The sequence below is a fragment of the Colias eurytheme genome, chromosome 8 (assembly GCF_061535395.1).
Source record: "Colias eurytheme isolate Ceu_HAF_F1 chromosome 8, ilColEury1 Martin Lab GWU primary, whole genome shotgun sequence".
NCBI classification, from domain to species: domain Eukaryota; kingdom Metazoa; phylum Arthropoda; class Insecta; order Lepidoptera; family Pieridae; genus Colias; species Colias eurytheme.
Genome location: NC_142987.1, coordinates 6,406,548 through 6,550,726, shown reverse-complemented (window position 1 = coordinate 6,550,726; position 144,179 = coordinate 6,406,548). Strand labels below are relative to the sequence as shown.

General features: G+C 32.7%; 7 protein-coding genes and 1 long non-coding RNA gene across 8 annotated transcripts; 6 read left to right on the top strand and 2 right to left on the bottom strand.

The window, feature by feature from the left end:
* The first annotated feature begins 28,480 nt into the window (after positions 1 to 28,480).
* LOC149906566 (uncharacterized) lies at positions 28,481 to 33,165 on the top strand. The gene is made up of 7 exons (XM_090104305.1): positions 28,481 to 28,541; positions 29,218 to 29,375; positions 29,543 to 30,839; positions 30,940 to 31,092; positions 31,444 to 31,612; positions 32,044 to 32,240; positions 32,483 to 33,165. The coding sequence occupies exons 1-7, from the start codon at positions 28,481 to 28,483 to the stop codon at positions 32,872 to 32,874; spliced, it is 2,427 nt and encodes an 808-aa protein (XP_089960431.1). The 3' UTR covers positions 32,875 to 33,165.
* Positions 33,166 to 36,167: 3,002 nt separating this feature from the next.
* On the top strand, positions 36,168 to 39,952 carry sro (SDR family oxidoreductase shroud). Its single transcript, XM_090104939.1, has 6 exons — positions 36,168 to 36,217; positions 36,847 to 36,951; positions 37,597 to 37,743; positions 38,841 to 38,998; positions 39,239 to 39,404; positions 39,615 to 39,952. The coding sequence occupies exons 2-6, from the start codon at positions 36,852 to 36,854 to the stop codon at positions 39,950 to 39,952; spliced, it is 909 nt and encodes a 302-aa protein (XP_089961065.1). The 5' UTR covers positions 36,168 to 36,217; positions 36,847 to 36,851.
* Positions 39,953 to 41,847: 1,895 nt separating this feature from the next.
* On the bottom strand, positions 41,848 to 42,701 carry LOC149906564 (uncharacterized). Its single transcript, XR_016456989.1, has 2 exons — positions 42,342 to 42,701; positions 41,848 to 42,088 (listed from the first exon to the last, which is right to left on the bottom strand). It is a non-coding gene; the product is annotated as an uncharacterized LOC149906564 (long non-coding RNA).
* A 146-nt stretch (positions 42,702 to 42,847) lies between these two features.
* LOC149906563 (uncharacterized) lies at positions 42,848 to 63,304 on the top strand. The gene is made up of 28 exons (XM_090104384.1): positions 42,848 to 43,153; positions 43,233 to 43,371; positions 43,458 to 43,624; positions 46,057 to 46,229; positions 46,797 to 47,008; positions 47,283 to 47,403; positions 47,526 to 47,613; positions 47,919 to 48,021; positions 48,454 to 48,607; positions 51,538 to 51,586; positions 51,925 to 52,246; positions 52,464 to 52,519; positions 52,754 to 52,957; positions 53,269 to 53,438; positions 54,005 to 54,166; positions 54,958 to 55,140; positions 55,345 to 55,790; positions 56,237 to 56,380; positions 56,973 to 57,149; positions 57,477 to 57,965; positions 58,043 to 58,123; positions 58,210 to 59,320; positions 59,552 to 59,745; positions 60,790 to 60,918; positions 61,245 to 61,305; positions 61,685 to 61,827; positions 62,419 to 62,542; positions 63,128 to 63,304. The coding sequence occupies exons 1-28, from the start codon at positions 43,115 to 43,117 to the stop codon at positions 63,156 to 63,158; spliced, it is 5,472 nt and encodes a 1,823-aa protein (XP_089960510.1). The 5' UTR covers positions 42,848 to 43,114; the 3' UTR covers positions 63,159 to 63,304.
* Positions 63,305 to 66,831: 3,527 nt separating this feature from the next.
* On the top strand, positions 66,832 to 68,821 carry bisc (TM2 domain-containing protein 1 biscotti). Its single transcript, XM_090104681.1, has 4 exons — positions 66,832 to 67,238; positions 67,335 to 67,416; positions 67,580 to 67,745; positions 68,295 to 68,821. The coding sequence occupies exons 1-4, from the start codon at positions 67,019 to 67,021 to the stop codon at positions 68,415 to 68,417; spliced, it is 591 nt and encodes a 196-aa protein (XP_089960807.1). The 5' UTR covers positions 66,832 to 67,018; the 3' UTR covers positions 68,418 to 68,821.
* Positions 68,822 to 68,841: 20 nt separating this feature from the next.
* ECSIT (evolutionarily conserved signaling intermediate in Toll pathway, mitochondrial) lies at positions 68,842 to 71,087 on the bottom strand. Its single transcript, XM_090104680.1, has 5 exons — positions 70,498 to 71,087; positions 70,086 to 70,312; positions 69,597 to 69,804; positions 69,214 to 69,336; positions 68,842 to 69,043 (listed from the first exon to the last, which is right to left on the bottom strand). Exons 1-5 carry the CDS (start codon positions 70,880 to 70,882, stop codon positions 68,865 to 68,867), a joined length of 1,122 nt encoding a protein of 373 aa, XP_089960806.1. The 5' UTR covers positions 70,883 to 71,087; the 3' UTR covers positions 68,842 to 68,864.
* Positions 71,088 to 71,706: 619 nt separating this feature from the next.
* Positions 71,707 to 91,559, top strand: LOC149906560 (uncharacterized). The gene is made up of 5 exons (XM_090104703.1): positions 71,707 to 71,997; positions 84,127 to 84,253; positions 85,713 to 86,018; positions 89,603 to 89,717; positions 89,998 to 91,559. Exons 1-5 carry the CDS (start codon positions 71,937 to 71,939, stop codon positions 90,136 to 90,138), a joined length of 750 nt encoding a protein of 249 aa, XP_089960829.1. The 5' UTR covers positions 71,707 to 71,936; the 3' UTR covers positions 90,139 to 91,559.
* A 35,754-nt stretch (positions 91,560 to 127,313) lies between these two features.
* LOC149906559 (uncharacterized) lies at positions 127,314 to 127,742 on the top strand. Its single transcript, XM_090104440.1, has one exon. The coding sequence runs from the start codon at positions 127,314 to 127,316 to the stop codon at positions 127,740 to 127,742; it is 429 nt and encodes a 142-aa protein (XP_089960566.1).
* The last annotated feature ends 16,437 nt before the right edge of the window (positions 127,743 to 144,179 follow it).

Here is a 144,179-nt window from a genome sequence, read left to right as displayed (position 1 = left end):
AGTGTAAAGAGATAGTAATAATTCCCTGTAATTTCCTTTAAACGGAGCGTCCAACCCCGTACTAATTTAACAATGTACAGTCTAAACGGCTTCACATTTATCCAGGCTTTCGGAGCCCAGCATTAAGGCTCATCGACGGCCCTTCCGTGGCATGCTCGTTTGTTGTCCCACTTGAACTTGAGCCAAAAGCGAACTCTAACCAAAGTATGAATTGACACTGAACAGACAGGATGCGCCTTAAGTCCCCTCTATATTTATAGTTCCCGTTCCCGTGGGATTTCCGGGATAAAACCTATCCTATGTGTTAATCCAAGTTACCCTCTATATGTGTGCTAAATTTCATTGTAATCGGTTCAGTAGTTTTTACGTGAAAGAGTAACAAACATCCATACATCCATACATCCATACTTACTGATATATATTTTTTTAGGTGAACGATTCAGTTCCATTTACTAACTTTTATATTTTTTCGTATACCTACAACAGACAAAATCCATAATGGTTGATAAAATATGTAATATGAGCGAAACAAATACAGCGAGAAAACTATTTACGAAAAAGATAAGTAATAACGTATTTTATAACCAATTTCTAAGTTTGGAAGTCCTCTCATTTTAAGAAAATTTCTTATAAGGTTGTTATAGTCACCGAAACAAGGAAAGGCAAACACTTTCTAAGATTCATGACATCACTATATAAATTTGTATGGTTTCCCTTTTTGATATTAGATAAATATTTTTATGTTATAATTTATTTTTACTTTCTTATACTTATAATACTTAATAAAAACAAATAACAATATCCACGACACGTTGTACGCATTTTGTATTATATAAGAGTGTAGATAATAGATAGGTAATGCAATCCGTTAAAAAACGTTATTTTCACTTTATTATAATAACAGTGCTCTTAATAATCTTAATAATACCAATATAAGTCGACGGACAAATATACGCTTTCAAAAAATCGCACGTTTATTTCAACATGTCGCAAGTTTTCTTTAGTTATCTGTAGAGAAAACGTTAAAAGCTAATACATATTGCATTAGCTGGGACGCTGCCTCGTACGGCGTAATCCCCGTTACAATATTGTTTCAAAATAGTAGGTGATTTTATAAGAATATTAAACATAAGTATATATTAAATAGATCTAGAACTGTCGCCGCGAAATTAGACTTAATCGCACTGTCTCGTTTTTGAAACAGAAAAATATTTGAGGTTTTTAACTTATATATTAAACTTATATTAACTATACCACATAAAATATGTGGTATAGTTAATATAAGTTTGATTTTTATACACAATTAAAAGTACCCACCATTTTAAATATTATTATAATTTTAATAACAATTTCCTAAGTGATATAGTGTTCGCAAATTTATTGTGACAAGATCCTAAAATAGGTTCATTGTTTATTTTATATTATAATATAAATATCAGGAAAAATAGTTCGTTTGCTATCAATCGTTTGCTATCAGTAACATGTAACACAATAGACACATTATGTTAACAATACTGACGATAATTAAAACAGAATATTATCATAAATGATACGGTAATTATTGATATTTGTAAGATTATTCGTATGTAGGTATGTTAAGATTAATGTGTTTGCAGATTTTCTCCCTCTCTATATGCATAATACGAGAACTTTAGCAATATCGAATGATATTGGTTCGCCGATTTCACAGAACGTAACAAATCTTAAAGCACTTTCCAAGTCTAATAAAGCTCTGTATTGGGAACTGCTGTGATTGACCGCTTCATGTTTTAATCCTAGAAATCAATGCCAGACAAGAGATTTCTCATCAAAAGACAATCCCTACAATTGACTCGCCTTATTCTAGTAGAAAAAAGGAGTGTTTAAAAGCATAAGTACATGAAAACATAAGTAGTTACTTTATTAAAATTTATTGTGATTTTTCAGCTAATAAACCTCAAAAGCTTCATTTCACTGAGTGCATTAATAACGTTAATATATTCAATTCTCGTACGTTATTTGAGTCAAGATAGACTTTAACAGCGTGTTTATTCTCGGAAAGTAAATGTCAATAAACTACAAGAGTGCCCTCGACGTAAAAGTGTCCAACCTCTTTATGTTGAGGAAAAGGGGAAATAATGAGAAATATACGTTCTGTGGCGGAACAGTTAAGTTTTTATATAATTTCATAGAGCAAATTTCATGTAATATTTGTTTTATTACAATAGAGAAATAATTTTATTTATTTGTTTTTGGGTTCCAATGAGCTTCGAAGCTATTTTAAAAATTATTTCACTAGTAAAAGCTAAATTATATTTTTCATTCTTTTGATCTCGTATCAATGCAGCTGGAGCCGGGACAAGTAGCTTGTATGATATTAAGTGGTTGTATTCAATTATACAAGTTAGCAAAAGTTGGAGTTGTTGGTAATTGGTATACACCCAAAGGAATAACTGTTTGAACTATACGAATACAAGGAGAGCCTGCATCTTTGCATGTCATTTTTACAAATAAAATACATAGTTGTGTTTGGTTAGAACTTGTTACGACTGTAGTCTTGAAAAGTTTTAAAGTCTTTTCCTTTAGTTAACAAGTTAGGCACGTAAAACAAAACATTTCAATATCTCGTGTTTTATTCGCAGTGTTTTAGCATACATATTCTAGTGGCTTTCACTTGGAAAGGATTTAAGTTTCGTATTTTGAGTGGCCGTCTCACAATCCGGTAAGTATCAACTAAGTTTCGGAATAACTTTATATACGCAGAGAGGAATGTTTTATACAGTTTTATACAATAGATCTGAAACTGTGAACTTTTGATTTACAGTATATGAATAATTGACCAACTTTCCGAAATATTTTTACGCAGGTATTTTATTTAAAGTTTACCTAGTAGATATGTATAATTAATGTCTTACAATATTAATAATATGTAAATCATAATTTAAGGAAACTTCAAACTATGATAAACATAAAAAATTGAAAGGACGTTAGGAAAAATAAAATTAACAAAATACGCCAGGCAATTATTCATATTTTATTATCATGAAGTTACTTACGTCTATACTGGTTAGGGAGCCAGGTGCAAATTTGGTTAACTATTTCCTCTCAAGAGATAATTCGTCAGACGCATGAGAGTATAGTATTATAAAGCCTCGTGAACGTCAGCTGGCGCTCGGTTGGGGGGGTGCCTCCCACGCACATAGGAAAAAAAATACATTCATTCATTCATTTCCTCTCAGCTAAAAATTTGTCAAATTGTAGCTAACCCAATATCTCAACGAAAAAAAATAGTCAGCTGGTTACAACATGGTGTATTATACGTCAGCTGGTGTCTCGAACATGAAAGTTAAATTTAAAGAAAAATTTATTTTCCGTTATTTCCTCTCAAACAAAAATATACCTGATGATACCTTATATGTAACTGTGGATAAATATATATGTCAGCTGGCTGTATCTTGGTGGAAAAACCGTCAGCTGATACGGGAGGCTACAACCGCTCTTCCCCCCAACCGAGCTCCAGCTGACGTTCACGAGGCTTCATAATACTATACTTTGATGCATTTTACTAATTACCGCTTGAGAGGAACTTGGTCATAAAATCTGCTGCTGGCTCCCGGACCATACAGCATTTTAACAAGATAGAAGCCATATTACAATATCGTTTTACTACTTCGGTATAATTCACTCACTGTCAGGAACTAATTAAAGTAATTTAACCTCTCAGCTTGTGATCAGCATCCCCTCACAACAACCGTAAAGTTTTAAGAAGCTTCTATGCTATTGTCAAGCGACCGATATTACTTATGTTTTATGGATATTCTATTAAGTTTTCTCAATTATATAAGGGAAAAAGGGAAAGGACAAGTTTAGGGATCCAGAAATAAAATGAATAAAGTTTTAAGGAATTTCTAATATGCATTATTAAATATTCTCGAAATTGTATGACTTATGCAAATTTTTAAATCAATTTCGACTCTGTGTTTGTAGATTTTCATAGTAAAATTATACGCATCATCATATCAAGTATTACGCGTTCGATAGAAAGGTAATTCGTTTGTTGAATTTTATAATTCAACGTTCAGATTAAATCAATTCAGGACATTTACTACCTCTCCATTTTTAACTAACAACGCTACATGTCTTCAAGAAGTTTTAAGTAACAAAATTGTATCCTTACAACTTGCAGTGCAAATTTTCACAGGTTTAATGTTTACAAAAGGGAAAACTACAGCTGCAACAGTATACTGATCCTAGTTTTTTTCCCCTTCAATTAATTACCTCGTCAAGAGCATACTTACTTCGCTATCTGCACCAAATGGTGTATCTGCATGAGACTGCATTTTTTACTCAACAAAATGTAGTAAAAAGTGTGAAAATTGACTGTGAAAATAGGCTGTAGACGACGCTTGTTGCTATTGTTATAACGATTTTCATAGAAACCATACTTTTTATGAAAAAATGTGTTTACTTATGTGTTCAGCATTGCTGTATACTTGTGACCTGATACATATTAATTTTTTTGACGTTCACTTAATCTATCATGGCAGAAGAAAAAATCTGAAATTAGTCATGAAATATATAACATAATAATAAATATATAACAAATATACACACATAACAATATATACTACACAAAACGTACCTGCAGAAGTCTTTAATTCCTAAATGTAAAGCTTTGCTCTACTCTGAGAATATTTTGTAGAAAAAATCAATTGAGTGATTGTAAAATATTGCGCTAGTAGAAAACGAATAAATCGCTCGCTCTATAGCAACGAGTACGTTTTTTCGCAAAAAATCAGTTTGTAGTAATGTCCAATATGAAAGTTTTGTTTATACCATCAGTTCGGAGTTAAACGCTGCGGAAACAATAAACTTCGACTCTACTGAGCGTGATGTGCTGAAGCAAACAGCCGAACTAAATATTGAATGTACGTAAAGTTCTCCTATTCAATAGTTTCCATAACTGTACGCTGGTCCATAAGCTTTATTGATCGATTTTAGCTAAAATTAACGTGCGCTAGATTGAAGCAGCTTAAATTACGTACTATAAATGCTATTTTAAAATAATGAATGTTTTTTAGATCTATTTAATATAATAGTTTTATCGTTTGCTATGAATATTATAATCTAAGTTGGTACTCATAATTAATAAAACACCTAATAAAGATACCTAATAAAAGTAATAAAAGAAAAGTTCAAAAACATTGTACATCATTATGTGTTTCCTTTTACAGATTATTTTGGTATGAACGTAATTTTAATAAAGAAGAAGCTATCTTGAAAATAAGCAGAGCTAAAAAATGTTTCAATTCTTTCATTTGAGATACGTTATAAATCATTGTCAAGCACACCTGACAAAGGCAGGATGAAAAATATCCGTTCACAGCTATCAACAAGTTTCTGACTTTTCCCCGTTTGATTAAATCACTGTTATGGTTTTTCCTTAAAACAAATGAATATAGGACTTCTTACTTTATTAAAATGTAGAAATTATTAAAATAATAAACAGCATTTTAAATTTTAAGTTTTTGTTCGTAAAAAAACAATAATGCATTAAATTAATAGAATCAAGTAGGTAGGTATATTAATACTACACCAGTTCTCGATAAAGTAAAACCACAGACTAAGTTACTACGTAAGTAAAACTAATTTAAAAAGTGTAAATCAACACTAATAAAGGTAAGTACATATCAAGTATGTACCTAACTTAAATGCAAAACAGATTTTATGTCTTTGCATACAACTCTAGGGAATGAATAGAGATTCGTTAGAGCTAATAAATTAATTAGTACCGAGGTGTTTATTTTGGTTCGCGCGTGAACTTCCAAGGAAGCAACCTGTAAAATGATAATGCCCTGGTGTCTAGACACATTGGAGAAAAGCCGCTAAGCTTATCATAGGGATTGCCTCAATATGGTTTTCTGATCCCAACTTGTCTACGGTTAGCACGTTTTTGTCAAAACAACCTTGATACATTTTTATGTTAAATATAAACTTTTAATGTAAGGGATCCATTGTTATTATATCATCAGGTTGTTATTTTTTATTAAAGTGTCAAGCGATTAGAAATATGTACTACGGTAAAATACATTGGGTTACAGAATACAGATTCTATTCATTTCTCGCTTGAAAACTGAAACTGTTCGAGTAACAAGTAAGTAATGAAAGTACTTTATGTTTTATTTATTATTCAGCATAAAAAGAAAATATCGTAAAATTATTATATTATCGCCGGTCCTTCATACGTGTAGGTACTTACACAGTTTGAATTAAATCTGTTCATTTAAACTGCGTTTAAAATAGTCTGAAGGAGTCGCTTAGATACAAATATACATATAAATTAATGTTATCGTGTTAATAGGATTATGTAGCTATTATTATAGTTTATAGTTAATATTATGTTGGTGACCAAATAATGCGGATCAGATTCGACACTAACACGATTAGTGTATTGTACTTATAACATGTCTGTTTAGCAACGCGTATGATCTAATTAGGTCCCCTAAGAGGAATACAGGAAATACTGTCAATATTCTATTACTTGCTGAAGGTAGTGTATATTTGCTGTTTAAATGAGTAAACAATGATGTAAGTAATAATAATAACATCATTTTGTCCTTTGGTTGAATTTACAAATTCTGGATGGAGAGAAGCATAATACATAATTAATATAGTATCAAAATTACTTTTAAATATAATTAAGTGCAAATAAAATAACACACTTGATCTTTAAACATAAGAAATTTTATTGATGTGCAGCTTTAGTATCAGCAAAATTTGTGCACTTTTAATGTTTTTAAAATTTTTATCCTTACGCCTTGTGATAACGATTCGTCTCATTTTTCAAGCATCATAGAGAACTGTAAAAATATTCATAATGATGCCGAGATCATTAATTAAAACTCGACGGGTATTCCCAAATACATAATAATTTCAGGATACTGTTATTTATTAATATTGAAAGTTCCATTGAAAGTCGCAGTCGTCTTGAATTACAGGATACTGTTGCTAAGCTACAGAGTTTGTTTGTTTATGTTTGTTCGTTTGTTTGAACGCGTTAATCTCAGGAATTACTGGTCCGATTTGAAAAATTCTTTCGGTCTTAGATGGCCTATTTATCGAGGAAGGCTATAGGAGCGGAACAATGCGAGTGAAACCGCGCGGCACAGCTAGTAAAATTATATGAGTTAATCCTATCTTTTTTATTTATAGACCGATAATAATTGATTTATCGATCCATCAATCTGATAACGAGGTTTCGGTTTTATTTAGTTTTTAAAAATATCTATATTTAAATTATAAGTGAACGTGCATTAACATTACAATTTGTGATCTTTCATTGTAGTCATTTTAAATGCTACATTTTATTTAAGTTTCGGTGAAATAAATCGACATAATGTCAATAACATCAAGATCTGTTTACGATTGCCGTGAAGCAAAAACCGTAATTACGTAATTTTATGTTGTTTTCGTAATAGATACATAATATCAAAGCTGGATTACAATGACACAATTACTTGCAGAATAATTTCTACTCAGTATCCGTTTATTAAAAAATATTTCTGTATCATTATCTGACTCATTAGAAATAATAAGAACTTTGTAGTTACGATTATTTTTAACTACCTATGACAGTTGGAACCGGTACCTTGCTCTGATGATTATCGTATTATGATTATAAAAAGAGTATCTAATAATCTCTGAAGCAATTTTAAACGGAATGAAAAACTTTAACACTGATGAGATTTTGGCTGTGACTGTCCTTTACGGCAGCTTCAAAGATCTCCATCTTGATAATTCGGATAAGCTTGATCACTCTTATCAACAGTAGCATTAACTAATATCTCAACTAGCCGGGCATGCATCGTACGATTTATCAGACTAATAAGTAAAAGACCTAAGAGAATTTTGCTTCATTTTTTTTGCACATTTGCTGCATTAGTATGCCCAATAACGTTGAACCTATACATTTCTCTACAGAAAACGTTTCACAGTGAAACACTTCCGAAATAAACTACAGTATAATTAAAACAACCACGTATCAGATGAATAAATGTTTTCCAATTACAGCGCGCAAAGGAATCTCTGATGAGGAAAATAAACAGTTTCAGCTGGTGAAAAGACGTTAATTCGTTATCTAATTAGATAGATAGCCAGCGCTGATGTAGCGGCATCTAGTTTAATTTGCAGCGCTTAGTTGCATCGCTGACACCCGCTTGGAGTTGCTTACTGCATGCGACAATTTTGTACCTCCATTCGGTGATTAAGCGCTTCAAGCGCGTTGTGCAATAAAACAACGATATAATGGCACTTTTAGATAGACGTAAAACAGTGGGTTATTAGTGCTTTCTTTTATTTTAGTGTCTATGAAATGTTTTTATGAGTTCATATTTTAAGTAGAGCAATGAAAACATGAGTTTAAGAAGATTTTCAGGACTTATAACGACTAGAATGAGAAAGAAATAAATGTTAAATAATTATGCGAGTAGTAGTTATACATACGAGTATAGTTATGCTAGGAAAATCTAGAGGTTAATGAATTAAGTATATCTAGATTATGCAAAAATAAAATGTCAGCACAAACTGTAACGTTTATGTAAAGGTAAATATTTAACTTCATGCATAGTTTTCTTTTAAGGTACAATGAAATATACGCCTACTAAACAAAGACTATAAAGTGTTTTTCAAACTTAATAGAGCTGGAGCAGCTGAGCTTGTTGCTTGATGTATTTTACATTTTGATACAAACGCGAAACAAAATCTATTAAAGGAAAAGCGCTCCATAAGCTTGGAGAGGAAATGATATTCTGAACAGATTACCTAGCTAATTTCCCGCAAATACACGTTATTTCCGCTTAACTTTCAAATGGAGAGAAATAAACTGCAATTCGCTGTGAAATTCAGATTGCTTCTGACTGTGTTTGGCTTCAAATTGATCGATTGATTTGAAATCTTAGTTATAATGATTGAATAATTAGACCATGGCCTTTGGCTTAGTTAGTACAAAGTACATATTTGTGAAAACTCGATAAAATTACTTTTAAATGGTACTTTATTATTAGAAGGTAACCATAACAATACACACAAATGCTGAATATTTAAGTTTACAAAATTTTTAAAGTATGAAATACTAGCTTTCCGCCCGCGGCTTCGTCCGCGCAGTCAAAGAAAAACCCGCATAGTTCCCGTTCCCGTGGGATTTCCGGGATTGCGTCATTTTCCCGGGATAAAAAGTAGCCTATGTCCTTTCTCGGGTATCAAAATAACTCCATACCAAATTTCATGATAATTGGTTCAGTAGTTTAGTCGTGATTAGTCGTGAGTAACAGACAGACAGACAGAGTTACTTTCGCATTTATAATATTAGTATGGATTACTGAAAGGTAAATCCGTCGCGTTATTTAAAATTTTATATAAATTAATTAGTATAGATATATTGGCTCAATAATATAATAAGTATTATACCCGACAAGGAACGCCGCGAACTAATTCAGTATAGTAATTAGTAAGTATACCTCTAAAGACTTACCTTAAAAAACCATAAACTGTAAGGAACTTGAATACAATTCTCTATATAAAAATATGAGTTATTACATAACTTTTTGTTCTCGTAATCTCTCTTCTTCTTATACCTACTTAGTTTTGTTGTTGTTATACTTATTTAATAAACAAGTATTTCATTATAACATTTACGATGGACAGTGACAATATAATTCTACTTAAAAATTATTTTAATAACTTATAATACTTACGTACGAACATTCAACATTTTCAGATCAAGACGCAGTTCTAAGGCAGTTTGCTAATAACCCTGACTATTTCTCGGCTTAGCCGCATATTGATGTTATAGTCAAATCCCGAAACACAATCTCTTCGCGGCAGGACTGGTTAATCTTAGAAATTTGGCAAAAACCATCGGGCAATCCTCGAAATACATTTGAATTGCACCCTTTGACTGAAGTCAGCAGTAGCCTCGGGCGTAGGCGAAAGCAGCATAGGCATCGCACGCGCATAAGACTCCTCACCTAGACGACGCCGACGACTGACGAAAATTGTCGAGTAAAAGGCCGGAATATTATATTTATTCGGGCTTTGACAAAGTCATTATGCCCGACCTGAGGTTTGACAAATCCAACCTACGAATGCCCGAGCTTCGGGGTTTCACTATAACATTGATATTATTGCTATAATACGAATACATCGATACTGAAATAGCTATTGTAACAGAGAGATTCCACGGTAATCCATGGAGCTCGGCGCAAATTCGGTGCACTGTTAATAGATACAAGACGTTATACATTTGTATAGACAACATTTCTGCGATTGAATGTTGAATAAAATTCATGAATTACGAACAAGTTTGTATGAAGTGCGCGTCGGACAATGACCCCGCGACGATTCTATTCAATGCGTTTTTCAGGAAATAAAATATAGCTTTAAAATTGTGGCGTAAATTAAGGGATGCTTTTTGTAAATATTATGTCAATGGGTGACTGAAACATATTTTGCATTTGTGTTCATAAAAAAGATTGAAGAGAGAAGAGTTATTTTTCACATCTTACTTTTTCATTACATAATTATTAAATTAATTTTTGGCTATTTTCATTGTTAAATTCCATAAATCTTTCAAAGGGACAAATACAAGACTTCTTGGTTTATAAGTTATAACATACTAATTTAAATTGATTATTAATATTGATAGTTCAGTAGTAACGTAAATAAACCAGAAAAAAAAACTAAAATGTTTTCATATAATTCTGCATTCTAAACGATGAATATAATTCAGTTTCAGATGAAAATTTATTTAACTTAAATATTAATTAGGACGAATTAAAGCATTTAAATCTCTAGAATTTAAATGAAGAATAAAGCATTACAGCTCTAGCGACTCGAAAGAGTTAAAAAACTTAATTCGCTGTAATTTAACGAAGAACCATATAGTATTTGAATTTCATGAAAAGTCTTTCAGACAGTCTTTACATGAATGGAAGTTAACGATGTCCGAATCGCTGGGGAAATTATAAGCTAGTTGAAAGTGCTCATGCACCCTGCATTGAATATCATAATTTTAATACACGTAATTTTTCAACGTGATCCAAATTGATAGCTTCCTAAACGATTCGCTATAAAATAAATTGCAACCCATTCTGTTAACGTTCTATTTTTAAACGCAAAAGTTAGTCGGTTGTCAACGAAAAAAAACAATGCTCATATAGTCATGGATGAACACAGCTTTTTCGCCAAAATCGGTGCAATATAATCCATCCAGACGTTAAAAGTGGCCTGGGCGTGCTTCCCCTCGGGATTAAATGTAGGAGCGAGTCTGGGAGTCAATCTGCTCGTTATGCCAGTTTCATTCAACGGCGTCGACTTGTAAACGATCCTTTGCTATGCACTTTTAAACGGGAAGTATTATCCCCTGAAACAATTAATCCGATGCTCGGAGCTAAGAAACGGAAAATTTGCTTTGAACTTTGATGACTTAGTATGAACGTTGCTGGAGTAATTCCACTATTAAATAGTAGACTCATCTTTTCCGTTGTTCATAAAATCCGGAGACCAAAATTGATTTCCTTTTAAATTACATGAATATTTAAATATTTGAAATATAAAAGATATCTGAATAGGTATATTTTTAATTACATAATAAATAATCATATAAGTGTAACAATCTAAAGTAATCGATGATAAATGGAACGATTGAGTTTTTATCTGGTTTTGATAGTTACTAGTTACTACTCTACTTTGATACCTTTATCTTTGCAAAAGAAGCTACCTTTCCTTTGACAGCAAACAAAATTTCAACGTATACGTGTGTAGGTACACATGTCTTAAAATATTTACCTATAAAATATGAAAAGCACGCAGAGCTATTGAAGGAAGTATGCTCGCTTGACGAGGTATTCCTGAATATAATAACCTTGTCATAGCATAGTCGTCTATTTTGGATAAGTTGAATAGTTTGAAAATCAAAGTGGGAAACTGGCGCTAACTTCCCGGTGCCGGGCCACAGTCAACTTTAGCGTTACATCGTCAAATAATATTGCAAATTGCTTTATTGTTTGTTACAGTAGATACAGAAATATACTCGATTATAATAATAATTTACATTTTAATTTTTTTTCTCGTAAACTAACTAACTAAATTGTTTTATTAATTAAGGATTTCTTTTAAAAGGAAACACTGTAAAGTGAACTTTTTAGCAATATAAAATATACTTACAAGTATTGAGAAAAGCGTATATAGTAAGAATAAACATAATTATCGAAAGTATAAAAAAAACTAGTTAAAATATTATGAAACAAAGAGAATAACATGTATAAAAGTTAAAAATAAATCTTCCTCGGCCGAAGCAGATCGTTTCCATCCCCACAGGCATTATGTGACTAAATTGTAAATCGAAAAATAAACACAATTCCTGTGATTCCCGTGACAGCCACGCGGGAATACAAAACAAATGTAGTGACTGTCAGTGTTGTGATTAGATTTGTTACATGTGCACTATTTTGTTAGGGTTCCGTACACATAGGGTAAAGGTCCCTATTACTGAGACTTGTCTGTCTGGCCGTCTGTCACCAGACTGTATTTCAAGAATCGTGATAGAAAGATATTTGAAGGACTTTGACATTTGGCGTGATTTCTGTCACACGTGTTTGGGTTATTAATTTAGTGTTTTGGCTATTTTAACAATAATATATTCACTTTGAGCTGTTTTGTGTTCGTCTTTAAGTGTTTAGTCTGTGGTTATAGTGGTAAGTGTACTAACAATTCACTAATATGGGCCCTGATCCACCCGATCCTAAACCCCCGGACGTCCAGGAAAGAAGCATGGAATTGGACATCTCTCAGAATAAGAGGCAAAGGTGTCCGTCACCTGAGTCTACAGATGAATCTCCAATCAAACGCTTTGTTCCATCTGATCCCATTTCACCTGTTAACCCGTCTGTATTTGTTGATCCCATTTTAAATAATCCTATAAGATATAGTGGTGATGAAGTTGGACCATACATTGTCCACGTATCTCGCGTAGAAAACGATCCTTCTGCCGGCCTGTCCATCCGTCCGATCAAATTTGGATCTTTCTTATTTAGCCAAAAAGTACCTAATATTTTAAGAGACGGAGTAAAATCTGTTGGCCGCAACAGGATATCGGTTGAGTTTGCATCAGCTGAGGATGCTAATAATTTTTTATCTTTACCTGCTTTGACCGAAGCTAAATTTAAGGCATTCATTCCTACCTATCATATCACCCGCATGGGTATTGTAAAAGGAATACCGATAGAATGGACCATGGATGATTTGGTGGAGTGTGCAGAATTCCCTAACAGGCACGGTCGCATACTTAAAGCACGTAGACTTAACAAAAAAAATAGCCTTGATGGAATTACAACTTGGGTTCCATCCCAAACAGTGGTTCTAACTTTCTTAGGTCAAGCAATGCCATCAAAAATCTATTGTAGATACACTTCACTTCCTGTAGAAATTTACCATTACCCAACCATCCAGTGCCACAAGTGCTGTCGCTTTGGGCATATCCGCGACCAGTGCCGCTCAAAAGAGAGGTGCTACAAATGTACACAAAACCACTCAGGCGACTCCTGTCCCATTCTTGAATCTCAAGCACTATGTGTCCATTGCAATGGCACTCACTTCGCCATTGACAAAAATTGCCCGGAACACAGCCGGCAAAAGTCAATTAAACTTTTGATGGCCACAGAAGGTATCTCATTCGAGGAAGCCTCTAAGCTTACCCCTTCAGTGTACAGACCCTTTTCGGAAACAGCCAGTTTCGTTTTTGCGCCCAGATCACAACAATCTCCTGTTTTCCCCATCCCTTCTATGAAACAATCCAATAGTGTTCGTCAAACTCGTCCTCTTAATAAAACTTCATACAAAAAGACCTATTCTATACCCCCTCGCACTCATGCACCACTAGGTAAAACATATGATGTAGCTGCACACCGCCAAATAACTCAGGAATTACCCTCTACTCAACCGAATGGTTGTGCCTTATCCCAAAACCCTGACCCCCCGGTTGTACTTAGCTCTAATGTTGAGCTTTATGTTTCAGCCTTAGAAACTTTTCTTAAAAAAACAGATTCAATACCGACCAACGTTGCCTATAGACTTATAAATCTCATCTCTCTATTTAACAGTAATGGCCCTCACAATCCTCCAGTGGAACGCTCAAAGCATTCGTCCGAAATGTCATGAAGTACTTGACCTTATTTCAACCCACAACCCTATAGCTTTTGCCATCTCGGAGACATGGCTAGTTCCCGGAAGTCACTTTCGGATTCCTGGCTTTTTCTGTCTGCGAGATGACAGAGCTGATGGGTATGCTGGAACAGCACTTTTACTTAAACATTGTTTAAATTTCTCTCGTATTCTATTGCCTATGCATGATCAGCGTATTAACGCTGTGGCTGCAAGATGCAATAATGTCTCTATTATTTCTGTCTACATTTCTCATCCTCATCCTTCTATTATACCTGATCTTTCACTTATACTTTCCTCCGTACCGTCTCCTCTTTTAGTATTGGGCGATTTTAATGCTCAGCACACTTCTTGGGGATCTTCAGTTTGCAATACATTTGGACACCTGCTAATGGATCTGCTTGATGACCTTGACCTCTGTGTAATTAACGATGGATCTCCCACTAGGAGAGTCCTTCCTAATCAGAGTCTCTCCTCTGTAGTTGATCTATGTATTTGTTCTTCCTCCTTGGCTCCATCCCTCACCAATTTAACTCTTTCTAGTACTCATGGTAGCGACCACTTTCCTCTTCTTTCTTCTCTTTCCCAGTCTGTTATCCCATTGACTTCCCCTTTCCCACCCCTACTCATGTATAGACTTTGTAAAGCAAACTGGCAGGATTACGCTACTGGTCTTGACAATCTGGTTGAGTCCCTTCCTTCCGTTTCTCTTGGTAATGATCTACATACTTATTCTGACTTTGTGGATTGTATTAAAAATGCAGCAGCGAATAATATCCCTCTTAAATCCGTTTCTAACTCTGGTTCTCGCAAAGTCTCTCCGCCATGGTGGGACGATGAATGCTCAGCTTCTGTCAACTCAAGGAGAGAGGCCGAAATTCAGTATAATGCTTCCATGTCCGTTGACAATTTTATATATTATAAAAGAATAGCCGCGCGTACCAAGCTTTTTCTTAAAAATAAAAAGAAAGCAGGCTGGCAAACATTTTGCGAGAGTCTGTCGCCTAGAACACCTGCAACAGTTATTTGGAAGAACATACGCAAATTTCGTGGCTCTCTTTCTTGTAACGATATAGATTCCAATGACCCCTCAGTGTGGCTTGAAGAGTTCGCTGATAAGTTCTCCCCTCCCTTTGTCCCTTCTTTAGATTCTTTCCCTATGGCCACTGGTCCGCTCGTCTCGTCTCATGATAACAATATGGAAGCCATATTCTCCCTAGAGGAGCTAAATGTAGCCCTCAGCGGCCTCTTAGACTCCTCTCCCGGATTAGATGGCATTCCTTATTCTTTCATACGCCAATCCGGTCCCATAACCAAACAGTACTTTTTAAACTTAGTAAATTTATTTTATGAATTCGGTTACATCCCTGACTCTTGGAAATCACACCTCATAATTCCTATACTAAAACCAGGCAAACAAGCCTCTCGTGCCGACTCCTATCGACCAATTGCCCTTTCTTCGTGTCTGTCTAAGATAGCTGAACACATGGTTAAAAATAGACTTGAGTGGCTTGTAGAAAATAGGGGACTGTTATCCCGGTCTCAATTTGGATTTAGAAAGGGTATGAGCGTACTGGATTGTTTAGGCATTTTATCCACAGACATTCGGTCGGCCTTTGAAAGAAAACAGTATTTGGTAGGCGTCTTTTTAGATATAGCGTCAGCCTACGATAACGTACTTCTTCCGTTACTCAGAAACAAATTGTTACAGCTGAGTATCCCAGTGAGGATGATACGATTTATCTGCAATCTTTTAATGTCAAGATCCATCCAAGTGCGCCATAACTCTCATATTTCTTCCACTAGGCTTACCTGGAAGGGGCTCCCTCAAGGATCGGTATTAAGTCCTCTCCTATATGCGATCTACACTTTCAACTTGGATACGACAGTCACATCTTTCTGTGACATACTTCAATATGCAGACGACATAACCCTATTTGCTCATTCCCATGACATGGATGAAATCACCTCGCGCCTTAATTCAGCTTTGTCGTATCTTCGTGACTGGCTATCAGAGCATGGTATGTCTGTGTCTGTACCAAAATGTTGTGTTGTAGTTTTCACTAAAAAGCGTCACATTCCCGCACCAACCTTAATACTTGGCGATGAGCCAATTCCAGTCACCAATAAAGTTAAGTATCTGGGCGTTATATTAGATTCTAGGTTATCTGGTTCCCCTCATGTTAACTACATCAGTCAAAAATGCGAAAAAGGGATTAATATATTACGTTCTCTGGCAGGAGTGTGGTGGGGGGCCCACCCATACTGTCAGAAACTTATTTATAATGCCGTGGTGCGTAGTCACTTAGACTATGCGTCTTTCATACTCGATCCATGTAATAAGACGGCACTGAATAAACTAGACAAAGTGCAATCTCGCTGTCTACGCTTGATTACCGGAGCAATGAAATCTACCCCGGTTAACGCCCTGCAGGTTGAGTGTGTTGACCCTCCCCTAGCTCTTCGCAGGCAGTATCTGTGTGATAAATATTTTTTTAAATCTATCTATAACTCTTCCCATATCCTTTGGCCCAAGCTACATAATCTCCTTCAAATCTCCACTAGTCAAAATCTCCGTCCCTCTGCTAATTTTCCTTGTTTACTGAAAAGCTTCATAAGATTCTCCCGCCTGCCTGACCCTACTGTTCAGTTTGAACTATATCCTCTCTTCTCTGTTAACTACCAGTCCCTTACGTACAATCCACCTATACTTTTAAATTGTGGCGTAACTAAACATACAATTAATGCAAATGCTACATTTAATGAAATTGTAGCCAATAAATGGCCCAATTGGCACCTCTTTTTTACGGATGCCTCGAAATTGTCCGATATGTCATGTGTAGGAGTTGCTGTTTGGTACCCTCAATCCAGCATTATTCTCCAGTTTAAGTGCCCCCCTTTATCTACTGTTTATACTGGTGAAGCTACAGGCATCCTCGAAGCCCTCACTTTCATTAGCTCTCACAACCTTGATAAAGCTGTTATATTCTCTGACTCATTAAGCTGCCTCCAGGCTCTCCTATCTAATCCCTTTCGATCCAGATCTTGTCACCCCTTGATTTTGAGAATCCGTGTGGCTCTTTTAAATTGCCTCAATAAGGGTCTCCACGTTCAAATCACTTATATACCAGGTCATATTGGTATAGGGGGTAACGAGATGGCTGACTCTTTGGCTAAGTCTGCTACGCAAGTGGGTTGCAATACTCACTTTAGTAATTACAGTCAAGACCTTGTTCCACTATCAAAATCACGTTTAGATAGGAAGTGGTTGAATCTTTGGCAAGAATCCAGCCGCACAAAAGGTAAATTTTATTGGGACATTCAGCCTACTATTCCACACAAACCATGGTTTTTCCGCTTTCGTAAATTCGACAAACCAGTAACATCCACTATCTGTCGGCTCCGCTTCGGCCATGCGTGTACTCCTGTCCATCTGGCGAAAATCAGAGTACGAGATCACTCTATTTGTGAGTGTGGATTGGACGAAGGAACTACTGACCACCTGTTCTTTGAATGTACCAAGCTTCGTTCTTCATTACTGGATGTCCTCCCTCCTGAAATCCCTCGTCCCACAAATTTTAAATGTCTGTTGTCCTTAGTGCCTTCCAAATTTGTTGAAATTCTATCTAAATTTATTTCCTATAATAAATTAAAATATTAACCCCTTATTATATTTATAAATCATATTAGTGTTTCCTGTTGTCTGTAATATATATAACCTGTATTGTCTTATGTGTTTGTTCTAGCCGCTCCAAGTTGATCAAAATTTCTGCATTTTCCCACTCAGTACCAAATGTTAAATGTCAAATCTGCACAAGTCTAACTGACTGAAATTTGAGTCCTGTTTCTCCCATATATACTGGACATTGGCGAAGTCCCTTTTTATTGGGTGGAGCCATTATTTAAGAGAAGAAGAAGAAGAAGAAGATATTTGAAATTTTCAGAGATGTAAAAAATACAAAAAATTACACAATGATTTTTAAGTTTGTCATACAACAAAGTGATTTTTGCTCGATATTGAAAACATCAACAAGTAGACGCTTGATGGAACCCTTAATGTCGCGAGTCCGAATCGTACTTAACCGGTTTTTATATTTCTAGAAATGCTTGCAAGTTTTACATACAACTTTATTAACTTACAATTGAAGGTAGTTTAGCAGTTTGAAGTTCTCAGAAACGACGCAGGTGCTGATACTTGTATCGAATGATTATGTAGATTTCCTAGAACGAATGAAAGCTTGAATGAAGGTACGAAGAAAGTATTCACAAGTTGTACAAGCTGTGAAAAACTAATAATAACAACAAATACTTTAACAACAACAAAACACGTCAAAACAAAAAATATAACATTTTAATCCCCTCTAGAATTTTATTATTTATTATAAACTTTTGACTCCTTAATGAGAAAGATTTGTTAGTAATAAAAAAATGTTAAGTAAATAATTATATAATATATATTTATCAACTTGAGGTGAAAATTATAATAATAATTTTAGAAATTATAATCTACCAGGGACATTACCAACCAGTTAAAAAACCAGTCCTTATTCGTCACATATTTTTCAATGTTTTAAAAATATAAGCAATTTAAAAAGCAAAAGTTGTCTTTATGTCGTTGTAGTTTAGGAAGCTTTTGATTGCGGTCCACCGCCAGTCGCGCTCGTAAACCAACTTTGCCGGGGTTACGACGCAACGTAATTATAGGGATTTCTTAATGGAATCACAGCCAAAGCCGTGAGTAGCCATTAAGCTAAATAACACTGCAGACTTCTGTAGATAATGCATTTAAAACTTGTGCCACGGGAGCTCGCATGAATTCGAACACGCAAATTGTATTTAATGCAGCAGCGATAATCTTATATATAAAAATGAATCGCAAAATGTGTTGGTAAGCGCATAACTCGAGAACGGCTGAACCGATTTCGATAATTCTTTTTTTATTATATTCCTTGAAGTACGAGGATGGTTTTTATGTAGAGAAAACGTAAACATGTACCACGGGCGAAGCCGGGGCGGACCGCTAGTTATATATAAAAATGAATCGCAAAATGTGTTGGTAAGCGCATAACTCGAGAACGGCTGAACCGATTTCGATAATTCTTTTTTTATTATATTCCTTGAAGTACGAGGATGGTTTTTATGTAGAGAAAACGTAAACATCTACCACGGGCGAAGCCGGGGCGGACCGCTAGTAATTAATGAAAATCTAATTATTTTGCATAAAGTTTTTATTCTACGAATTCATTTCACAAAGATAAACCACAACACCAAGTCCACCAAACTTTCAAAATTTACGCGCAGTTATCTCTTATGCTAATAGTGAAGGTCTGCAAAACTCAGATAACAAACTGTTAACCACGGTTCCTGCATATTGCGCATTTATTATTAAACATTCGCAAATACGATAACTGCGCCTACATCTACGTAACGCACCCCATTTATAGGGCGAGTGCACGCTATTCGCAAAACTCCGAAAGGCTTCAAAGAGAAAATCGCATGGAAACGAGCCGGTTGCTTTGCTTATATTCAATGTTTGTTTAATACCTTTATAGTAGCTACTTAGCCGCAGTGTGTCCTTGCCTTCTTGTCTCCCCTTTTTCGAGTGCAACCTAAATAACGCCGGCAGGGTCGCGTGTTTTATTATAGCCATTTTATAAACGCGAGGAGAAAGTAATCTTCATAACTTATTTACTGGATAGATGACTTTAAAAGGATAGCACGAAAAATATATGACGGTTAATTATAAAGCTGTAAAGTTTTCCATTTCTATATTATATTGTCTTTGATGGTGTAATTAATGGCAATAATTAAGGATACGTAATTTGTTCCAATCATGTTCCAATGCTCATTTACTTTATTACCTACATGTACATCTACAGCTTCTCTTTGATTTATTTTCCAATTGTAATGTTCAATCACACTCGTAACAATATATTGTTTTGAATGTTAATTGCTTTGGTACTAGGAAACATTATACTCATTCAATATATATATATAATAGCGTAATATAGAAAAATTCCTTCCCAATTAAAAATATGTATCTGTCTATATAATAAAACATGTTTAAAATAAAAATAATCTGTAAACTCATTAAAGGGACCACGGAAAAAAAACTCCCACGTCAATTTTGTTCCAGTATTATTTTTTAACGACGACGTCTAATTTTCTGCAGTTTTAAATGAGCGACAGTTGAAAGTCCTCAGGAGCACTAGCAGTCGTACTCGTACCTGGCGCCAGTCAAAAGATCATTGTGCTGACAATTGTACTGAAAGCTAAAAACGTGAGAGCTCTAAGAGCGAAAACATGGAGCCATAGCCAGGGGAACCTTTCAGGCTAAGTTGAATAGCGGAGTGTTTCAAATTACGACCTGGGCTTTATGGTGTGTGAAAACATTCTGGTCTATATTATTTCCCTTTTTTAATGATAATGACGCCATGAATTATGGGGTATGAAAATATAGCTGTAAGAGTTGTCATTAAGGAACATGAAAGGTTTATTGCATGTTTAATTTATTTAAAATCCTATGTTAACAAAAATTACTTTAGTATCTATCAGTGCCCTCTTATCCTTCATCTAAGTTCCGCTTTTTATTTACTTTTAATATAAACTTGTGAACGATACAGACAAACTTATTCTGAAAAAATATATAGCAGACCATAAAATATTTTGTAAAATTTCTTCCTTATATTTAATATCGCATGCTAGCATATGTTTTCGACACGTATTTGAGCACCCCACAGAATTGCAAATACACTTTTGTTTTTAAATTTCATATTTAATAAATATGCGCATAAAAGGACTTCATAAAACGTAATTCGAGAACCCTAAGCCATTATTTCATTTGAGGGTTTGAGATAGTAAATTCCAAACATTATTAACTCACTTTTAGCGTTTACGAAGAGAAAATGTGTTTTACGTAGGAAATGAATATTACCTCGCATCCGAATTAAGACAAATCGTTTTAGCAAGTCGACGGAAAACATCAGTGAGATTCGCTTTGAGACCTTTTATTTAATAGACGCCCTTATTTACCAAGGTGAGAAGGGAGAAACGAATATAAAAGAATATTTCGAGCACCATCAGATGAAAACAAAGTTACTTAAACTCGAAGTTATTTGTAGGGTTATACGTTTTCCCGTGAATTAGAATAAAAAAATTGCTTCCTTTCAAAGCAATTTTTTTAAATGAGAAATTGGAACAAAGCTTCTTTTGTTATATTCACGATTTATAGCAATACAACCCCGCCTTTCTTCTTAATTTTGCAAAAAATACCAACGTTATTTAAATTTTAAATTACTGCATTTTTTAAATAAATAATGTTATACAAAATATTTTAATATAGATACATATAATAAGGATTGTTTAAAGGATAAGAAAGCTGATTTTTGCGGCTGAAAGAACTTTTCTTTGCGATTTTACATTTTATCATTAACTTTTTTATCTATTGATTTAGTTTCAATAAGTATTGAATTCGCATGTATTATTTGTATGGAGTGGTTACATGCCACAAATTAGTCTGGCAAGAATCAAAGTGTATAAAGTACTTTAACAGTACTCAAAATTGTCGGCACCCCTCACAAACCACCCTCGGTAATCGGTATATCAAGCCATTAGAACTAAGTAGCACTCACTGTATTGAACCTAACCTGAAGTTAATTGACAGAAAATAGGACCAGATTTTTATAAGAAAACAGAGTTTATTTAAATATCGTGGTGCGCTAAGGGTTAAGAATTACCATGATAAAATATTTTTACTGTAAATATGATATTAATAGTTTTAAGAAGGAAAAGAACTTTATTCCGTATTCGTCACATATTTTACAAAAAAATTAGAATATGTCGCAGTTATTTTGTTGACACAAAAACTTGTTATTACTACAGCTTTAAGGATTTCAAGTTAAATTATTATTACTTCGGAAGAGTAACAAATTCGATTAAAGACGAGTGCGGATTTGAACCAAGTTTCATCCTTTAAATACATTTATGTGAGTTTAAGTTATATGTTGCACTAGCTGTTGCCCGCGACTTCGTCCGCGATAACGTCGTTTTTCGTCATTCGTCGTTTAAAAAAAATACGTGACACTTTATTTTTGAATGTTCTTAATTATTGTCTCTTATAAAATTTAACTACATTAAAATGAACACTCTGATAAGAAAATCTTAAAATCTGAAGAAAACATGAATGAATGTGATTTAAATTCTACATTACTGAGTATTTCAAATAATAATCTAAATTAAATGTAGATTAACAGTTTGAGCGCACCATTATACAATATGTACCTAAGTATTAAATTACGTTAGTTTACATAGTAACTTTACTAAAAACACGATGACTTTCTTTCGCGCTCGGTACCACAAACTAAGCATGTTTGTGGTACGTGGCCCGCGTCACTTGACCCCCGCGAGTTCCCCTCCGTTGCTATGCGAAAATAAGTTGCTCTACTGTAAGAAAAATTGTAATACTGTGGCCTAGGCGTTAAAACACGTCCAGGGAGTTCCTGAGTGCCGATATCACCATCTTGAGGAAAAGCTTCTAATGTCGATTTAAAACTGCATACATACGAATAATTAACCTGTTCTAAAATTGTGAAATGAGTTCAGTTTTAAATTTGAGAAATATTGATTTCTTGTATTTTACTATTCGTTGTAGTCGAATACAAAATATATTTAACAAACTTAGGTTGGCCAAAGGGTTGTTCAGGCAAAAGGGATCCTATCAAATAAACTTGACCTTGTATCCTAAAAGTAAGCATGAAAGAACCCTCTGATAATTGTTGCGCATCTTTGATCATTTGAAACGCACTACTATAAGAGCGAATATTGTCTAATAAAGTTTAGATTGCACAGTATGTTCCTCTAAAAGTAGTGATTTCAAAGGTTCCGGTGTATCTTCAAACGAAAGCCGACTCCTTACTCCACTTTAAAGCATTACAAAATATTACGTTAAGATGATCTGTAATAAATTGTGAGGTTATAAGCAAACCCACTTTTATATTTTGTCGGACCACACCACCGAATTCGTAGATTGTTTACCTTTAAGTTATTAAGACTATGACGAAATCTGTCTGCAGTAAGACGGGCCTCTCGCTATTCGTCCGTTTCCAGAGACCGAATAGTTTCAATTATTCTTAATCTTTCATTAAACAAACTTATTAATCGTTCTTGTCTCAAATAATTGTAATATTCGCGTCCCTACTCTAGTCATTGCTTATGTTCATGTTCATCTTCAAGAGATCGCAAAATATTATGATGCACCCTATATCATTTGTCAAACGGTCTTCATATTGAGTAAAGTTTCAGATTCTCGAGATAAAATATGACTGTTGTGATCAGTATTGAGACGTAATTCCCTCTCAGTGAGGGTTTCGGTCTCACGGGATAGTACAATATGCCGTTTGCGATCAGCTGTGAGACGTCATACCCTCTCAGTAAAGGTTTCGGTCTCTTGGGATATTAGGGGAGACCGGGTTTGGTTGTCTCACGGGTTGGTTGTCACAGCGGTCTTAAAATAAAACTGCACTATCGAATAAGTCTGTTGAACAGCGTGGCAAGAGCGATACAGTGACAACGCTGGTCGCTGTCCCCACTTCGCGTCAGACCGCCCCCTGCCGTGAGGGCCGTACACGTGTTTATTGTTTTCGCACAGATTTTTGATGATATGAGGACCGAATATGGTTCTCATAACATCACTTTTTGTGGACGAAACGACAACGCGGTTTAATTCAATGCCAACACTATCAGAAAAAAGGAAATATTTTTAATTGTGAAAAAATATTATGATTTACACTATTAACACTATTTTAACATAAAATATACTGTGAGTGTGTAAAAATAAATCCAGCTAATTACACATCAAACTTATGTTTATAAATGGGTATACGACATGAAAATATAATATTAATTACCAACAAATAATAATACAGATAGGAAAATACTGAACATAAGTATAATAGTTAGTATTAAGTAGTATGTATTAATTAAAATATACTTTGACTACTTTGATTGTTAGTCAAAGTTTATTTTTACTAACAACATGTAAATGACGAAGAAATAATAATTACCAACGAACTAACCTTTTCTATAATACTTAACACGGCATATTTTTCAAATTATCTTGCTCAACTCTGCTCAAAAATTTGAGGGTTTTGTTGGAACTTTAATGTGTCAAAACTATGTTATATATATATCTAAACTACGATACAACTTGAATGCGGAAATTCTCATTACAATTGTGAATCTAAAGAATAACTAACATTATACTATTCAATTTTATTGAGCTGATGAATATCTTTTTCTGGAATAGATCACCGTCGCCTAATAAATATACTGTGTTTTCTTATAAAATCGTTACATAATTTATTTTATCTACTAAACTTTAATAAATAAGTTGTTTTTGTTATTTTTATCTAAAAATGAGCTTGAGCTTATACATATACAGGGTGTCCCACTATTGGTATACTAAGCGCGAAGGAACTTGTAGTTTTGCATACACTGATCACGTAAAAAATACATAAACAACAAAATTACGTTAAAAAATTTTTGATAATTTTTTCCTGAAAATCCATGTTTTCATCTCTAGCTTCGCGCAGCCGTCATATACCGCTTCTCTAATGTGAGCATTTTGTCTATGAAAACATAATCTTAAACGATAGCTCAAGTGCTAGTGGCAAAAATGGGCGGGTTGCTTGCTATGGGTGTACACATAGAGTTTTAAGATTTCATCTATTTGAAAAAAAATGCGTCTGGAATATTATAAGTATTTTTTACGTACTCCGCGTATGCAAAACTATAACCTCCTTTGAGCTTAGTATACCAACAGTGGGACATCCTGTATATTTGGCAAAAGTATACATTATTTTTTTATAATTTCAGGACGGCAATCCATTTTATTTATAAAAAATGAAAATGATATATTTATAAAATATAAAACATTTATGTAAAATGATTAAAAATAAACAAATGAAGCAACTACGATTCAAAGAAAACATCTTTTTCAGTGTGAAAATGCTCTTAGCAATCCTGGATGATGAACTGTATATCATGTACTCTGATCCCAGTACGGTCGCAGGTACCTCGATAGCCATAACGATAAATATTAAAAAAACATTACTTGTACAGTTGTGAGTGCAAAATTTACGTTTCATTTGGCAATAACATTTTTTTCGGTACTACAACGTAGTAGTTTGATATGTGGTTGGCTGCCCCTCCTCTCCTTCCTGAAAAATATCCTCCAAAATTTCCCGAGATACTTCCAATGATTGAACCATTGGAAGTTGGACATTAACTTCAGTCAAAAATTGACGAAGCGGATGATTACTAATTTCCACTTAATCTTCGCTGCCACTATCTTTATCATCAAATCATCAATTTTCAAGTGGTGTTGTAAAATTGTCAGCAGAAATCGTCTTCCAAAGGCGATATAATTTTATGAGCATTAAATCTGTAAATAAAAAAATTAAAAGTTAATTGTAAATCTATAAAAAACGCTACTTACCTACAAATAAAATTTTATCAAACACTACTATTCCCAATGCACCTCAAAATCTTGTAAAAGTCATATATATAAAAGAATTCTTCATTTTATTATTTCATTCTAAAAGTGTAATACCAACAAAAAACATGAATTGCTATCATTATAAAAAATAAATACCTATCAGTAACTACTTACCTTTTGTAGGAACGCATGATGGTGAAAATTCACAAAACACAAAGATTGGATTTGATATTTATGGTTTTATGGCATTCAATTGCTTTACATAGTATAAAAATAATCGCTTTCTCTGTCCCTATGTCCCTTTGTATGCTTAAATCTTTAAAACTACGCAACAGATTTTGATGCGGTTTTTTTAATAGATAGACTGATTCAAGAGGAAGGTTTTAGTATATAACTTATTAGGTTTTAGACAAAGCGGACGAAGCCGCGTACGGTAAGCTAGTAAATTTATAAAACACGAAGATTTTTAAAATTGTAACTAATGAACACAATCAATATTAGATTAACTGTAGATAATGGTGTCTAGTTTTACCATGGTTTTACTTAAAATAATAAACATCTACCCTCACTTTAAAAAATGTAGTATATATTTTATTTTTTACACGAAATATACCTTATAGGGAAGGGAAGATATGGGTTAAAGAGTTAAATAAATAACATGATTATATTTAAATTATTAATTTTCAACAGTGTATTCAGTAGTGTTAACATGTAAATTGATTTTATTTTTACGAAATCTCATAGATGGCGCTGTTTCAAAATTAACATTATACAACTTACATGTTTCTCTTCCCAAGTTACTAAATTAAATGGCATAATTTTTATGGTGTCAATCTAGATATTGTTAAACAACATTAATTATATATGCGTCATTTGATTATTATTAATTTCCAATAGTTAACGTGTGTTTGATTTTTATAACACTTCATAGATGGCGCTGTTTTAAATTTGTCTTTATACTACTAAGATTCATTAAATTGTTTCTCTGCCAAAATTACGTAAATGACGTAGTTTTTATAGTGTAAAGCTAGATAATAGCGTGGCTTACTCAAAAACAACATTTAAACATGAGTCTTTAGATTGAACGGTGTCGTAATACACGGAATACGTAAGAAAAATAAAGGTTCACAGCTCCTCCCCCGGAGGTGATAGCATGATAATATGTTTAAAAAAGCCTCACCCGACCTGTTAGTAATATTCATGCAAAATTTGAAGTCAATCTATGCAGTACTTTTCGAGATTAGCTTGGACAAACATACAGACAAACAGACAAACAGACAAACCGACAAACAGACAAACAGACAAAAATTCTAAAAACTATGTTTTTGGCTTCTATATCGATTATAGATCATGGATAATGTATTCTTTTAAAAAAATATTCAATGTACAGTTTTTACTTTCCTACGATTTTATTATATGTATAGATTAAGCCTCTTGGGGTTTAATATTACAGAGATATGTAATGGAGATTTAACGAGGCAGATATGGTAACGACTAACCTAATTGTGAATGGGTTTTTCATTATCATCATTAATAATGAGCAGAAAATAAATGAATGTAATTAATTAAGGACAGCTGTTACACGTTATAGTAGAATTATTTAAGTGCTTGTGATATTTAATTTACAATTGCTTATAAAAAGAACAAGGATGTACCTTTAACTTATTTTGAATAAGAAGCTATTGGAAAAAATGCCGTCTCATTGATCTTATATACTATGTGCTATTTGGCAGAAAGCCGCTGGAGTCAGGCCGCTGCGCTGGTGATCGGTCGTTTTGGTAATCTTTGGCGGAGGCCTATGTCCAACAGTGGTCGGACAGTACCTAAAGGCTGAAGCAAGGACAGTGACTACCACTGTGTCCTATTCTATTATATTTATTCCTGCAGTCATCCAGCAGTCGCATGACTTATTTTCATGGTAGGTATTGTTCAGTGCAGTTCAATAGAAAGGTATACTAATTTCATCCACCTTAAAGTTCAGTGAGAGTAAACTAACGATGGCCCATTCTATTTATTCCGTGTGTCGTTCCGCAAAGGGCGTTCAGCTAATTGAATTTTAGACTGGCCCGGTGCGTGCGCGTCTCCGTTTTCGTTTTAGCATTCCACTGACCAATTAACAAACACGGCTATTCAATTCACTTTGCGAATTTGAAAACTACAGGCGCTCAATCGTCCGTTGTTTTATTCGTTGTCAATTGCACAGCAAATAAAACGTCGCCAGTCAATATGTTGCGAGTCTAAACGAAGTGGTCTGCTATAAAATCAACACCATTTTGTAATGAACTAAACAAAATATCACTGTTATTTCGTAAAATAAACAAGTACTGGAAAAATGTAGGCTATAATATACTTGCTTGAAGAGTAGAAGCATTGTCTGATATTGTATTCTGCAGTAGGTAATAAAGCTTTACCCTAAAAATAATCATATTGATCTTCTTTCGTTGTCCATATATCTTAGTCATTCCTTATCACACGTTCTGATTATCCGCTGTCGAGATTTTAATATTGCCATCTAGAATTCCCATGCCCTATTAAAAACAATAGGAAATTTATACTTCCTTTCCAAGAATATACTTACTAATTATCACGGTATTATGTTGTTTTCATCAAAACTATTAATGAAGACACAACGTCACGCAATTAGTGGCAAATACCCACAACCTAATACCCTTCAATCAAATGACAATTACATAGGCATTTCTATTATGCTATAACAGTCATTAATCAACAAGGTTCTGAAGAACACACGGAAATACAGATGAATTTGTATTAATTTTTTGGTGTTTTACAATGAAGTGTCTAGTAGTTGTATTTTTGATTAAAGTGATATTGGTTCATGGGCTTGCAAAAGGTTAGTGAGATTTTGATTTTTAATACTTATTCTTTTTTTAACATTATGTAATATTAGATCGTTGTAACACTTAAGGTTACAGTTATTCAAAATCACAAATTCTGTTGCTCAGTTGAAAATACTAACTAGCCAAGTTTCCAGACTTTAGTATGAACACTAAAGATATAACTTTGACTAACTAATTTGCCAAAATAATGTACCATCAAACTAGTCTTGCTGGAACTTCATCGAATGCTTCAGTGAATTTCGACATGCCATAAATATATTTTTGTCTGGAAATTTTTTAACCCAACTATGTATAATTTAGGAATAAGTTGTTTTATGCTTCTTACGTGTCATTTTTGGAAAACAAATACTCATATAATATGATACTTTTCTAAACTCTAAATTGATCTTTAAAGCACAAATACCTAAATTTAAAAACTGAAAAAATAATGCTTTCTTTGAAAAATGATTAAAGTATCAGTGAATGGAATATTTCTATTCCCTATATATTATTTAAATGAATTATTTATGATAATGGATGCATTATAATATTAAACTATAGCTAAAGCATATTAAAAAAATCACAGAATTAGAGGTTTAAAAGAAAACGTTGAAAAAATGGTCAAAAAAATTACATTTTATACTTACCTGAGTAGGTATTTATTAACTTAACGATTATTATTACTTTAAGACATATGTGAAAAATGCATACCAAAAGAGCAATGTCCAGCATTTTCAAATATGGATATACACCAACAAGAGTCATGGATGCAGCAGTTTCCTTGCGATGGTCTGATACACAACACTACGTCGATCTTAGGATTCGCAACTATTGCTAAAGGAGACAAGGTACTCTTTCCTGATCTATTTTAGTTTTGATTATAAATGGTATTTCCGAGTGAACTTTTTTAAAAGGAAAATAATTTTGGGAAAAGTTAATCGTTAGAATGATTATTATTATTCACGTAATAATAACGTTTCTTTCCTTTATTATACTTACCATATTTTATTTTCAGGTTTGTTGTCCTAGCTCTCAGGTATGGGGTGTAAATCAATTAAACCAAAATGCAAAAATAACAAAGAGAAATAGTAATAATACAGCGCTAGTGCCTGAATATCAGCCATATAGGAGAAATCCGTTCTTATTTGGCAATCAAAATTCACCAAACAATCAAAATGGGTTTGGAAATCCAGGATATAATCCAAATTATTATGGAAATCAAAATTATCCAAATCAAAATATGTACAGGCCTATAGATAACCAAAATCCACGAAACTTTCCCGTAAATCAGAATATGTTTGGACAACAACAACCCAATGGTCGTGGGCAATTCGATCCAAATTTACCAATAAACCAAGGAGGCTACAGAGGCCAGCAAAATTTCCCTCGTAATCCGGGATACTTAGGAAACGATCAAACTCGCCCTGGTAATCAGAATCTTTACGGACCTCAACAAAATTTTCCAAGAAATACAGGCTTTCCAGGCAACCAAAATATGTATGGAGGTCAACAGAACGTCCCGGTGAATCAAGTCTATCCTGGTAACCAGGGTGGGCCCTTAGGAAGTCAGGAAAATCCACCAGATGGTCAAGGATTTTTAGGCGGCAATCAAAATACCCCAGTTGGTCAAGGAATTTTAGGTGGCAATCAAAATACGCCAGGCGACCAAAATATTTACCCAGGACAACAATTCGTCCCTGGACAAAATAACATCAACGATGTACCAGATCCAGGCAATGCAAATGGAGGTCTCCCTAACCAAAATATAGGAAATCAGCTTACTCCTGGTAATCCAAACATATATAACAATCAACAAAATATAAACAGACCTTCTTATCCTGGTTCAAATGTAATAAGCAATCCATGGGCAAATCAAAATACGCCTGCATATCAAAACAATCCACAAACAAACATTCCCAGCCAAGTGCAGCCAGGAGTGATAAGTCCAAGTACACCTGCATTAAATAATCAAAATCCATACTACCAGCCAAATGTTCCCAGCCAAGTGCAACCAGGAGTGATAAGTCCAAGTACACCTGCATTAAATAATCAAAATCCATACTACCAGCCAAATGTTCCCAGCCAAGTGCAACCAGGAGTGATAAGTCCAAGTACACCTGCATTAAATAATCAAAATCCATTCTACCCGCCAAATGTACCACGACAAAATCAAAATAACTATGAAGATAATATAGGAAATGAAAATAATCAAAAGTTAAGCCAAGAATGCAAGAGAATGAAGTCGAGTTTTCCACCCAGTCCCGAAACAGGATGTTGTGGAAAAGATATGTCTGATGCTGAGAGAATTACAGGTAAGTATTTGGTAGTGTCAATTATAAAAATGTATAGGTATGTTGGTTATAGTAGGCTTTTTTTGACAAAGTATTATTTATATTTTGTTTTTTTTATTAGATTTGCAGAGCCTTCTCAATTTATTTGCACCATCCGGAAACAACTGGAATCAAGCTCGGCAACCGCAAGCAAGAAATTGGCCAAATTACCAGAGAAGGAAAAGATCCGTAAATAATGTAACAACTCACGGGACACTTGAAAATAGAATTGCAGGTATGTTGCTATTACAATATTATTACAGTATGTAATATTGCTATTACAATAATTTGCAGCATTGCTAAAATTCTGTTTATTATATTATATTTCTTATATATTTATAAAGCCTTTAAGTAATATAATGAGGGGTTTATTATACTTACTTTATTATACACTCTATTAGCTATTCGCTTTAAATTATTCGTCTAAGTTACGTAAAGAAGAAAATTCTGGCACTCACAAAAATGACTTTCTCCTCTAAAGTTCAAAAATCTAATATTTTCTCTCTACAATAGCTGTTATTTCTTGAATATATCACTTAAATATGCATGTTTCAAATAACCTCACCATTGTTTTTTATTCTTGCAGGAGGTATGGATACGGAGCTAGACCAATTTCCCTGGACCGCACTTTTGAAGACGACCTTTGATTACGGCGACAAGACGGCTGCATTCAGTTGCGGCGGATCATTAATTAGTCGCAGATACGTGCTCACCGCCGGCCATTGTGTCTATGAACCAAAGGCTAGCATTAGCGAGTGAGTAGTGCTTACCAAATTCTGTTGAAAATTAACTCACTCTCAGACTGGCGTAATTTCAAACGTCAATTATAGCGAAGCATGCAAAATCAGTATGAGAATAATAACTAACTTACTAGTTTAAAAGTCTTAATATTTTGCGTACTTTTCAACTAGTTTTTCAATAAGTATAAAAAATAAATAAAACATAAGTTACCTTCTCTGAAACACTTAATTTATCTTCGAGAAATTACAATAAAATGTTACTATAATAATAATTGATGTCACTGTAATTTTGTTTTGAATTATATTTTTAATTGCAGACAAAATAATATAGCTATCTACGAATGTTACAATTTCTATATAGACTAAGAGCATTATTATTGTATACATTATATAGTAAGTATCTTCGTACAAAATATATTACTAATTATAATATCATTACCTTGCAGTGTCGAAATAACGCTAGCTGAATATGACAAACGCACGTTTCCAATAGATTGTATCACGGTGTTTGGTGGAGGCAAGGAATGTGTCAGGAACATAGTATTACATGCTGAAGACGTAGTACATCACCCCGAATACGATGACGATCGGCTTCTAAACGATATCGCTCTTATCAGGCTCAATGCATTTGCGCCATATACGCGTAAGTAAACTTTCATACTTTTCTATACATGTTAACCTTTTTGGAGCGAAAGAACGTATCGGCAATGACTTACCTCCAGCAATAATTATAGGCGCTAATAGCTCGTTCACTCACTCACTTCTTTGGCGTAACTTTCGTGTTATTTTTGCTATATCTTATTGCGTAAAAAAAATGATAGTCAATAAAATGATAACGAATGATTGTTTTTAATTGTTGTTAAAATTACTGTACACTTATTTCAGGATACATAAGACCCATCTGCCTTCCAACCATCAACATTGACTTACCAGAGTTCTCCAACTTGCCTCTCGCCGTCACCGGTTGGGGACGTGACGGAAAGTACCTCACCAACATTAAACAATCCACTGTCGTACATTTAATACCACCAGAGGACTGTATGAAGTCATATCCTCATCTAACCAAGTCTCACATCTGTGCTGCCGGTCGTACAGGCGAAGATACGTGTAAGGGCGACTCAGGAGGTCCTCTCATGATGTTGTATAGAGATAGTTATTACGTCATCGGTGTTGTGAGCGGGAAAAGAGCTGATACTCCATGTGGTTCCAAAGTTCCGTCACTTTATACCAATGTCTTCCAATTCGTGGCTTGGATTCGAAGTACAATTAGAGAATAAGCGAATATTTAAAATACATGTTGTATTTTACGTGCCTTTATTTTATGTATACTTTAGTCATTTGACTACCTCATGAGTCAGGTTTTATAATGTTAGTTAAGTATTAGCATGATCTAAAAGTTAGTTCACGACGTATTATAAAACTCATAAAAACGTTGCAATAAATTGTATTTTAACCATTAATGTTTGACCTTAATTAAATTATGTAATTTATTTTTAATAACACTAATTTATAGAGCAATACTTATTAGAGGATTAGAGAGAGACTTAGAGAATTTTTATGAGGCAAAATGAATAAAATTTTATCTTAACTTGTATCTGATAAAATGATATCTATCTATTATTTTACATTCATAGCTGCGATTAAGATCAAATAATCCAATTCAAATGCTACCTGAATAGAATATTATTATTTACTCTAATGCATTTTATATTGATTGCTTTTCGTTTTATTCATCATAGTAACTCAGGTATTTAAATATGCTTTCAACAAAAATAATAAAATGTTCGAGTAAGTTTGACAACTGGTAACATTTTGGATGCGGTGCGAATATACAAAATTAGTTTTCAACTTGCAACTTATTTACTTAGTTTCAGATGATAAATTATGTGAATACCGCTTTTCTGAATGCTAACTGAGATATTAATATTGAAATCGTAGGGAACAGACAGGAGGTATGCAAATTACGAAATATTTTAACTTTTGCATTGAATTAACATTGTCGGTGAATCTAACGACAGCATATTTTACATCTATTTTATTTTTATTCAAATGTACACGGTACAATATTTAAATGAACTTTGTATGCAAGATATAGTTATTTAAGTAAAGTTACATTATACATTTTAATGAATGTTTTATTTTATTTATTACACTATAGAGTGTGTACCTGTAACGTTTAAAGAATATTAATAAAATCTTATGTCATACAAATAAGTGTTTGATTTATGATCGTTTAGTTAAATGCATCAACACCATCAGGAATATGATGTATAATTTACGGATAAGATAATTTATTCCAGAGAAACAATTTCAGTGCAATCGATTGTAGTACGTATTAAACTTACCACCCTACAAATTCCAAATTCATAATCATTCATCCATCTTCTTAAATTTTCTTGAAAAGTTAGAATGACAAACGACTAACATATCTGTGATACCCACATATCAATTTACCTATATCACTTAATTGTGTACCACGTAGCCCAAAATTTATTATCAATTTATTTGATGCAATGCCATTACTCTAAACGCACATTTCCGATACATAAAGGACAAATATGTGCCCCTTAGTCCTTTCGAAGACCATTAAGCGTCACGGGAAACAATCCAGGCGGGATACACTTAAATGAACAAACACTATTATCAGAAATGTTGCCGGGGGCTCGTAGATTTCCCAAGAGGCCACTTCTCTTTAAAAGTGTCGGTCGAATGACCGCCATACCACATAAAATCTTAAAGTTATACCGCGTGAAATTATGGTTGCAACAAATTTTGGTCTAAGCTTACGGGAATCGCCGATAACAGAGGTTTATCGTCGTCATTACAAATATTATCTTCTTACAAATACTTACCGACTATTTGTGGCACATATAAGTTTAATCATAATATTGTAATCATTTCTCAGCGACTTAAAACTTTAAAAGTCATATAAATACTTAACCACCATAGCAATACAATTCCCATTCAATTATGCATCACACGTAATTCAAGGTAAGTCATAAATGCAAGCTTGCTGCAAGCCCTTGTTCCATTATTCCCCTCATATCCTTTCCTTTTTCAATTATCTAGTTTTAAACTACCTGAAAGAACACGTACAATTAACTATAGACAATGCATCAGTGATCAGATAACAAACACTACATAAGAATAACTTGTGACTTTAATCTTTAAGCAATCCAAACTACATAATACATGAAGCGTGTTACACGTCTTAATAGCTATTAATTGAGGATTCTAATTATATCATAAATTAATCTAAGACACGTGTATATTCAGTAGATACTGACATATTTATACAGAGAGAGAGAGAAATATTAAATTTAAATATACACTGTTTTAATCCATTTGCAATTAATTAAAATAAAACATGGCATTATAGATAAATTTCAAATACATTTATTGCACGTAACATGCATTTAAAACCAAGTGAGGGGGAAGTAATCGGCGTATCTGTGATTTATGCAAAACCGATGAAACAAATAAAAACGATCCAGTAAATATGCACCCATCACAATTAGCAAGCATCCCGGTGGGGTAAACGTGTTTTATGTTACCAGTGTTAGCTACTGAGCCTGTTTAAATCGTGTTTTGATCGGTAATATTTTAGATTGGAGGAATGTTAGCTTAGGAAATTATTTTTAGAAGTTTGAGAGCTTTTCTATGATTTTACCTGATATTAAAAAGTGTGCCTTGATTGAGAATAATGCCATTTAAAATTTTGATACAGTTTCGAGGAAGGCTTTTAGAAAAAAATATTAGAAAATTTATAAAGTTACAGAGTACAGACTATAACCGGATGATGCCGCGGGCGGATAGCTTAAAATAAAAAAAAAAGATGACAACAATAATTAACACATGATTAAAGATAATAATAATTTAAACAGCTATACACTAATCTATTATACTGTTAAAGTACGGATGATTTTTTTCTTCTGTGACTTAATAAGTATGTAGTGAGAAATTAAAAATTGCTTATATTAAAAAAAACAGTTGATCTAACTCTCCGCTTTATATTACGTTAGAAGAATAACACCTTCCTCGAGAATCACTCTATTTATTAAAAACTACATCAAAATCCGTTGCGTAGTTTTGAAGATGACACACAGACGGCGGAAAGCGACTTTGTTTTATATAATATCTAGTAATTTTGACGCAGTTCACTGATACTTAAAGATCCAATTCAGACACTTACCGTACAATTAAATATTCGTTATTCATATTCCCTTCACAGTCCCTCAAACGATCGTCCTTTATCATTGTCTTTGATAAATTGTTTGACAAATTCGGCCAACTGATTACCAACAAGCTAATGAAATACCTTACCAAAATACCTGAAATCACAGCCTGAAATTATATAAATCTTTAACCATCTACCCTCACTTGTATCGTGAGCATTCTATTGATATAACTATTTCTAGACATCATTATCAGTTTAATAGTGTAAGTTTTATATTTCATGTTTCTTCTTAACAAATGTATGAAATTCATGATACATATGCAATGAAACCAGACCCTATTTTATATTCTCCGGTCATCATCTCTCGCTTAGAGTCAGTGATAGCTGGGCGTCTGTCATCATAACATTGTATCCGTGAGCACCATATAAACATTCATAAATAGGTACGTACTTGTATTATTGTAGTAAATACTTCATATACTTCACATACATCTCAATTTAATTTTATGCCTGTTATTTTTTTCCAATTTATTATATTTTCCAATACGCCTGAATAGGTTATGGATTGACCTAGACAATGAATTCTATTTTTAAATATCTTTTTTTTTTCGTGGAATGCAACTGGCAAGTGGCAACATGATATTATATAAAATCAAAATATCGAATCCTTATGTGTCTCTATGAAAAATTTGTCACATTTTTTAATTTAAATACACCAAGAAGACCAAGTTCTTTATTTTTATAAAAAATAAAAAATAGTAACTATACCTAGAAAATATAATATCATTCGGAGACATCTTAATTATTTTTTTACTGTTTTAGTACGTAACAAAGTTTAATTAAGTATTTAAAAAAAAATACAAACAATATTTAAAAAAATGTTATTTAGTGCAATTAATAATTAATATACGTACGAAACAAACAGTTATGTTATTTGCCTATTAATAATAATAATTATCAATAATCACGTTTTACTTATATCCTTTACCGATAGAAAAAAAGGAATTTTAACGCACGATTTATAACAAATAAATTAGTTTTACCTATATTGTGTATTCCCATGTATTTGCAGTTGCAATGAGCTGGACTCGTGTGGTTGCCATAACGGGATGCGACAGCGGCCTTGGCTGGGCTCTCGCAGCCCGTTTGGCGCGAGAGGGTCTTGTTACTGTGGCAGGTTGGTTTTCATATACAATTCGTGTATTTGCGGTCCATAATTGCAAGATAAGTATTTCGTGTTCGTGAACATGTTCTTATTTCTGTTGTTTATTTTTTTTTCGGTTACTGCAATGACATTTTATTGTACCTTTTCCTTTCTATGTCTTAACAGCTATAATATAATATTATGTCGACAACATTTTCTCATTTTCGATATTTTAAAAATTTTTACCATCACTATGTAAAAGACGAGGGATGAGGAATGAGAATTTCAAAGATGTTTTAATTGACGATAGTTTGATAGACTTTGGCCTCATAAACTATAAACTTTACTCCCGTTATCTTAATTAATTTATCCAAAACCAGTGATTGCTTTCAAATGAATCCTCTTGGGTCGGTGTTTTGATTAGGATACTAAAGCGCTGTATCTAAGCTCAAAGTCTCGACTCTAAACTATCGACATAATCGTAAAAACCGTTCTCTTAATAAGAGTTTCTTTTGCGTCAGTCGTAGGTTAATTCGAAGAGGATTATTAAAATCCTATGTTATTGTAAGCATAAAAAGAGGGTAAAAATGTACAATAATAAACGATGTTCAGGATAAAAATAATTCATAAAAAATAATAGATATAACCGACAACTTATTAATAACAAACTTCCAACAGGAATGTACAATGGAACCGACACTGAAGCTTCATATGCGCTAAAAAGTTTATGCGCTCATCCCCATAAACTTGACGTGACGGACCCTGAAAGCATTGCAAAATTTTATGGCTATGTAAAACATCTTCTAGAAAGAAATCCGGAGTATAGTAAGTATTATCACTTACAGTCTGTTGGACAAAATTATGGTAAACCTTTGTCGAAATGCAGCCATAACTTTTTAGATTAGGAAGTTTGTTTCGATAAAATATAGATATAACAGAACATAATATTTATATTTAATGCAGTACATAATATTATGCTCGGATTATTACTTTTTACAAGTAGGTATTAAGCAGCCAAGTTCGCGGTAGCCTAATTAAGCCTTGAAGCCTAAACTTTATTTTACTCGAAAGCGGGGATTAAGACAGTAGCGCGGGTCTTTTGCAAATAAGCCACTGTAGCATGCACTTGGCAGGATTTGAACGTTTTCAATTGTACATATCGTTTTATAATTACTTCCATAACTTTAACTGAAACATCATTTTAGAAAGTAGGTAATTAATGAGTTCATTATATTGCACGCCTCATAAGCGAAGCGTTGAGGTGGGTACTACTGTCACTTCGCGCAAAACATCTGATTTTTCAAACTTAAAATGTCTTTATGTATCATACATTGCACTTGTAAGATAATACATACACACACATATTAAGAAAAAACACTATTTTTAACATTCATGATATTTTTGATGTCATTTTTGTTATTTAAACTAGTTAAAAAACAGTTTAAAAAAGTTCTGTCTTGGACGTCCGTGTGTCTGTATGTGCGGAGGATTTTCTTGTTAACACGATAGCGACCGAAATACTTTACTAATCGAGTCTTTTTTTTTCTCTGACGCTTGAGTATGCTCAGGAATAGAACCCTTTCATTTTTCAGGGTCTGATTCGATGTGGTTTAATTGTTATTAAATAAACAAAAATAATAATTAATAAATAATTATTAAAAAAAAATTATGAGGCGTGCACTTTTGGATTTTCCAAATTATTTATTATTTACGTAGCCCTGTTACTACCTAGTTGTGATATTTGTTACGTAAAATTTCTCTAGATTTTCCTACAATGTAAAATATTTATTAATTTGTTTTATCTTATGGATAATGTAAACAATTGTACAATATTTGTAGGTCGTAATATGAGTATTACACGTTTGTCCTGAAAAATTAGTATGACATAATAATATATTAATGAACAACTTGAAACTTTTTAGAATTATACGCTTTGGTAAATAACGCTGGCGTGATGACGATAGCGGACTACGAAATACAAACCCCTCACATTATTGAGAACACCATTAACGTCAATTTACTGGGGTCGATGAGAATGGCATCTGCGTTTCTTCCTGATCTCAGAAGAACTGCTTCAGAGGTAACATTAATTATTAATGTTTAGTTACTTAACTACTCATATGATTTTTTCCTAAAAAAATTGTATGTAATTCTATGACACGGTTTCTATGACGTGTGCTTTTACATATTGTTTTGTTTGTAGTTCTTTGTTCGTTTGCTCGACCGGTTTTTTATAAAAAAATAGTTATAATGGCGTATTTCTGATTCAATTTCCTGATTAGCTGACAATGTACCTCGACTAATTTTATTATTTTCACAGGGTTTTGTTAAACCACGTATAATCAACATAGCTAGCCATTGTGGCCTACAGCCATTGCCTAGGTTTGGACCATACAGTGCGAGCAAAGCTGGGTTATTGGCATGGACACGGTCACTACGTTTAGAACATTCTGGAAGCGGCCTGACCGTTGCCGCATTTGTACCTGGTCGGTATAATTTTATATTTGCTTTTTTTTGTTACGTGTTTTGCACGCCACACAACGCGAAGCTACAACGCGTGTTCTATTTTTTTTGTGAATTCGAAGTACATGTTTATATGCGTATTTAATAAAGAAATGACAAATTGGCTATTCATAAAAACCAGAAAAAATAGAAGAACAAAAAACGTTTTTGAGTTTGAGTTAAAATGTTTTCAGGTGGCTTCGTGGGTGCCAGTAATCTCATGTTCACTCAAAAATGCCAAGAAGATGCTATATTAAAAAATATGACTGAAGAACAGAAGCCAATATACGAATCCAAAATAATTACATTGAACAATTACTTGTGCCAAAGCACACAGAAAAGTAGATTCGATGCCCTGAAAGATGAGAATATTATAGAGACGTTCATGAAAGTAGTACATGCGGATAAGCCGAAATTATTGTACAAGGTGGAGACTTGGCGATACAAATTCTATTATACGTTAATGAAAATTCCATTTCCGGAACCGTTACATTTATGGATTATCAAAAAATTCTTAATATTCCCTAATTGAAACTAATCAATTTAATATAATGAAAGAACTAAGTATAATAATTATTATGTACCTACCTATTTCATATTTTACGAACGAATTGTTAATGATTATTATTATATTATTTTAATATTGCTTTGTAAAATCGTTTTATATGTACCTAAGTAAGTATACAATATAATCATGTAATTAGAACAATTGAATTATTAATGAATGTGATTAAATATTGGAAGGAAATAAAATAAACATTTTATTCAACGTTTTATATAACTGTTGACTATTACTTTAAGAAAATTATAAACTACCTTTATCTAGGTACTATACACGCACTGTACACACCACAGATTACTATAATATAGAATGCATCTCTGACTAATATGTATATTATATTAGTCAGAGATACACACCTACATACCTGTATATCGCCGTCCCCGGAGAATAAAATGATAATCGCCCATTCTTGCCCACTAACATAGTTTTATTGTTATGTCATATTTGAAGCCTACGTAGCAGTAGCGATAATACTTAATAGGTACATCTATACAATTTTTATTGTAATTTTTCTCCTGTAGGTATTCCACAAAGTTATAAGATATTACAATATGTAATATTCACAGCTTTTTCCCAGAACATAATTATTACAAACATATTAAAAAAAAGATAATACTTACTATGATAGTGAAAAAGTTTCTCTACTCTTTATAATATTATTATGATAGTAACTTTTACAATAATATTATAGAAAAACGAATCGGTGAAATAAAGACGAACGCCTATAATATTATCATTTTATTCTCGTAAAAATATTTGGCGCCATTCGTATGACCATTTTTAAATAATAATAGTTGATTACTCTAATATTGTTTTATTAAAAAACCCCAGAATAAAAGTTCATTGGTTATTATCCATTAGTGCATATGCCCATTATGAACGAGAATAAAATCATAAACTTTGTGTAAATAATTATAGTGCGCGCAAGATAAGTCTGCGCGCAGCCAAAATTGGAACTAAACATTGGCCACCCATCGGCGGCCATTGGCGGCATTGGCATACCTAAATAATAAACTTGAATAACAAATTAGAATAACCTCAAGAATAACAATATATTATAGAGAATCCCAAAATTTACTTTAAATAAAGAAAAAAAAATATTAGTTGGGCTGGCAACATTAAGCACGCCACCAGGTAGCCGTAGACAGAGAATCCAATAGACACCGGCAATGCGTGTCGCAGAAAGAGATAAAAAAGAATACGTCACAATATTTAGGGTTACCATGTGAGGGAAAATTTACCCCGCAATTTGTAAGATACAAATCTCTCAATATCATTATTCACATAACATAAGTGGATAATAATGAGATATCCACGTTACATACTTACATGTTTATACTAATATTATAAAGAGAAAATGTTTGTAATTATGTATGTACATATGTATGTATGGTTTTCGGAGCGCAGCTAGTATATAATAAACATATTACTTTTAGATGGGTAATACATATTATGTATATACACATACCTATATATTATATAATCCATACTATATAATATTATAAATGCGAAAGTAACTCTGTCTGTCTGTCTGTTACTCAAACACGCCTAAACTACTAAAACAATTTGCATGAAATTTGGTATGTAGATATTTTGATACCTGAGAAAGGACATAGGCTACCTTTTATTGCGAAATATGTACCACGGGCGAAGCCGGGGTGGACCACTAGTATGTATAATATATATAATTATCATAATCCCATATAAAAATGTGTATGTAATGATAATGTAGATGAAAACTCGATTGTTCATTATTTTTTATAAAATAAAATAAAAAAAATAAAAGAATGTTTATTTTCGTAAGTATTAACAGATACACACGTTAATTATATTGACCGACCCGCGAACGCGCAAAAAAAACGAAATTTACTTAATAATAATTTATTGTAATAAAAAAATTACATTTAAATTATCTCTAACTTAATTAACTACGTCCCTCCGGTTCAATGTTGGAAGTTGGAACCAAGAGTGTCCATTGTCTTCGGCGGGGCAGCGTCGCGGTGGTGGTGATTGCCGTAATACTTTCTAACCTTCGGTTTTGGTTTCCAATCTGTTCATCCTGTAGCTACAATCCAAATTTGTCGTAAATTATCCGGTTCAGGAAAACTGGAACAAGCCATTGAATATTTCAGATATTTAATTAAATACACACTGCAGAATATATATTATTATTTCCCATAATAGTGGGTAACAATTTGTAGAAAAGTTGGCAACACAAAATTTTTTAGGTTAAAATTTATAATTGTTATTTTTGTGGTTTTTAAACAATGTATTCAAGTCAACAGCACGTGATACACAATATATTAACACGCTGAAATATCATGAAGGCCTATAAACTGATAAAGAGTTGTATACTTACGAGTGAAAAGACAATCCAGGCATTTTCGTTCCACTATCACTTTAACACCCTTTAACGCTACACCGCACCATGGTATTATTTTATAAGGTATTAACAGTAAGTCTAAATCATTAAAAACCAAACATACCATGAATTACGTAACTTAGAACATGTAAAAACTATATTTTTAGGGAAGACGATACTTAGCTGTCAAACTTTGTTTAGCAAAGTAGGTTTCTTTTCTTGAAAAAAGTGGCACGCTGGGTGAAACAAAAAATTTTATCGTTCTCTCTCATTTCTTTACACAACACCGGCATAAGTTGCTCTTTTTCTTGTGTGAATGCGACATAAACTATCAATTTGTCTATTGGTTTCTCTGTCTACGCAGGTAGCACTAGTACGTTTACGTAGTACCTACTATCTGTGGTTTTATTTTTCTGTAAGACAACACTTTACACTGCTGTCTATTACTATGACACTGATCGTTGTTTATTGACATTTGACATTGACATTTGACATACGGAAGGAATTCTGTCTGTGTTTCTGTCGCGGTTTTATTCTCGTTTTCTTTGGCATATTTGTATTTCCAACGATCTAAATAATCTTTTTAATACCTTATTAACTTCGAATTTAAGGGCTATTAATGAATTTTATATTTACTTTCTATATACTTGCACTATTTACTATTTAAGTAATCCCAATAATGTCCTAATGCTCACTTTTACAAATACTTTTTATTCTTTTTAAATTTTATGTCTATCTTTTGAAGTTAACCCAAATCGCAATCTCCTACGATGGAAGTCCAATTTGGACCAAATTCCATAGATGAATCTGTAAGTAATATCCATTTAAATATATTATATTTTACAAAATATAAATTTCTAATAGGTTATAATACTACCCGGCTTTTAGAATCTGCTTTACAAGCTACAACGGAAAATAAAGGTGTTTAATACATCTAATACATTGCCTAATCGAGGGTATAATCTTTTGACGACATCAAGCAAATATGGTATTGTATTTGTTGCTTCACCACAAGGAGTTTTATCTGGTAAGTTATACTTAAATTTATTTTAAATTATGAATAAATTATAATTTTAATCACACAAACTACTATTTATTGAATACTCCTTACAGTGTATAATATCAAAGACTTGATCAACAATGAAATTGAACCACAACACCTATCGGTCAAACTACCAGTGCAACCCACTCATATAGCCGTAAACTGTGATCAGGAATGGCTAGCTGTAGTGGGGAGTCAAATGCTATTGGTTTTTAAAGTAACTGATTTTCAAAATCCAGTAAGTAGCCATTTTATTGACTAACTTTATATTTATAGTCCATTGAATAAAAAGTTCTAGAGTGCGTGAGTTAGTAACGTAAGATGTTTCTTCGGAAACATGTCAAGAGTCCCTAGGTAATAAACATACTAAAACCCCGGGCCACTAGGAGGAGCCCCGGAGTGGGGGGAGGGGGGAAATGGGTCCATTTTTTCATTTTTCGCTTAAATCTCAAAAACGGTACATGTTAGAGAAAAACTTTCAAGGAAAAGTTGAAAGGCCATAAAATTATCTACAAGTTGTACCTGAATCATTTTTTCCTATATCCTACCGTTTCTGAGTTATACGCAGTAAAACATGATTTTGGCTCAAACAATTTCCACATCAATCGATCAAAAAATATTTCTTTCTTCCAAAAAACTCAAATGTGCAACTTGTGACCGGTACTGATAGATTGCTCTTAATTAGGTCTATAATTGGTAAAATAAACACATTCCTCCATGGAAGCCTTAAGGAGAAATCGATTGTCAAAATATTATATTATGGTAGTTTGAGTAACTGAACTTAATCTTTTTATTTTTTTCTTCCAAAAAACTCAAAAGTGCAACTTGTGACCGGTACAGATAGATTGCTCATAATTAGGTCTATCATTGATAAAAATACCAGATTCCACCACGGAGGCGTTTACGGGGAATTGAATTTTATTATGGTAGTTACGATACTTGAACTTTTTATTTTTTTTCTCCAAAAAAACTCAAAAGTGCAACTTGTGACCGATACTGATAGATTGCTCTTAATTAGGTCTTTAATTGGTAAAATAAACACATTCCTCCATGGAAGCCTTTAGGAGGAATCGATTGTCAAAATACTATATTAGGGTAGTTTGAGTTACTGAACTTGATCTTTTTATTTTTTTCTTCCAAAAAACTCAAAAGTGCAACTTGTGACCGGTACTGTTAGATTGCTCTTAATTAGGTCTATAATTGGTAAAATAAACACATTCCTCCATGGAAGCCTTTAGGAGGAATCGATTGTCAAAATACTATATTAGGGTAGTTTGAGTTACTGAACTTGATCTTTTTATTTTTTTCTTCCAAAAAACTCAAAAGTGCAACTTGTGACCGGTACAGATAGATTGCTCATAATAAGGTCTATCATTGATAAAAATACTAGATTCCACCACGGAGGCGTTTACGGGGAATTGAATTTTATTAGGGTAGATACGATACTTGAACTTTTTATTTTTTTTCTTCCAAAAAAACTTAAAAGTGCAACTTGTGACCGGTACCGATAGATTGCTCATAATTAGGTCTATCATTGATAAAAAAAACAGATTCCACCATGGAGGCGTTTAGGAGGTATTGAATTTTATTAGGGTAGTTACGATACATGAACTTTTTAACTAACTACCCTAATAAAATTCAATTCCCCGTAAACGCCTCCATGGTGGAATCTGGTATTTTTATCAATGATAGACCTAATTATGAGCAATCTATCTGTACCGGTCACAAGTTGCACTTTTGAGCTTTTTGGAAGAAAAAATAAAAAGTTCATGTATCGTAACTACCCTGATAAAATTCAATTCCCCGTAAACGCCTCCGTGGTGGAATCTGGTATTTTTAGCAATGATAGACCTAATTATGAGCAATCTATCTGAACTGGTCACAAGTTGCACTTTTGAGTTTTTTGGAAGAAAAAAATAAAAATATCAAGTTCAGTAACTCAAACTGCCCTAATATAATATTTTGACAATCGATTCCTCCTAAAGGCTTCCATGGAGGAATGTGTTTATTTTACCAATTATAGACCTGATTAAGAGCAATCTATCAGTACTGGTCACAAGTTGCACATTTGAGTTTTTTGGAAGACAGAAATATTTTTTGATCGATTGATGTGGAAATTGTTTGAGCCAAAATCATGTTTTACTGCGTATAAATCAGAAACGGTAGGATATAGGAAAAAATGATTTAGGTAGAACTTGTAGATAATTTTATGGCCTTTCAACTTTTCCTTGAAAGTTTTTCTCTAACATGTACCGTTTTTGAGATTGAAACGAGAAAAGAAAAAATGGACCCATTTCCCCCCTCCCCCCACTCCGGGGCTCCTCCTAGTGGCCCGGGGTTTTAGTATGTTTATTACCTAGGGACTCTTGACATGTTTCCGAAGAAACATCTTACGTTACTAACCCACGCACTCTAGACGCCCCTTGGAGGGACTCATTCAATGGACTATTATCAAATAAGTTAGTAATAGTTTAATAAATAATTGTGTGAACTGTGAATTTGATATTTTTGGTTTTACGGCATTCAAATGCTTTATAAATATAAATTTATAAAGAATAGAAAAAAAATTCTATTCTTTATAAATTTAGATAATTTGCTGTTTCTTTCTTTATAATTGTGTTAATTTATCATTTTATCTTGTAATCAATATATTGGTGGATAATTTTTTAGAATGTTGGACCATCTGCATCTATAAAATGTGATGTCAATCCATCAACTTTTGTATCATCCCTGCAATGGAATCCATGTGTACCTGACACTATTGGTATTGTCTTCTTTGACGGTACTCTAGTTGTTTGCCAAGTTAGTACTATGCAGAAAAAGCAAATACCATCTACTGCTAGGTAAGTACATTTGTTACATATTTTATGCTTCATTTAAAGAACTTTACTCTCATTTAAATTAAATATCCACTTATATGAAAACTTTATTAAAATAAGTGGTTGTAAACATCATGACTGTTAAGAATATATTGTTGTTAAACATTTGTGTAATTAATAATATTATTTGCTTTCCCTCTGCTTTGTAGAAAACTTACCAAATCTATATTAAATAATATCTAAATCTGTTGTGTAATTTTAAAGATCTAATAATACGGAAACACAGACGGTGGAAAGCGAATTTGTTTTTTACTATGTAGTGATGACTACTCTACCAATGACCAATCCATACTAATATTATAAATGCGAAAGTAACTCTGTTTGTCTGTCTGTTACTCAATCACGCCTAAACAACTGAACCAATTTGCATGAAATTTGGTATGGAGATATTTTGATACCCGAGAAAGGACATAGGCTACCTTTTATTGCGAAATTATTTATTACGATGTGATGCGATTACCTTTTATTACCACAGGCGAAGCCGGGGCAGACCTCTAGTTTCTTAATATTTCTGTTTATATATTTTATCAGGTGCATATGTTGGAGCCCCAAAGGAAAACAGTTAGTAACTGGGAACAATGACGGAACGCTCTGTCAATACAAACCAGACTTGTCACCTATGAAACAAGTACCCGCTCCCAATCTGTTTGAAGGAGCGCCTGTTGAAGCTCTGGCTATTTATTGGATATCCACTTATCAATTTGCTGTTGTATTTAGAAATGCGTCTGATAATAGCCGGCCAGGTATGAAATATGTTTGTAATTAATATATTTAGTACAAAATCTATATCAGTAGCAAATAGCAGTAGAAATCACCCGTAAAAGGAACAGGATAGTTTGAAATTTTTTTGTTTATTTCTATTTGATACAACCAATTGAAATGTTGATATTCATCAATAAAACACAGCTTATTTGTTATGAATCTTGAATCAAAAAGTAATATTGTATAATTGTCTTCTTATATCAAAAACTATAGTTTTGTCAGTTGTCTGTTATATATTCTGTTTTATGATTTTAGCTGTAACTATAGTCAGCACACCTAAGGGAGCAAAGCCAGGATGCCTAAACTATGAAGATATTTGCTACAGTATGGGGTCTAATAGACCCTGGTATTACTATTTACATGGCATTGCCCAATGGTAAGAAGAATTTATTATTTTTTGCGTATTCTTGCCATGCCAGGGCAACGCCCAGCCTATTAAGCCATATTCAAAGTGTCTAAGATATAAAAAATATAACTTGTTTTTTTCATAAATTTCAGGAATATGATTTTGTCATCATCTTCAAATAGTATGGAAATTGCAACCCTTGGAACCAAAGATGGTGTTGCTTGGATACAATGGTGCCAGGTAAGCATTATTATTATATTTCCAGTAATTATCTACTGCAAAATTCTTCTTCTTTGTCGATTCACTCTTGGCAGAGTGGTTGTGGTCATGTTGAGACGTCCACATCGGTGGTAGAGGCGGATTATCGACCGTAATTCTGGCAAAATAGTATAAATAAATCTGAATTAAGATATTATAACAATAATTTTTATTTATTTTAATAATTAAATTAACATTTTCTTTAAAAATATTTGAGCTTTAAAAGTAAATATTTATAAAAATCAATTTATCATATGAAAATTTTTATTTACTAAAATCATTTTCAGAATGATGAAGCCAGACCAGAGTTGCCGCTAACATCTAAAAAACAAGAAAACTACCCTGTTGGATTATGTGTTGATACTAGTGCTGTTCATCAGCTGCCATGGGGTAAATGACACAATTTTATTATTATAGAGAACACTGTAGACACATAGAAATAGTGAACCACTATTTTTTAACAGATCTAATAAATACATACATGCTTATTATATGGTTCAAATAACAAGTAATATTTTGTATAATTATATATTTGATAAAACAAAATTTCTAGTTATACATTGTAATTTTTAAAGTAATTTTTATACATTCAAAGGGTAAATCTATACTAATATTATAAAGCTGAAGAGTTTGTTTGTTTGTTTGTTTGAACGCGCTAATGTCGGGAACTACTGGTCCGATTTGAAAAATTCTTTCGGTGTTAGATAGCCCATTTATCGAGGAAGGCTATAGGCTATATATTATCACGCTACGACCAACAGGGGTGGAGCCACGGGGGTGAAACCGCGCGGAGCAGCTAGTCTTTCATATTTTTCGTTTTAGGTGAAAATGAAGTTCTACCACCAATGCCTTTTTTGCTCATCGTATCACAGACTGGTCTCCTAACAGTCTTCAATATCATAAACTTGGATAAGGGGGTTGCGAAAATATGCACACAGCCTCAGAACCTATCTTTACCAACTGCTGCTATGACGAGGTAAGGAAATTTTTATAGCATACATTTATTCAGACTCATATTTGACATCAACCCTTTATAAATTTAATTTTTTATAAACCCTTGATTAAACTAGACTTCTTCTAGAACAACTGAATATTGTCCAATTATGTTAATAAGAACCACCTTCTTCATAGACTTTGTCAAAATTACAGAGAGCACATAGTCGCTCATCAATTATATCAGGCTTATAAGAATTAAGAATAGTGAAAATTTTGTTTTTTCATTGCTCCCTTATTAAAGTAGAGCCATTTTAATAGGCAACACTTGACAGTTCAACAAAATTCAACAACGTATAGGTATATTAAGAAGAGCTGGAACGTCAACACATTTACATATTGCACATGTTAGGCCGGGAGATACTGACACAAAATTTCGGGTCATTTGTAACAGGATGGCGGTCTAGAGGGGTCTTAGTACGCAATGACAAAAATAAAAATGATGGTCAGAACGCTGGTACCGGCGGACTAGTCGCGTGGGCGTTAGTCACACTCGTCGGATAAATAGCGAAAGTCCAACGATTTGTAACACAAAAATTTTAGAATTTACCGATAGCCCTTAAAAAAGTTGTAGGCGGTAGTGTCATGCCATACAGTTACGATGTGACTTACAGTCCGCCATACCGACGTGAATGCGTTGATTTAAAAAAAACAATTCAACCATTTGTACCGGGCTCACTTTTGCACAGGTAACCATCGTCGTGCAGCCATTTACTAAAATCGCCATGCCATACTTTTCGGACGATTCCAAATGGTCGCCATACCGCGGAAAATCTGCAAATTTTTGAATTTTTTTTTCTCGCCACCCACGCGACTAGTCCGCCGGTATCAGCGTTCTGAGTTGTGACCATCATTTTTCTTTTAGTCATTGCGTAATAAGACCTCTGTAGAACCGCCATTCTGTTACAAATGACCCGAAATTTTGTGTCAGTATCTCCCGGCCTATGTATGTGTCATATTTTGCAATTGTTTATAAATACAGGGTGATGTAATTGGTGTAGTACGAATATCTAAAAATCTATGAAGAATTTTGTGATACAGTAAATGGAAGAATTATAGACTATTTTACAGTATTTAATAAAATCATTTAATTTTTTGTTCATTTTCATTAGAAATGTCAATTTTTCTCACCAAGGTGGAAATTTGGATGATAAGGATCTTGTTAGAAAAATATAAATTTTGACTAAAATCGGCATTTTTTTTTTCAAAAATCAAATAACTAATTAATAATCAGAGTTATCACATTATTAAAAAAAATAAGCCAAACTATACACAATTTTTACCTACTTGATGCAATCCTCAAAGATCATGGACATAGTGTATTGCGCCTTCCACCATACCATCCAGAACTCAACCCAATAGAGTTACTATGGGGCATAATTAAAGGGAAAGTAGCATCACAAAATGTGAACTTTAACTTGAAAACTGTGGAAGAATTATTTAGAAAGGAAGCAAATGCTATTAGTCTGGATATGTTTAGTGACGTTTGGAGAAAGACGCGAGAACATGAGGAAAAATATATTCAATTGGAACCAAAAGTAGATAATTACACTGACTCATTAAGAAATTCCGACAACGAAACATCGAGTTCTTCGAGCGATGAAAGTTACAGTGAAGTAGAAGATTACGATTATGATTAAATAGATTCTTCTTCTTCTCTATAGATACTGCTTTCTGAATTGGTGGTAAATGTTAAAACTGTTAAACTGTTATGACGATTCAAAAGTGCTTCTAGAAGAAGTCTAATTGTATAAATGTTTGAGTTTGAGTTTAAAACCAATAGTGTGAAAATTATACAATAAACATGTAACACATATTTGTTAGCGCGTATTGGTAGGTATTACGTACTTACTACAAATATAATATTTCTTAGATATCTTTACTCGACCAAAGTCAGGAATTTAATTATTATTTGATGATTGAATGATTATTAATACTTTTATCCAATTGATTATTATTAGAATAAATAATTAACTTCATCAATTGATTTACTTTTAAATTATAATTTTACAGGTAAATTATGAGAGCTTTCATAAGTAATTATATTTGCATATATATATCTACAACGCACCCATTTTACAATTCAAGTCTAAAATGAAACTAGAGTCGCATTTATTTTTGAACATACTGTAAGTGAAATTGCATAAGTGTGAGTACTGTGAACATGCCAGCTTTCCCTAATTGACCGATAACCTAGTAACGACGACATAGAATAAAATGATATTTCGTTTTGTTAGAACTGCACATTTGCTTAACTTTTTTCAATTACGATTACATATTTATAATAATAATGACCGATACAAGTAATTTTAGGATTTGATTTTACTGATAAACCATTCTAAACATAATAAACAATTTCTGATTTAAAAGAACTGACGTTGCTACAATTTTGTGTCAATAAACCTTTTTTCTTGTTAAATACCAGAGACGTTACTCTAAAAATCGAAATCTGACATCTAGAATCGAATGCATAGATTACTTGGGAATAAAAATCATAATAAATTATTGACATGTGTTTCAAGTTCGATTGACAAATGTTTCAAGTCCGTATCGATTGATTCACTTTAATCGATGTTTTTAAGCAGGTTACCACCCTATGAAGATAACATTGATAGACGTCAAATGTTGCCTATTAAATTGGCTCGACAATAACTCTACTCTTTCTGTTTGAGTATTTCTTACTTGCAATAAAACTTAATTTTAACGTGATAACGTTTTTAAAATCGTTTTAGTCGGGTGACATGTTCAGAAACTTGTGTCACACCAAAACCTCACGAGCGCGATCGCAGGTATAACGAGAGAGAGACGGACCGATCTCCCGTCTCATCTCGAGCGCTGCCACCAATAAGACGTTATCACGTAAACATCTCGATCGTAAACCTACTTTACAAACAACCAATATTTTTTTTTTAGTGAAATACCAGATGACGCACCACAACAGGAAGCTGCACCACCTGCTCAGGTAAGCTTTCTTTTAAGCACTGTGATCCATTAATTTATTTTCATTTTAGGCAAGTAGATAAGAGAAGAATTCTATTCTAATATATTTATTTCAGACACAGATATGAATACAAATTAAAATTTTTCTTAATAAAATCAATTATTTTATTTCATTCTATAATACCTTGGCGATCAAAATATTGTGTACCAAACCAATACTAATATTAATTATTGTTAAATATCTATTACTTATAGCTCATAACAAAATCAATGTTTACTTTGATTTGATAAAAAAAATGTTAACTTAACCTTCAAAATGTATGTATAACATTTGTCACTAAGTTTTGCAACATATTTTAGCCTCAACCGGCCGCGGCGGCAGTTCAACATCAACAACCAGTTCAACAACAGCAACCAATTCAACAACAACAACCAATTCAACAACAACAACCAATTCAACAACAACAACCATTTCAACAACAGCAACCAATTCAACAACAACAACCAATTCAACAACAACCGATTCAACAATCCCCAGTACAACAACTAACGTCAATACAACAGTTAACATCAATACAACAGCTCTCGAAGCCCATACAACAGACGCCAAAGGTCGAACAACAGACGCCAAATAGCGCGCAATTTTCATTGTCGCAAGTGCAGAGTGCTATTGGAGCTGCGGGTAAATATTTTATTTTTATATTTAAGGAGACCTAGAATTGGGCTATTCAATATTTTGTTATTGCTATTACTAAAGACCTCTTTAAAATTTGTAATTTTAAAATCAAGAGATATATTAATCATATTTTAGATAAACATTGAACTAACACAAATCTGCCATTGAAATTTATATGGAAAATGTTTTAAAATTTGAAGTTTTAAAATTTTTATTATTTCAGCTGCATTTAATGTGCAAAAGCCATCAACAGCAGCTGTTACTGTATCGACTCCACCAGTAAGTGTTTATGAAAACCAAAATCCAAATAATGTGAAGGATTTAGAACCTTGCAATAACTAATTTCATTGCATGATTTTCCTCAAAAATTATATATGTTATTGAAAAACAACAAAAACTTTTATCTCATCCAGTTTAGCTTGTCATCACATAAACCTACCTTTGCTAAATGATAATCTATAAGTTTTTTGAATATTATTATCTATCCAAAATAACAATAAAATAATGTTGTAGGCAGCCCCAAAACCAACTCCAGTACAAATCACTCCAAATCAAAATGCTACAGTAGAAGCAAATGCTGCGATGAAGTTAGAACAAGAGAAGGCAAATAAAGCTAAAGTGGAACTTGAATTGAAGAATATGTTGATAAAGGAAGTCAATGATTTCCAAATGGAACTTTATAAATTTATGACAATGACTAGGGAGAGTCAGAATAAGGTGGGTATTTAAGTAAGAAATTATAATATTTTTGTTTTTAAAAATATTTATGTATTGTATAAAGTTGTATAAAAATGAATATGAAAAGGATGCTACCGTTACCTTGGTTTATGTATTATATATTTCTGGACATCACTTTTTTGTCAAAACACACGATACTAAATCACTTACTTTCAGGTGATAAATGATATCTTAAACTTAGCACAATATTCTGTGCCAAAGGCAAAACATGTAGTATTTTGATAAGTTATTATGAGGTATTTCATACCTATAAATACATTTATATATAAATAAATTAGTGTCTAATTCAGATTCAACAAGAAATCGACGCGGTTAAACCAAACTCAGAACTGCAAACGCTACACGCGGAACAATTGAAGAAAGACTGTTCTGTAGAAGAGTTGACGGAATCTGTAATTCAATTGAAGTTGGAGCTTGTAAGAGCGTGTGCGGTGATCGCTGAGGCTAAAACACATGCTGAGTAAAATTTTTTTTTTATTTTTTTATCCTAGATTTCTAATAAACAATTGTTTTGAGAAATTTTTTATAGCACCGTAAAAATTCGATTACGAGGCGGATTTAAATCGGGATTCTTTAAAAAATTCTCATTTATAAAACATTTAAATGCTATAAATCAAAATATCAAACGATTGTTTTAAGATTTTATTAATCCAGTTTTAAACTATACTTTGAATATCTTCTTCTTCTTATATATAAAAATGAATCGCAAAATGTGTTGGTAAGCGCATAACTCGAGAACGGCTGAACCGATTTCGATAATTCTTTTTTTATTATATTCCTTGAAGTACGAGGATGGTTCTTATGTAGAGAAAACGTAAACGTACCACGGGCGAAGCCGGGGCGGACCCTACCGGTCCGCCCCGGCTTTTTTAGAATATAAATAATATGATTTCTTGTTCTTGTCTTAAATTAACTTAGCCTTAACTCTTACATATGTAAATAATTGAATTTAACAAGCGCAATCCTTTTATCCGTTTAATTTTTATTTTTCCTTTTCATGAAATAAAATGACGAAAATATTTTCAGAGCCAAGGATCTTCATGAATGGACGCAAGCCGATCCGTTAACAATTAAACGTTTTGCGTCTATCAAGAAGCTTGCGTATTACGTGCAGAATCAGCTAGACCAAGCACAAAAAGCGCTTGACTTTAAATGGAATGAAATGTCTACCAAAAGTCAATATGGAAAGTAAGTTTTCGTTATTTATTAATTTTTTATAATGTACATCATATCTTTGTTAACAAGTATATACCCTACCTACCACCATTTTCTAAAATATTATCCTTCAAAACTATCAATGTGAATATGGTGTTAAAATAGTGTTAAAAAGATCATAGTGATCATAGTTTAGTCTTTTTTTTACCCGACTACGGCAAAGCAAAAGGAGGGTTATGATTTTGACAGGCTATGTATGTATGTATGTATGTATGTATGTATGTATGTATGTATGTTCATCTGTTCCCTCGTAACTTCTAAACTACTTATCAGAATTCGACAAATGACATATCATTAGAAGCGTCTTAATTGTCCGCTGGTTATAGGCTATATGGGGTTTCACAAAATCTAATGTGGCGCCCTCTAGCGGACAAAACATACAGAGTAAAAAAATAAAGTTAAGATAAATATGCCGTGTTTGGTATCATTTGGAAGCTTTTTACTTGCACATTTTGAATATATATATATTACTAGCATTTGCTTGTGACTTTACCTGTATTCATGGGCTGATTGCATATAATTCACATCTTTTCGTTCATAGCTTCTTTATTAGTTCATCAATTTAACTTTTGTTTTATACTTTTTCAGCGTCGTTTTTTGTCGTAGTTGGGTTTTAGTTGTTTTACTTTTTATCTTGTTTCAGTTAATTAGATTGATTCTGAGCAATTTAAAAAGTTAAGTTATTGAATAAAATTCTCAAAATTATCGAATTTGGACCGTCATAGAGTGTGTTTTACATTTATACATAAAATATTCTTTCATAGACCAGGCCAACGCATGATTCGTCCGATCTTAGATGACGTGTATCAACCACTAGTAAAACAGCAAGAGATCCTTAGTCGCCAACAAGCAGTGTTAAAAACGTTAAGGAATACACTCAACGAATGTAATACGACGCCAATGTTTAAATCCACTTCCTTGTTGCGAAGCACGCCGTTTAAGAATAAGTATGTATCAATTGTTTTGTAATAGATTTTTCGGAGTCAACTAATAATTCATTTCTTATCCAATTAAAACTTACTTTGTAATCTAAATTGAAAATTATATCAACTACACAAATGTCATGAAGGCGAATGATTTGATTTTATCTAAAACTCAAAAACTACCCATTAGGACATTAATGATCATATATTAACCCTTCCATATTTTAGGGATCCATTATCGAAATTGACAAAAAATATTCTCAACATGAGCATTGAACCTCAAGACAATAAAGAAAAGGAACTATCCGCCCAAAAGTTAGATGCTCTCCGCGACATGCTTTCCAACCATAGACCCAAAAAAATTAAACCCGTCAGTGTTGAACTACGCCAGCATTTAGAATCCATGTGGGACAAATATAAGAAAGGCGTCAAGGAAAGAGCGGAAAAACGCGAAATGGACAAACAGATGGAAATACAAAAGCAAAATGATATCCATAGACAAATGGAATACCAAAAACAATTGGAGGCCCAAAGACAAATTGAAATACAGAAGCAAATAAAAGCGGATATTCAAAGACAAATAGAGGCGGAAATGCAAGCAGAGATAAGAAAGGAAATAAAGGCTCAGATGATGAGTGAGGCGCAGGCTAAAATGAAAACTGAATTGCAGCAAGGTATAGTAGAATGTGTGTTTTAATAATTAATTACTTGTATAAAATTAATATTGTATCGTATGCATTTACGGTCTTACTATTAAAATGTTACCCATTCGCTTTGCAATGGATTAGTAATTGCAATAGCCTGTCTTGTTTTTATGATTGACGTTTCATGTGAACAAGAGCAGGACACAGCTATGGTAGAAAATGGTAGAAATTTATCCATTGTTTAACTTTTTATTAGTAAGGCCGTATATATATTAATCCTAATCACATTAATTTCCTTCTTTATTTCTGTGTTTATTAACTGGAAGTGTATTTGAAATTATTATGTTATTAACTTTAGACTTAATTACAAAATAATCTCCCATTCAAAACACGTCACAAATCTTAAAGTAATATAATATAATGTGTTTAATCCAAATAATACCAAATATCTATTCCAATATATAAACAATTCACAGCTCAACAAATTAATACATTCATTAAAAAGGAGCCGAAACCTTTGAAAGAATCACCCATTTCCGTACCGTCATTTTCACCGGCAAGTATGGCAAAACCATCCAAACCAGGTATGGGAAATGTTGCCAGAACATTGTTTACTGGAGGTATGTAGCTTTTTACTAACTTTCTGGTAACATTTTATTTGTTAAAAAAGCTTATGTAAAGTACCAAACTCAGGGAAAATATAATAAAATATGTATATTCGTTTGAAAATAATTAAGCAGAGATTTTCTTGTTTTATTATATATAATATTAATTTAATATATATAATATTAATTTAATTTAATATTAATTTAATAATTTGATATATCAAATCCACCAACGTGTCCTCTTAGCTTTGTTAGGGTATTGATAAAGTTCTTTCTCCTGCAATAATATATTGTATTCATACATTTTATCAATGCTATTCTATGTAAAAAGTTGTAGATAGGTTATTAGCGCTCCAGGAGTGGCACATGGAAATGTGGTTAATTAGCCATATTAAACTTCATTTGTCTCTTTTCGCTCACGATATTTTTATCATGCCATCTTATTTCGACGTTTAATCGAGTGTGCGTTAGTGTACCGTTTTAAAGATCGATTGTGGTACTTTGTACTTATTATACGATTGATTGTAATAGTCACCTCTCTAGGAGCTAAATACATGGTTATGTTTATATTTCATACCTTTGTTAATAAAACAATAAATTATTGTAGAAACAAAGACTGAAGATGTTCCTAAGCCACAACCACAAGTTTCGGCAGAACCAATAAAGACTGAACCAATCCCTGCTAATATAACTTCACCGTCAAACCAACGTTCACTAAAAGATTATTTGAAAGGTGATGTTGAAAACTTGGTACAAAATGTCTGCTCGCCAACTTCTTTTTCTTGTGAGTATAATAAAATAAGTTATTAATATGATTATCATATCTAGATTTTATTGTCTTGTGAATATCTAAATTGCAAAAAGGTTTACTGCAATCTATTCAAAATTAAATAAATAATTTTATTAATTGATAATCATACTTTTTCCAGTAGTCAGTAGACACTGCCATCCTTTTTAGTGTAAAAGATTAATTCATTTTGGCACTATAACATATTCAATACGTGTTTTTTATAATATTAAATTTAGTTTTGATACTATATTTCAAATAATAGTCATAAATAAATATGATTACAACAAACATTTCTATAAAAAAAAAAAAACATTTTTACAGTTGCTAAACCCGCCACAACTAGCAGTACACCTTCATCAGTATTTTCATCAAAACCAATTGCCGGAATGACGAGTATGTTCAGTAAATTTACGGAATCGCCAGCTCCTGAAACAAAACAAGCCGTGAAACCCATTGTGACATCTGATGAAACGGGCGAACTCGAAACTATAAAAAGCGTGACTCAGTCACAAACTAAAGAAACTAAACCCCTACAAAATATATTCAGTATGAAAACATCTACACCCTTAACAAGCGTGCAAAATGTTCCTGATCTCGTTAAGGGAAATCAAATAACGTTTGGTAAAGCTGAAGTTAAACCAGCGCCAAAAGTAGAAAAAGAACCTTCAGTGCCTAAAGAGAATGTACAGAAAGCTGCGGAAGCTACAGTAAAAATTTCTGTTGCAAAGAAGGATAGTGAATTGAAACCTTTTCCTATACAATCTATTAGCATCCCGCCTGGTGTAACACCTTCTCAACCTGTTTTTGTTGGTAAGATATAATACATTTATTATTGCGTAATATGAAATTAACAAATTAATTATTTCTATTAATAACTTCTTTTGCAGTGGACCTTAAAAAAACAAATGAAATTAAAATCCAAAAATCTCTCCCTGCTGCATTTTTTGCTACTACTGCAGCAACTACTGGTAAGGCATTTACTTATTACTTGCTTTGAATTAACACTATCACTATGCAAAAATCTTAATGTTATTTTCTATAATTATGTTTATAGTGACCGAGAGTCCAACAGTTACTACATCTCAAGTGACATCTACAACTTCGGTACCAGCTAAACCTTCATCCACGACACCGGATACTACTGAACCGCCTCCTGATACAACTGTTGCTTCTACGCCCGATTCGACCAAGAAAGAAGAAACTGCTGAACAAAAACCACCAACCCCCCAATCAGAACAAACTACCCCCAAAATAGAAACACCAGCTTCTACTCAATCATCACCAGTTACACCTACAGTTATAACAACAACACAAGCACCTACCAGTCCTACACCTCAATCTATATTTGGTAGTGCTGTATCAAAATCTTCAATATTCAGTGCACCATCTTCAGGGACAGCTCAGCCATTGTTCGGATCTTCTACACAAGTCACTAATACTACAACAACAACCTCATCAAGTTTTGGTTCACCAGGTTTTGGAAGTACACTCTTCGGTTCCACTACTACGACGCCAAGCGTCACTACAGTTGCTTCTTCTTCTGTATTTGGCACGTCTTCCGCTCAAAGCGTTTTCAGTAGCGCCAATAAAACGGCATTCGGTACACCAGCTACTTCTGCTCAAGGTCTGTTTAATACAACAACAACACAGGCGTCTACCTTTGGAGGTGGCGCAGTGTTCTCTTCTAATCAATCGCTTTTTGGAACGTCATCTGCGCAAAGTGCTGTATTCGGCAGTAACGCTCAACCTGCGTTTGGATCGCAAACAACGCAATCCACATTCGGTGGAACGTCGCCTACTACGCAATCCAGTGGAGGCAGTATATTTGGAACGTCGACTTCGACCACACAATCATTGTTTGGATCGTCTACCGCCGCCCAGCCTGTATTTGGCAATGCGGCGACGACACCAACGTCAGTTTTTGGTGAAACTTCTACGTCCCAATCGGTGTTTGGTGCGCCTACGTCACAGGCAGTGTTCGGTTCCCCTACATCGCAGTCATCAGTGTTTGGTTCCACTGCACCGGCGGCTTCAGTATTCGGAACATCAACTACGAGTCAGGCTGGATCTATGTTTGGTGACGGTGGTGCGGGCTTGTTTGCTGCAGCCAGTATTTCTACAACGAGCGCTCCATCACAAAGTGGAGGCAATTTGTTTGGCAGCAGGTGAGATTCTTGTACATACATACTTTATTAACATGTTTGATTAACATTCATTTACTTCATTTAAAGTTTAATAGTATAATATCAAATAAATAAATCAAATCAAATCAAATATGATGTATAATTTATTTACAGTCGTCAATTGCTTTAGCAATTTAATTGTTAAAATTTCATAAAAATTTTCATCTAATAACTTCTTCTAACTGTTTTGTCGTCACGTTTATTTTTTTTCAGTTCCAACTCAGTATTTGGAAGTTCCAATACCAATGTGTTTGGAGCAAAATCAACGTTCAGTGGAAGTAATCCCACCGCCGCCAGTATATTTGGTGCAAGCAATAACAGTGGCGGCAGTTTTGGGCAAAAGCCTGCCACGGATTTCTGGAGTGGAGGCAATAATACAGCTACTAGCGGATTTGGTTCTGGTTTTGGTAAGTATGTGACTTACTTTTTACTTTAAAAACTTGAAAAATCAATGCAAAACAGCATAGACGTTAAGCGTACAATAAATAACTCAAAAATTATGCTGAAACGTTTTTTTTTTATATATAAGAGGAGGCAACAGAGCAGACGCGTCACCTGATGTTAAGTGTACTGCGTCGCCCATAGGCACAAGCAATGCCGGGGACATTGTTAGTGCGTTGCCGGCCTTTAAGGTAGGAGTACGCTCTTTTCTTGAAGGTCCCTAAGTCGTAACCGTTTGGAAACACCGCATGAGGAAGTTCGTTCCATAAACTCGTTGTGCGCGGAAAGAAGCTTCTTTTGAAGCGCGCAGTCGTCGATCGCCAAGAGTCAAGGTGGTGTGGGTGGTATTTGAGTTTGTGGCGTGCGGTACGGTGATGGAATTCAGCGGCAGGTATTGTTCCAAACAGCTCCTCAGAGCACTCCCCATTGTAGATGCGATAGAAAACACACAGTGAAGCGACGTCTCTTCGCAGCGCCAAAGTATCAAGCCGATCGGTAAGACTTGGCTCGTTAACGAGTCGTACTGCTCTCCTTTGAATACGGTCAAATGGAAGGAGGTGTTGTTGAGGTGCCCCGGCCCAGATGTGGGAGCAGTATTCCATGTGCGGCCTAACTTGCGCCTTATAAAGCATAAGGCGGTGGTGCGACGTGAAATACTGCCCCGCTCGACAGAGCCAGACAGAACTCTGCCTAATATGTAGAGTTTCCTAATGAACATGCAACATAACAATAGACTGAACATTACTGCCACGGTGCAATTTAGAATAATTGCAAATGTAATAATGCTTCTCGATATTTTTGAAGTGTAACTTCTTTAGGCGCGCTGAGAGTAAAATTTCAAGGTCGCGTCATGGCAATACCGTCACGTCATGGAGTAAGGCGACGATTTTGGTATCACTTCTCACACGTGTGCTCGGCACACATTCTCTTTTTTGACGATCTTTTAATAGATTATGAGTCTATAATAGTAAAAGATAATAGTCTAAATATTTACTTTTATTTCATTACAGGTCAACCAGCTACAACGCAAAGTTCGTTATTCGGTAGCTCTGGAGGCAGTTTCAGTCAACCATCCACGGGCCAGCCTTTTGGTAGTCCACAAAAGTCATCGGTGTTCGGTTCGCCGCAACAACAATCGGGTATGATTTGCTGAAACTCACTGAAAATCGGTATTAATATATTAATTAATAATAATTAATAAGTAAGGAGTCCATAATCGTAAATCTGTTTTTAATATGAGACGTAATAGTTCTGCCATTTGGAAACTTTCTTTTTATTCTCAAGTGACCTTGAATATATGTATATATACCTCAGTATTTGTAATTTTTTTGTTAGTTTTGTAAGTTTTTTGCACTTTCGAACGAAACATCGCTATTGTATCTCATCGCTAGATTAATTACAATCCGGCGATTAATCTGATTAATAAAAATAAATAATGACTTGTTATTTTTTTATTTATTTATAGCTCCTGCTTTTGGTGGCTCACCCGTGTTCGGCTCAAAACCCGTATTTTCATCACCACCTAGGTAAGTTAAATAACAGCAAGTAATAATAATGTTGTAAAAAATACACATAATATGTTGTGTATAATCTAAAAATAGACTCTAATAAACAAGCTTTAAAAATTCGATATTTCATTGTTGAACATTTTTATTTACATTTCGTAAATTTGCTTCACTACATAGTATAAAACAAAGTCGCTTTCTCTGTCCCTATGTCCCTTTGTATGCTTAAATCTTTAAAACTACGCAACGGATTTTGATGCGGTTTTTTTTAATAGAGTGATTCAAGAGGAAGGTTTTAGTATATAATTTATTGGGTTTTAGACAAAACGGGCGAAGCAGCGGGCGGTAAGCTAGTTTTTAATAAAATTAAATAATACAAAAAATATGTACATTTATACAGTTTCGGCGGCTCCGCATTCGGTGGTAACAAGAGCCCCAGCGCGGGCTTCGGGGCCTCCGCTACATTCGGCGGGGCCCCCGCGTTCGGTGCCCCCGGCTTTGGGAACACTTCGCCGGGGAAAGTGTTCGGTGGGACTTCGCCTGGTGAGTTTTGTGTTTATTTTTTATTTATTTTTGAAGTGAAACTTCTTTATCGGGGTTGGACAAAAATTTAGTGTAACATTTGTGCGTTACGCCGTACGCGTGACATTTTTGCGTTACGCCGTACGCGTGACATTTTTGCGTTACGCCATACTCGTGACATTTTTAAGGTCATAAAGAAGTTTCACTTCTTACGTGTGTAGAGTACACGCATACATTTTTGTTTATTATAAGTGGTGGCTAGCATAATTGGTGTATTTATGTTTGAATATTTGATTGTTGATAAAAATAATGAGTACAAGCAAATAAGTACGATAAGCTTTGAATGCAGAAGGATCTCACGTTACCCTTATGTACGTAGTACGTATATAAGATCAGTTTATATTGATTTTTATGACAATGATTTCGATGAGTCAGAGATGTTTTTTTTATTGTTTCTTTTTTATGAATAAGCTTCCATTTAAAGTAAAAGTCTCTTATATTTTATTAATATTTTTGTGCAGTCACTTAAACTTTGTTTTTTTTTTAATTCTTATCAATTTTTCATATCATGAACTTTTGTTTCAACTTCTTCACAATAAATATTATTTTCAGGATTCGGTTCGCCAACACAATCAAATGCAACGTTTGAAAACCTAGCGACACAGAACACGCTGACGTTCGGAAATCTCGCACAGCAGTCGGGACAAGCGCCGCAACAAGCACCTAGTTTTAACACGTACGTATAATATTATTATAATTGTTTACATTGGTTAAACAGAAAATAGATTATGTTGGATTTGAACGATTGGTAATAAAGATGAATTTCAATAAAAAATATTTTTAATTAATTAGATATTTTGTTTTATGTATGCGTGGTGCGGTGGTGGCTAGTGAAATCTATACTAATACATATTATAAAGAGGAAAGGTTTGTATGTATGTATGTATGTATGGTTTTCACACATAAACTACTGAACTGATTACAATGAAATTTAGCACACATGTAGAGGGTAACTTGGATTAACACATAAGATAGGTTTTATCCTGGAAATCCTACGGGAATGGGAACTATGCGGGTTTTCCTTTGAAAACGCGGGCGAAGCCGCAAGCGGAAATCTAGTGTGTAATAAAAATATACAAGTAACCTAATATCGATTATAGGGTATTCGAGACCTGTTTTTGCTTAATATCTCCACCCTATTTGAGTGAAAGCCTTGGTTCCAGTGTTTGTTAGATGGCAAGCCATTGAAAAAAGCAAAGTAGTTTTTTTTCAAAGAATTTTTTCGACCTGTACAATGCAAACATATATTTTTATTTTATAGGTCTCCATCATTCTCTGGCTGGCGTGGTTGACACAGACATACTGCTTCAAGAAAAAAAATATGGTGAATGGACTATTATTGTGAAGCATTATATGCTATACTAATGTGATGATTTAATATTGTGTTTTTGTTGGAATTATCATGATAAATTAAGAATAAAATGAAATTTTGATACAATAATAATATATTGTTTGTTATTATTACTTATTCCAATCATATTATAAGCCCGTTTTCACCCCTTCGAATATTATTTTGACAAAATGCTTCCTCGGTTATCCGGTTAGCTATGTATCTTATTTCTATGTCTAAAATAAAATTCAAACAAATTGGGTCAGCTGTTTTTAAAACTAAGAAAAACATAGGGTTAGATACATTTACGTATTATTGCTTTGCATCTTATGATTTTATTTTAATATTAAATTAAAAACAGATAGCCTACTTATAAAAAAAATATTTCCTCTTTCAGAAGGGTGATTTTAGTCGCTCATAATAATTCAATCGCGAAGTCAAATACATTTACTTACTCATAATAAAACTGTTATTCCGTTGCTCCATATAACTCTCTGGCCTCCCGACTATCGTATTCTCTCTTTCTGTAAAGGCAGACAAAACCAAATATTTTCATGAAAGTATATATGTAGTTACATATTGATATGTTTTATTATGCTTATTTACGCAAAAGCTGAATAAAAATCATTATACTAACCCCTCCTCATAAGGTTTTTGAAGTGAAACTTTTTTATCGGGGTTGGAAAAAAATTTAGTGTAACATTTTTTCGTTACGCGTGACATTTTTCCGTTTATACGCGCCATCTTTTTCTTATCACTACCACGCGTAATTCGACGTATTTCTGTAAAGTTGCATATAGTAAATTATTTTTTAAAAAATAAGGCCATAAAGAAGTTTCACTTCTTACGTGTGTACACTAGTACACGCACACATTTTTTTATTATTACGAATTGAATAGCATTCTTATTTTATTCGCACCAAGATTTAAAAAAAGAACTGAGTAAAATTCAGTTATACAATCATTTGACTATTCCATCTTCTTGACGAAACTTGATTCGTTAGGCGCGTGCTGGACAGAAAATTGAAAAGATATCCCGGTTTGTTAGCGAGTTATCTGAAAGTATAATCAGTCTGACCAACTTTCCACCATTGCATAAGTTTAATGACTGAAGAAGTTGAGAGCTTATTTTTATGCTATACAAATTAACTCGTAACTCGATATTATCATAAACTGAAAATAGTAGGTAGTATTAAAAACAGGATAAGTACCTATCCCAAATTCTACATAAGTAACTTGCGAGTTGCGGTGTTTGATTTATTGTTCCAGACATGTATTTTTTATTATGTTTATGTAAGATTTCTTGCAGGTATTTAAATATATATAAGTTAAATAATAAACATTATTAGTTAAGTACATAATTGTTATTGAATAATGATTAATGACCCTCGACAATAACCTATGAACTTTACCTTAACAATGTATAATGTATTAAATCAATCATGATTCTGGGATGAGTGGACAATGGAGATAATTCATATTTATAAACCTGAAAATCAAAGCTATATCTTATTATAAAGCAAACAGCGTGTCTCGATTGCGCTCGTTAGTTTTACACGTAATTATGTTCTACCAGATTAAGTACCTAAGTACAACCGTAGAGATTAAACGCATTTGTTTCAAAATTACCTACATTTGTTTTAGAAAGGAATAGTCAGTAGAGCAATATTATTAGCATCAAAAAGAGCGGAAATGTACCTACCTACTTTAATACGTTGATAGGTTTTTTTTAATGTTATAGGTATCTTGTACACCTATTATAAGTGTATATAATATACATATTATATTACTACATACTTACCTAATATTGTTTTTAATATAATTTGCGACATATTAAAAACACCACTGACCGTTTGGATGTCTTTTCGCGTTAAACTACTGCACCGTTTTTCATTCTGTTTTCACCAATTAGTAGGTAGATAGTTTGGTTCTCGTGGTCTTATAATGTGTTAAGTTTTAGAAAAGCTGGGGATGCCTCCATGAATGTTCTTAGTTAGTATTGAAAATGACCTACTATTCTTAATGTATTGTTGTTTCATTTAAAATTAGGTATTGTTCAGAAACAATACCTATACATTATTTTATAAATGAAACAACAATGCATTTTATAATGTACGTAGGAATTAGGTACATACTAATTATATAAATATACATATTATACAAATGCAAGTAAAACCGCGTTTCAGACGAGAGAAAATACCAATTAAATTTAAATCCAATTCAATAAAGCTGCGTAGTGCGTGCCAATAGTTACAATGCAATTATTTCAAGTACAAAGTGGCAGCTACAAAATATGGAGAGGGCGGGATGAGCACACTCGATCAATTGAAGGACTACCAATACAGTGAAGTGTTCAATCATTTTGACCCTTGTAAAAAACTATTTAATATTTTTTATAGTAAAGGAAAGTTATTATAATAATACGTCACTGGTGGTAATGAATCAGTCCGTTCATCCTCAAAATAACAATTGTGTAGACATGGCGTGTCTTCTACACTACTTAAATTACTATATTTTTTACAAGTAACTTGATTTTTTAATCGGTAAAGTGGTTTCGCCTTGAAAGCGTAATAAAATAATGCCCAATTATTATTATTTTTAAGCTATTGCATAGCTTCTATCGCGGGCCTTGAGCGGACCGAATCGAGAAATTCCGTAACGAAAAAACCTCACGCTCCCCACTCCGATGGACACGGAGGTGTGGCTTGAAGGCATGCTATGCAATAGCTTTACCGCGGCAGTCCCCGAGTGCCACACGTCTTTTTTTTATAAACTATGTGCAAATTTTCGTGTAGGCGCATGGGCGAATCCAGGGGCATGCTTATACCTTAGAATAGAATAACTACATAATAGTTATTTGTGATTTTCACGTGGTTTTAGTGCCAGAAGAAAAACATGTTTTTTTATCTGAATATAGGTAAGTTAAACGCCCTCAATTTAGTGAGGTTGGTAATAAGGATTCGAAACTAGCCTACAAAAATCATATTTTGTCATCTTTTCATAGTGCATTATTTACTTAATACGTAAGTGAATAACAAACAGTGCTCTCGTTATTCGCCTTTAAATTTGCGTATTAGTGTACTCCGAGTCCGAGTATAGAATACAAACATTCCGTCGAAATGCCGTCGAATGATTCGTAGAATGGCAAGTGTCGAGTCTGCAAGCGAATGCACCATATCATAATCATAGTTCATGTCTTGCCTTCTTCTTCGCTTTGTTTTTCACACAGGTTTTTCACCCCACCCTTAGACCCCATCACCCCACCCCAAGAAGCTTATATCTAATACACTGGAGATTGCACTATGACCATTAACTTGTAACAAGAAAATAAGACCTTGAATGACGTCAGTGATGTTTTTTGTCTCTTTCTGTGGAGTGACCACGCTGGTTTGTATATTCAGGATTTTTTGAAATAGAAAAAACTAAAAATCATGGTCTATAAATAATAACGACATATATTTTTAACAGTATTTATATTATAATATTACTGGTCATACTTTATAGGAACATTAAATTTCAAGGTAGGTCAATAATTTTAGGTCTATTTAGGTCAATAATTATTCAATTCAATTTTTTCAATGGGTGCAACTGGCAAGCACAATTCGAAATGTCAGTGTCATGTGTCATCTGTAGCAGCTGTCATATTTCACGTTTCATTCTCTATTGTTGTTGCAAGTAAAAATGACTATTTTGTGGATTAAAATAGTTTATAATATTATAACTCCTAATAGAATACGATGTTAAAAGTAAAGCATAAGTGAAGTTTTTAGTAATAGCCATTGCGTCTCATACTATTAATCCGTTCTCTAAAATAAGTGTTACAATGTTGCGTTGGGCTTTTATTGCATTATTCTATCTTATTTGTATTTGTGAGGCTTCCGATGAAGCAAAGGGGGAGAAAAACGTGGTTGTGGATTGTAGCACTTTACGATTAGGTCAATATATTTGCCCTGATCCAAATATAAACCACATTGATCCAGATACACAACAATTACGAGGTTGTACGAAAGGCAAAATAGACCCATCAGAAGGGGAAGCTGAAGGTATTATATTCTTTGACTTTAATTTTAAATACTTACTCTGTTGTGTTGTTGACTTTTGGTAGTTAGTAGTTGTAATAATAATTTCATAAATTTCAGTGAAATGCCTAGCTGCAGAAGGAATTATATGCAATGAAACAAACAATTCAACATTTGTAAGGAAAATGCCTTGCAAGTGGACGTAAGTATTATAAATAAATTAGATTTTGGCCACAATTCAGTTCATTACATTATCCTTAATTAACTAATAAAAAACCTCGAATCTAAGTCTAGTCCATCTAGTCTTTAAATTCATAACTATTTTTTTTTCACTAGTATTTTATAATATACACTTTATTTTTCAGGAATGGATACTCTTTAGAAATAGCTCTGTTATTATCAGTATTTCTGGGAATGTTTGGTTTGGACAGATTCTACCTTGGTTACCCAGGTATAGGACTGGCCAAGCTGTGTACACTAGGATTTATGTTCCTGGGACAGCTCTTAGATATTATATTGATTGCTGCACAGGTAATTAATCCCTCAGTCCCGGAATCACAGACACAATAGAAAATCTATTGTGTCGCGGCCCGATCGGGCCGCTCGGTGGTCAACGGGTTAAATGAACTATCCATACTAATATATGCTTATATTATAAATGCAAAATTAACTCTGTCTGTCTGTCTGTTACTCAATCACGCCTAAACTACTGAACCAATTTGCATGAAGTTTGGTATGGAGATATTTTGATACCCGAGAAAGGACATAGGCTACCTTTTATTGCGAAATATGTACCACGGGCGAAGCCGGGGCAGACCTCTAGTTGTCTATATATTTGTTTATTTGTCTTGATTATTTTGGTAGTAAATTAATTTTAAAATGAGGCAGCTTGCCTCATGCAAAAACCTGTTGCTGAAACCTTGTTAGATTGCAGTTTCTATAAAATTTAATACAATAAAAAACATGTATGTCTAAGTAAAGCACTTATAGTGAGTGCAGATTCTTGAGCGAACACCAGTGTTTAGAATACAAAAGAACATTAATAATAATAAAATATATAAATTTATGTTATCATTTCAGGTGGTTGGTCCATCTGACGGTTCAGCATATGTGATACCGTTTTACGGAGCTGGTGTGCAAGTTGTCACCAGTGACAATGAAACGTACCTACTTCCTCAGGCTGATTGGCACAACATCACCTGACAGTGGGGAACCATCTCTTTTGAGCTCGACGAAGATTATGATTGGACTTAACAGTGAATTGTTGATTATGCAACTTTAGTTTAAAATATCTTAAGGAAAATCTTGTATTGATTTTAGTGAGATTGTTATGTTGCAACTCTGATCTATATTGTTGAGTTATATAAATTTTAATTGATGAGGCATAATATTTTAAAATTGTATTTGTTATATTAAAATTGTATTAAGTATATAAATTTTAATTGATGAAGCAAAATATTTTAATTCAATGTAAATATTAAGTGATATTAGATTTAGGTGTTGTAAATACTTATTTAAGCTAAACATGTCTGCTCTTTACGGAAGAATTTCTTAATAATAATATATTTTATGTTTAAATTGTAAATAAAAGTCATATTAACAACATCTATATGTATTTAACATTTAACAATTGTCTACATTCAGTAACTTTTATCCCGCCCTCTCTATATTATTATCGTCATCATGAATGGCTGGTTGCGTCTCTTGTAATGCAACATCATTCGATGGGGCTATTAATGTGAATATAACTGGTATCTTCGCTAGAATGGGGTTGTTGTATTTCTCCAATAGTCTTATCCATGACAGTAGAGAATCTCTTGATGACGAACCTGTAAATAATATGAAAATGTCTTCTACATATTACACTAAAAAATAATTATTTTGAATAAATAGATTACAGTTTATCATTTTTATTATTTCAAATTTAATATACAAGACTAGACTGTAATCTTTTTCTGGAATATTTGTATATATATGTAGACAACAATGAAGTATTTACCAGTTGCACAAATAGCAAGGATGGTGCCATCATCTTGTTCATGAACAGTACATTTCACAGATGGTAATGTTGTTTTTCCAATATAACCCGGAATTCCAGTGGGTTTCTCTATCTTGGTTACATCTGAAATATACAATCATTAGAATTTTTTTCAAATTCAAGAATAGCTTGTTTTATGCAGCTGTTAATTAAAAATATACAATTTCTTGATTCTGCACTTAACTTGAAGATAAATTATTACCAGAGGTTACTTTAATAAATAAAATACTCTAAAAATTGGGATTCAAGTTTGCATTATCAATGTTCTTATAAAAGCTTTTGGACTGGTAATTTATTATTAAGCAATGATTAACGCAAAAAATAATATCACTACATATACTTACCATCTAAATCAGTGTCATCCTGATGATCAGGCCGTATCTTTCCCAATAGTGTGAAATATGTAACAGTCTGATCTCTTAGATATACTGTATATGGACCTTTGATAACTAGAGGTTCTTCCAAAGGCTGTTCACTTAGTAGCACCTGTTGAGTGCTGCTCTGTGCACTCACAACCCAAGTCTTGTCGAGCGAGGCCTCTATTTCTTCTGTCTGACAAAATGTGTTATTATCATACCTTATGAATGTTACATAGATGAGCAATTGGATTAAATAAAATTTTAAATGTATTTCTTTTGATATCACTTATAGCATGTAATTTCAAAACATTTATAACAATAAAAATTGCCCATTTTAAATTGTGAGTTGAATTTACTGTGTTATATTAGCCTTAATAAATATTCAATTCATTAAGTTCTATTAAAATCATTTAAAAGAAAAAGCAGTCTTTCAAACTGGATATATAATTTCAAATGTAAAGAGATGTATTTCACCTGCCAAATATTAATTTTAGTATCAGCATCAACTGAAGTAATCCTTTGTATAGCAAGCATAGCCAATTCCAATGTGTCATCAGGCAGTTTATCAGGTAGGTACCATGGACTCAAGTTTTTAAATTTAGGCATCCAATACATCATTCTCCAATATTTTCTGAGTGGTATGCCTCTACGTCCAAATGTATTTAACAACATCTGTTCCATTTCTGTATCTGGCATAACAGCTGTAGGTAAATAAGTTTATTGTTTTATTATTTTTCACATTTTGATGAAAAAATAAGCAAACACTTTGAAATAAAATTCAACCCTCTTTAATAATCATAACTCTAATAACTAAATTGCACTAAGTATGTATAGGTATAGTAACTGAAATAAATTAAACTAAGATTATATAAGACTAAATATATACCATTATTTTCCATTTGTTCCAATAAGTCTACAGCACACTGTTGTTGTTTTGGGTAGTGCATAAATTCTGCTTGAAAAATATTATGGGGGATTAACTTTCCCTTTGGTAATACTTCTATAAGTGCCTTATACACTTCAAGATCCTTGTGAACTCCAAATTCCTTCATACGTCCGAGCGCTGCATAAATAAATTCTACATGGCCTCGTCGCCTTTGGTCCCTTCCCTCAAACATTTTTATCACTTGTAAATAAGATTCTTTATTTTTCTCCGGTTTGTCTGCAAAGGGGTCGCGGATGGCGACGCGTTTTTCGGAACTTTCCCATCTTTTAAACAAGACGTTAGATATTCTTGGTCTGAGTATATTTCTAAAAATATTACCGGCCATTCTAGGTTATAGAAAATTTGATAGGTACTATTGAAGTGTACTCATTCTAAAGATATTTTTGAATTATAATGAATTTTATTTTGCGACTTCTTAGTTATTAAGTTCTAATAAGAATGTAACAATTCTTTAATACTTAATCAGCGATGTTGATTTATTTTTCATTTCACAAATCACAATACACATGCTGTCAATTTGACATAACATCTTGACACCAAAGAGAGACAGATGACGATTCGACTTCAAAGTTGCCATTAATAAAATTTAACTGAACTGAAGAAACGAATGAGTGATCATAATGGCATTAAGGTCACAGGAACGTAGGAAATTGATAATAATTTCTGTTGAAAATTGAATAAAAAATGACACAAAAATTAACATTTAAATATAAAATAATATTTCAATAAATTCCTTTCTTTTAAAAAATTGTTTACTATTTCTAAAATAATTTATTGTATAATATTGATAATATTTGTAAACGTAGTATTATATTATTATTAAGCAAAGAGTAAAGTAATACATATGTTATTAAGTCTGTGATAATATTGATAAATTGATAAATTATTGAAATTGTCAAAAATTTCATTAATTTATCTTTTTCATATTTTTAATAAGAAAAAAATGGACTAGATCCTATAAAGGAAGAAGATGGCTATTGGTTATTTTTATAAAATAAAGTTGTTCAATTTATTTAGTAAAATATAATAGTAGCCGTCATTCACGCTTTTCATTCACGCCTTGTGTATAGTGTATGTACCGGTCTCAATACAACTGTCGCGTCACGTAAAGTCATCACTCGACTCGCGAATAGGATTACGAATTACGATTCGTATTCGGTATTTCAAAAGCAGTCCTATCTTGAATGCGGACAGGGTATGTTGTGCTCTTCTAAAAGTTTTGTTACGTGTTATAGTACGTAAATAATATTGTTAAGAAAGTGTTTTAAATTCAATTTTAATCACAGAAAAGTTTTGAGAGTGTTAATAGTACAAAATTAACGTGCAGATAATACAAGTGAAATTTTAAGATATAAAAGAAGTTTATTAGATTATTCAACATGACTTTTACTGAAGTGATATTTTTGTGGTTAACAACATTTCTCATATTTAATCGTATTGGTAAGTAAATTATAACAACAATCCACTTCTAATTTCCATAATTCCTAAGGAAAGTTTTTCTTAAATAATTATTATGATTCTTCATTTTCAAATATAATATTTATATATTGATAATGATATTGATACATAATAATTTCTTGTTGACCTTGAAAGGTATATAAATAAATGTGCAGTTTACAATGTTAATGTACATTACATACACATTGCAAGTGATTATAAATAATTATAGGTACATAGATCGCAAACAATAATCTTACAAGTTTTACCTAGGCATTTATTAATTTACAACTTGTCGATGAAGAGTATAAAAGGTACAAAAGTAAAGGTTTCACAAAATAATATGAAGACAAGTAAGTACTTACCTACCTAGATAGTCTCATCTAGTCTTACTTAATTAGGTAGGTACCTATTTAGTCGATTTTTTAAGCGAGTTTTCGAATTAGGCTGGGAAGTGGGATACCTAAGATAACAATGGTAAAATACCTAACTACCTACCTAATACCGTATAATATTTAAATTTCAAACAAATATTAATGAAGGTACTGAAAAACTATGGAATACTAGATTTCCGCCCACGGCTTCGCCCGCGTTTTCAAAGGAAAGCTCGCATAGTTCCCGTTCCCGTGGGATTTCCGGGATAAAACCTATCCTATGTGTTAATCCAAGTTATTATCTATATGTGTACTAAATTTCATTGTAATCGGTTTAGTAGAATTGGCGTGAAAGAGTAACAAACACACACACACATCCTCGCAAACTTTCGCATTTATCCATACTAATAATATAAATGCGAAATTAACTCTGTCTGTCTGTCTGTCTGTTACTCAATCACGCCTAAACTACTGAACCAATTTGCATGAAATTTGGTATTAGGAGATATTTTGATACCCGAGAAAGGACATAGGGTACCTTTTATTGCGAAATATGTATCACGGGGCGGACCTCTAGTTTATAATATGTATGTATTAGTAGGATAGTAGGATGTAGGCACTCGAAAATATAAGCATAACTTCAAAATAATACCTACTGTCTACATATTTATGAACAAATTGCTGCGCCCCGCGGTTTTACCAGCGCACGTGAAAGAGTTTTTCTTTTTAATCCATAGGTAGGTATGTTCCTGTGGGAATATCCGTATTAGAAATAGCTAATAATAATTTGATATAAGTTACTCCTTATAACAAAAGTTATATATCTGTTGGTGAAAGTCCTGTCAAAATCGGTCCAGCCGTTCCTCAGATTTCGGTTATTTCACTGATATTAAAAACAGACACTCCAATTTATTATTTGTATAGATACAAACCTCTGACACTGTTGATCTTAACATACATCAATACTCAGTTTTCATCAAATCCAACACCAAATCTAAATCAGATCTTTGCCACGCTCTCTCCGACATGTCAAAGAATAACTGTAGCGATTTTCAAAACTACTACGCGAATTATTTCCGATAATTTTACTAATTTTCTCGGACTACAATACGATGCACGAATTATTATATTGCAATGTTTATAGTTTTGGGTATGAGGCAGTCATTCCATTTCGCATTTTATGGCTCTCAAGAGACTGGCTTGACTGTTTCCGATTAAACCGATCGGTAAACAAAATACAATTGGAAGGGTAATGTTTAAAATACATTTTACATATTATTTATATAATATGTATGTACACATTAGCCTCATTTAAATAGACTTTACTTGAAGTAAAATAATTAAAAAAGTCGTCACAGAACTCGGTGATTAGAACATTAACTTATTTAAATGTTTTAACTTTTAAGTAATCAACTGAAATGGATTATAAATAAACCTTAATAACCTAACCCCTTAACCCCTTAACGCCTTAACCCAATCAATTATTACCTAAGCTAAATATTATTCAGGTCGATCAGCATTGTCGCGAAAGAGTAACAAATAGACACGTCTGGATCAGGTAAGGTAAAATTGTATTGAAGTGCACTGCAGCTAAAGTCAGGACCCAAAATTATTACCTATCTTGAAAATGCTTTATTATCTAGCGTCGCATATCTTCATAATGAAAATTAATAGAGCGTATAAATTAATAAGAAAATGGAGATAAACAATGGGATGAACCGTTAATGTCAAAGGTGATAATGTCGCGATTTCCTTGCAAAAGTTCGGATGAAGTCAGCGGTCCGTACAAAAAGTTATCCCACGACTGAAATGACAAATGACTGCGCATAGACATCAGTGAAATGGGCGATTTGCTTCGCGATCATTCCCAGGTTTTCTGTCTCAGCTGTTCACTTGGGAGTTACTTTTATTGAGATAGGATCATGATACATTGTTCGTTTTCATCATGTTCTCGTTTTTGTGCTCGACGTACATTTTTCAAGTGTAAGGAAAATAATGGCCAGAATAAGGCTAAGGATTGATCCATAAGAATAACAGACACCAGATAATAGTTAAACGCTTTTGCATTCGACCAAAAATGAAAAACTATTTGTTTGGCCTTCTTATTATACATGTATAGCTTAATTGGCAGAAAGTACGTGAACTAATTTAAAAACGACTAGGTAGTTAAATACTACCAATTTAAAATTAAATAAATAATTTATAATTAGGACTTTCCTATGCCATATCACGGACCTATAAATTATTTTTTATAACCTACATAGTTATTTAGATATGCTATGATAGAGTGGAGATCTCCCCTGAGTATAATATTATGTTCTGTGGTAGAGAATAGAGATTGTAATGAATGTTTTTTTTAATATGTACAATATTTACACTTTACAGCGTATGTCAGTGTTAGGATCGAACCCACGCTCTTGAAGCAGGCCAAAACACAACAACTGCGCAAATAAATTACGTCAAACACTTTAATGCAATTCAATATAGCCTAGGTACATGTATTCACCAATGGTCACTACCTTGGCTTCGTCATCATTCTTTATAATAATATGTTTTCGGTTCTTAAATTAGCCTCTAAATATATGATGTTTGTTTTGATGATGTTAATGCTAAATATACATAGGGTTTTATAATAAAATAATATTATATATTAAACATACTATTGGTGAGCACAAGACTGCACCATAAATATTCATAAATAATAATTAAAAGAAGAGAATTTATATAACTAAACAAACGTAACATAAATCTTTGTGAGATAACACTCAATTCGATATTCAGAACGGACAAGGTAAATCTTTTGTAATAAGTACCTAATAACTATTAATAATTATCCAGTATCTTCGTTACAATACAAAATAAATAAATAAATAAATAAATAAATAAATAAATAAAATATTTGTAAAATATAACTGTTATGTATTGTTAAAATTGTGATATCTGAACCGCAATTTAATTGCAGGATTGTTATAGCTTACCTGTAACATTTTTTAATCAAATTCAGATATTTCTGTCACCAATGCTGGTTTTTCCACGCTTTATATTAGCTTCACCTGTATGTTTGTTTGTTTGTAACCGACTTCTTTGGGCGCGATTTTGACCCACTTTAAACGGCCAGATTTCGTTCAAACTTTGTAGATTTATTGAGGACTGATGACAATAGGCTAATTTGATAAAATTTTCTATTTTTTAGTTCGGTTTTCTATAAAAAGCGTGTTTTTTAGTTTTTTGCACGCCTCATAAGCGAAGCGTTGAGGTGGGTACTACTGTCACTTCGCGCAAAACATCTGATTTTTCAAACTTAAAATGTCTTTATGTATCATACATTGCACTTGTAAGATAATACATACACACACATATTAAGAAAAAACACTATTTTTAACGTTCATGATATTTTTGATGTCATTTTTGTTATTTAAACTAGTTAAAAAACAGTTTAAAAAAGTTCTGTCTTGGACGTCCGTGTGTCTGTATGTGCGGATCCTTTTTCTTGTTAACCCTTAACACGGCAAGCCCTGAAATAATGTACCCAGATATGACCTGAATTGGTTTTAGTGATAATTATTGATTAAAAAATACTATAGTGTAGAAAAAAATAAAACAAATTTTCTGTAAGTAGGTTTTTCAGGATGTCCGTTAAAACGGCCTTTGCCAAGAACCCTGTCTTCATTGCTGTCTCAAAAAACGGACAACGCTGTCATACAGCTTATAAAATAAGAATGAAAAAATATAAAATTCACTTAATATAACACGATTGAAAACAATTTCAAGTAAAATTTTATTGTTTTATTGTAACACAGTATTTTCACTATCTATTATAACAAAAAATTCTTCAATTTTAACTAAATACCTAACAAATGATAATTGAGCCCTCTCGAGCTCAATCACACTATTTAGATGTGAGGAATGTTAAATAACATTTATTATTTCGTGTCAAGCAACCTTTGGTTTCATTTAATACAAATAATAATGGTTTTTCTAAAATGTGAAGTGATATTTGGCCGATGATTAGGACATTTAGACGAAATGCATATGGAGGTCGAGGAACTCCCGGTTCTATTGTAGACCCAACAGATTTAACTGATCGTAGATTATATTCGTCATTTTGAACATAATTAAAAATAATTATACATATAATTAAAGACATTTAAGCAAGAAAATCCCATAAAAGTGATATTTTATTAAAGTACGAATCATGGCAACGTCCGTTTCTTGGGACATGCCAATGAGTTCTTAGTTACTTGTATCTACGACACTGTCCTAAAAACGGACCTGCTATATTTTGAATATTTTGTTATAGAATTATTTGAATATTTCATAATCTTTAGAGCAAAAATAACAGATTATCTCACCTGGAAGTTAAATCAATAGTAATCAAACATGGAAACTATTTCATTAAAGCTATTATTGACCAGAAACACAAACCATCACTAATTCCGGGAATCCCTAAATTCAACAGTCACCTAGCACACGAATCAAATGTTATCTATAATTGTCATGTAGGAGAAAAATAAAGGATTGTTATCGTACTTTCTCCGACGTAGTCAATTTTCTAGATTTTTTGGAACGTTCAAGAATTACACGGCAATAAGTACATGTACTAAAAAAGTGACAGAAAAGCTTTAAGGGTTAACACGATAGCGACCGAAATACTTTACTAATCGAGTCTTTTTTTTCTCTTACGCTTGAGTATGCTCAGGAAAAGAACCCTTTCATTTTTCAGGGTCTGATTCGATGTGGTTTAATTGTTATTAAATAAACAAAAATAATAATTAATAAATATTTATTAAAAAAAAATTATGAGGCGTGCACTTTTGGATTTTCCAAATTATTTTTTAACTATTATTATTATTTTCAATCTACAGTCCGTTATGCTACTCACCTTGGCAATTCAGATATTCATAAAATGTCTGTACTCTGTTCTTTTATTACATGACATTGAACAAATTAACATTTAATTATCGATTTGTTAGACTGTGTTTATACACAGATCTTTTTTTTTATTAAATGATAGTTTGATATTCATTTAAACACAAAAAACATGACAATTAGCGCTATTGCGATTATAGAGCTATTTAATTAATATAATTATCGTAAGCACGGATAATATAATAATACTAGATCGTAATCAAGTACAAAATATTGGATCAAATTATTGCCTATAAAATATTTTTTCGTATTTATAACAATGAAATACCTTACAGGCTTACATAATTGTTTTCTATCGTAGTTTACTAGCAAAATGTTTATTGTTTTTGATTGGTAACGAAATTAATAACTATAAAAAGTTATTAATTTCAGATCGTTATCGATCTTAATCTCGAATTTAAATAACTATTCCGAATATCATAATCCCGAAATGCTTGGATCCCTCGATTAAGACGTTCCCTCTTCCCCCGGATCCCTCTTTCAAAAATACAAGATGATACAAAAATCCATAATTAATGCATAATAATATCATGGACGTATAAAAAAAGACGGACACCGTATTACGAACAAACAACGTGAAGCCACCATAGTAAGCTAGCGATCGTGTAAAGACAATAAACAAGCACACACTCTCACCATAGTAAGCTAGTCGGCCGCCATTACGTCGTGAACTACCGACTGATTAACTGCGTCACTGTTTCACAAAAAATATTTAAAATGCCGTCTTGCGTGGTTAAATGGTATCGCAACAGTACAATTTTAAATAACAAAACACGAGGGATTACATTCCACAGGGAAGCAAGTTATTTATTTTATGTTTTAATGACAAAATTATTACGGCAAAATTTATAGAAAAAAATACAGCCGCCATTGTCAACAGGACAGCTGTTGCCATGGCAACATGGCACACACACATGGATGTTTCGCCGCCATTACTAGGCTTCACTCAATGTTTAGGCGATATACCGTCCGTCTTTTTTTATACGTCCATGAATAATATATTATAATTATAAATTATAATTTAAATATATTATATTATAGTTAGGTATGAATTTTTGAACATTACTTATATTGTTTATTATCCTCTAGAGCAAATGAAGTTAATAGTTGACTTGACAAGGTGTGCAAGAATTATTTCGCCTTGGATCCAATTAGGTATGTAAATATTACTAGCTATTAAAATGGCCGAGACGCAATATATTTTTTGTCATATTTCTAATAGACTCTGTTATTTTAGTAAATTAAACAATAAAAGCAGGTATGTAAAGTACATTGTACATAATATACATGTACCTACATGTATTACAAACGTTAACTCTTAAAACTTTATAATTGTCGACTGATCTTTTTTTCTGAAAAAGATAAATGATGATGATTTCTCAAAAAGATATACTGAAAAACTCAACGATCTAAAAGTGATTCTAGAAGAAGGCTAATTGATTTAATAAAAGTTTCAATTTAAAAACTAATTTCATCTAATGCAATATCAAAAAAAAAAAATAGATATTTCATCTATGGATACTCAGGAAATAAACACACGTTTATTAACTGGTTTTAACTTTTATCTTATCTTATCAAGCTTCTATCTTGTTTTTAGCAATGCGATGCTTCTCGTCAGTTTTTTTTTTTTTTTGTGTGGTGTCTCTCAATGTTAGCCAGAAGGGCTTCTACATTTTAACGCGGACGCGGGGGTGAACTGAAGGTTCACCCTGGTAGCGACATGCACAAGGGCGTCCCCCCTTGACGGGGACCACGAACCTCGGCTTGAGCTGTCGCTTGAGTGGAGGAGGCCAGAAGGGCCCTAATCGGACGGGATCTCGTCAGTGCGGAATCCCATAAGTACTAGCAAATTTTATCAATGGAAAATCTTTAGTATGACGAAAATGATAAAAAATTACATTGACATACTTTTGTCCATATCTTATTAAACCGCAAATAAAGGTAATATCAACTAATTATTGTACTCATACAAATATTACTCAATACGTTCCGACTTACGCATCTGAAAAAAGTTAATTTAATAATAATTTAAAAAATCTCGACATTTTTGAAGACTACTAATCGAAGACTAAAAATCTAATTGTTTTCGCACAGCAAAAGTAAATTTTTGTGCTGCTGTGTCGAACCTCGTAATTATACGTTCTTGTTTTACAGTAATAATCTTTCAGTGCATTTGATGATGATGAAATGTGTTTTATAATATCGTAGTATAGTTTTTTAGATATTCATTGATCGGAATTTATTTTCAATTTTATTTTCCTAAAACGTGTTATGGGGCTCGTTGTCACAAATTTTCGGGGGCTGGTTGTCACATATCAACCAGCCCCCTGTATACGAGATGACTTTATTTGCGTTTTGAGGTTGTTTGTTTTAGCCGTAAATTTTCAATCAACACCGGAAAATCACCATAACAAACCTGCTGGAAGTCCATCTGTCCTTGATGACTCTATATTGACTCACGATTATTATTGTTTGCTAAAATTGTGATTGATTAATATTCAGACTGAAATAAAGATCGTAGACACGGTTTCATTTGGTTAAGAGTTCTTAATTAAAAACTATTCCGTAAAATTATAAGACCAAAGTGTGACTTTCTATTTATAAATTGCCTGTTATTTAGTATGTGACTACCTACCCTAGGCATTGTGACAACCATCCCTGACCCGGGGTTATAAGTCACATTTTTCTTAAGAGTGAAAATACAAAATATTTCTACAACTGATAATATTACACAAAAATACGTTTATTTCTTTTGTAACAGAATAATTACACTATCTTTTGGTATACAAATATCATTCCCAAACAACGTATTCTGGAAGTTATATAAAAAAAGCTAAAAATGTGACTTTCATCCCCGCTCTCCCCTATAAGAAGAAAATATCTACCCATCCTATACCCATACCCATCTATTGACTGTTTTCTATGAAAAAGTTATATGTATTTAAAAAAAGTAGGATATAGAGACCACGAGAGTTTTGGTGGCAAGAGAAATGTTGAGATTTATTCAATATCTGTAGAATTTCAATATCTGTAGAACGAACGTATTGAATGTGTATCTAACAAAGTCCATTTTTGTTATTGGCCAAATTGTCTAGTATGTCAATTGTCATCATACTATTCTGAGCTTCTAGATATAAGTTCAGGTATTACGATAGCTCTTAATATTTTCTGTCCCGATTGAAATTAATCAATCCACATATCCGGGTGCATGATGGCCTGATTCCTGGCCACAAATCTTTGAAGTTGAATAATTGAACTTTTGAGTAATTGTAGCGCATAATGGAAATCGGTAATTTAAATCCATTAAAAGTGGTTCCTAGTAATTAGGTAGAGAAACACAAAGTTTGCCTATAACAGTACAGAGCTTAAACTTTAACATAAGAATACCTAACTAATCTGTGCTCTTAATTTTATGGCTCTATATATTTCTGAAATACCTAATTTTGCGCGTAGAGGACGGTCACCGAAGAATTTATCTATTCCTTTACTTAGCATTTCAGGAATGAGAAAAGCTTATCTTGCTGAGCTCCTGTAAATGTAATATTAGAATCATTGGCATTAATCGCGAATAAACTCTCAGATTAATTTGAAAGCAAACTAGAATACCCCCAGGATAGAAAATGAAATGCGTTTATGATGACTTTTTTAGGAAAAATGGTGAGGCAGTAAGCAAAAGTATAGGCATCACTTATGAGTTACTTAGTTAAATAAAAAATCAAAAATTTAGATTTATCTAATGCATCACTATAATAAATATGTTGTAAATGACTATCTTGGATCTGAAGAGTATGAATTCAGAGTTTTGTTAATCTGTATTTTTTATGGTTGTATTTTAATAGAGACCTAATTGCTTGAACGGAGAACTGATTTTAAGGCCAAAATGCAGTGGTTAATATAATTCTCCCATTTATTACGTATGTAAATGTATCATTACCAATTTATTTCACATGCTCAACAAATTTGTAATGAAACAATATAATATGCGATTTCGGTTTGGTGTTGAGGGATTAAACCCCACCGTAATTTAAAGCTTAGCATCCGACATGTTACCGCGAACTGTTAGCGACTTATACCCAATTTATTATTCTCATTTGACTTTTAATGCTTGTTACGGCTGGATTATTATGGTAATACTGAATTACTGATAATGTTTGCAATGAACGGGATTCACGCTTTAAATATTAAAACCGATAGCAGCGATCGTTGGCCAATTATTATAATCACGCACAGTTCATAATACTATAGACGATAGTAAGTTTTAATTCGGTACGGTTAATCTCGTGTGTTTTATTAATGATACTTGTTTTGATGGAAATCATTTTCAGCCTTCAGAGTTCAGACGCGAGTAAAAATAACTCATAACGTCATTACTACGTTTTGAATTCATATTTAAACCGTGCACTGAGCTACTCGTAAACAACACATGCTTGCACTAATAATAAAAAGGTCAACAATCAATCTACTGTTCGCTCATTTGTAGGAAAAATTTACTTCCTATGGTATCCGATCAATTCAATCAATCGATGCATACAGATGTTTCTTAAATTGGTCTTTGATATACGACGCTAAATGTGTAATGGTTGACGTATTCGCAACGCACACACACAAGCCAAAATATCATACGATATGAATTAGCCAATGAGATGGAGCGACGCTGTGGGCTCGCCACCCCACCACCATCGGAATGCATGGTTAGAATGGCACCGGTAAAAATAAACTCGTTCAACAGGACACACATGATGCGAGTTTGAGGCCATTACTAAGAATTAGTTATCAGCTCGTTGATAGTAAAACATATGGTATTCCATTTCATTCCGTTCAATTAGAGTGGAAGCAATATTACGTGTTGTAAGAGTACGGCGATTGATTTAGAAGAAAGAGAGTATGTTACGGTACGATTCCGTTCAATAAAAATCTCGCTTGAATTTTTCCAATCGCGAGCAAACATGATTGCTCGTGGAGACCACGTGATTACGTGTATAGTGGATATGTTTCGATTGTGAACGGCCGCGGCGGCGCGCGATCTCGTACGACGCAATCGAGATAACGAAGTTTAACATAATATAAGCACATGAACAAACAGTGGAAGTAATGGTGATTCAAGGATATTATACATCATCGATCTTTATAAGTACCTACCTACCTTTATACCTAATTAATTATATTTTATATGAAAATTTTATGTAAACAGTCTGGTCAACTGAGTAAACGTGGAATAAAAAGATTTTACATAATGGAAAGTCACTTTTTCTGAGGGTAACCTTTCCTGCTTCATATGAGGGTCTTCGTTGTAATATAAATGCTAATAAGCTATTAGCGGCAGAATTACGAAACACCGAAAACTTGTTTTTAAAAACATGTGTGGGAATGCTGTTCATGTATTTTTTACTTTTCTCTAGGTTACTTAAAATGTCTTGGAGCGTAGCGAATTTTTTTCTTATTTACATTTTGAAAACATTGGGGTTCGCTTTCAACCAGGAGGCTCACTTAGGGGTATGAAATACAGAGTGTCCCACCGTGTGTACTTATTATAAGCTCAATGGAGTTTATAGTTTTTCATACGCTGAGTACGTAAAAAATACTTATAAAATTCCAGATGCATTTTTTTTTCAAATAGTAGATGAATTCTTAAAACTCGAGTACACCCCCTAACAACTAACAAGCAACCCACCGAACTTTGCCACCCGCACGTGAGCTTTCGTTTAAGATTATGTTTTCCTTAATGTTTTCATAGTCAAAATGCTCACATTAGCGAAGCGTTATATTAGAAGAAAACATGAATTTTAAGGAAAAATTTAGGCTTAATTTTGTTGTTTAAGTATTTTTTACGTGATCGGTGTATGCAAAACTACATATATACAAGTGCCTTCGCGCTTAGTTTACCGATAGTGGGACACCCCGTATACTTTACATAATATTACACTAACAAGCTTTTTTCAGCCCTATCAACTACACATTAAAGCAACCCCTAAAAATTGGTCAAGCTATTTTGGAGGAGTTTCTTTAGACTGTGGACCCAAGAGACAATACCAATACGGAAATTAGGTGTAATGTCAATTTATGATCCACGTATTTGTGATCCAATTGTACCCACGGATTCAGACTTAATTCAAAAACATAGGTACGTTTAACAAATACAACGTGCAATATGAGTAGGTACTATTGTCGTATTAATTCGTCGTGTCGTATTAATTAATTATCAAACAATTGAGAAGAGAAGCATAGTACTAGAAGTAATAAATCTTACTAAAATGTGATAATTTATACCCGGAGAGCTCAATCCGAATATTACGTTGATGGGAGTTTGATATACCCAAATGTCTATCTCAGACGGAATTCTGTTTGTCTATGTGCGGTATTTCATTAGTTCTAGTTTGCAGACTATTGTCTTAGCTTACCAGTTACCGAGTACCAACATCTTATTGGTTAAGACGTTATTTATATTACGACATATCCTGAGATAGAGATCATTCTTGAAATATATTTCAAAAAATTATATGCATAATTTTGAGATGGACCTTAGATTTTTCCTTTTTCTACAAGATTTTTGTGAGTCAATCATGATTTGGATAAAAAAATATTTAGATAATCATTCTGTTTTCATTTGCACTTAGAATATAGATAATATAACTTAACGACTGAAGATAATATGAAGCCACCCAACAAAAAGATTAATCCCTGTTAAAAAATAAAGATTTTTTCTTCCGGTATCAGATATACAGAATAGAGATCGCTTGAAACATTTAACTAAAGCTTTTGTTCTTGTATTTTATGTATCGTGTATTAGAAGCATTTTCATTAACGTGATTCCTCATTACGATTGTTACAGGTGCTACTAAGGAACACTGCAATAAAGAAGAGGACTTACTGCAAAGGTGTTCCATGGCGCTACCTGTGTTAAGTTCCCCAGAAATATCTTTTGCACTCACACGAGAAGAATTGGATAAAAGTTGTGTGTAAGTACGTAGTGGTTAATATGAGTATAGTGACGTGTTATATTCAGGGTAACATAAATTAGAAGTAGTATGGCTATTTAATTTGCTAACATATTTTGATAGGCAGAGCTCTTATTTCATACAAACCCTTTACGTGAATTGTGAATCTTCTTTGTTTTTCTGTCTATCGAATCTTACTAATGAGTTGTTGTTATTGCAAAATAATTTAACATTTAATGATTTTAAAATTATTATAATCAAAAATTTTGATACCCATTGATAGTTACTAGACATTCGGATAACGTACCTACCTTCTCGTAATATCCACAATAATGACAATAAAAATGAGTAAGTATTATTAAGAACCCCGGATCCCACAAAATTTTAATTTAAAACTTTAAATATCATAATATCAAGTGCAAGGATTTTATAACTTTACCTAACTGCACTCCAGTATCACGGCCAATTTACGGTTCAGTCATTTACCAAGAAGTTTGGTATGCAGAATAACTTTTGTTAAGACTGCGACGTCAGCAGCACTCGTAGTAACTCTAGCGGAATGGCCCCACACAGCTCATCTTAATTTAGTCTTCATGTTTGTGGTAAATAGCAATTTGGAACTAATGGCTCGACCCTTAAACTTTAGCGCTAAATCGAGCAGAATGGTCAATGAGCTAGATAGCCAATACAAACTCAAAATCTTCAGCGGAAGTTGGGTTCAATTTGAAGTACGGTCGATATTTAATACATGGATTCGTATGCTTCCTGGGTGAACTTTTGGTTACTGATCGTTTAAAAGCGTAGAACGTGACTTTCATATGAAAGCGCCAAGTGATATAATCTGAAATCTAAATCCATGCATTCTGAGACCCGAGAGGCTTGGATATTAAATTTAAATTCAGCTAATTTTTGATTTGAAACATTAATGGCAGAAATAAACTTTTAGTGAAATCAGTTATTTTGCCTAAGAGATTGTATGTAATTATGACGGATACTCTACCACCTCAACCAAATTTAATTGACTCTTTCTCTAATTAACACGTTTTTTAGTAATGTGAGTTAACTAAAAGTTTATGAGTGCTCCGTTTCCTGCTTGCCAAGATAATAATTATTGACAAAAGACTACTTACGTTAACAAGAAACTTTCTGAAAGATAAACTTTGCATACTAATACTGTTAAAGTTTTTTAAGTGACTTGCATTCTTAATTTGTACGTAGATACTATGACTATGTAGCTCTTGGTAATTGTATTCGATATGAATAGAAATGGAGCTGTTAAATATATTATAATTTATACTTGTGATTTACTTTCTTCACAGCGTAATGTCTATCTGATGAATGTATCTGAAAGTATTAGATTAAAAAGTAAAAGGATTATTATAACATGATACGATTAACAGCATCAATGAAAAAATATGTACTTAAACAGAACGCATCTTGTCAACTAAATAATAATAATCAACTCCAAATTTCGTTACAGAGAACTCCGAGCTGGGATCAAATGCATAGACAACTATACAGAAGTATGCATGGAGAAGAGTAAGCAAGTGATGTTCAGGCGAATATACGCTGGTATCACCGAAGTGGTACAAGAACTATGTACCCGTGGAAGCTACCAGGACGAGTACCTGAAGCATGCGGATTGTGTGAAGAAAGTCAGGCCCGAGTATGAAACGTGCAGCAGAAACTATGAAGGAACGCTCACAGCTCTGTCGAATCACCAGAAAAGTGATCAGTATGAAACAGATGTTGACAGTCAGGGAGATTACTTGAGAACTGTGTGCTGGTGAGTGTAGTTACATAAATATATATTAAAATTTTTGATTAGGACACATTGAGATAATATTAATAATGGAGCAGACACCACGAACAAAATCTGTGCGCCAAGATGGCGGCGCGGGGCGCGCGAATGACGGCTAGACAGTCATAGATTATGCGATGTCACTGACTCACCGCTATAGAGGCGACACTTTGTTTCTTTCTGTTTATTTTATTGGGTGCCACTCCTTACATGCACGTTGACTTGAAATTTTTTTTGTACTTACTTAATATTTATTTTAGATATAAACTGACTTTACTACGCGGGGCTAACAATATCTGGCATATAATATAGGATGAGGAGGTTCAATATGGGCTATGGGAAGTTTCATTCCTTACAAATTGAGCCTTTTTTAGAAAAAAAATAAAAGCCGTGTAAAAATTGTGTTTATTTATATTTAGTTCATCATCCTCAGAACATGTTCCCGGCTCAGAAATTGCTTGTATTGTTCCAGTACTATTGTAGCACACCTTCGGCTAAAATAAATATAATAATAATAATGTTGGTGATGGCTAAAATAATATTTTATTTGTTATACAAATCCGTAAAATTTTATTATTATTACTAACATCAATACAAGGAACAGCAGACTTCTTTAGAATACGCCTTCCCGCTTTTGTGGTATATTTATCCTCATCGCGAAAATGCAATGAACAGACGCTAGTTCTATCGGATGGTAACCAGGTTTCTTCACTGCGGTTGTTTTGGACAAATTTTACCCATTTTTCCCTTTCTTCACGACCCAGACATAGAAACCTTGAATAGAAAAAATATTAATCTCTGAACTAGCGGTCCGCCCCGGCTTCGCCCGTGGTACATATTTCGCAATAAAAAGTAGCCTATGTTTTTTCTCAGGGTCTAAAGATTGTCTGTGCCAAATTTCATCAAAATCGGTCCAATAGTTTATGAGCCTATTTATTACAATCAAACAAACAAACAAAGTTTTCCTCTTTATAATATTAGTGCAGATAAATAAATAATAATTCAATTATACGTTCAAGTCAGTAGCTTATACAATATCAATTAAAATTGATTAAAATCAATTAACAAAAAAAATTGGTGATTAAGTAATTGATTTTCATATTTCATGATTTCACCTTTTTTCAATTAACAACCAGTCTATGCTTTTCTAAATATGTAAAATTATTATTTTATACTATAAAAATATACGCCAGCAAATATTACTAACAACACTTATTTCATGCCCAATGTCATATCTTAAATTTTTAATCTATGACAAATGACGCAAAATGTCGCCCGCCAAAAATTTTGTTCTAACTAAGTTTTAAAAATTATTATCTAGTTACTTACTGATTGAAAAGTTATCCCTTTAGTTTTCCGTATTATTTGTATTATTTGTGCAATATCGTAACACACACGTAGGCATACCTATTTGATGCGTTTCACTTTAAAACAAATAAAAAATGAGCGTGACGTTCGCGCCAATGAGCGAGCAAGCGACTGAGTGCAGTTACGCCACATGACGTATGTTGAGTGGAACATAAGTGGTGTAGGCGGTATCGACTCCATATTAATATTATCTCAATGTTAGGACACACCAAAGGAAGTACGTGGGAGGTAATGTTTTACAAAAACACACAAGAAGATTTTTAGATACAATTATGAATAAAAATATCATGAAGTGGCAAAAGTCAAAACATTTTTGTGTAGGTTAAGAATATTAATCTAGATTTAATGAGATATCTTGTTCGTCTGCTATTTCAGAAGCTGTCAAGTAATGACTTTTATTGAGAGCACTCAAGGCAGACGGATGATTAAATAATTTAGATATTACTTGTAATTTCGAATGAACTCCAAACTTCTACGTAAAATTTATGGAAAATTCCAAGATGAATCCATTTTCATAACTTTAATTTTACAGTCAATATTCAGTCTAATATGACCACAAAAGACCTTTAACTATTCTAAATGTATCGAGTACAATCTCTGCAAAATTAAATTTGCATTGCTTAATAATAGGGATGTAACGATACATGATTTTGCCGATACGATACCGATACCGATATTTGTAGTAATGTATCGGCGATACCGATACCGATATTTGTAGTAATGTATCGGCGATACCGATACCGATACCGATATCGATGGCTTGGTAGAAAAATAAATAGTGAATTATGCATAAAAAGTTACCAACATTTAACAGAGACAACTGTTAATCGTATTCTTTTAAATAAAAATGCCAAATCAAAAAACAACAAAACCATTTATTTTAGTATTATTATTTTACGAAGTCAGTTAAACTTTAAGTAATACACATACAATCAGTACCTAATAAAAGTTTACTATTGGTAGAGTTTTTTCAGAAAACAAAGTGCGCACGCGCGGGCGGCCTCCCGCATCGTTCATTGGGCGCGGGTTTTTGAATTATTTGATATCAAAAAAATTGGTTGTTTGTAAAGTAGGTTTACGATCGAGATGTTTACGTGATAACATAATGCAGTGGCAGCGCTCGAGATGAAACGGGAGATCGGTCCGTCTCTCTCTCGTTATACCTGCGATCGCGCTCGTGAGGTTTTGGTGTGACATAAGTTTATGAACATGTCACCCGACTAAAACGATTTTAAAAACGTTATCACGTTAAAAATTAAAAAAATTCAAAATTATTTATTTCTTTCCTTTACATAAACAAATTTGCGATTGGAACACTCCTAGTAACCAAATAAAATGCTTGTGTCAGGAGGTTCCGCTCTTCCTTAACACTATTACAGAAACAGAAATAAAACAATATGAATGAATACAATGCAAAAACATAAAAGAAAAGAAAGAATTTAATAAAAAAATATCGGTATCGGTTGATTTATTATCGGCGATACCGATATATCGGCTTGCCGATATGTCGGTCGATATATCGGTATCGGTATCGGTATCGTTACATCCCTACTTAATAACGTTTTCAGTTCATAACTAGCAGCTGCTTAGTATTCCTCTTGAGTACCATTAAAAGAGTCTCTTAAAGATTTTTTCCGGTACAATTGTGATTCATGAAAATCAGTCACGTTCGGCAACTAATTTTAACAGGAGTCTATAAAATTCAATCCGGATACTGATATGGGAAATTATTTTGAATGGATATCGCAGGACTTATACGTCGCCGGCCACGGGCACAATGAAAATATAAATATATACAGAACCACTTCCTGTAAAAATTGCAGAGCGAAACGCATAGCGAATTGTATGATTGGACAATGCGGCCATTTAAAAACGTTTAAATGGAATATTGAATGGTGGAATCTGAATGCTAATTCTGCGTTTTGCGCCGGATTTGAAATGTGTTTGGCAGCGAAAAATTAAATTACGTTTTTCATTCGTGCGACACGCAAAATACGATTCTTGATAGATTTGTAATATCGCTGATAGCTAAATCCGAACTATTTAAGTTAAGATGTATTGATGTTTCAATTCCTCGTACTAATTTCCTGGTGTAATTGAGATTATTTTCTGTAATTTTATATAGCCTGTAGCTTGTCATGGATCTTGAAATGATCGATGTGACTTGGTACGTCTTTAATTAATGCAATCTGAATTTGCAGCTCATTCCAAGAATACCTGCTGTGTTCAGAGAGAACGGTTCAGAGGTCGTGTGGTGATGAAGCAGCCTTGTTCACTAGTGCATTCCTTAAACGGATGGCTTCTAATATTATTAAGGTTTGTATTTAATTATCAAAATTATTGTTATTGATGTCTGGTTTGATAATTCTCTTCATTCAATGCTTATCTGTTTAATAAGGTTAAAGGTATTTGAAACATCCTGCTTTGCATCTTTTTCTTTTATTTACCAATATGTATTTTAAGAGTATTTGAGTGTTACCTTGTATTTTTTAAATCACTTGTATCAAAAACACAGATTTGCTTTATTTAAATTTATATTATCTTCACCATAACACACGCAAAATGAAACATATTAACACGATGTATTATTCCACAGAATTTTTGTTTGGATTATCGGGGGCAGGAATGCGGCTTGGCAGACAAAGCAACGTCGAATCAACTCAATATAATCCTAATCGCTGTTACTATTTTAGCAACTATACTTCCTCATATTCATATATCACTAGTTCCCGCGTAATCCAATCGACTACGTGTAGTAGGATCGAATTTTTAATTACACTTATTTCATAGTTGTAATTAGTGTGGGAACTTTCTTGCGAAGCGACGATGCAATGTGCAGTGAGGTGTAAATAATTAATGTAGGAATTCACTCAGGTCATATATTTTGCTCGACGGCTAGCAGTGGTTGTGTTTGTTACGTATGTTGTATGGATGATATAGTTTAGTTATGATTAGCTCATGTTACCTGCTAATTTTAAGATTAGTGCATTGAGGTTTGTATAGATCAACTATTTTGTTTTTATTTTTTTTATAATTTTTAAAAGTCTCGCTTTCTGCTCATAGTTTGTTTTGAATAAGTATGTAAACAGTTATTTATTTTTTATGTCAGGCAACTAAGTATTTTTTTTATTTTTTAACTGTTCTGGCAACCTAGTTTTTTTATAACAATAGATTTAAAAAATGTAGTCCGTATATCTTAAGAATTATTTCATATTTCATAAAATCCCGTAATAAACTGTCTTGCAAGTATAAAAATATTTTTTGCAATATGGTTTTAATTCCACAATAATAAACTAAAATGCGCTAATATTTATTTGTAAAATGTCTTAGTTACTGTTAGCTTTATAACTCAAGTGTTTAGATTTATTATATTATTTTTAAATAACATGGAGTCGTCGAATATTTTACACCAAAGACTGCGAATGGAATTCGTGAAGGCATTTAGAGAAGGTTTTATTATTCATAATGTTATGTTCCTAATAGTGTAACATATGAATACACTTTGCCATGTATCCCCTCAAATAATTGGAATATAATCATGTTATAAACATATTATGTATTAATGTTAGACCTTCGAAATAAAGGATAATGCATACAAAAAGATAAAATGTTAAATTACTTATGTAACAACATTCTGTAACAATGTAAAGTCAGTTACAATAATTATTCGATATGATAATGTATTATCAACCATTGTTGAATTACATTGAAATTTTTACTTTAAATTATGTTTTATTTTTTAAATTACACACACAAGGAACATTTTATTTAAAAACGATAAAGATTTATTCGATAAAGATATTATTTATTTAATCCATCAAATAAATATCAAACTATATTATGTGGATTATATTTGCAGCTATCGTTGAATTAAAATAAATTATAATTAATATTGTAAAACAATTATTATTGCCTATTTAACTATTTTAATCGTAAATATTAAATATAAGCTCAATTATCATTTTTAAAGACATTTGCTGTGTTATTGCTATCATTAATTTATTATGTACTTGTATGATTTGTTCATGATTTCCATAGTTAATTATGTACGAACGTTACGAAATATTATGTTACTTAGCTCAGAACTTCCTGTGATAGTTTGATGAAATTAATAGAAATAAGTTGATATTATTTGCTATTAAAATATGTTAAGATTTTTTCAAGTGTTTTATTTATCCTTCTTTTATCGTATTTTTCATTTTTTTTCGTATATTTTTATACAATATCAATTACTGCGTGTTTAAACTTTTTCTATCTACTTATCTTTCAGTGATTCCCATCGACTTTTCTGATTTTTATGTTTTGCGGTAAAGTTTCTACAAAAGCAATGAACTTTACAACTTACAATAATTAATAGACTTTAAATCGGGGTTCGGTTTATATTCACACTAAAATATTATCTTTAAAATCTTCTATGGCATTAACTACATATTTTGGTATCACTTCCTTATTCATTAGTGTTCCATTAGAAATTCTTCAATAGCAGTCGAAAGTTTTGAACAGTTTCATATGGTTACTTATTATATGTTCTTGCGACTGTATTAGATAGGTATGGTTTAGTAAACTGTTTGCTTTTTGCTTATTCTGGCACCTCACTTCGGTAAGAAGGGAGGCACTAGAACATTGAACTTTTTCCTAAATGAAGATAATTACTGCACATGTAACACAGACACTGTCTAATTAGTAAAGTTTGTTCTACTAGGGATAATAATGTCTGTATTTAGATACATATTATTTTGTATAACGTAAACGTTGCCCATAGCGTGCCACAAGTACTTATAAACTAAAAAAGTATCGGTACAACTCGTGTCTAGTTTATGATTTATTCATGCGTCGCTTATTTATCACTATCAAGGGTCGTTATGACTTCTAAACTAAGTTTTGTTAACAGCACCCACGGCGTAAGTTAATACTTTGATCATGCAACGCGATTTACTTTCGTATTTTACAAATGTTTTCAAATGTCTATACAATTACCTACGTCAAATATAAATTATCCAAATGTTGACTACATTTCGCGGGGTGAATAATTGTTGTATGCTTTTACTAACTAGGTACATATTATTATAATATATAATTTTTCAATTAATTTAAGTTATAAGTACCATAAATCTTGTGTCCGGGGTATAAAGTACGGAATATGCTTTATTCCAATTTTATATTGTCTTACTTTGTCACGTACCGAAAATTGCTGAAAAATATGAAATTATGGCCTATAACGGTCACCATGTTGAAGTAAGTGTGTCTTGATAGCTTTATAACCAATATATTATAAGAGTCTCTTTGCTATACTTACCCAAATCGGCCAAATCACATTATGAGAGGTAGGTAGTCATGGAGAAATATACCCACAGAATATACCTGTCAATATACTAAGAAAAGGTTCCTTACATGGCTAATATACATAAAATTGAAATATTATAACAGCCTATCTACCTACACAGATACTTGATAAAATTATAAAGTCTGTTTAGATCTTCCCTAGTTATTGAACAAAATAAATGTTGTTCAGAAATCAGGATGCTCGTAGGTATAAATAGTAATGACTGTTTTCTCGATCTGACTACGAAAATACAAGAATCAATACATTTTATTTGTAATCTTAAAGCGTTCCAAGACAAATTCGGGCTGTTATCTTGCTGATATGTATTTGCATGTTGTAACCTGTATGTCTACGACCAAAACTTAGTACTTGTTAATTTTGTATTCTACGTTCCATATAATGCCAATAATAATAGCCAAAAATAAGAGATAAGTAATTACACTTGCATTTTTGCGTTAGGTTTAAAAACTAATTTCATTTTTTAAAGTATATATATCGGAGTTTTTATATTTATTTGAATAAATTATGACAACTCTGTCACCATCTAATAACTTAACGTTGATTTCCTGAAGGCGTTGAAAAAGGACCAAATTCTTAATAAAAAGTTCCGCTTAAAATCTTCGTTCAGTTAACGAATTGATCACTTCCACAGATAAATCAGTATCGAGTTCTAATGAAAGACTATTATTCTCGGCTCGATTGGAACGAGTACTCCGTAAATGACTCGAGACTTGCATAAGAACGATTCCATCGTCGTAGAAGAATTGTCCTCTCGTTTAGAAACAAAATTTATTTCGAAGTGAAAAGTTTTAATTGATGCCGCAGTGTTATTTCGTTTCGTAATTTGTAACTTATTTATCTTTAGAACCATCATAACGTTTTCTTTGCCTACGTATTGCTTATCTGTGGTAATAATTTTAATGACCTTTAGTACACAATAACATAAGATGTACAACGTATTTGTATTTATAATTTATATAGTTATATTATAGTTCGTTTCAGTTTGTGTCGTTCAATGTGATGTTTAGTAGAAAACTTCAAAAATCATTTTAACTATTAAAAATCATCAGGCGCTATAGATCTCACAGGATACTACACAATATTATGTTCATTTTAATGCGTGTATCGACCGCCTAGTAAATATTTTTTCATTTAATTTATCACCTTTATTTTACCTATTCAAATATTTAATCACAAAATACTGAATCATATCCCACCGTTTACTGTTTTGCATAACACCTTTTTTTTTTTTTTTTTTTTAGTGGGGAAATCTTGCATAGATACCCACGGCCTCCGGGGAAGAGGCCGTGGGTTATGTCGGATTCCTACCGACCAAAACCCCACTGTGTTCCGTCAAGCCGCATCAGCGACAGGGCCACGGGTATGTGTAGAATTCATCCGTGACCCCATCAGCGGCAGCCCGTCGCCGGGCCCAAACAGGCTAAGAGCCTGCAGCTCTACCCTCATGGAGCGGCGACTCAAATGTAAAGCAATTGAATTTCAAGTAAATATATATGCTTAACTGCAGTCGACTTAAACCAAAGTTCCACAGTTGGATTGTTAAACTCAAAGGCTAATTGAACACTCAAATTAGGAGCTACAAAGGAAGCGACCTGTGATTTGTTGTATGGATTGGATTACACGTTGACTATCGAGTAGTGATCTTGTTTCCATTGGTAACCTCAGTCCATAGAATTGCCTTCGGGCTGGTTGAGTTAAGGTGAGAGGGTTCAGTGAGGAAGACTGTTGTATACGTTCGTTAAATATTATTCGTGGGGCTTCTGTTTTCTAAATAAATTAGATAGTTGCTTTAAAAATTTTCAGTCGCTTTATACGAAGCTGACTTTTCCATATTGGCAATCAAAATTTTTTGAATAAATTAAGCTTAGGCAAATTGAACACGCATAAATATATTATGCTTTGTTTTTTTTTGAGAAGTTCGTTAGTCCACTAATATGGAGTATATGCAAGAGATTAGAAAAATAAATTTTTGGAATCATCGATAAAAAGTATACCTAACGTTTGCCGTATCGTAATAACTAATAATCTCTCTAGTAAATAAGATAGATTACATATACATTCATTATTTTGATAATTTTGCGACAATTTCATTTGAAATGAGTATCTAAGCTGAATATTTTTTTTTGTAGATCTGTTTATATTGCTAAAAGTTAGTTTTATAGTTTATTTTTAATCTCAGCATATTTAAAAAATTAAAGATATGGATATTGGATAAGCGTCCCATAATAAACTGGATTGTTGTCTAAATAGCATTCAGAAATATCAAGTTGTTTGAAGATTTTTTTCAATTTTTTTAACATAAGGAAGTTGTGAACGGGTCAAATTCACTGAAGCGCTGCTACAGCCTACGGTTTGAGTTTGACTGAAGAGGCTGAAATTTTGAGGAGGTTCAAATTTTGATTCACGAGTGAATAAATTCTCGTCTTTTCGTTGTTTTGTAAATAAAATTAATAGTACTTGTATTCAACGAGTAAATAATTCAGAATAAAATTTTCGTATCTATAAATAAAATACTAATTAGTAATGCTATGATAATTATTATATCTTTATTGAATTTTTACTCGCGTTATTACTTATACCCAGTAACCCACCGTCGAATTCTTTAGCTTTTTCACGCTATTATTATGTATATTTAAAGACTTTAATTCTATTTTTCCTAGCCTTCCTTGCGTTGTGGGTTTGATTCCCACCCAGGGCAAATATTAATGTGATGAATGATGATGATGAATGATGATTGCTCTGTGTCTGGGTGCTGATTATCTAAATAAGTACTTACTATTTAAAATTATATATATGTATGTTTATTAGCCATCTGGTTTTTATAACACAAGCGAAAGCTTAGTGTGGGAATTGGGATCAGATCGTGCGTGATCGTGTGAAAATTGTCCAAAAAATATTTTATTTTGACGCAATTTAAGATACATACAAATCAACACTGTAAAGAAGTGCACGAGCGAAACAGATAAACCAATCAGTCCAATTCAACTGTTAGCTTTTTGGCAAGTGATATTTTTATTCAGGATTAAATCTTTTCCCTTTGCATTTTCACTGTTGCAGAATTGGAGCACGACCGTAATAATTGATTGGATTATACCTTTCATCGGGCCGGCTTGCTACGTGATCCCTATACATGATTGCTGGATGCGACTGAATTTATTTAGTAACTGTGACAATAAAACGTGTTATCTGCTTCATACGATTACTTTCTCATGCATCGCATAAGCTTCATTTATGGCAATATTGTTTTACTTTTTTCATTACTTTTTTATAAAATATACACTTATCCGTAAAGAAGTTTTATCTCTGAAACAGATGCTTAAAGCTTATCAACATTGTGCCCTCAAAGATAAATCAGAAACGTTTATTTTAATATGAATTAAAACTATGTAGTTATCCCGACCGAAAATTACTTTATAGGTAGGTATACTTTTAAAAATTTTGTGATACAATTAATTGTTGCCAGTTCAATTCAAAGATATATGTAATATAAATTAGAACCCTATTTAGTCATATATAAGTTATAAGCGATAATTATAATTAATTTATAATTAGTGCCCAATTTAGTGCAAAAAGATAAATAATCTACGATTTTTCTTTGGAAAGCATTCAGAAATGTATGGCAAAGATGATAACTTAATAAGAGGACTTAAAGTTTATTTTTGGTATGGCGGGATATTTTAAAATAAAACTTTTGCGAGTACGAACTAATTTTAACGTAAAACAAAAAGTTTGGTTTCAATGCCTGGGTTAATCGTAACTTTTTCTAGTTCGTGAAATTGGAGTTGGACGTTACGAAAAATAGTTTGATTTTTCCATGTTAGGTTTGTAAAGAAGATGAAAATAATGCTATGGAAATATTTCTGTGCTACCTAATCCTATTTAGTATTTCTTATTTTAGGCATTCACCGCTAAAAAGACCCCATTTGTCGTAGAACCTCGGTTTAAGAGTACTCCCCTTAGTATATCGCCGAAAATCGGAATCCTCGGAGTTGAAATCTCGAGTGACGTTCAATTCCGCAGTCATTTGGAAGCGAAGGCTAAATTAGCCTCGAAAAAGCTTGGTGTGCTCAGTAGATCGAGACAGTACTTCAAGCCGGCCCACCGACTTCAGCTGTACAAGGCTCAGGTGCGACCGCATATGGAGTACTGTTCTCATCTCTGGGCCGGAGCCCCACAGTACCAACTCCTTCCTCTTGACCGCATCCAACGTCGAGCAGCTCGAATTGTCGATGACCGTAGGCTTTCCGATAGGCTCGATCCTCTGTCAGTGCGAAGAGACGTTGCGTCTCTCTGTATACTGTACAGATTCTACTATGGGGAGTGCTCTGAGGAATTGTTCCACCTACTACCAGCCGCACAGTTCCACCACCGGACCACACGCCGTAAAAATCTGTTCCATCCGCACCATCTGGATGGTTGGCGCTCCACCACTGTCCGCTTCACCCGCAACTTCCTTCCGCGTACGGTGAAACTGTGGAACGATTTACCACCTGCGGTGTTTCCGAACAACTACGACATTGGGGCCTTCAAGAAAAGAGCTTATTTGTCCTTAAAAGGCCGGCAAAGCACCTGCAACACTTCTAGTGTTGCAAGTGTTTATGGGCGGTGGTGACCACTTACCATCAGGTGGCCCACCTGCCCCTTTGCTTGCTCTGACATAAAAAAAAAAAAAAAAAAAAAATGGGCAATGTACTGTAGCGTCATAATAGATATCTTATTAAGAGGAATATTTTTTATTTTATAAAACTAGTACAATAGCAAATAAGTCTTGGTATTTTTGGGGTAGATCGTCATGGCCGAGAAGTTAAGAAAAAAATTAGGCAATAAGTAAATAGTAATTATAACGTGGGTTACGCTACGTACGTTTAGGATTGAGTAGGTATTCGGTTGCTCCAAGCTTTGTATGTCATGCTTGTGAGACAGTGAGTTGTGCGTGAATAATCATTTCAAAGAGAAGCTGTGCTTGATTGTGCGAGTCGTCCATTTTAGTTTGATCATCAGTTGGATTCAGGACTACACTCATATGCGATGTTGATGTTATTAACACACTTTTCTTCTGTGCTTGATGAATTCCTGCATACTTATACAGCACTTATATATATTTAAAAAGTTTAATAAAACCTAAATCATAACGCATTTGAACATTGAAGTATAATCTAATAGGCGTTAGGTATGTTATGTTGCTGAAAATTGGTTTAAAAAAATATTTTTGTGGTGGAAGATCAAATAACGTCTCACTAACACGCACTAAGTTGAAATTATAGTGCATTAAATTTATATAGTCAAGTGCAATAGAAAGTGAATCGCTATAATATTAACGCTCTTAAACGTATTAGCATTGTGCGTTTTCGTGAAAAATAGAAAGTCACTGTACGTACGTTTATCGTTACTACAGCTAACACACGGACGTGCTAAGCCTCGCAACTGAGCAATAAATATCGGCAAGCTCTGACTAATGGCGTCAGTTTTGCTTCCTCGACGTTGCTTAATTTTATGGCTGAAACTGAAAATTTACACGAGATCATTGCTGGACAATACGATTGAGTGATTTCAAAATAATTTTGTTCCAACGATTCATGGTGTGTCAAACCTGTGTGCGGTCTCTAAAATACATAGTCTAATATGTAACTCAATCTCTACAGTTCAGTTAGGAAATAAATCTATTAATAATAATTGTTGATTAGAAAGTATGGATAAACAGCTAACATATGGATAACAAGCTTCGTGGCACTGATAAAAACATTCAATACTATATATCTATTTAACACATCATAATATTATTTATAAGCATAAAATTAATGAGATCTCTACCGTGTCTCTACGACGTAGCAACGTACATTTCAACTAGTAAGTTCACGATAGGCTATCCGTAATACTCATCATCATCATCACTACATAGTATAAAACAAAGTCGCTTTCCCTGTCCCTATGTCCCTATGTCCCTTTGTACGCTTAAATCTTTGAAACTACGCAACGGATTTTGATGCGGTTTTTTTTAATAGATAGAGTGATTCAAGAGGAAGGTTTATATGTATAATAAGATCCATTAAGTAGTGGAGAAGTACTGTTATTTTTGAGGTTTCTAATGTGATGTCGTAAAAAATTACGTTTATTCCGCTTACATTGCAAACGCAGGCTGAACCCTACGAGTTTTATCAAAATAATGTACTAAGTATTATACACATTGAAAAGGTCTACAGAAAAGTCCGCGATGGTATATGTCTATCTCTTATGGATAACCCACAATAACTTTTTTTTGTCATTTACTTTTTACGACAAATAATGGCTAATTTTCGAAGCGATTTTAACCAATACAGCATTAATCCTTAACCAATTAAATACCATGGATACATTGTTCTTTTAATATAGATCTATATGGCCCTTTACACCGTATGATTTAAGAGAATATTTTCGAAGATATTACAGATTTAATAATTGCGGGACGTAGCGTTTGCGGCCGGCCGCCCGGCTATGTATTTTATACCCGTGCGATGCCGGAGCGGGCCGCTATATTTTTATACCTATACAACGTTCACAATTTTTCTGTAGTGTATTTAGTATCAGCATTGCACCCGTGCGAAGCCGGGGCGGGTCGCTAGTATTTAATAATCTTCTTATATATAAAAATGAATCGCAAAATGTAAGCGCATAACTCGAGAACGGCTGAACCGATTTCGATAATTCTTTTTTTATTATATTCCTTGAAGTACGAGGATGGTTCTTATGTAGAGAAAACGTAAACATGTACCACGGGCGAAGCCGGGGCGGACCGCTAGTATAAGATAAAAGATAATCGCTTTAGCATTGACAAGTAGAATAAATGGTATTGAATAAACTCGCAATTTCGCAAAACATTAACAGGTAAAAAATTGATAAATTGGATTGCTCCGCACGATGCATAACGTAACTAACGTCATTTTACAATTTTCAGTTTCATAAGAAATTGTTTTCGAAAATTCCTTTCGTAGTGGAATGTTATCCAAATGATAATTTTTTCGACAGTTTCTTTAATTTTACAAAATTACTTTATGTCTACTAAAACGCTAAAGTTTGTTGTTACTTTTTCATATATTTATTTAAGATTCGTAAAAATTTGATGTAAATTACCCAGATAATAGTCTGGATAAGCACATAGGCTACATTTTGCCAGAGTACCACGCGAGCGAAGCCGCGTGCTCCAGCTCGTATAACAATAAAATACGTTTTTTAAACGATTAGATGATACAATATATATTATGTTTACAAACCCTAATTCTCCACAATAAAATACCATGTTTGTAATAAATCCGCTCAAATCTTTTCTTCGCAAATAAAACTGTTGTGTTGACTGGTGTGATAATAAGCATGCTCATAGGGGTTTATTTAAATCTGACGTACTCTCGCGTCTAACTCTTCTTGTGGACTAAGCCGATTATTAAATAAATGTTTGTATCTACTTCGTTGAAACACTTTTCATATTTTTTATTAACGAATAACGATTAGATTGTATTTTGTTGAAAATTATTTCGTATAAAACCTTAGAAATGAAAATGAATTTCGGCACATAAAGAGCTACAATTTATTTTTAAGACTCTAGGCACAATCCATACTAATATTATAAATGCGAAAGTAACTCTGTCTGTCTGTCTGTTACTCAATCACGCCTAAACTACTGAACCAATTTGCATGAAATTTTGTATGGAGATATTTTGATACCCGAGAAAGGACATAGGCTACCTTTTATTGCGAAATATGTACCACGGGCGAAGCCGGGGCGGACCTCTAGTTATTAATAATGGACAAATGGACACAACACTAAATCGATAATATATCAAATATAATTCTTCATAATATTACGACTCTATTTATTACACATGTCTACTATCGAGAAAGAGCCACTCTTCAAAGAAAACTATAACAAGAACATTGTTTCTTACGAAACCACTCGACTACATGATATTATTGAATCTGAGTGCGCGTTGCAAGTTGTGTATTCAAGATCTTTCATTGCCTAAGTTTCAGGAGCTATACGGCGAGGATTGCCAATAAAGGCAAGGCTTGAGATGCTGCATCCGCCGTGAGTTTCATGCGTTTGAGACGCTGCTAATCCAACATTTCATAGTTAATTAACATTTAATGCGAAGTGAATTGGCTTATTAGTTAAGTGTATTTAGAGATGGAAATAATTTGATTTCACGTTTTGTGTATGAATAAAGAAATGTTGTTCGTTGAAGACTCTTTCTTTGACTTCTTTTTTTAATAATTGATGTTTATTCAGTTGCCACGTGTAAAGTGGTCAATTAAAAAACAAGTCAGTTTCATAAATCCCAAAATTTAAATTCTTGTATTATATCCTTTTTAACCAACACGATAAGCTCTCTCAATTTCATAAGTAGATAAATTATTTTTCATGACCGTGTAGTTTATTCCGAATCCTCATAAGCGATGAAGAACTAATATTATTTTAACTGTTTTTGTGATTACGATAAATAATCACGTAATTAAACGTAACAATAATCTTGTTATTGTCTAGTCTATAATAGTAGGTACTTTGAAAGAGCTTGGATGAATACGTCTATACTAAATCAATGTTTTTGTTCAATAAACACGTTTGACCCGGCACGTGGATAAATGAAGAGTTTAATAATACTAGAGCAATATTATGAAGAATAATAATATTTCATATTCATAGCTTTATTGTGGCGTTAAAAAAATATAATTTTGTTATAATGTGTGAAATATTATCGCTATTGATAGATACATTCGAAGTATATAAAATTTAAAGAACGGTAGGTACTTTGGTTGGTTTCAGCACTGCAGGCAACCTCACCCCAATTATGATTAAACTAGCCCTTCTAACGATATTTGTTTAAAATCAAATTATCCTATTATCTAAGCAGAGTTTATACAAAGTGACTAGATGACATAATTCAATTAGATTGTTGTCCATTAATCAGGAAGGTGTCGTGACCGGCGTCCCGTCTTCCCGGCCGCTTTGACAAATACCTTAATATTGCGTTCCAACCTTGATGTATCGTATTTTGGGTATATTTATTGATATATTTTACATGTAGAACAATTTATATGGAGAATATTGTTGATGTTAGGCATCTTTCCAAAAACGAAAGTGATTGTCAATTCGACTGTATTTTTTTTGGTCCGAATTAGTCTGTCGCTGGAAATTGTCTCTACTTATTTTATGTTATTTAATAACACTTCTCATACTTTCTGTACCTTTGTTCTGGTTTCTACACTAGTAGTTTATAGCAGCTGTTCGCGTACAGTGCAACAAGCTGTAAAAGTGCAAATCTAAGAGCTAGCGCGCACGAGCAACTTTGTCTCCGCAACTTTTTTGTCTCCGCAACTATTTTGTCTCTCCCACCTATGGGCTAGTATGAAAGTGCGCGCACGTAGCGACGCAACTCCCCATACAAATTGATGGGAGAGACAAAATAGTTGCGGAGACAAAGTTGCTCGTGCGCGCTAGCTCTAAGGACTAAATTAATGATAGGCAAGGAAGAAGGAAATAATGATCAGATTTCCGTTATAAATACAGCCCACATTACTTTAGTTTTCTAGTCACGTTTAACAAAATTAATAAGGTACTGAAATTTTGTTTTTCTTCACTTCTTTATATCACCAGTTAAAATTTGATGAATAAATGATTATGTTAATATCATGCAGAGTTTTTACAAAAAGGTATCTACGCCTGACTTACGCAAATGGTGAAGCGATAATTTTATTTACGTACAGAGGGTTTCGACAAGTTTCCTTTTAATAATAAATTATCTGTAACTTGTCAGTAATTATTGTACTATTAATACAAATGTAATTATAGAGAAAAAAAAAATAACTTGGACTATTAGGTACTATTATTGAAATTTTTACAAAAATTGTATTTTATCAGTGTTTTACTTTTAAATTCTAATTATTTGTTTTTGTAAATTACAAAAGTTTATTTCTCTTTAAAACAGTTAAGATGAGAGTAACAGACACCTACGCAAAAATCTATCATACCATCTTAGATAAAGCGTGTTAAAGAAATCGTAATAAGTTACTGATATTTAATGTTAATAAAAAAAAGAACCCAGCATATTATATTCTTTTTGGACATATCTTTTTACTCTTATATGCGGAACCTTAAAAAGGTCAATTAACATGTTAATAAGAGCCGAGTGTATAAAATCCATTTCATTTAAATGTTGAATTATGATTTACATGATATATTCATATTCAGAAGAATGATCCTTTACCTACCCTTTTAATTTTACGGGCGACCTGACTGATCGTTTTCGTAAATATTTAATGATAAAATTTTGTATTTTGGATAATATTTTTGTTTGCTGGAAGGTTATTTACAAAATAACATCATTTCAACTTTCAAGATATTCATAATATTTTAAAATGAAGTTAAAACATTGCTGCTGGTTTTTAAATTATAGGTAACTAGCTTTCCGCCCGCGGCTTCGCCCGCGTTTTCAGAGAAAAGCCCGTTCCCGTAGGATTTCCGGGATAAAACCTATCCTATGTCCTTTCTCGGGTATCAAAATATCTCTATACCAAATTTAATGCAAATTGGTTCAGTAGTTCAGGCGTGATTGAGTAACAGACAGACAGACAGAGTTACTTTCGCATTTATAATATTAAGTATGGATTCAAGCATTACTTACTAAGGTGTGGAATACTTTCGTTTATAAAATAATTAAAATTATTGCAGTAATACCTTAAACATCAAAGAAGGTTATTAAAAAATCTCTCCCTCGCACATAATACCTATATTATATACCTAGAAAAAATATAACAATACAGGAACTATTCTTTCTCAGTAAATTGTTCACATAAATATCAAAGTTGCGTAGTGCATACATATTGCGAATTTTAACTTCAAAAAAGACAGTGACTAGAAGTTTGGTAATAATGGCAAACTGTAAACCTTCTGGCTGCTTATTTATTCTATTTGGTGCATCCTAAAGTTGCACACTTTATTACATAATGGAGATGTGCTATAATTATACAGAAAATACGTAACTTATTAAAATATATTATGCTCTATTTTATATGATGCTATATAATTTCATAAGCGAGTTAGGTAAGTACCTAGTTGATCAAGTTAAATGACATAAATTATTTAAAAATCTTATAGTCTTGTATCCTCCGTAGTGTCGAATTTAAAAATTATACAATTTCAAAACAAATTATACAGAATTATTAATTCTGATTTTCAATTAACGAGACTAAAATTATTAAGTACAGGCGCTTTTATAGGTAGGCTTTTATATTTTTACTTAATATTTTTTTTATAAGTGTAGACGAAATAAAATTTTCACAAAAATAAATGTTTTATTTATTCAAAAAGAAACTTGGAATGAGTAAATAAAGCATAAAGGAAATATTCAAATTATACGCGAACATGCCGTTAGAAATGGTACGGGTCGCAACTCCTCATTCTGAGCCAGTGAGGCGAATAAACTAGAAAAGGGAATTATATTCTTACAACTGTGAAAACGTTTACAGATAATCGACTTTATTTTTCATGAATACCATTTGTTGAACAAAAATGTTTCATACGTTTAATCAATCGTTTAACTAAATACGATATTTCTGTATGCGTCTTTCAAATCGCTATGACTAAAATTAATGTGTTCACTATTCATTGAAGGAACACGGTTCATAAGCCTCATAAAATAGCACAATTTCAATTAATAGCAAATCATCCGTATAGTAATAAGCTTTGTACACTACACAGTACGTACAGACAACAAAGCCCTTTTATTTGGTCAATGATATCCAGCGAATCGTAATGACATCGTAAAATCCAATGTCTATTCACTATCGCAATTTAGTTAAGCTGTACGCGGCAGCGTAATGACGCACTAAACTGGCAGAGATAAGCCTCATACTGCAGTGAAATTAGTTGTGAATATCCTGAATTTACAGCGTATAGGCGCTATTGAAGACTTTGATCTATTGAGATGATTAAAACAAAATTTCAATGACCAAGATTCAGTTTCATAACTGAGGTCACTGATAATCTGTTTAACACTTTTAATTCGTAATAACTTGACACAAAATTACACATACAATTCAAAACATTAGAAAGAATATTCAATAGTCACAAAAATGATTGTTGCGTGTCAAAATATATTCATATAACGATAATAAGAACTACCTAATTGTATATCTGCTTAGGGATTTAGTAAATAACAGTCACAATAACAACCAAACTAAGTCATTATTAAAAAATTGCTGGTTCCAACTTCCAAGTAGATCTTTGGGCATTGTAGAGCGAGCGCAATTTTAACGATGTGCCAAATTGTCCATCTGCTGCATCTGCAAAGAAAAAATGTTGATCGTTGCTGCATTATTTTCAAAATCAGTTGGCTGTAAATTTTTAATTTTCTTAACATTTTATTTTTAGTAGGATGCTCTATCATTATTTGTACCTAATCTTAAAAAGTTTCAATAATTATAAATATTGTTAAATGTGTAAAAAGAATAAAATGTTCATTGTCGTTTTATTTTCAGCCTTTTGTATTATATAGGTACCTATTTCAGCTCAGTTAGTTATTGGTATATATATCATACAAACTTCGAGTATTCTAGTACAATGTGATCTTAGAATTGTAGAAATGTATCCCGTTGAAGGTGTCCCACTGATCCTACCAATCGTGTCCGTTCAAGCGGGATTACGCGCCTCAAGCCGGGGTTTTATACAATAACAAAGCAAATTTTCTTCGTAAATGTTTATTTTTCTTATAATAATTTTAGTTGTTAGAATGATGCCCTTACTATTTCTATAATATGCTTTACCTTTGTGTTCTTAATCTATAGCTTTAATGTTTATATAGGATTTTTATTTATTATGCGTTAATCTACAGAAACATTCAAATACTTTAGCGATTTTATTATCAAGTATATTTACGTTAAGCGTACTAAATATTTAATAATGGTTAACTAAAACGTGTATGCACGTTAATAATGTTATTTGAGAATTTATATTTCACATATTTTATCACTGTAATTGTTACGTCTATCCTCCAAAACACGTAGCAAGTAACGTACGAGGTCGATCCTTCTCAAGCGAGATAAAATGTTTACGCCGTGGGTAATAGCATTAGGACCAGTTACTTTCTTTCCTAACTCTCAAACGGCTCTCTAAATTCGTTTCATTTCTTATATCTGGATGTAGCGTAAGTGAAAGATAACAGAACATGTATTTACTATTTGAGATTATATTATGGTTAGGGAGCCAGGTGCAAATTTGGTTCATTATTTCCTCTCAAGAGATAATTCGTCAGACGCATGAGAGTATAGTATTATAAAGCCTCGTGAACGTCAGCTGGCGCTCGGTTGGGGGGGTGAGCGGTTGTAGCCTCCCACGCACATAGGAAAAAAAATACATTCATTCATTCATTTCCTCTCAGCTAAAAATTTGTCAAATTGTAGCTAACCCAATATCTCAACGAAAAAAAATAGTCAGCTGGTTACAACATGGTGTATTATACGTCAGCTGGTGTCTCGAACATGAAAGTTAAATTTAAAGAAAAATTTATTTTCCGGTATTTCCTCTCAAACAAAAATTTACCTGATGATAGCTTATATGTAACTGTGGATAAATATATATGTCAGCTGGCTGTATCTTGGTGGAAAAACCGTCAGCTGATACGGGAGGCTACAACCGCTCTTCCCCCCAACCGAGCTCCAGCTGACGTTCACGAGGCTTCATAATACTATACTTTGATGCATTTTACTAATTACCGCTTGAGAGGAACTTGGTCATAAAATCTGCTGCTGGCTCCCGGACCATTAGGTATGTTTTTGTTTCGAGAAAGCAGATTCTAATAAGCTGTAGATGCAGAAAATTCTTTAATGAATATAAAACAGATAACTTAAATTCGATTAACAAATTCTTCGTTTATAATACTTACTTGGTTTTAATTAATTAACAAATACATATATGAGTATTTATACTCTTTTCTAATTTTATTCTAAAAATCTTTAAAATAAAATGAACAGTATACGACAAAAACCCGAAAATTCCACAAAAAAGCTGCGTCGCTTAGCTTATTTCGGTTTCATTGCTCGTAAACAAGTGGAAATCCTCTTGAAGTAATGCCATACAAATTCATTATGAGTACATTTTAGAGTTTATCGTTTTCTGACGCAGGAAAAGGCTGTTGTGGGGAAATATGAATATATGAAGAAAACTCATTTCATAGAAACGTTGGGTAGAGGGATGCATTCTTTTAATTAGATTTTTTATTATTTTTTCACATTACTTCATATTATATTCGCATGATTATGCATATTTTATATTATTTAAATTTCTATTTAAGTAATTTACGAGTATTTATGTAGGTAGGTAGTAGTAATATTAATGTAGGTACTCGAGATTATGTTATTTATCTTATAAGTAATATATTATACACATTTTTCTATATGGAAAATGTTTTTAAAATCAAGATTCTGTAGAATAAACATAATTTATTCAGCGAAGCTCGGACGTGATTATAACTGTGTTAAACGCTTCAATACACTAGCTTCACGAGATATTATACTTTAATTATAATAATAAAATAATATTTCCTAAATGAATAATAATTCCATTCTTCAAGTTTAGTTAATTTAATTCAATTGTGGGTAACTCGTAGATTTCATGCAGCTCTGTATTTATTCAAGTTATGTCTGGAATGCATTATTCGTAACGTAATTATGTTCATTTGGAATCCAGCTCTTCATACCGTTTAAAAGCCTTTACTTCATATCTATTTTTGTCGATTTTTACATTATGGAATTAAAAAGTCATAGATATGAATATCTTCTTTTATTTATTCTTATTTAATTTAATAAAATATTAATGTTTATTAGCCATGTTACTATAAACATACACAATATAGTATTACGTGCAAACTTAGTAAAATGTAGACTTATTCAATATATTTAAACTCATTGCTATTAAAAGAATACTTCTTACAAAAATATAACCGTAAATTATAGTTCTTCTGCTACGAATAATAATGGAATTTTTCGTAGGTCTCCCGTGAAGAACATTTTCTTTTATATAGCTTTATACAATTATGTTATTTTATTTATTGATGAACGTTAAATAAAAGGGAGAGACGTGACAAAAATGTCCAAAATACCTACACAAGTAACGAGCAAATAGTTTTCGGCTAGTAAATGAGCTAGCGGTCGTTATTCAATTGACAATTATTGTTAGCAGTAGGTATACAGCTTGTAATGTCAAAAGTAAATGCTCCTTGTATATATATTTTTTTACTTTTCCATTTTAGTGTTGATTTCAGTTTTTGTCCTACATAAAGCTTTTATTTGAAATAGTCTTGAAATTGTAGATAATAAGCGATAAGGTCGCCTTATGTATCAATCCGTTTATTGTATACTTGTATACAAAAAATATATATTTTTAACTTGGTGTGGTAAATTAAATTGTCAAATAAATAAATAATGTGTCAGTGTGCTAGCGTATTATAATTACAATACTATGTTATAATTATAAATTAATACGACGGAAATTACATCTTTACCCAGGAGATCAGGAGGAGGAATATGTTGCCCTTGATAGCTTATAGCGAAGGCATCTATAGCGTGTTGATAGCGTGTTATAAAGTGTCGTTTGATTTGTCTTCTTGCGAGTAACCTTTAAATATTCTTACAATTAATGAAATTCATAAGAATTTCATTAATTGTAAAAATTAACTTATGTTAATTTTAAATAATTTTAAATGCTTATTGTTCTTTTGAGTGTATTGAGCAGAAGTTAAAAAAGGTAAAGGTAGAAAATTTTAATTAAAAATCCGAATTCTGTGACTATACAAAGTAACTTTGGTTTAATTTCAAAACAAATATTTTAACAAAGAATCATATTGTCCATTCCTTTGAAGAACCTGTAAGTTTCTAACAAATCACAACAATAAAATCTTATCAATATTTAAAGAACGTATTTGAAAGTTAAGCTAATTAATTCAGAAGCTCAGTTAATTCTAGCTTCAACTCTAATACTAATAATTCGCGTGTTATTAGGAGCTGAACAAGTGACATGTACTGGGAGCACTAATTAGTTCAAGGAACGTCGAAGACTTACTTATCTCATTGGAATTTCTCCTCGCTTTGAAAGTGTAATCTAAAATTGGAACAGATCTCAAGCGTTAGATCTATAAAGGTTTTGACGCAGTTCTGAAATATATTGCTGCGTAATTCGAGATTACTTTATGGGGGAGATATTTTGTTACATGTAAATTATGCCTTAGAAAGCGAAGGGTCATTTACGGTTTAAATAGCTTCTATCCAGATCTATAATATAATGATTTTGATAGAAATATTATAGATTTATGCAATAACCTTAAATTTAAGGACTATAAAAAATGTAAAACTGTAAGTTGGCCCTGCATATCTTAGGAAAGTATTTATTTAAACCAGAACAGCTCAGCTCTTTATTGTAATATTTCCGTACTTCCTTTGCCAGCTGTACTGGGAAATCCAAGTGGAAATGAAATGAAAAGCTGGAGTGATAAATCGTTTTAAATGGAATTGCCAATGAGTATTAAGGAACACGTTTAATTCAAACTTCCCATTAGAATGTTTACAACCTAAATTGCTTGCTTACAAATTGCTTTACGCGTTAATTGAGACGTTTTAAACATTAATTTTATGTTACATGTAGGGTAATTACTTGCATACATTGTTTTTCATGCGATTATACTTTGCTTGTAATCAAAACTCAATAAAAGGAATATTATGACTGTCCGTATTTAAGCAAAAAGGAACCACCCAGCAAAAACGCACTTCTGAGATATCAAAGGATTTACAAAAACATTTGCAGCTCTGTTAGATGAAGTAAAATTAAAATTTATTTTATTTAAATTCATTGATAAATTACTTATTTAAGTATGTGTATATAAATTTGCTCTGAATATTCTTAAACTTTCTAGATAATTAAGAAAATGTGCATGTGGTTCCTTTTAACATTTATCAATTGATAGCTTTTCTCTTATACAAAAAGGAACCACATCCCAGGGATTTAATGATATAAATGAAACTATGTATTTATAATATCGTAATTAAAGCTTTAATTAATAAAACATATAAAATAATACTTATATAGGACGTTTATTCGACGTTATCATCAAATTGGATTTCGAAATCCACCGTGTCTAGTCCATCTATGTGGTCTTCTATTGCATCATCACTAATGAGACCGTTATAAAAACTGTGCATCTTGTGGAATGAGATGTAATATGGACTGAATATCGCTAGAAGGTGAAGAAAGCTTCTCCAGAGGCAGCGACGTATAAGGTTCTTCGTTATCTTCTGTAATAAAAAGAAAAAGCTTTAAATCAAAATAATAAAGCCGCGTGGCTTTTATACGTAGGTAGGTATATGGCGACAGCAAAATATTATTAGTTCTTATAAAGCCGTGTCCCTACTAGACGACTAAGTATGTTGTATGTACATGCGCCATGTACAAAAAACTGGCTAAGTGCGAGTCGGACTCGCGCAACGAAGAGTTCCGTACCATTATCTATAAACACGCCAAAAAAATCACGGCTTATTGTATGGGAGCTTCTTAAATATTTATTAAGCTATTGCATAGCTTCTATCGCGGGCCTTGAGCGCGGGGACCGAATCGAGAAATTCCGTTACAAAAAAACCTCACGCTCTCCACTCCGACGGGCTCGGAGGTGTGGCTTGAAGGCATGCTATGCAATAGCTTTACCGCGGCAGTCCCCGAGTGCCAAACGTCTTTTTTATTCTGTTTTTTAGTATTTGTTGTTACAGCGGCATCAGAAATACATCATATGAAATTTCGACTGTCTAACTGTCACGGTTCATGAGACAGAGGGATAGACAGACGGACAGCGGAGTCTTAGTAATAGGGTCTCGTTTTACCCTTTGGGTACGGAACCCTAAAAATCATACGCAACAGTGGCAACCCTAGCAAAAAATTAAATAAACTTGTAAAAATTTTGAATTTCGCAGGCTAGGGCCACATATGCGCTGAATGATGTGGCTGAATGTACTGTACTGAATCTGAATCTAAACGTATTTTACCAAAATAGTAGGTAGGTACCTAGATCATCGACAGTTATTTTTAAAACAGGGTTTAGACTTTAGTAGTTTCATCTCACAATGACAGATGAATCGTAACAAAATGATCTCTTAATTCGACTCGCCGCGCCTTCGTGAACAACGACATTGTCGTTAAAATACGTAAATCTACAGAGGATTCCTCTTGTACTTACTTAATGAACTATTTCTTAAAATCACACCACAATCGGGAATGAATCAAAAGTGGATAAAGCGTACCTGCATCTCAGATTCAATAAGTACTTACATGCATTAAATAAAACTACTTACCCGTTGTATCTTCATTATTATCTTCGGTGTTCGTCTCCAATGCTTTTCTTACCAATTGCTTGCTTATTTATTTATTACTAAACATTTTCACATTTAATTTTAAAGGTAATTCACACACTCACGCACACTCACCTGTCAAATAGATATTACGTACTGTTTTGTTCTCCGTATTATTTTTTAAATTGTCACCATCACAATCACTATTTTGATACGTGTTACACATTGTTTGGAAGAGTAATTTAAGCAGAAAAAGTGGTTATAAAATAAAGGCGAAGCAACTTTGTACTCGTGAGTAATTAAGAAACTATTATTTTGCACTCCGTGACCTTGACACACGACTACCGACAAAAACATTGCGTCGCTTCAACGCATAGATAACTCGCTTGCACTACCACCGCTGCAGCGCTTTAACGCTTTGCGCACGGCCGTGTCTATCAAATTAATTATTATTTATTACTGGCTCATTATTTTTACTATTATTTATAATAATTGATAATGTCATCAGCAAGAGGCAAGTGCACCGGTTGTTGTAACGCAATTACAAATAGAGAATACCTAACTTGTTCATTATGTAAGAAAAAATATGATCTTTACTGTGCGAATATTTCATCAAAAGTCTTCCATAATAGTATGAATCTTGATGAGAAAAATAAATGGAAATGTCAAGAATGCATCTGTAAACAGCCGAAGCTCGATAATAGTAATACTCCTCTCAGAAGCACGAAAAGTGATTCTATGAGCAACGAAACGGCTACACAGGACAATCTATGTGATGCGTATGTTAACACGCGTATGCGCAGCCAACACGTTAACACTATTGTTTCTGAGGGAGATTGTAATGAGCCCGTCACGATTGCCAACTTGAGGGATATTTTGAAAGACGAATTAGCTAAAAGTCTCCGGAATACTATTAAGGAGCTTATATCAGAGCAACTCAAAAATATACATCAAGAAATATCCTGCTTTAATGATTCGCTGAGCTTTTTTAATACTCAATTTGAAACATTAAAGACTTCCTTAGAAGAACGGAATAACATAGTGGATGAACTCAAAACAGAAAACGGAAAATTAAAATCGACAGTTTCGGATCTTGAATCTAGGTTGCACATAATTGAACAACAACTCCGCGAGAACAACCTTGAGATTAACGGAGTTCCTGAAAATAAAGGTGAAATATTGTCTAATACAATAATTCAGCTTTCGAAGACTATAGGCGCTCCTCTTGAAGAAAGTGACGTTCAGCATGTTACGAGAGTTGCTAAATTTAACAAGGAGAGTATCCGTCCACGATCGATTATTGTAAAATTACGAAGTACTCGTATTCGCGACACAATCTTGGCCGCTGTTGCTAAATATAATAAAAACAACCCTGAGGATAAACTTTCGTCACATCATTTAGGAATCGGCGGCCGAAGATCGCCTGTATTTGTCTCCGAGCATTTGACTTCTGCAAATAAGCAACTCCATGCTGCCACTCGTCTCAAGGCAAAAGAACGAGGATTTAAATTTGTCTGGGTCAGAAATGCTAAAATCTTTGTTCGTAAGAATGAGTTTGGTCCGGTTTTGACCGTACGAAATTACGATGCACTCCAGTCTTTAGAATAAATTGCGACCAGATACCGATATGAGTGATGTAGTAGTTTAATGTTGACCATGCTTGATATTTATTATCAAAATGTGAGAGGTATACGGACAAAAACGAATAATGTGTTTAATAATATTTTACTTTGCTCGTATGACATTATTGTTTTTACAGAAACGTGGCTTAACTCTAAAATAAGTAATGGTGAATTCATTGACAATAGATATAATGTTTACCGTAATGATCGTGACCCCTTCGAAAATAGCTATAGTAATAAAACGGACGGAGGAGGTGTTATGATTGCCATTTCTAATAAATTGAAATCTTATCGCGTTTGTAATTGGGAGGTCAAGAACTGTGCCTTAGAGGATTTGTGGGTTGTGGTTGATGTTAGTAATGAATCGAATCAGGGTCACAAAATAAGTAAAAAACTTGCTATATGTTCCGTGTATTTACCACCACCTGTTAGTCTATCAACCCTCAACAAATTTTTAGATAATTTAAATGATGTTGTTGTGAATAATGTTGATGACATTCTCATATTAGGTGACTTTAATCTTGGTTCAATTAAATGGATTAAGGACAATGATGATATATTCTGCAAACCATCTAACTACCATAGTATTTTGGATAGCAGTTTTGTTGACTTCATGGCGGTGAATAATTTAAATCAGTACAATAATATTGTAAATAAAGACGGCAGAATTCTTGATCTTGTCCTAACTAATTTAAATAATGTACACGTATCGCAACCTTTAGACATTTTAAGTAAATTGGATACATATCACCCCCAACTGCTTATTGAAATTACAAATGCTAAATCGAAATATTTGCGTAGTCAAAACCGCTGTGAATTTAATTTTCATAAGGCTAATTATTCAGAAATTATAAATTATTTAAAATTAATAAATTTTTCATCTGTTCTCGAGGCGTGCAATAATGTAGACGAAATGGTTTTGAAATTTTATGATATATTATTTGACGCTATACGTAAATTCGTGCCTAAACGTAACCCCACAAAAGGTAAATACCCACCCTGGTATAACTATTCACTCATTAGACTCTTGAGAGAAAAAGAACGGCTGCGTATTAAATTTCGTAAATTCAAAAATCCTCGCGATAAACTTGAGTTTGACATTTTGAGGGATCGTTGTCATAAATTACACCAAAAATGCTTAAACAGTTATAAGCAAATTATGGAAGACGGTATCAATAAGAATCCTCAACATTTTTGGAAATATATAAACGCAAAGCGTCGGAATGAATGTTCATTACCTTCTCGCATGTACCTCGGTGATAAATATGCAGAAAATGGTGTTGATATTGCCAATCTATTCGCTAATAACTTTTCATCTGTCTTTAAAAATAATAATTGTTCAAACAAAACGTTTTCTATACCAAGTATAACCTATCGTAACCATCCCTCCTTAGGCAAGGTGTATTTTACTGAACGTGAAGTAATGAAAAAAATAAAACAATTGGATATATCGAAGGGTTGCGGTCCAGACGGAATTCCTCCGTTATTTGTTAAACGCTGTTGTACAGTCATTGCGCTGCCCTTATATTTAATTTTCAACCGCTCTTTGGATTGTGGTACTTTCCCTTCTGAATGGAAGAAGGCTCGAATAGTGCCCGTCTATAAGAAAGGCGATTCAGCCAACATTAAAAATTACCGTCCAATTTCAATTTTATCATGTGTTTCTAAATTATTTGAATCTCTTTTGTGTCCCGTTATCGCAAGTCATACTTCCAGTTTCATTGATAGTAACCAGCATGGTTTTCAAAAAGGTAGATCTACTGAAACAAACCTGGTTTCTTATATATCCACTGTTTCGAACGAAGTTGACAAAGGCAATGAAGTTCATACAATTTATACTGACTTCTCTAGTGCGTTTGATGTGGTGCAGCATGATGTCCTTCTATTGAAACTTGAATCTCTCGGCATACATGGATCATTGCTTGCTTGGCTAACCAGTTACTTAAAAAATAGAATACAGAGTGTGGCGGTAAAAGGATATGTGTCCAACTATTACATATCTGACTCAGGTGTACCTCAAGGGTCACATCTGGGGCCAATATTATTTACGATTTTTATTAATGATCTATGTTCTGTTTTCAAAAAAAGTAATTATTCTGTTTTTGCCGATGATTTAAAATTATTTAAAACTATTAAAACACAACATGATATCTCAGATTTACAAATGGATCTCAATAGGTTGGAAGATTGGTGTAATAAAAACGGTATGATAATTAATGCTAAAAAATGTTTCTTCTTACAACTCTCCCGAAAAAAGAAACCAATTATAGCATCTTACGTCATTAATGGTCAGAATATAGAAACTGGTAACGAGATCCGCGATTTAGGAATCTTAGTTGATAGTAAACTAAATTTTTGTTCACACATTGATGCTATCGTTAAAAAGGCCAGTAGATTGTTAGGTTTTCTTAAAAGAAACACAAAATGCTTTAAATCAAAGACCAAAATTTTACTCTTTAATTCATTAGTTAGAAGCCATTTAGAATATGCAAGTGTAGTTTGGAATCCGTTCTATGCTGTTCACTCTCAAAGAATTGAAAACATTCAGCGTATATTTACCAGACATATAGCTTTCCTTTCACCGGGAATTTCACACAGATCGCCTTATGAATATCGATTATCATTCTTCAAAATGATTTCACTTCGTAATCGTAGATTGTTGCGCGATACTATGTTCCTGTTTAAAATCCTCAGAAATATAAATCATAGCCCGCAAATCTTAAGTCTAGTTAGGTTTGCTGTTCCAAATAAATTACCACGTTATCCTGTTTTTAAAGTTTTTGACCTTCCAAATTGTCGTAATAATGTTGGTAGAAACTCTCCAGTAACTCGTATATGTAGTACTTTTAATGACCTATGTAAGTCGTTGGGTGGTATAATAGACATAAATTTTGATTCACTTGTAGTTTTTCGCAAAAAAATTACTAAATTCTTGTTTGGTACAAAAATTCAGTAAAAAAAATGTTTAACGATTTATTTATTTTATTTTTGTAGTTAAATTTATTTAAGCACTTAAAATAACAGTAACGTAATTATATGTTTAAGTTTTCTTGTGCATACCTGTAATTGGTGTATACATCACATTAATATTCGTTAGTTGTTAAGATCTAATTGTTATAATTTTTATGTGTACTCTGTTGGTATGTCTAAATAAATAAATAAATAAATAAATAAGTAATTAACAAAAACAATATAACTTACTTCGCGGAGGAAAAAAACACCGTCACGTATTCGAACTACTTCGCTGAATGTCACCTATATTGACAGATGTTCGACGTAATGAAATACGTTGTTTAAAGATGAGAAGCATTGTAACAAGTCAAGGCATTTGGTTCCATATAGCGGTGATGGGTTTCAGAATGTATTACAATATTTATTTATGCATAATAGAACCGAATGCTTGTGGTTTTATTTTGCAATAAAAAATTACAATTAAATTATGTATTTATTTTACGCATAACCATACCACAGAAACCTGGTTCCATTTTGTGTATTAAAAATAATTGTTATTAATAGAAATATGTGTAATGTATAATGGTACCAAGTAGGTGTGGATCTGTTTTGTATAAAATGACATGATAGTAATATCGTTTATTTGTTTGAACAAAGCAGTCCCGTGGTGCTGTGGTTCGGTTTTGCTTAATATGGTATTATTCGTTGTTGCTGGTGGTTCCTTTCTGCTTTTAGTATACCTTGTTTCCAACGTAAAAATCATGTGGTTCTTGTTTGTATAAGAATTTAGACCACTTTTGTATGAGTATTCTTCAATAAAAGCAAAAAACGAAATTTGTCGAGTGGTTCCATTTTGCATAAATACGGACATGTAGGCTGTAGGCCGTAGCAATAACAGTCATAGTCTGAAATTACTAATGAGGCAAATTTTTTGTACTTACATTAGTGTAGGGAAAATCACAAACATTTCTAAAATAAATAACCCACGTAAATATTACTAACTTAATGTTTGTAGTTGGTAACAATTTACATTTTTCCATTTCCCTTTGTGTATTTAGGTACAAGCTTAGAATATTTTTCTATCAAAGCTACTTTGCTGGCATGAAAAATCGCATTTAATGTTTAAATTCAAGTAGTTAGTAAATAAACAATTTTATACTATGTTGGAGTTTGTGAATTACTCTTCAAATATGCTCCGTTGAATCCCTTAGCACAAAGCGCGCGGAACTTAAAATTATCCTTCATTCATACGTAAATGGGCAAAATTTCAGACTATTGGCCGGAATAGAGCGGGTTCAGAAACTTGGCCCGTTTTATGCTACCTCTGGGTCCTCTTTGGAGTTTACATCGGTTAGTGAGGTCATTACTGAGATGTGCTCGTAAACAGATGAATTGTGTTATATTAATACGGTTAATAGAAAAGGCAATGTCCGATGTTACTGTTGTTTCCACACGCCCGTGGGCTGTGTTGTTTTTGTGCTTATTGAACGTTATGCCTTCAACTCAAACACTCGGAAAATGTACCGAATTAAAATTCACATTTTCGTTTAAATATACACTCATCAAATTGATATCTATTTTTGAAAACTCGGGACTATTTTAATACTTAAAATTCAATTAACTCCTGTTTACGGAGCATAATAATTAATAACTTAATTTTATAACAGTTTCACATTATAATAGACAAGTGTTAAACGCGTATCTCATTTCTATTTGTGTCGAACTCATTTCAAGATAGAAAAGGCTTTGAAACTTAAAACATTGGCTAGTCGTTTGGGGCCGCGAGCTATGTGCTACAACTGCCAAAGGGGACAGTCTTCATTCTAAATCTGGGTCTTGTACCTTTATTCTTGGAAAACCCTTTTACTAGACATAAAATGGGCGATAGTAAAATATTATAAATGTCTAGACATTATTCGTGGTTTCTGGCAGAAAAGTTTTATTATGATAATAAAAAAAAAAGCGGAAAGGAGGTACCTACATGTTTATTATAAAAATAATTATTTTTAACGATTTGAAAAATAGTATGTAACTTTTTGTAGGTACACTAATGTAATTGCACGCCTCATAAGCGAAGCGTTGAGGTGGGTACTACTGTCACTTCGCGCAAAACATCTGATTTTTCAAACTTAAAATGTCTTTATGTATCATACATTGCACTTGTAAGATAATACATACACACACATATTAAGAAAAAACACTATTTTTAACGTTCATGCTATTTTTGATGTCATTTTTGTTATTTAAACAAGTTAAAAAACAGTTTAAAAAAGTTCTGTCTTGGACGTCCGTGTGTCTGTATGTGCGGATCCTTTTTCTTGTTAACACGATAGCGACCGAAATACCTACTTTACTAATCGAGTCTTTTTTTTTCTCTTACGCTTGAGTATGCTCAGGAATAGAAGAACCCTTTCATTTTTCAGGGTCTGATTCGATGTGGTTTAATTGTTATTAAATAAACAAAAATAATAATTAATAAATATTTATTAAAAAAAATTATGAGGCGTGCACTTTTGGATTTTCCAAATTATTTTTAAATTATGTTGATATTACGTTTAATAATAAAAATTATTGCTTTAAAGATAAGTTTGAAATTGCTCTGCTTTAACTTAATATATTCGACGGATGAATAAAATAAAATCCGCTGAGTGTTTTTGTATTCATGCTGGATAATAAACTTGAATTGGAACACCCATTATTATGTTAATACAGGTATAAAAGAAGTATTCTTGAATTATCAATTAAGCGGAGTTATATTAGAAAATTTTCTATCGTGAAATAGAACAATGAAGATAAGAAAAAGTGTGCTCAATGTGAAGTTGATTCATTGAAGCACTGAACAAAAGTGAGTTACTTTTGTTTGATAGTTTGAAAAAATAAAAGCGAAAAGATATTTGAAGAAAAGCTAACCTAAAAATCTGCATTACTTTAAAATTTTAATTAAAAATATTATTCGATGTAAGCTCTATTACTGATAGTGAGTGTGGTTATGCATTGAATAATACATTGACATGCAAGATATTATTTATGTTAATTAACGATGATGGTTAACGTAACAATGACATTTGTGGATATCATTTAATTAATAAAAAAATACTAATCGTTTTAGATTGTAAGTATATTTAAAGATATCTAAGTTGAAACGTACGAAACCAATACAGAAATTGCAGTTTAATTGTACTAGTATGCATATCGAGCTATATCCATTAAAATTGTATGAGTGGAATCGTAATGGCTACAGCTTTGAAAGTTAGCTCATTTCCTTGAAAAACTTCTTTGTTGCGTACAATGCGCCCTCACGTCGGGGCCGCGGAAACTGAGAATATTAGCTACGTTTCCTTCACGTAATTACGTTTTTAGATGTTCTAAATGTTCGTAAATAAACTGCTAATGTTTCACGATGCATTGAAAATATAAGCGTATTTACACACTTTATAAAGTTGCGTCGTGGATTAAGCTATTTAAACGCGATTTAACATGAAAATCGGTCGTAATTGATGCGTTTTATTTGAACTCAAACCCTTTCTTTTACCCGCTTTTTCTGTATCTGTTTTATCGAAATAATTAATTGGACGCCTTTCACGCTTGTAGATGACTACGTGATCTTTGTGCGAAATTGTCGTATGTGATATAATTTATATTCCGTGGAAACGTCATAGTGCTCATACAATTTAAGTACTTTTAATGAAGGACGAATTCACAGATAAAATATTTAAAACGGACGGCGATTTTTGGTTAACCGAACCCGTCACTAGCCTATTAAACGTAATTCATTCATTCGTTTAGTCGATTATTTTATTATGTATGAGCCCAGGTTCTACCCAGGTATTAGTATTTTTTGTCATGTTTGGAAATTATCTATTGTTATCCTAATCCTAGATTTGTTTTGCTTTGAGCGAAATGGAATGTTTATTGAACAAAGTGGTTCGTATGGGAAAAGAAAAGTGTTGTTTTTACCATTTTCCTCGTAATTTTTATGTTTTTCTCTCCATGGTCAAGCCGTTCTTGAGTTTTATGTTAAGTAACACATATACTAATTGTTTTATGTCGATTCATTTATATTGACATAGATATTATAAATAAATTGAACTAAAACTGGGTTTCACTAGTGTGCCTAACTATTAACTAAAACGCACTGAAGAACTCATTATCATGTAACCCTCCAAATTATTTAACCAATTATAATAACACTCATGTTAGATACAATACCGCATTTTCTATTTAATTTAATTTAGCGTGCTAGTTCATTAATTATTTATTGATCATTTTAGCAATATTACGTAATGCTAAATATGCATTTTACAATAATTTATATTACTCGAAAGTAAATAATATGTATAAGGCGGATATTTATATTAAGAAATTCAAATAAACATTATATTTGATGCGGGTAGACGTCTGTAGACAACCGGCCATGAGTTCATTCTTGACATGCGAAAATTGTACAATACAAATCTTTTATTATTTCGTTTGTGATACTGGCTTTGCTTAAAAGGATTCTATTTTAAGCTTGACGCTTGTGGAATAATAAAGTTGTTTTTACAACCGTTATGTATTTCGTTTTTAATAATATTTTCTGATGTGTTATTTTGCATAACTTTGTCAGCGATCGGATGAGGAAAATGGAGTAGGTCGTATTAGTTGGTAATTAGAAATTTAGAATTCAGTTAGAAAGTTGTTCAGATTTGTTATAAGTATCTTACCAAAATTATTTAATTGGTTGGTGTGGTAACAAAATTAAATATTGCGGCAATTCATCATGTCTAGAGATAGGATTCCAATACGACTTATGATATTTATTAGATACAAAAATAATTGCCAACATTCGATGTATCGAACACAAAGATAAGTTGCGGAAGATTCCAATCTTGGATGAGATTCCTGCTTCATAAAAATATGTACCTAATCTATTAGTTTTCAGTTTGGATTCGCACGTGTAATCAAAGGAGATTAAGACGTTTAACTTGCATTGAGGTAAAAAGTAGACTACCTTTTTCTCCCCCTTCGCTTACCTCCTAAGTGTATCGCCAGGCACTAAAATAATACCCTAAATCGCTCTGTTACGACGTGGAAGAAATCAATCAAACTCGCTTTCACATTATTAAGCCAGGATTTATCAAACAATTGTAAATAATTCGCTATCATAGATTCTATCTTTCCTACTTAAATTATATAGGCCCATATAGGCCCTATTCTTCCTGAGTAACTATAAGTTGTAGGTCCTCCTCCTCCTCCTTAATATCTAGGAAGTCTTGTACATTTTTAAAATAAATTTCTAATTGGTTATACGCTTTTTATCTCCAGTGCTACAGCTAGTTATTAGCTTGGTATTGTTACGTGACAATATTTCTCGACGACGTGTGTTGAATCACCGAGTTATTGTAGACTGGCAATTGTAAAGAACATTCGGATGGCCATAATCGCCTTGTGCTGAATGGAATTGCTTGTCCTAACTGTCCAAAGGATTTTACAGGATGTTGAGTTTTATTTTTGATGCAATTCCTATTACAGCGTATTAACGGGAAAAATGTATGACTCAATAAACAATATTCGTATTATAAAATGCACACTACATCTGCATAAATAACCGAATATATAAAAAATATATATCTGCATAAAACATACTAAACTTTAGTTCAAAATCTTCGTAGATATTGAATCCCTAACCAAAACTCATATTTTTTACCATTTCAAACCAATAAAATTACATGAATTTTCTTCCTTTAAACGTCTATAAATCATATTCTTTAAATTCAAGTAGCATTCGAATAAACGTTTCTTTTCATTGATAAGACTCGAATTCAATGTACTGCAGCTCATTCTTTAACCCCAGTACACGTAGCGATTTAAACTGATCGATTGCAAAATTCTCTTGTGTCAGATAATCGTTAGTTATGCACTTGGTGTAATAAATATATTGAATTATATGTGATTCATAATCTGCAAAAATTTTGGAAATATACAGTGTCTAGGCAATCTGGAATAAATATACCTAATCATTTTATTTAGTGAGACTGTGTAATGGCTCTTGATTTTTAAAATTAGGCTTGCATAGTTTATAATACCTAATAATAATAATAAATCTTTATTTCAGACACCAAGTATAGGTACCTACATAAAAGTTTGGTAAACAATTATTTGATTAACAAACAGGGCCTCTTATCTTATGCGATACGTTGAAGTTATATTATTTGTATTAAACAACAATCCAATAGGTATTTATAGACACGTTCCCCCTTCACACTGCTCTTACGTATGACAGTGTCACTTTTACCATAAGATTCTCAGAAAATCCTCCAACCCACGCACACGCACACCTATGTCTGATAGCTATTATTATTACCAAATCGAATTTTTAATTCCACCGTAACACAAATAAATACTCCAATAACTTGTTTCAATTTGCTCAGAATTGTAAATAAATCGGCATCTTTCCATTTTCAATCAAAAGGGCTTCCAACGTTACAAATGCCAAAACAAGTTGAATTTGTAACACGATAACAAATTGAAATTGATTTAAAACAAACGAAATTCGTTTCTGAAACTTCTAACTAAATTGGGAACTACTGCTAAAATTTTGTTATTCTCGGAATAAAAACGTCTTTATCAGAATTTAGGCATAGATCCTTTATAATTCATAGTCTAAGTAATAAATCTGTCAATCCCGCATAGGATCTAAGTAGTCATTATCTTGTGTCTCTTACTTCGTGCTTTCATACACTCAGGTGCAAAAAAATCGCACACCCCCTACATTTTAAGTTCCTCAACCCTCAACCTCAATTTTTTTATGTTCTAAACATATTTGGACAATATGACGTATCAAATGAAATCATATTTATTAATAAGCTTTCTAAAAATAACAAATTCATATACCTAACTTTAAAATTTTTATCAGAATCATGTATTTCATCAAGCAATGACTCGATGTAACTGTGAAAATAAACATATTAAAATGTTGTCGTTATACAAACAAACAAATTTAAATGTTGTCGTTCTCTTGTTATGTTTTAAGACTCTCTATCATTTATCTTATTTCACACCCAATACGTGGGTGTTATTGTCGAAAATCAACACATTATAATTGAAATCTTTAATCTATATGACCTTTAACTCAACTGACTGTAACATATTTTATCATATTTATACATGTGCTCTTTAAGCAGGATTATCTCCTATCATCTCGTCCGCTTATGTAGGCTCTATACCAAAAAAATACAAGCGTTTAATTGTTAGAATTGTATCGTTGTTACAGCAAACATAGGGACGTGTTAAGCCTCGCAACTGGGCTATAAATATCGGCAAGCTCTGACTAATGGCGTCCGTTGAGCATTACAGATTTGCTTCGTCGGCGTTGCCTAATTTTATGGCAGCGACTGATTATTGGCTGGTCACATCTACGAATGCTCATGCTATTAATTATAATATAAACGCGAAAATACATGGGTAAACATTCGCATTACTAACAGATGTAAGTGTGGACAATAAAATATTCCCATCTATTTGTCTCCACACTCCTACCTACTAACTTGCAAAAACTTTGTCATATGACAAAGGGAATGAAGATTACGGTAAAATCAATATGTTATTTGTCTTCTTATCAAAAGCTTTCATCACCGACGTCTCTACTCAACAACTCGAAAATTTATCCTCGTTTTGCTTTATCTTTGTTAACTCTAAGAATGAAGAATTTCTTATTGTGATTAGGGTTCAGGCTAAAACAGGTGTCAGACAGCTTCAAAATTAGTTGACTGACAGTTGTTAAGATCTTTGAATTCTGAGTATTTTTAAAGGTTTATGCAAAATCACTATTTATATATGTAATGTTCGTTTTAATTACTAAATACACGGAATGTATGAAAAGTATTACACCACGTGCTATAAATTGGAATAGTAATATAATTTTTATATTATTGTCGGTTTGTTCATTTTTTATCAAAACAACTGTTGGAACATAAATTGCACTAGGTAGATACTGTATCACGATATGAAAAAATATTTTATTTTATGTTATAGGTACAATATTTTAATATGGCCGATACATAGCAAGCATAGAGATCTGTGATAGCAAGTTATAAATTGCAAAGAAATATATTTGTAGTACATTAAATTAGTAAGTGCTAAAACAATTAAAAATATATCTAGATAATTACTTAAAGTTGTGCAATTAGCGCATTCTTCTGTAGTGGGACAAAATACGAGACCCATAACTCTGAGAAAATGGCTCGAATCCAGCCGAGGATATTTAATCAGTGTCTACAATTTCACACGTCTTCTACGGAGGTTCCAAACCGTTACGTGTTTTTATCTATTTAGGTTAGAAAAGTCTTGTATAAAAAAAATGTGTGCGTGTACTAGTGTACTTCTTTATGACCTTATTTTCCAAAAAATAATTTACTACATGCAACTTTACAGAAATACGTCGAATCACGCGAGGTATAAGAATGGAGGGATAAGAAAAAGATGGCGCGTAACGGAAAAATGTCACGCGTAACGAAAAAAAGTTACACTAAATTTTTTTCCAACCCCGATAAAGAAGTTTCACTTCAAAAACTATAAGTCTATCATAAACTTTGGAAGATACCACTTTGACTTAAAGATAAAGGAATGTATAATTAATTTGAGAAATGATTTAGTAATAAGTTTGAGTAATAGAAATAATTATTTATTAGTGTCTTAATAAAATACTGTGATTTAAATAAAAAATAATAACATAATAGAACATGACTACTGTGATAACTGTTTTTATTGAATTCAAATCCGTAACCCCTCTATAATCGTTCGTGTTAATTGGTATCTACTTATTTGGAGATTATTAATATGAACACCCTTAATTACTATTACATTCAAAACAATTGCTATTTATTATGTTACTATAATAATATAAATTACTAGTACCACATGAATATTGAACTTTGAACAATCACAACACTCGATGTTAACTCGATACGAAGTGAACAATATACAAAGGTTTATTGTTGAACCTCAACTTGCTGATACTCTATTAAATATAACTAAATAATAATGATTACATAATCCCTATCACTAAATTTAGACACGGGTCGTGGGTATAGAATAACTTATTAATACATAATAGAATAAAATGTAACTGATCCTTGTCAGTAGGCGGAAGCTCTTGGAAAATCTATTATCGGTGACCTTATTAACGCAGATTATAGCAGTAGTTATTTGTTTGTCTCTTACTTTATTTATCTGTGTGTTTGTAACTGCTAATGTCAAAAATTGATACACTGGTGTAGGTCTTGTAATGTAGTTGTTATCGATCCATTTGAAAGTAAAAAAAAATACCTAATATAATAGAGTGTAGAACACTAGCTTTCAAAGAAAAAAATCATCAACCAATGGAGAGTTCTGGTAATAAACTCCAAAGAGATCCAGTTGAATTGAGAACCTCCTTCTATTTTTTGAAGTCGGTTGAATACACTAAAATAAAATAAAATATTCAAAATCCTACATTGATATAGACACATTAAATTCAGTCCCAGACAACAGCTAGTTTCACTTGCAATTTCAATTATACCATTGATGATTTCAATCTCATTGTTTGCAAGCATTGATCTACGCTGGATAATTCTCTAATAATTAAATATTTCACAGTGCTTTTTAGTAAAATTATCAGTTGTAATATAAATAATTCCATTCACTAGTGTATGTAAAAAGAACACAAAATGTTTCTATAAACAAAAATATAATTCCGTTGTTTGACTTGTTAACCATTAAAGTTGTTAAACAAAATAACAAGAGAGCATCGCAAACACATCTTCAAATAACTCCCTGTATTGTAGAATTCCAATCTTTTGATCCATTACAATTTTATTTACAATGGGGTGAAAATCGAACGACCTCGACGTAGATATTCGATTTCAAAGCTTTGCATTTCAATCATAATCATAAAGGCAGCTGTATTTTTCGCATACTCCATTGATTTCGAAACAAATATTATTTTTCTCTATTTATTTATCTTAATTTTCTTTGACGTCTGACGCTTTGATACAGAGACAATTTAAATAATAAATCACGATAATTGCAATATATGCCATGTCGTTAACTTTTAATTGAGAAATGCTTTTCATGTTGCTATACCGAAACCTAGTGTTTAACTGTTCGAAGTTGCCGTAGGATAATATTGTATTTCTTTTACACTATCTTTCTTTTACACCATCATTTGCTTTAATATTCGTAATAAGTTATTCACCTCCAACGTATCTAAAGTTCTGAAAGCATCAATCTCCTTTTGTTCTATATCTGTTCTTATATTTTACATAATTTGGATAATATTTCAAACCCAAGTGATTATCATTGTTGAAGCATTTTTATACAAATTGAGAACAAATTAACGCGGCTGTCGAAACGCTCAACGGTCCTCACATTTCAGTGCTCAGGTGTTCCAACTTCCATCTGAAGTGCTCTTGGAACATCAACAACTGTCCACTTCTGTGTGAGACAAGCGAAAAATATTTGCACCAAGTTCTTCTTGTTATCAACACCCGATAAAACCACCTGAAATATACGTTGTGGATTTTGTTATCGTTCTTTTTATGGAAATGTAATTTTTTTTTCGTTTGTTTCAATAAAATGAGTCAAGTTGAATTTATTGGAGTTAAATAGTAAATATTTTGTTACTTTTAAAATAACACGAGTTTACAAAGAGGTGTGGATCTTATTTGTGTTCAATATGATACTGCAGGTAAGTGCCCCCGTAGAAATAATATATCTAATATTTCTAATATCTAATATATCTAATATCTAATCTAATATCTTAATCTTAATACTATTATAAAGGCGAAAGTTTGTATGGATGTATGGATGTATGGATGTATGGATGTTTGTTACTCTTTCACGTAAAAACTACTGAACCGATTACAATGAAATTTAGCACACATATAGAGGGTAACTTGGATTAACACATAGGATAGGTTTTATCCCGGAAATCCCACGGGAACGGGAACTATGCGGGTTTTCCTTTGAAAATGCGGGCGAAGCCGCGGGCGGAAATCTAGTATATTATAAAGGCGAAAGTTTGTAAGGATGTATGGATGTATGGATGTTTGTTACTCTTTCACGTAAAAACTACTGAACCGATTACAATGAAATTTAGCACACATATAGAGGGTAACTTGGATTAACACATAGGATAGTTTTTATCCCGAAAATCCCACGGGAACGGGAACTATGCGGGTTTTCCTTTGCAAACGCGGGCGAAGCCGCGGGCGGAAATCTAATCATTCATATATTTAAAGAAATTAAAAGTAGATTTAAATCCACTTAGGAAGAAAGAAAAAATGTACGTAAGAGGCGTTTAAATCGGCCGCAAAACGTCACAAGCGGATGTAAGAGTGATGAATGAAGAACAACTCAATGGTCACATTATTTTGTAAAGAACGACTCTCAAAGCTTTGAGAAATGAAGAAATTGCGGAAATTCTTAATATTAAACGTTTTCATTGAAACGATTTTTCATTTTAACCTTTAATTATAAAGTATAATCAAGACATTAGTAGCCGGTTTATGAGGGTGAAATGTTCTCCATTTCACATTTTAATTTTCTTATGAATTAATACATAAGTCTTTGAAATTATTCAATTAGCCACATATAGGCCTAATAGGCCTAATTAGGCCTATTCTTATGTACGGTTGTGAGACTTGGACGCTGACGCTAAAGGAGGAAAATAAGCTACTCGTCGCCGAACGAAAGATTCTGCGCAAAATCCTGGGTCCCGTTAAAGAGCCAGATGGTAGCTTCAGGATCCGTAGAAACGCGGAAATTCAACACCTTGTGGCCGAGCCCAACATCATTGGCCAGACAAAGGCGCAACGCCTCCGATGGCTCGGTCACGTTTTAAGAATGGGGGATGATCGGGCCGTGAAAAGGGCATATCTGGGCATTCCAACTGGCCGACGCCCCGTGGGCCGTCCCAGATATCGATGGAGCGACGCAACAGAAGCCGATCTACGCAATCTGGAGGCCGTCAATTGGCAAGAAACTGCGCGCGATCGAGGAAAGTGGCGTGAACTCGTGTCGGAAGCCAAGACTCTGTTTGGGTCGCAGAGCTAGTTAAGTAAGTAAGTAAGCCACATATAGTCCAATGTAGGCTTTGAATTCATTAGAATTGTGTATGTTATTGCTGTTATGAATAGTAATATTAATACTTATAATAAAATCCAGCGTAAATTAATGATAGTAACATCTTTATTTTAATCATTTTGGAACATGCCAATGACAAAATATTTCTTCAAACAAAAACAAAGTACGCATAGAAACTGTTAGCCCTGAACATTTAAATTTTTCACAAAAAATATTTATTAATAGGGCCCACCCCTATGCCCCAAGGTAACGTAATTTTTTTATGAAGCCCGCAAATTGCACACTTAAAAGAACCTTAGGTGAGTCGTGATGAAACTCTAACTTATGCAACAGACAGAATTCATCTAACGAAGGGGTTTACGAATTATTAAATTACTCGCTTGTTTCGGCGCGAATTTACAAAGCTAGTCCGAAGGGTATTAAAAGTTAATATTGCGTGTTTTGCCTTAATTTTGCTATGTTCCAACCACTTAATTTACCGTTTACTCCTTTTATGTTAATTTGATATTTTGTAATTTATTTACAACAGTCTTTCTTTGAAATTCTAACTTTGAAGATCAAGTTGAAAGGAAAAAAATTGTATAAAAAGTATAAATTGTAAACAAGACATTGGCAATTTTTAAAGAATGGAATTCGTCTCGTGATCAAAATTTTGTATTCCTTAAAAAATTCTCATTTATAAAATTTTGAATGCTACAAACTAAGGCTACAAAATTAAAATATAAAAAATATGGTATTGTCAATTGTCTTTTATATCATAGTATAGAAATATAAGAAGGTAATAGAAGAAGCCTTTTCTAATCTAGAAATAGGTTCCTGAGCAAGGTTGGTGTATTTATGACGAATGTATTCGATGCTTAGCGAGCGTTGTAAACCATTTGAAATTTTATATAAACGATTTGGGTTATTATAAAATATATACAGTAACTAAAACATGTAACGATAAATGATAAGCGTTGTCAATTAACATGGAAGTCTAAATCTAGTAAATTAAGTTTAAAGTTCTTAGTGCTCAACTTAGATGAAGTTGCGAACCGAATTAAAACAATTTAGCTAATTTCAGAATTGACAAACTTTAATGGAGTTTGTATAAATTATATTGATAGAACGATACCATTAAGTATTATTTTTATACGTATATTTGTGTTTATTGATCTGATAATATACTAACGACCATCTATTAAGCAAATGATTGAGTTTTCGCACTTTAAAAATCTTATCTATGACACATGAAGATTTGCTAGTGTAGCGTCGTAGCTCGTAGCGTAGAGGCATAATCGTAGCGAGCAATAAAAGGAAACTTTTTTACGGAATATTTATATGAATATCGTTCTGGCCATAAACAGGATACGGGAAATAAAAACGGGTGCTTCGCCTTTATGTACGCCCACAATAATTTCAATTTAGAGCGCACATCTGTCCGGGCCAGCGATTGTGTATAATCCTTTGTTTGTTTACGGGCCGGGTATGGTTATGGTCCTACCAACATGCAGAAACTTCAACCCAAAGGTGGTATAATGCGAGCCAAGTTTATAAACCATCTCTATTTCTTCAATACGCTCGGAAATTTGGCCCATTTACGTATGAATGTTGGATAATTTTAAGTTTCTACGGCGGTTCATGTAAAAGGTTGTCTCTGGAGTGTGTACGGGGGAATAATCAAAAAGTTACTTGTCAAGAATATGCAACTACTTTATTGTTCATTTATGTAATAGTTTAGCGTCACTTGCGAAATATATATTAAAAGGGATATTATACTATTTTGGGGGCCTTAGACATTACCAAACGACATTAAAAAACATAAATATTAGCATAAAACTTGAAATCGAGGGTGAATCATATCATAGTTGTCTCATCAGTAAAATCAGTCAGAATTGTTTTTTTCAATATATTGCAAAGTAGTTTATAAAAAATTACTACAACTAAAAAGTACAAAGATCGCAGCTATGTACCTACGAGGTAATGAGCACCAAGTATAGTATATTTTCTTATTTAGTTCGACATAATATGTATTATGTAATATGTTCTAAAAACAGTTATTATTTACTTATAAGTTTGAACATTCGATTTGCGTTCCAACTTCCAATTAATGAGGAATAAATTGAGGGATGTGAACTATTTCCAAAGGGATGCGTAGTTAAACGGAATCTCACCCACTCTGTATGTTATACCTACATAAACAACTAAAATACTTTGTGATGTTCACGCGAATTGTTAGTTTAGTTATTTCCGAATCTTAATGCGTTTCAAATATCATACTAATATTATATATATGTATATATAATATAAATCAAGTCTATATAGTGTGAATGTTTTAAAAATAAAAGGAAAAATAAAAAAAGTTAATCATAATTATATTGAATACGCAATGAACCAGAAACAATAGGCACAAAGTACAATTTTAATTGGATTGAAACATTCATAATTAAATTAAAACCTAATAAAAGTTTTGTATCTTATTAAATTCCTTAATACCTTCTCAGAGCGTATCTAAAGCGATTCATCACTGCAGCTTTCATTCATTTCCAGTCTCTCAGAAGAGCGAAGGAAGCACGGAAATATTTTAACAACTTAAAGAGTTGAGCCATTTTAGCGCATGAATAAATACTCTTAATCTCGAGCACAGAGCGCGCTTTGTCATTAAATTTTATAGGTTAAGAGTCTGTAAACATACCGACTTAAGTAGGATGGAACAATTATATAACAACGAGCTTACACTGAAAACATGTAGGGTGAAGTACGTACGTGCAGAATAAATAGCGCCAAAATTTCCTACAAAACTAAAATGAAATCCCAAACATTTTCTGCGGTTTTAACATTGCTAAAGAGTAAAATGAAATCTGGTTAAGGGAATTTGAGGTTTTCAAATAGATATTTAAAACTGCGCAAATCTTTCTTTTTCCATGCGATTGCGTTTAAAATTGTTATCCAATATACAGTTTAATATAATAAAGCATTGGGTTCAAAACTCTTTAACAATAAAATAAACGTTCTGATTGGAAGGGAACTATGGAATATATAAATGTAAATAACTCTATAAATTATTAATGAAACCAAATTTAAATAAATTCATTCCGCAATGCAATGAACGTTATAGTTAAGATATTAAATTGTTTGGTCTACGTGCTAAATTTATAAAGTAGCATGCAAAAGCATTAAAATTAATCTGTTTAATTTAAATGTTACTTTGTATATTTGGACATTTGTTTAGTAGGTTAATAATTTTGCATACATTTAATAGCTATGTCAGGCATGAATTTATTTCAATATATACTCATTCAGGTACTGAGAATAAAAAAAAATGAAAGTGGCTTTATTCCTAATCTTCAAAAATATCCGTCCTATTATAAAACCTTCAATGAAATACACAGAATGCAATATTACATTCATATCGAGAATAGAGAAATAATAGATACATAATTGAGTGCTCAAAGTTAGTATGCAGTGCCAGTTACAATTTGCACTGATTGCAGAAATAGATTTTTCATGTTGGTTATTGGAGCCTGAAATTGGCTGGCTAAAGACGAAGCATTTCGAATAAATAGCTAGTTCATTTTTATTGAAGTTCGATGCTTTTGTATAAATATTGTTTGTAATTTCCTGTCTGAGTATGGATAGGCGTAAAGTTAAAATAATGTACTTATTTTTATTTATTGATAATAAAATGTCAAGCCATTGACATGTTTTAAATTAAACTCAAATAAATAAGTATAAATTATTTAATAGTCCAGTCTGTGGGGAAATGTAAAAGCCTCTGCTCTACAAAAGGTGGCGTAGAAAATGTTTTGAAACAATATTGTTTAGGTATAAAAGGTTAATAAAAATCCAAGTTTTCGACCTTGACGGACCCAGGCGCTAGCCGCCATCTTGAATTAAAGGTGCTAAAATTAGGTATATTTTAAATAACTTCTCAATTGTTTACTAAATCACAAAAGTGTCTATGAGGGGTTCAAAGAAGACAAAATTACCTACATTTTTTTCATACATGATTATTCTGTAAGTCTTAAAGGTAAAATGTTACAAGCGACGGAAATAATAATATTTACAGAAATCATATAATTTTAATTTTGTTTAAAAATTGTGCAGCAATCTTTTTTATTCTTTTTGATGGCCCGGGCTGGTTAATGGTGGCTTCTTCATCATCGTCGCTGAAATTTTCTGTTTCATTGTCTGTATTTTTAGTTTCCAACCATGAAATTTCGTCGATTAAATTTACTTTTTATTGATAACTTTACGAATCGTTCATATCGGATATCTTCTAAGGATTCCTTATCCATGTCCCCTCCGTAAAAATTTACTAGAAAGCGTGCTCCAGCGTCTTCGATTTCTTCTGGTCATGATGACGAAATTTCATGGTTGGAAACTAAAAATACAGACAATGAAACAGAAAATTTCAGCGACGATAATGAAGAAGCCACCATTAACCAGCCCGGGCCATCAAAAAGAATAAAAAAAGATTGCTGCACAATTTTTAAACAAAATTAAAATTATATGATTTCTGTAAATATTATTATTTCCGTCGCTTGTAACTTTTTACCTTTAAGACTTACAGAATAATCATGTATGAAAAAAATGTAGGTAATTTTGTCTTCTTTGAACCCCTCATAGACACTTTTGTGATTTAGTAAACAATTGAGAAGTTATTTAAAATATACCTAATTTTAGCACCTTTAATTCAAGATGGCGGCTAGCGCCTGGGTCCGTCAAGGTCGAAAACTTGGATTTTTATTAACCTTTCATACCTAAACAATATCGTTTCAAAACATTTTCTACGCCACCTTTTGTAGAGCATAAATACCTACAGACTGGATTATAATTTCATGTCATATTTATGAAATCAAAATGTTATTTATTACTTTTACATACAAAAGGATTGAGATGTTCCTTTAAAATGAAGACGAAGGACAATGGAAAATATTGTAATTAATAAATATTCTTTGACTATAGTTTACCAGCTTGACAGCAATTGTATACGTATTATTTGTATATGTTATGTTTGTTTTAATTAAAAACTATATATTGAACTAGCTTCCGCCCACGACTTTGTACGTGCATTCCCGTTTTTCCCCGTTCCCTCAAGAATTTCGGGAAATCCTTTCTTAGCGGATGCCTACGTCCTAACATCTACCTGCATGCCAAATTTCAGCCCGATACGTCCAGTGGTTTGGGCTGTGCGTTGATAGATCACTATATCAGTCACCTTTGAGTTTTATATATATAGATTTAAACATTATTACAGAACTTATATTAAAATTAATTAAAATATGTATTTTCATATTTCTCATTGAGTCTGTGCTAAGCTATAGCTAACTACTTAAAAATAAATTCTTATTGAGAGGAAAAATTTCCATACCGAAGAAATGTGCGGAAAACGATTAGAAACCGTATAGCTAGGGTCAAAAAGGTATTACCTACACATAAACGGAAATCGAATAGCTCGTATAAAACCCAGCTGAATACAGGTGAACAAAAGTAAAATATCGTCCACTGAGAAAGCGTAGAGAGTCGAATTTACCGACAAAGCCGCGAACATCTTGAATTATTCGAGTGTGAAGTATCGGTCTGGACTTAAGCATCGAAAATTTTACTCTTTTCCACAAAACACCGCCTCCGAAATATAAGCCGATATTTTATTTTCTGTCGCGTTCTGCAGTGTTAGGAGATAAAATGTAACGATACACTACCCACTACAAACATTTTATTAAATGTACTTAGTTCAAGATTTGACATGGAAATGGAAATTGAAAACATGAGATTTTTGCTCCTAACAACCAAAAGATGTTTGTTATCTGCTGATTGTTGAAGAAGAAAATAGCGAAGAATCTTCCTGAGATTTATTGTATTAAATAATACATGTCATCCATTGTGTAATCGATTTATAGAATAATAACCTAATAGCACAGAATACTTAATATGTAGTATCTAACTTAATAGTTATTTATTATTGACTCTATCTACATCATTACAAAGAAGAACCAAGCGTTTTTTCCATTATACAAAAAATCGATAAACATCGATAGCTAATAGGTTCATAAATTTTCATTAACATTGTCTTATCTTCGCAATAACTGGCCTATAACGGTACCGCAAATAGCTTAACTAAATTGTAATAGTGAATAGACATTGGATTTTACAACGCCATTACTATAGCAATCCACTGGGTATCATTGGATAAATATACTCTTTTATCTTCACTTTGGAAGCGAAAGGGATAACTTCTATGTTAGAATTAATAAATTGTAGTTGTTATTAAATTTATTAGTAAGAATGATGACTGTGTTTCCAGTTTACGTAGTTGTACATTGAAAATATACAGTAAGAAACTTATAACATAGTATAATATAAAAATATAAACTTATAAATTTATAACATAGTATAATATAATAGCCAGGGATCAGGTACATATTTAACGGCGAAAAATTTTCGAAATCGTCCCTGAGATAAGCGCGTTCAAGCAAATAAATAAACGCTGCAGCTTAATATTATTATAAGTACGTATAGATATGTATACATCCATATTCATAAATCATTATTCATAAACTAACAATGTAAAATTTGATTGTTTGCTACGATTTCATGCACAAAGTACATAACAGATTTTAAAGTAAATACTTGTACACTATTGACTACATAAATGCATAAAACTGTATATAAAATATTAAATGATACATTACTTATTCACCGTGATATTTTGTAGCGTAAGCAAACAAAATATTTGATATGTGCAAAGTTCTCAAGTAAGATAGTCTTCGTATGAGTTGGAAACGAAAAGTTATTGCATACACATATCTGGTAACTCGTCAGGCTTCTCTCGTACTTGGAAATTTAATTTATTTACATGAAGTAGTTACATTTAATAAGTTTTTTTTGTGTTTTATCTCAATATGTCTCATGATTGCATAGTGGATTGAGAGAGGAATTATACAATGTTTTTCTTTATCATTGTTTTGTATTTCATACTTGGATAATCCGATTTAGCTCTTGCTTTTAAATATATAGGTCCTTGATTAATGTACAGACCTAAATAATATTTTAATAAAATAGTATTTTAAGTCAAATAAATGTTTAATTTTCAAAACAACCGTGTTATAAATTGTAACGAACAATACGTATGCGGTGGGAAACTGGAAACCGTTGATCATAAAAAATACAACACTATTTCCACTTTTTCAATCGGAAAGTTTTAAAAGCGACCCTTTCTCAGGTCTTTTTATGCCTTTTTTGTACGCAACAATAGCGTAAATGTACCACTTCTCTATGAATAAAATTATTGACGAAGCCTTATGATGCAAAAAAGCTTTAACTCTATTGTATGCCCTGTAGTAGAGTGCGAATTTTTTTCAACAGTGTTCGGTCAAGTGCCGCTTAATATAGAGAACTAGAGTAATTGAAGTGAAATGAACTTTTTATCGGAGTAAAGCTTTTTATTTTTGCTTTACGTTGTTAAAAGGTATGTATTTAATAGTATATGGATCAAGCTATTTGAGTGTTTCCTATTACGTAAAAATAAATTAAATAGACCAAAATCTTTAATCAATAAAGAAGAAAGATTCAATTCTCCATTTGATTATACATAATATATTTGTTGTCAAGGTTCCTGTTAATATGTACACATAATTATTTCGCCCTCACAACTATCGAGTAACATTGGCTTCTATTAATTTTCTACCTAAATTTAAAGTAAATTAAGCATAGAAATGAGTAATAGACTGTTACATGATTTTAATAAACAACATCAAAATATTTTTAATTGTAATCACAGACTTGGAATTATTTATTCATTTATAACTCATATAATATTGATGTTTTGCATAAATCTCAACTCCTTGTAGAACTATAATGGTGTATTAAGCGAGATAATGTTGTTATAATGTAGTATTTCAGCTTCGTGAACAACAAATTGAGTCTACAAGTGCTTCAATTTGCGTTAGAAAAGACGTTTTAACACATATTATCTACTATAACAATTTTATTATTTTAAGAACATATAAGTAGACTACTTTTCTGACATGAAAAAATCCTATTCTAAACATTGAGTAGGTACTATTACTACGTATGGAGAAGACACCGCCTACATCACTTATGTTCCGCTCAGCAGAGGTCCACTGCACTCAGCCGCTTAACACCTTGGCCACGGACACCGGCGGCGCGACCGACGGCGCGACCGGCGGCGCGGCAAGTCGCGCGGCGCGGTAAGCACGCCACGGGCAGTTGCGTTCGCCGCCGCGACCAGTGTAGACGAGGAGACGAGATATAGCTTTATCAAAGTTAGCTCGACGTTGTTTGGAGAGTAGCAGCTTTTTTGCTCAAGATTTAATGTTTGGAAGATATAGTGGAGTACACGAAATAAATAGAAATCGTGTTACAGACGGAGAATTCCACCAAAAATATGAAAAATATAGGCATGATGAAAAATTATGTTGCGGGTGGCTAGACTTCCAAATAGCTGGTCTAGCTAGAATTTCTGCAATAAAAGCTTCCGTCTCCATTTTCGCGAAAAAAAAAACAAACTATTTTAAATTAAGTTCGCTCCGGGAGTAGTCGCCGCGTCTGCCGCTCGACTCCGTGGCCTGCGCCGTAATAACTCATACATTTGTTTCGATCGCTAGTCGTGCCGCGCGATTCGCTCGGGGAAATTCGCCGGTCGTCTCGCTGGTCGCCGCTGCGCGTGGCATGCCCAGTACATTTCCATACATTTGATTCATTCGCAAGACGCGCCGCCAGTCGCGCCGCGCGAATTTTCGCTATAGCGAATTGTCCGTGGCCAGCACGTAAGCGTGATGGTCGCGTTCATGTCTTGTTTGTTTTAAAGCAAAAAACCATGAAACTCACCAAATATGCCCTCGAGTGTGTTACGATATTGCACTAATAATTCAAGTAATGCGGCAAAGTGCAAAGAAATAACTTTTCATCGGTAATTAACTAGATAATCATTTTTAAAACTTGGTTCGAGGAAAATTTTTGGCGGGCGCCATTTTGCGTCATTTGTCATAGACTAAAAATTTAAGAAATGGCATTGGGTAGGAAAGATGTTTAGATAGTAATATTAGATAACGTAAATTTTTATAGTGGAAAATAATAATTTTACACATTTAGAAAAGAATGTACTGTGGATATTATTTAAAAAAAATGGTTAAATCATGAAACATGAAAATCAATTACCTTTGTATCAATTTTTTTTGTTACATTAATTGGTTTTAATTGATAAGTTTATTAATAACTTCTTTATAAGATTAATCATATTTTTTTGTTACATTGATTATTTTTAATTGATAAGTAATAGGCAGAATATTTACAAAGTGTCGCCTCTATAGCCGATCGAGTCGATAGAATCGCTTAATCTATGACTCATTAGCCGCCCCGCGCCACCGCGCTTGCAGCATAGATTTTGTTCGTCGTGTCTTCTCTATACGAAGTAATAATAGCTAAATGATTCTCAATTCAAAAATCAAAAGTTAGAGAGGACTATATAATATATAACGAGAATAAAAGTAATTTAATAACAACAAGAACAACAATTACTTGGTTTTTTGTAAGCTTCCATTTGAACTAACGATATAATTGTTTTATTTTTCATATATCGTATGTAGGGTAATGGGTATTACCAAATTGAGGTATTAGATTAATACGAAAATGATTAGCAGGATATAATCCTTCACAATCCCAATTTACGCGAACAATTTAGGAGGATGACGGCGATAATAGTTGTGATCCGATTAGTGAAATTAGTTCCTGACCCATACTTGCGCTGCCCTCATAGTTTTGTACCTATATCTCCATATTAATTTCCTAAGTTTATATATAAACTATGTATATTTGTTCTACTATCTAGTTCACGCGAGTTGTTGTATCTAACTTAGCCGTAATATTGACTCCGAACTACTTTTCGGTTGAACGTTCAATACGCTCGTAGGATTAGCATAAAGTTTTGTTTATCCATATGGTTCTTGATTATGTAATATATCTACATGCCTTGTTTACAGACCTTAGCATATTCAATGTGTTTTTAAATAATACATGTTAAAAAACAAACAAGTTACTTTATAATCACATAATGAAAGATTTTCGTTTATGAGATGTTACAAATAAGTACATGATTTGACACGTGCGTCAAAACTTATCGCATTACAGAAGATTAAAACAAAACGAACATTAATTAAAATACTCATAACAAACAAGAACAATATTCAAGTTTTGATATTGTTATTTATTATTCTACAAGGTGTAATTTCAAGGTGTACTTATTTATGCATAAAGAAAAACTACGCTTTCTTTTAGAGTAGTATAGATGTTGTCGGTGTTTTTCAGACCCCAAATGAAATATTGTGTTGTTTACTCTAATTAGGTTCGGGCAGGTTAATTTCGTCCGAGAAAATGTAAGCTTTTATTTATTTCACAAGGTCGGCCTTAGACATACAAGACAATTGCTGCTTTATTTGCACAATTCTACACCAAATTCGTTTTTATTAAACTACGAATGTTGTATTTATTCAACGTATTACAATTTATTAAAAAAAATAAAGAATTTAGTATCTACTGCATTCACAGCCAAAATTAAGTTCATTGAAAAATTTGAAAAACATCGCAAGCAATCTGCATGTCTTGAAACTGCATTTAATCCAGCGCAGCGTGGATGGAGATTATAGCATAAGCCTCATAGGAGACTTTGTCCCTACATTGGGAACGAATATAACAAATCGTCACTATTATTGCTGTTATAATAGTGACGATATGTAACTGAAGACCTTTAATATATGCAGCTAATGGGGCTGCAACACATAGTTTATATCTAACATAAGAGTTCGGTTAACCTCGACAATGCTGTATCTGTATAGACACATATACTATAGATATGCAGGGGTAATTTAACATCTCAAAGGCTAATTGCGTCTTCGAATTAGCAGCTACAAGGTACATTAATAGACAAGCCTAGTAATTATCTATTACATTATGTAAATGCTAAGCGTAATCGTGAAGGTTCATAGTCATCTAATATTTATTAGAGGTTAAGTGATTATAAATGTTGTATACGTGGTTATTGTATTAATACATGCAAATCTGATCCGTTAGGATTAATGAGTAATAGAGCTGAATAATAGAGCTTTAATTTTTAATGTAAAAACCATTATTTCTAACTAACTGTGCTCCGCGGTTTTATTCGCAGTGTTCTGCTCCTGTTGGTCTTAGCGTGATGATATATAACATTCCTAGATAAATGGGCTACCTAACACCGAATGAATTTTTCAAATCGGACCAGTACCTATAGTTCCTGAGATTAGCGCGTTCAAATAAACAAACAAACGAACTCTTCAGCTTTAAAATAATAAGATAGAGTATCAATTAAATTATGAGTCCCAAGATTTCCACCCGCAGCTTTTCCCGCGTAATCAAAGAATAACCCGCATAGTTGCCGTTCCTGTGGGATTTCCGGGATAAAAAGCCTACGTTTTATTCTGGGTCTTTGGCTAGGTACCTACATAGCAATCGGTTCAGTAGTATTCGCGTGAAAGAGTTACAAACATCCATCCAACCTCATAAACTTTCGTATTTATAATACATACATAATATTATGTATGTACTAGGTATCGATATCTCAAAGTTTCAATTTATTTTGCACCAGCTAATCAATCTACAAGTTTAATAGGCCTGTCGAACCAAATTGATAAAAATAGCGCTTGTTTATATGAATTTTCACATTTTATTAACATTCTTCAAGCGTTCCGATAATTTTTGTTATAACAAGGATGCGAGATCCTAATGAAGTTAGTCAACTTCAGAAGGAAGATTTATAATTTGCTGAAGTTTTCAAATTCGCATTAAACTTGTTATGAAGTTCCTTTAGAATGAAGAGATATTGACATGTAAGCAACAACAATGGTGTCTGAAGCATAATTTAATTTGCTATACTTATCGAACGAGAATTCAATGAAACTTTATAAAATAGGATATTTGTATTGTGAGTTGACATAAAAATAAATCTTATAAAAATAATTAATAGTAGATAAAATTAGAGTATTGGTACAAGGCAATACCAATGGCAATATAGGTACATACTAAGAAAAAAAGTTACAGTAAATCTATACGAATATACGAGACTTGAACACTCGTAGACATTATCTTATAAGGTTGTAGATATCCAGAAAAGCGGACCTTGATGTATAAAACAGAAAAGGTTTCTTATGGCTCTCATACAAAAAACATAAATTTGTTTTCGCTCAATTTATAGCCGCTATAATATTTCTTTTGCCTATTCCATTCGCGAAGAATTCTATTTGTTTGTCGAAAAGCTAAGCGAATTCATACATAACAAAATAAAGGCATGTTTGTAGGGAAAACAAGCCTCACCACTTGTTGCCAAAGGCTGTTTCGTTCAATGCCTTGTTTGTATAATTAAGAGCAGTGTTTGAAAGCATCCTTTGTGAAGCGAGCATTCATTTTAACATTTTATCTATACGTTGTTATTTTTTGATTTAATTTAAATTGTATGCCTAAAATGCCTGCCTGCCTACGTACCGTCTGCTTGTATATTAATTATGTTTACATTATAAACCCGTTCAGAAAAGGAAATTGTTAAATATGAAAATATTTCTAAGAAAAGGAAAACGCATCTACATCATTTCTTCGCGAAATGAATGTAGCAAACAACAGTAACATACTTCCCCATTATATTATTTATTATATTCGTCAACTGAACTATTTCCAGAAATGTATAAAATGTACGTATGTATAAGAGAGTAATAAGAGTTTTATAATTATATCATTTTTTTTTGTTTATTGAAGCATGCTTTATGTGTTTAGTGGGGTACAGATAAAACTATATTGTTTATCTGTACCTCTCTATCAGTGTTACACTCGAAAAAATAAGCTACAGCATTTGAAGTATCATCAAAATTCATTCAGTGGTTTTTGCATGAACACACAAACATATTAATCAAAGTTCCCAATATTAGGAAGATTTGGCGCAAAATAAATTTTGCTCTAGTTTCTTACCTATTGAAACGTGCAAACGTGTAACTAGTTATGCCTATTAACTTCTTCGTGTGGGAGTCAATATGACGCGGCTTTTCTTACGTAATTTGTAATATTTGCCGTTTATTTTGCTTATATAGTCGGGAGCTTTGATAAATACGCTATCCAAGGTAGGTACTATTCATACGGTCAAATCAACAAAGAACAAGCTTTATTATACATATAACTAACTGCTTGTCCCGGTTTCCCCCGGGTTGACTCGTTGACCATAACATAATGTAAATCTATATACTTATATCCTATGCTAATCTGTGAAGATGTTTTCTAATGGAGCAATGTTCTTTTATCGTTCGAGATTTTCTTGAGTTCAATCATAAATAACAAACAAAATAGCCTAACTTTTCCGCTTTATAATTCTAATAGTTTAGTAACGATAATCGTCGCGTTATTTTGTAAACACTATGTTAGAAATACACTAAAATGCTGCAATACAACACAAAAAGTACAACTATTTAGCACCCAAACTGTAAACGCGTTTACCTTTGACTCCATTTATCCGCATCACAAAATGCAGATGTTCACTTACACCGGAATAAATTCCTCACGTCCTTGTTCCGTACTCAAAGTATATAACATAAATCTTTGCGACATGCTCTGATGATACTGTTGAATGCTGTCGGATTACCCTTTTCTTATAGCTTATGAACCTCTTTATTACACTTTAACGAGCTCGTATAAACTGTCTTAGTGTATTCGTTTTAGTGGTAGTTATAAACGCGTTGAGTTAATTTGTTTTGATCATTTTGCAAAATATGCGCTGACTTAATTTTCCTTGGTCGTTTTATGATTATTTCATATTTAATTTTATTAACTACGACGTCTAAGGTCTTTTACATATTTTAACGATAGGAATTAAGATCTCAAAACCGATTTCGATTTATATTATTACGGTATCCCATATTATGTTCTACAGATTACCGTTGCTCTACCGATTTTATTTTTATTCGCAGTGCATCGAAATTTATGAAATAAATGATAATAAATATTAAATTTAATTAAAGTTACATTCTTATCCGCTTAGCTATTTAACCTTTGAATAACTCTTTCGCCTACGCAAGAGTCAATTTCTGAAACGATATTTGTTTACCGAGGGTTAAACAAATATTCGAGAGTAAAAAGTATATTTTGTATATTTACATTATTAGAACACACTAAAACAGAATATTATTGATGTATAATCGAGATTCAAGTCATACATTTAATTAAATTCGTTTTCATTTAGTTTTGATGAACCTTAAAAAAAATTACATATATTATACAAAATTATACAAACTCGCTTTTTAATTACTTCTCAAAATTATATTTGCAAAAGTGACTCTTTCTGTTTCTTAAATTTATGAATTTTGTTGAAAGATAGTTTGGAACCCGAGACAGGGCATAGGATAGTTTAATCCTGGAAATCACACGGAAACAGGAGCTATGGGTTTTCTTTTGACTAAAAATAATGTATTAAAGTCAGTCGTAAATCTTATATATAAAAATGAATCGCAAAATGTGTTGGTAAGCGCATAACTCGAGAACGGCTGAACCGATTTCGATAATTCTTTTTTTATTATATTCCTTGAAGTACGAGGATGGTTTTTATGTAGAGAAAACGTAAATATGTACCACGGGCGAAGCCGGGGCGGACCGCTAGTAATATATAAAAAACACAATGTGTTAGCCAAGTGAAAAACAGGAAATGGATCGCGAAGAAGGAATAGCTTGTTTTTTCAGATAGCGTAACTTTTAATAAAGAAACCGCAAACAAAACTTTCATCCTTCAACAACCAAGAGTTGTGTCAACTTTTAATGAACTATTTGTGATAAAATAGACTCTCTAAAAAAGTTTTTTAATTAGTTTTGACTCTAGTGATACAATGGTTTGTAAGTTAGTAAGAAATCGGATGTAACGTAACGCTATTGATTTTTGTACTAGGTACTTGTTGTAAATTCAGCTACCTAGATAAAGATATGTCGTGTTTAATTTTTTAAACGATTTTTCAATTTTCACTTCATTTAATTCATATCGGAACCTTACACTATAAAAGTATACGAAAATCATGTAAGTAGGTACCTACATTTCGTAAAACAAAAACATTTTTTTTAATCAAATTATTTACTATATAATAAATATTTTATTGGTAAAATGAAGATACAAAAAACACAATCAAGTCGTACCAATAATGTAAATGCGGCAAATTAACTTAATATTCCCTTACGATGTGCAATTGAAAGAGCGCTGATGGAACCCTGTTTTTCAATAATCAACGTCGTTTTTTCATTAATGGTTGATTCATTCGCGAATTACTGAGAAAAAACAATAAAAAAAGAGTGGAAGTAATAGTAATTTCAAAAAATTATTATATACTAATGTATATATTCTTAATGTATCTGCAGGTTTGGTTATGTAGTGGATAAAATTCGCAAATAATGAGCAAATAAAGCCTTTGTCAAAACAATAATTCCAAGTAGGTTTGCGTAGTTCATGTTTCAACATACAGACAGAAATATAGACAGAAATCTAATCACGCTACACCATTTAATACTAAAATTAATATAAATGATATTATTGCATTGGAAGTTGTTTGTATATTTATCTTAAAATATTTCGATCATGAGATACGAAGCGTGTTTAACTGGAACCCTTAACTCTTTATTGTTTTACAGCCATTGAAAGGGAAACTTTGAAGCGAAATAAAATCCTAAAGTTGCACAGTAAACTTTTATTGCTGATCCTCAAAATTTCTGTTTAAAACTCCTTGTAGAACTCCGCTTTTATAAATACGTTTGATAAACGCTGTAGAATATTGATTACCTACAAGTATTGGTGATCTACAGACTACAATCATGTATTGTATTGCAATTTTTATATAATAACTGCATTAATGGTTCTTTAGGTATACATTCGATCTTAATTATCACTTATTACAAATTACTATTACAAAATTAAATCAGTTTATACCTTAGAACTGATAGTGAACTTCACCAGTTTATATTAAAAATCCTAATCTTTATTAAATTTGTGACAATATACGTGTTTAATATAATAATATATATATTAATTTTCTTTCAAAATACCCTTACATAATATTATGCTGACATTACTACGGCGTAGCACTTATGTAGCTCTCATGACTACGTAATGTGATTACGAAATCGTAGCATTTCCTCAATGTAAGTAAGAATAATGTCTCAAAAACACGGATTTATACTTTTCTTAAATTATATAACGTTATGAGGAAGAGTAAACATTATAAAAGGCAATTCATTATGATTATAGCTTGTAGTAGATAACAATAGCTGCTGGCATGTACATTCCTTTATTACATGCTTTCCATGATTCCATGTATGATAAACAATATAAGTGGAAAAGAAAATTAAAAAATTGGACAGTCA

Excerpts from the sequence above, each read along its gene's own strand:
- LOC149906566 (XM_090104305.1), top strand. The coding sequence starts at position 28,481 with ATGAAGTGTCTAGTAGTTGTATTTTTGATTAAAGTGATATTGGTTCAT. Across the intron at positions 28,542-29,217 it reads GGTTCATGGGCTTGCAAAAG|ACATATGTGAAAAATGCATA; the intron begins GTTAGTGAGATT and ends TATTACTTTAAG. Across the intron at positions 31,613-32,043 it reads CCAAAGGCTAGCATTAGCGA|TGTCGAAATAACGCTAGCTG; the intron begins GTGAGTAGTGCT and ends ATTACCTTGCAG.
- sro (XM_090104939.1), top strand. The coding sequence starts at position 36,852 with ATGAGCTGGACTCGTGTGGTTGCCATAACGGGATGCGACAGCGGCCTT. Across the intron at positions 36,952-37,596 it reads GGGTCTTGTTACTGTGGCAG|GAATGTACAATGGAACCGAC; the intron begins GTTGGTTTTCAT and ends AACTTCCAACAG. Across the intron at positions 38,999-39,238 it reads TCAGAAGAACTGCTTCAGAG|GGTTTTGTTAAACCACGTAT; the intron begins GTAACATTAATT and ends TTATTTTCACAG.
- LOC149906563 (XM_090104384.1), top strand. The coding sequence starts at position 43,115 with ATGGAAGTCCAATTTGGACCAAATTCCATAGATGAATCT. Across the intron at positions 47,404-47,525 it reads TTACATGGCATTGCCCAATG|GAATATGATTTTGTCATCAT; the intron begins GTAAGAAGAATT and ends CATAAATTTCAG. Across the intron at positions 52,520-52,753 it reads TTACTGTATCGACTCCACCA|GCAGCCCCAAAACCAACTCC; the intron begins GTAAGTGTTTAT and ends ATAATGTTGTAG.
- bisc (XM_090104681.1), top strand. The coding sequence starts at position 67,019 with ATGTTGCGTTGGGCTTTTATTGCATTATTCTATCTTATTTGTATTTGT. Across the intron at positions 67,239-67,334 it reads ATCAGAAGGGGAAGCTGAAG|TGAAATGCCTAGCTGCAGAA; the intron begins GTATTATATTCT and ends CATAAATTTCAG. Across the intron at positions 67,746-68,294 it reads TTATATTGATTGCTGCACAG|GTGGTTGGTCCATCTGACGG; the intron begins GTAATTAATCCC and ends TTATCATTTCAG.
- ECSIT (XM_090104680.1), bottom strand. The coding sequence starts at position 70,882 with ATGGCCGGTAATATTTTTAGAAATATACTCAGACCAAGAATATCTAAC. Across the intron at positions 69,805-70,085 it reads CTAAAATTAATATTTGGCAG|ACAGAAGAAATAGAGGCCTC; the intron begins GTGAAATACATC and ends ACATTTTGTCAG. Across the intron at positions 69,337-69,596 it reads GGATGACACTGATTTAGATG|ATGTAACCAAGATAGAGAAA; the intron begins GTAAGTATATGT and ends TGTATATTTCAG.
- LOC149906560 (XM_090104703.1), top strand. The coding sequence starts at position 71,937 with ATGACTTTTACTGAAGTGATATTTTTGTGGTTAACAACATTTCTCATA. Across the intron at positions 84,254-85,712 it reads GAATTGGATAAAAGTTGTGT|AGAACTCCGAGCTGGGATCA; the intron begins GTAAGTACGTAG and ends ATTTCGTTACAG. Across the intron at positions 86,019-89,602 it reads TACTTGAGAACTGTGTGCTG|CTCATTCCAAGAATACCTGC; the intron begins GTGAGTGTAGTT and ends CTGAATTTGCAG.
- LOC149906559 (XM_090104440.1), top strand. The coding sequence starts at position 127,314 with ATGTACGGTTGTGAGACTTGGACGCTGACGCTAAAGGAGGAAAATAAG.